The following is a 144,179-nucleotide window of genomic DNA, read 5'->3' on the forward strand; positions in this document are numbered from 1 at the left end:
AGGTAGCTGTCACTTAGCAGGTGCTTAATAGATATTTCTTTATAGATGAATCAGTAAAGTTTTATCCTCTTTTTAATCTGCAAAATTGATGTTAGTAATTTTAAAGTTATATTTTAAATAAGTTATTAAATTATTAAGGCATTCCTAACATCAGACTGGGGAAACATGCATCCCAAATGGAATTCCCCATAAAGGTAGAATTACTGACTCTAAGTCTAAAATAGTCTGCCTGGTGGTATGAAAACATGACAGGTTAATACTGATGCCCTGTCGTGTGTCCTGATTGATTTCCACAGAACTGGAGAAAATAAAGAAAAAAATTAATATTTCATGTTTTCTACTTAGAGATACATTTGCCCATTGATGATTTTTTTTATCAAATGGGAAAAAAAGAATTAAAATGAGACGATCCTGATTTCCATTTTACCTATGATTTTCCATACTTTTTACTACATAGTAACAGCAATTCTATGTGGAAAGCATTTAGGCAGATTCTTTCATTAAATACAGAAATTATTTTATTATACTAATATTTTCCAATGATCTTTTGACTCATTCTCATTATTTCTTTATGACAGCACTTGTTTGATATCAAGAACTCTAAGAAAGTTTTACTGGAATTTTTCCAATAGAAAGCCAATGCATCAGAAAAGCCAAATGTGAAAAATGTATATGTGGCAAGATAAGAGACACAGTGGGAAACTTCTTTTGTCCTCAAGTTGGCTGCAGAATCTAATTAATCATTTATCAGTGATTTAGAGATTCATACATCAGACAAGTTTTGGACTAAACCAAAGTATTCAAAATTGTAGAACTCTTACTTAAAACAATAGCTAAAAGTATCCTTCAACCTCCACATGAATACATCCACCTTTTATTTTTCAATGAAAACAAAGGTCAACCCAAAGACAAGAAGTAAAACTAGTAAACCTAACTCATTCTAATTGACAGCAACTTCAGTTTAGAGATTGATTGATTTGGTATAAGAAAATGAAAAAAAAATCAAACTGCTATGTGCAGGACTAGACCATAACTAAGTTATGTGCTGTAAGTAGACAGAGCAGTTGAAGAGCAGCAACAATCACTGATAACTTTGGCCCTGTAGCTTCAGCTAAATAAGGTCATTTGTCTGTGAATGGAGACTCTGTCCTCCAGAAGTGTTCAAGAACACATTTTAGGGTATTACATATGATTGAAGTCCTGTATCTTGGAGTGTTTAGGTAGGGGTTATCTAGCTTAGTTAAACTATATTCTCTTTATTCATCCTGTGTCCCTCAGAGCTCAAATGTCTTCAGCTTTTCTCCCACTCTTCCCAGTGTCCCTCAGAATTTTGGAACAAAATATTTTGGGACAAAAATATTATATTTTGAGTCTGGGGTTTCTAAACTATCTCTGGGTAGGAATGAAACCTAGAGGAAATTTAGAACCATTCATATGGGTACTTGCTTCCTCAGGGCCCTGGTAAGGTATATCAAGTCACTGGTATGGACTCCTCAGTCAAAAATATACATTTCTCACAACTCCCAAACTCAGAAGGAAGAGTACAATTTGAATACATAGGGAGACTCACATTTGTTTTTTATCTATAGTTCCTAGAATACAGTAGGTATTTAATAAATAGTTGGTGAATGATTAGAGTGAGTCAACAAGAATAAAACCCACCCCAGAAAATCTGGCATTATTACAATTAGTTTACATAAGCTCTTGACTCAGAGTAAGGTGGTGTATTACAGTGGATTAAGCAGTAGCCTTAGGTCTGTAAGACCTAGATTTGGATCCTTCCTCAGTCAATTAACCACTCATCCTCAATTTCCATATATCTATATAATAGGAATAAAGTATCATTTATCATATGAGGTTATTTTGAGATGGAAATGAGGTTCCATATGTGAAGTGACTTATGGAATTTAAAGCTATATATATGTTAATTATTTATGAAGATGAAGTATGTAAGTTAGAAGTTAATTTTGACACAGAACAAAAAATATATCTGCTGTTTTTCTCAACACCATTCATTTTAATAAGTATGCTATACTAAACTCATTTTATAAAATGGATATTTTATTATTTTGTGTCTAAGATTTGACTTCTCATGAAGATTGTAATGAACTGTAAATCTTATTTAAAAATATGAACTAAAATTATTTACATATATTGTTTTGTGAAAGGTGGAATCACAATAATTGTTTTGTCAATTTTGAGGTTATTGTTAAACAAATTTTAGGGAAAACTGCTAGAATAGAAAAGCTCTATTATTTTTTCTACAAAGACCTGAAGAACCTATGATATACAGGTGGAAAGATTTTTAAACTGTAAAATCCTTGAAATGTATGAGATGGGGAGAAAAATAGTTGAAGTATTTAATGGATCACACAAAACTGAAAACAGTGAAATGTTTATATTATTTCAAACCCCAGTTTCTAAATTGTAAATTATCTCAAAATATAAAATAGATCAATAGAAACTCATAAATCCCAGTGACATTTTTTTCCTGAAATAAGTCACCAATATGTAATCCTTTTTAGGGAATAAGTTTTATTTTTCCTTTGCCTAAGTTGTAGAAAGTCTTTGAATAGTTGACTCTAAAAATGCACACAAATAGAGTACATTCTTATGGAATGATTTAGACCACAAGCTTCTAAGATCAAACAGTTCTCTACTCCAGGTGAAATGTGTAAATAAGAGATAGTGTTGTCAATAAGCTGTATTTTTGTTAAGCTGAACAAACATAGTTATAGCAATCATTCTCATTTTTTAAATAACATTTAAGGGAAAAAATCAATAAATGCAGAATTTTCCATAAAGTATGCATTGAAAGGAAAAAAATTCTCCCTCTATCTCATGTATATTAAAGTGAACTGAATTATGCTGACTTGCATAGTGGAATAAAAGTGATTACTGGAAGCTGAGTGTAGTGATTAAATATCCTAAGGTATCTGGAGTTACCTGCAAATAAATTTTCTCACTCCAACACACCTGAAAGGAAAGCATCATGATATGGACATGTTCCTTATATCTTCATGTTTCAAAGTACCCCATATTGTTCTTACCACCTCACTGAAAAAAGATAATCAGTTAATATCTTGTGAAGTCTGTGCTACAGGACTGTTTGTTCATTGATACATCATAGTAAGTGTATTCATATTTCCATTCTTCTAGCATGTATGAATATACATATAATTCTATAGTTTTAAATAATTATTTAACAAGAAGTAATAGACAATTATCCATATAGTTATCTTTTCATAGAACATTTGAAACTTTCCAGAGGAGGAGAAGCAAAATTTAGAGAAGAAAATTTTGTCTTACAGAATAGACATAGTTAAATATTCAAATTTTCATACAATAAACGAACTAGGAATTGTCAACAGCAGAAAGACTAACAATTCAATAAGTTACTAGGTAGCTTGACATATTTTTTTTAACAAAGTGTGAAATAATGAGTATCAGCAGGGAAAAAAAGTAGTTGGCACATAGTTTTAAGGATCTCAAAATGCATATAAAACATGTATCTTTTATTTTCTATGTGTAGAAATCATTTGAGGCATAGTTACAAAAATTGTAACAATCCTATGTTTCTTATGGAAATGTAATAGAGGCAGAAGCCTTGCAGTAACTTACTACTTTGGAGCTATTAAAAAAAGAAAGAAAAACTTTGCAATCAAGTTATATAGATTTTTGTTATTATTGTCAATGTGGCTGTTGTTAATATGATGATGTCTATTTAAACCCATTTTTGTTTTACATTTTTATTTAAATATTTTATTTTTACAATGCCTAGAATTCCCCTTGTGTATCTCTCCCTCCTCTCTCCAAGAAGATCATATTTTACAACAAAAAATAATAATGAATCAACACAAAGAGGAAGAAGAAAATTAAAAAACTAGCAAAACGAATCAATATGTTGAAAGAATCCTTGCCTTATGTAGAATGGCCACATCTGTGAATCTTCCATTCTATCCTCTGTGCAAAAAAAAGAAAATAGTTGCTTCCTGATATCTCTGTCTTTGGGATCAAGCTTTCTTTTTATAGTTTTGCAATTTTTCATTTTTCATTGTCTTATGGTTGTTCTTCTGTAGACATTGCTATAGTTGTGACTCTTCTGACTTCATTTTGCATCATTCATGTATGTCTTTCCATGACTTTGTATTGGTCATATTTGTCATTTCTCACAACACAATAATATTTTGTTTATATTTATGTACTATATCAGTTTAATCATTCCCCAGTCAAAAAAAATCTGTTTTTTTTTTCCAAATTCCTACCTGTCACAAAAAATGTTGCTACAAATATTTTATCTTTTCTTTTATATACATGATCTCTTTGAGGTAGATATCTAAAAGAAGAATATCTGTATCAAAAAATGTAGTTATTTTAGTCATTTTATTTGCATGATTCTAATTTTTTCAAAATAGTTTTAAAATAATTTACAGGTCCCCTAATTATGTACTAATAAATCTCTGTTCTTGTAATAAACTTGACTTTGACTGCTCCCATGTTTTGTCATCTTTGCTTATTTGCTAGATGTGCAGTGAAGCATCAAGGCTGTTTTTAATTATATTTCCAGTATTATTCATGATTTGGAGCATTCATTAATATGATTGTTAACAGTACACTACTCTTCCTTTGATAGATAATGTTTATATCCCTTTCCCATTTATCTATTGGGGAATGACTTTTTATCTTGTATACTTGTTCATTTTCTATGTGCTTTGGATACCTCAACTTTCTCAGAGACTTTTTATGTGAATAATTGTTTATTCATTATATCACTTTCCTTCTTATTGTATATGAATAATTTTTTATTTGCAAAGAAGTTTTTCAATTTCCTATAATCAAAATGATCTATTTTATTATTTTAATTGCTTTTATTTTTTGCATAAAGTCATTCCTATTCACAATTCCTTAAGTTATATATATATTCTATTTCTCTTCTGATTTTTATATTATATGAATAATTTGACATTCAAATTGTATATTGATTTCAAATTTATTATGGAATGTAATATAAGCTTTTGGTTTAATTTATGCTTTCTAGTTTTCCCAGAAGTTCTAAAATAAAAAAGAGTTCCTCCCTACCTATTTGGAAATCTTTACAAGGGTTTGGAAATAGATGAATGAAACAAGTAGAACTCAGTGATTCCATGTGATGACAAAATACTGAGGCAAAAAAAAATGTTGAAGAAGTGGAAGCATATACAAGATATCTACTATCAAAAACCATTTCTGTAGGAAATACCTCAAGAAGAAATAAGTCAAGAATCATTAGATTCTCTGAAAATCATGACCAACTGTCATGGGCAAAGTCCACCTTTGCCTGAGACTCCAGGGTATCCTGACTGGTGGCGAAAGATCAGTCAACCAAAATAACAAACGGAAGACAGCTTTATCATAACAGCCATGGGATTGCTTTGCATCTGATAGCTGCTCCTCTTTCCCGATGTCTGATTTTATTTTTATACCCATTCTCTTGGCATGCAAATACACAAAATCAAAGAGAGATAACTGGAAAAGTGATACATCAACTTTTAACAAATCACTTTATTAACATTCTATATTCTTGTATTGTGATTAAAGACAGAATAAAGGTTTCACAAAGATAAATGATTTTGTCACAGGTGGCTTAATTTTCTCATTACCCTGTGAGAAGTTTTGAGCTTACAAACAATAAAGGAAAATTACGTATTGCTTTAAATAAAATGGAATAATTAATCAACAGTTCTTAGAAGACAATTCAACAATAATATCATGGAGGCTGAGGGGTCTGGGAACACAATTCAAATTTAGACTGGTGGCTTCTAGGGAGTTACTGATTTGTGTAATCGAGTCACTGAGGCATACTGAAGCTTGATGTACTTATTGCTTGGGCCTCTATGATTGATTTGTGTGCTGACTTCATGAGAATAGGCTTCTGTATGTGGGAAAGTTTTTGGCTTGGCCTGTAGCTGCGGTTTTGCTGGGAATTATGTACCTAAGTAAAAGTTAACCCATGATAGTCTTTTTGGAATTGGGTTTAAGGGTCTGATTTTTTGGTGATGTTTTGGAGAATTAGGGTACAGGTGTTTTGCTCTTGCATTATTTCTTTTGAGACTAGGGGGAATAATAATCATGTCAATTCATTGGTAAGGGGCATTGATGAAAGAAGTCATGCAAGAGGGATAGAGTGGGCAGTCATATCTCACCAAGGAACACTTTGTGGTCTCCCCAGCTACCACGCATGACTCTGTCAAGGCATCATGGACTAATGACCCCCAGCAACCAACAAAATCCAAGATATTCCATTTCAAGAAATTATAAAAGTAAAATTGAGTACATTTAAGATCTATAACAGTGGAAAAAATCCACAATCCTCCATTATGAAGTGTAAACCTTAAAATTTTCCAGACCCTACTTTATAAGATTGGATTAAGACCATTCCCCATTTGGGCAGTGAACTCTACTTAAAGCAGGAATGTGAGAACTCTACTTCACCTACTTGGGTCTGCCCTAGGTGAAGATAAAGTTGTAAACTCTTTTCTGAACAATGAAAAGTACTTAAACCCATACTTTTCTTAAGCTAAGTACCTATAAAGGTCAAGCAACTTGTGAATTTACAAGGAACATAGAACTGGAAAACTTACTCAGAGCTTTCCTGGTGTGAATTACTCAAAAATCCACACCTTCTTAGGTGTGGACTAAGAATGGGTGGTCCTTTAGAAACATCTACAGTGATTGGTAGATGTAAGGACTTAGGGGAGGTGACAGAGAAGATTTTGCCCTTAAAAATAAGAGCTCAGGGAAGAGCTGGGAGGTCATTCTGAAACATTCAGATTGGAGAGACTCATTCTGAGGAGACTGATTCTGAAACATTCAGATGGAGGAGGGAGCTGGTGAAAGCAGCTGAGATGCTGCTGGCCTGGTGTCATTAGAAATCCTTACTTAGACAAGATCTTATGGTGAGTTATAAAAAACTGACTGATTAGTCTTTTAAGACTCAGGTCTAGGTCATATTTGGCTTGAGGCCCTTCATACTTATTCCTTTCTTACTCTATCTCTCTTTCTTTGATTACTCATTGTATTGTTAATTAAAATCTCTATAAAACCCAATTGACTTGGGTATTTGAATAATTGGGAATATTTCCCTGGCGACCACCTTATATTTGATTTTAAAACCCAAGACACTGTAGTGAAACATATTTCTGTGGTCAAATTTACTCACCCTCTCTTATATCTATCACAATTTATATCTTCCACTATTTTAATCACTACAGTTTAAGACCTCAACCATTTTAAATCTCACAGAAGTCACAAATGTAGAAAATATTCAGTAATATCACTGAGCATCAAATTCAAAGAAAAATACTATAGGATACAAGAAAAAGATTTCAAGTATGAAAAAACCACAATCAAGATTGCTCCAAATTATATTGCAACAAATAAGGAAAGTAGAATCTTAGGGGGGAAGGGGGTAAAAAATGAATTGAGCATTTAAGAAATGAAAAGACTAACATACATGTAGGAGAGACTAGAGATGGGTAGAAAATTTAGGATGCAAAAAAAGGAGTTAAGAGAAACAAACAAAATCTTAGTGATAGAAAAGAGCTAAAAGATATTGAATGGTGTATATTATTTGGAGGAGAAAAGACTATATCTTTTCAGATTTCAGCTGTATTCATAGGTGATAAAAGAAGTAAAGTAGGAAAAATGTAGGGCCTTGTGGGGCAAGATATGTGGTTTTATTTAATAATTAACTTTAAGAGGAAAAATGAAGAAATTAAAATACACCAGAGAAGAAATGACTGGAAAATATTATTTTTGCATTCTTAAGGAACATTAGAGAAGTCTAGATACATGGAAGAGGAGTAGAAGCAAACTACATATTATGAAACTCCTGTCTGAACAATGCACATGAAAATTGAACATATGAAAACATCAAAATTGGAATAAAACACATCTTCAACACAATAAGGAAACAGACAATGAAAGAAAAGGGTCTCCTTAAGAGAGGAGGTAGGACTGGAGAGGGCATAGTTATAAGCAAAATAGACCTTATTTTTACCTGGCAGATTATGAAAAACCTGGATTAAAAGGAAAGAAAGACAATGTAAGAAAAAGTCATCAGAATTGGATATGACAAAGAGAAGGGCTGAAGAATAGGTTAAGACTATTTCAATCATAAATTTCAAGTATTGATCATATCTATTGTCTTTTCTAAATTCTTTATTATAAAGAGGTGGATGGAGGAAGAGAAGAAATGGTATGAGAATGTATGATACAAGGAAATATAAAAGTTATGAATAATAGTTGAATATCAATGGGATGAAATTGTATATACTGTGGAAGAAGATTGTAGCCCATGTAGATACATGGAAAATAGAATAAAACAAGATATTATTTACAAGAAATCTGCCAGAGATTCAGAGATCCTATGCAAATGTAAAATGATAATCCCTAATACTTCATTTCAGGGTATTAAAAAAATGTTACTGATCATTATTTCAAATAAGACAAAGGGAAATAGAAATGGATTTTAAAAAGTTGGAAAACCCCCCAAATGGCATATTTTCTAATTACTTAAAGGAAAATGTAATCAGAATACAGAGGAGGGTCAGAATTATTAGTCAGCACACTTTTGGGAACTAGAGAAACATAGCAAAGGATAAACAAGACCGCTCTTTTGGTTCTATATAGAATTTTAGGAAAAGTAAAAAGATAGATTTTTGGAGATTATGGAATGAAAATAAAATAAATATATATTTCTTAGCTCTGTATTACACCTGCATAAAAATAAACATGTAGTATTGTTTTAAAAGTCTTAACAAATGGCGGCAGCTGGGTTGCTCAGTGGATTGAGAGTCAGGCCTAGAGATGGGAGGTTCAAATCTGACCTCAGACACCTCCCAGCTATGTGACCCTGGGCAAGTTACTTAACCCCCATTGCCTAGCCCTTACTACTCTTCTGCCTTGGAGCCAATACACATGACTCCATGATGGAAGGTAAGGATTTAAAAAATAAAAGTCTTAACAAATGAAGAGAAGAATAAATATTAGATATCCTTTCCTATATTTAATTAAAATAATTTGAAAAAATTATTAAAGAATGACAATATTTTAATTCTAAAAATATTTTGGTCAGAAAGTAAATTATAAAAATATAGAGTATCTTATCAAAGGAAATTACAACAAAGAAAAAATATACTCAAACATTTTAGAACTAATCAAATAAGTCCTTAGGAGAAAATGTGTATCTCTAAAGATCATCAATGAAAAAGAGCCTATTAATAAATTACAATTTCAACAATGACAAAATTGTAATGGTAGATTAAAAACTAGAATAAACACAAAATAGGAAATATGAAAATCAAAAAGAAAAATTGAACTGATGAATAAGGCCAGTATATATTATAAACAATTGACAAATATTAAGTAATCTGATAAATAGAACGCAAATGTGCCTTTTAAAATTATCCTTATTTGCTAAGAAATAGGGCATTTTTTTGAGGAAATAGTACCAACTAGGGTGTAGCAGTGCAAAAAAAAGGATGCTGATATATTTTTAAAATAAAAAAATAGAACAGTAAGTAATTTAAAAAATATACATAAAGAAGACTATGCTAGAGCCATCTTTAATAAGATTTAATTTAATTTAATATATAAACAAAGAAATTAATTAATGGAGTCCTGGTTTCATTTACAAATCTTTTGTCCCTGACTTTTCAGATATGGAAATATTTATATTTCTTGATTGACAATTTCATAATAAATTTAAAAAGAAAATAAATTAAAATGTCTCTTCAGTGTCAAACAGAATGAATCAAGAAAGATTATGAAATAAATAACATATTCAAAAACAAATCTGGGAGACTATAAGTTCTATCAGTGACCAGACTCATATTCCCTGTTTTGGGAGTCTATTCAATAGAACATAGACCTATACTGACAAAATGACATTGCAAAAAAATAGAATATAAGATAACATTAACCAATGATTGTGAAATGTTGGAAAATTCATTGCATCTGGTACTTACTATCTCTGTGAACTCAAATCATTGATCATTAAGAGTCTCATTTTCCTTATATATCAATTAATCGCTGTACCAGATGTTCAATAAACTTAATATCAGCAAGAAATTTAGTGATGAATCTGTCTCTTTTCTTAGGACACAGAAGTTTCATTATGGTATATTTGTCCCATTTTTACCCTGGTCTTGTGAATTCTGATGAAACCATTGTTTTGTATGTTCTGACTATAGGTCAAAGAAAATGTCTCCTGAATGGAAAATCACAAGATAGAATCTACATTCTTTGTAATAGATTTTTTTGTAATAGATTCAGCATATTGTCTATGAAAAGCAATTCCTGAGAGGCTTTAGAAAATATCACAGAAACTCCATCAAGAAAACCCAGGATACTAAAAGTGTCACTATAGAGAACTAATGTTTGCAGCTAATAGTAATTTCAAGTTAAAAAGTGGGCATCATGGAAATTCACCATGAAGAAAACTTAAAGAGATTCTGACATACATATGGCTCACTCTACTCTTTCCAAATCATATTCACTTTTTATAAAAAAAAATTAAAAGCTTAACAAGTGTAAACATGTTCTTCAGTGGGTAAAACAATTTGCAGCAATACTGTACCTTGCTGTGTTATAGATTCTTATAAAGTACAATACCAAAAAAGGCTTTGAATTTCTCTGTATTTCCTTCATCTAAATGGATGTTAACTTTGAAGTCATTATTATACAATTGAGGATGGTAACATTACTAAGTACTTTGTTCCAAATATAAACATTTACTGTTAGTCATTATGAAAGCTGTCCCTCACTCAAAGCTTCCTTCAAAGCAAGTCAAAAGAACTTCTTTGCCAGTGAAATTTAGAGAAATAAATATATAAAGAAAAAACTTTCTTAATAGCAAACTTTTTCCAGTCTAAATAAGCAAACAAAAACTTTTATATGTAAATTAACTATCACTGAATTCATAGAACAAACAAGGCAAAGCTCCAACAAAGTGAAAGCTTTTTAAATTAAGACTAGAAAATTATAATCCTTAAAGTATTTATTCAATATTTCAGTTGTAAGAGAGGAATTTGTAAAAGAGAGGAATCAGATCTAGTGGAGCAAGGAGCAGCTCATGGGAGGGGGGAGGGGCAAGAAGAAAAAACCCAGGATTCCAGTGAGAGAACAGAAGCTAAGAGAACTAAAAAAACAAAAACAAAAACAAACAAACAAAAAAAAAACTGCCAGCTCATCTTACTCCTCCAGCTGAGAGCCTGAGAAGAGGATCTTCTAAGCTGGTGTTCCTCTGAATATCAACTATTTCCCAGTGAACTCCTGAAATATTTCACTCAGATTAAAATATCTTAGCCTGGGATTTTGAAGGAATCCATCTACTGAGAAATCTTCTCTCCAATTATGTATTCTCCACCTCTCTACTTAACTTGTCCTGAACTCCATTACTCAGGCTAGATTAGCTAAAACAGCAGCTAACAGGAAAAAAGGTCAAGGCCAAGAGCCTGGACCCCAGGGATTTGGGGGGGTCAGTTTGCCAGTCAACAGGGATTCCTACCTACCCACTTTCCTCTCCTAATACCTTCATCTCTCCCATCCCTGAGTGAACCCACATAAAGTGTTTACTACTTAGATCAAGTTTGCCTAGTTCCTGACACTAAGGAAGGAGGCTAAAGATTTGGGGAGAACCACACCACTTCCCAAAAAGGAGAGTTATCTCAGGATCCTAGAGATCCAAATAATTAGATCCAAGGGGCAATCCTCTCCCCTGAGTAGAGGAGTAACCCCAGGTCTTGGGTGGGGGGAGGGAGGAGAAGTGACAGTTGGTGTACTTGAAGGTCCCAGAGAGAGGAAGGTCCATCTGGTCTCTCAACTATAGCTGAGACCAAGAAGAGAAGCTATGCCCCATTTCACTAAAGCTCTTTCTTCTAGTTCTTAACCTACACCTCCCAGAATCACTCTCTGAAGAGACATACTCAGTCCATCAAGGAGACAAGCCAGGTTACCTTCCCCAAGAGGAAGAGAGGGAAAGATCAATCTCTTCCCCACCCCTTTCCATTCTCTCAACTGTCTCTCTCTCTCTCTCTCCCTCCATTTCCTCTGTGTGTGTGTGTGTGTGTGTCTTTCTGGCCATATATTACATCTGTCCCCAGCATCCAAACTTTTAAATGTCTCTGGAAGAGAGATTTACAATGAGAACTTTGTGAAACTCTGTCTCACTTGAATCCACTTCATGTGCAAGTCAAGAAAACACCTTTGATGTCATTGCCCCTCTTTGAAATGAATAAATATGACCAATCATTTTTTATTATAATGGTCTCATAGGATTATTTTGATCTAGAAGGGACACCAGAGCCATTAAGGTCAACCCCTCCATATTATAGATAAGTTGAGTTACAAAGAGAGTAAAAATCACCTCTCAAATTCACACTGCTAGTGTCTGAAGAGGAATCTGAAGTCAAATCTTCCTCACATCAAGTCCAGTGTTCCTATTGATTAGACCATGGTGTGTCTCCCAATACACCTCTAGAGATGTTTGCCATGTTTTTCCAATTTCAAAGGATCTATAAGAGTTCTGGTAAAAGTCTTCGAGGATCTGGTAGATCCAAGATAGCAGAGTACAGACTGATATTCAGTTAAATTCTCCCAAAATTCTCCACCATGCTACTTTCAAGAATCTCTCAAATACAGTTTGGGAACAGAAGAGACATAATAGATCAGAAGGAAACTTTTTTTCCCCAGTATAAGACAAATTAGGAGGTTCACAGGACTGGTCTCTAACAGTAGGGTGGGTGGAGGTCTATGCTGTGGCAGGTCTTGGATGTGGCCTTCATAGCAGGAGCACAGGCAGCAACAGCAGTAGCAGCTTCAGGATCTCAGACCAGATACAGTAAGGGGATCAGAGAAAGAGAAAGATATTACAGGAAATCCTTGCTTTCATTGTGCATTAATTATTCAGAATGCTGGAGTACAGTTGGCATTGATTGGCAAGTATATTGCCCATATGCAGTTCTGAGTGTCAGTTCCAAAGTAGAGAGGAATGCTAGTGGTCAGTCTCCAGGGAGAAGGGTCTCTGGTCATGAGTCCAGGGCCAAGAGGAACACTGGTACTTGTAACTGAAGGAGAGAATGTAACAATCACTGTTATAGTTCCAAGATAAGTGTTAACACTGGTGTCTGCAGGGGAACAGGGGCTCCTGGTTACATATGAGTACAGACCAAAACAGTGATAACAAATTTCCCAATATCATACCACATTAAAAGCAGCAAAACTTGCTGAATCCCAGAACTAGTTCTGAAAATAACCTATAGGTTGGCACAGTGCCTCCCCATCACCAGAACAGGAGACCCAAACTTTAACATAAGGTTCTAAGTGAAGAAATAGTCTGGGAAAATAAGCAAACCACAAAAAAAGAACTTTACCATTAAAAACTAATACAGAGTAGAGAAGAAAAAGAAATTTAAGGGATTGAAGTAGGCAATGAGGAGACTAAACTATCACTCTTTGTACATAATATGGTCTTCTTAAAGAATCCTAGAGAATCAACTAAAAAACTAGTGGAAATAATTAACAAATTTAACAAAATTACAGGATACAAAATAAACCACATAAAGCATCAGCATTTCTGTATATTTCCAACACAACTCAGCAGCAAGAGTTAGAAAGAGAAATTCCATTTAAAATCACCTCAAACAATATGAAATATATAGGAATCTATTTGCCAAGATAAACACAGGAATTATATGAACACAACTACAAAACACTTTCCACATAATTAAAACTAGATCTAAATAATTGGAAAAACATTAATTGCTCATGGGTAGGATGAGTTATTATAATAAAATTGACAATCCTACCCAAATTAATTTACTTATTTAGTGCCATACCTATCAAACTACCAAGAAATTTCTTAATTGCATTAGAAAAAAATTATAACAAAGTTCATCTAGAAGAGCAAAAGATCAAGAATATCAAGGGAACTAATGAATAAAAAACGTGAAGGATGGAGGTCTAGCAGTACCAGATCTTAAACTGTACTATAAAGCAGTGATCATCAAAATAATATGGTACTGGCTAAAAGAGAGAAGGGGGGATGAATGGAATAGACTTGTAATAAATAGTAGTAGCAAGATTGTGTTTCATAAATCCAAAGATCCAGCTTTTGGGACAAAAAGTTACTATTTGACAAAAAGTGCTGGGAAAATTGGAAAACAGTTTGAGAGAGATTAGGTTTAGGTCAATACATTACACCCTACACCAAGATGAATTCAGAATGGGTAAATGACTTAAATATAAATAAGGAAATTATAAGTAAATTAGGTGAACATAGAATAGCATACCTGTCAGATCTATGGGAAAGGAAAGAATTTAAAAACAAGTAAAAGGTAGAGAATATTGCAAAATGTAAAATGAATAATTTTATTACATTAAATTAAAAAGGTTTTTTTACAAACAAAACCAATGAAATAAAAATTAGAAGAGAAGCAACAAATTGGGAAAAAATATAACAAAATCCTCTGACAAAGGTCTAATTTCTCAAATCTATAAGGTGCTAAGTCAATTGTAGAAAAAATAAAGTGATTCCTCAATTGATAAATGGGCAAGGGACAGGAATAGGCAGTTTTCAGATAAAGAGATAAAAACTATCAATAAACACATGAAAAGTTTTTCAAAATCTCTCATAATTTCAGAAATGCAAAACCAAAACAGCTTTGAGGTATCACCTTATGCCTAGCAGATTGGCCAATAAGACAGCAAAGGAAAGTAATAAATTTTGGAGGGGATGTGGCAAAATTATGACACTAATTCATTGCTAGTGGAGTTTTGAATCGATCCAACCATTCTGGAAGGCAATTTGGAACTATGCCCAATTTGCATAAAAAGACCACCTGTTCTTTGTTCGAGCCATAGCTCTGCTGGGTTTGTACACCAAGATATAATACAGAAAAATACATATACAAAAATATTTATAGTTGAGCTATTTGTGGTGGCAAAAAATTGGAAAATGAGAGGGTAGACATCGATTAGGGAATATCTGAACAAATTGTGGTATCTGGTTGTGATGGAATACTACTGTCATGAAAGGAATAATGAACTGGAGGAATTCCATGTGAACTGGAATGACCTCCAGGAATTGATGCAGAGCAAAAGAAGCTGAACCAGGAGAACCTTCTACACAGAGACTGATATACTGTGGCACAATTGAACATAATGGACTTCTCTAGTACCAGCAATGAAATGATCCAGGACAATTCTGAGGCATTTATGAGAAGGGATGCTATCCACATCCAGAGAAAGAACCGTAGAAGTAGAAACAAAAGAAAAACATATGATTGATTACATGGTTTGATGAGGATATAATTGGGGAATGTTCACTTTAAATGATCACTCTATTACAAAATTACATGTTGTTTACAAAATTACATTACAAACCTATGGAAATAGGTTTTGAACAATGATATGTGTAAAACCTATTGGAATTGCTCACTGGTTCTGGGATGGGAGAGGTTAGGAGGGGAGCAGAAGAACATGAATCATGTAACAATGGAAAAATATTATAAATTAATTAATTAAATAATAGATTTTAAAAAATAAATTAAAAGTTAACATAGGGCACAGCTGTATGGCTCAGTGGATTGAGAGCCAGGCCTAGAGACAGGAGGTACTAGGTTCAAATCTGGCTTCAGACACTTCCCAGCTGTGTGACCCTGGGCAAGTCACATAACCGCATTGCCTAGCCCTTACCACTCTTCTGCCTTGGAATCAATACATAGTAGTGATTGTAAGATGGAAGGTAAAGGTTTAAAGAAAAGGTAATATAGTGTCAGGGAAGACTAAAATGTAAACTTAGAAGAAGAAAACTATGAAAACTGCTATCAGCAAAGTCTCAAAGAAAAATGCTAATTAGATCCCAGGCCACCAAGAATTCCTGGAAGAATTAAAGAGATAAGAGAGCCAGAGGAAGACTGGGGAAAACAAATGATAGTGATGAATGAAAATCATTAAAAGAGAATTAGTAATTTGGTTAAAAAAGGATAAGAATACTTAAGAAAATAATATCTTTCAAAAAATGTAATTGTGCTAATGGTAAAAGAGGTACACAAATTCATTGAAGATAATAACTTTTTAAAAATCAGAATAAGGAAGAAGGAACCAAAGTGAAAAAATAATGGCACAGAAAGCTTTAACATCTCTGAGAATCTTGCCCTATCAATGTTAAAATAACACTTCAAAATGAATCCTGTAGTAACAGAACCAACAAGAAATGGAGTAAAGCAATTTTCCCAAAGAAAGCAACTTAGAAGGTAGGCAGAGAGGATCTGTTTCACTGGGGTGAGAGGGGACTTCAGTCTGCAGGAAGGCTGCACTAAAGAATACCAGTCCAGACCATTCCTATTGCTTAAAGTTCTGAATCTGGACCCAAGACAGCATCAAGACCTTAAAACTTAAACAAATAGAAGAGCATCCCCAGCCTTATACTTTCAAGCTCTAATTGCTAGCCTAAGTCTGAAGTGAGGCCCCAAGCCTTAGCACAAGGCAGACTGCCATTTGCCTGACCAGTACAAGCCTAAATGGAAACCCTGAGCTCCTGCACAAGCCTATAGTGAGAGCCAGAACCCCAGTGCAAAGCATAGCTGATGCAAACCCAGATTGAGGTCCAGAGCCCCTGCTGAAGTATAAGGTGATGTCTGAGGCCCAGCACAAGGAAGCTCACAGTGTTCTGGTTCATACAAGTCATCAGCAAGCCCTGGGGAGACTGAACCAGCAGTGGGATGAGACTTTCAGAACTCCAGGCCATGAAGCCATCATACTACCTTAGAAGAACTGAAACTTGCAGAAAGCAAGAACTAGAGCTGAGGTTTCAGCAAGAAAAATTGAATTTTACTAGTATCCTCTCCACTTTGAGAATAGCACATATCTTTAAGATAAAAATAAAAATTAAGAAAAACACTAAGAAAATTACAAAAGATTAAAAAACCCTAAGCATAGAAAATTATTATTTTAATTTCAATAACAAATATCCACATAAACTTTCCAAAGTTAAATGTTTCAAATTGTCTCCTGTCTTTTTTATTTCCCTCCTCCCAAAGCTGGCAAGTAATTCAATCTGGGTTAAACATGTATTATTATACAAAACATATTTCTTTATTATTCATTTTTGTTGAGAATAATTTTATAAAAGCAAAACCCAAAAACATATTCCCAAATAAAGAAGTGATAAATCATATGCTTTCATCTGCATTCCTACTCCAAAGTTCTTTCTCTGGAGATGGTTAGCATTCTTTCTCATAAATTCTTCAGAATTGTTTTGGATGATTGTATTACTGTTAGTAGCAAAATCTATCACATTTGATCATTCCACCATATTATTGTCACTGTGTACAATGCTCTCCTCGTTTTGCTTATTTCCTCTACATCAGTTCATGTAGGTCTTTCCAGCTCTTTATGAAATCATCCGGCTCATCATTCCTAGCACAATAGTATTCCATCAACATCATATACCATAATTTGTTCAAACATTCCCTAATTGAGGGACATCCCTTTATTTTCCAATTCTTTGACACCTCAAAAAGCACAGCTATACATAACTTTGTACAAACAGGTCCTAAGCCATTTTTTTTTATCTCTTTGGGATACAGACCCAGTAGTGGTATTACTGGATCAAAATGTATGCATTCTTTTTTACATCTTGGGACATAATGCCGAATTGTCATTCAGCATGGTTGGATCAGTTCATAACTCCACCAGCAATGCATTAATGACTCAGTTTTGCTACATTCCCTCCAAAATGTATTGTTTCCCTTTACTATCATATTGGTCAATATGATAGGTGTGAGGTGGTACCTTAGAGTAGTTTTAATTTGCATTTTTCTAATCAGAGCAATTTAGATCATTTTATGTGATTATATTTAGACTTGGTTTATTCATCTCAAAAGTGCCTATTCATTTGAGAATGATTTATATTCTTATAAATTTGACTCAGTTCTCTGTATATTTGAAAAATAAGATCTTCATCAGAGATACTTGCTGTAAATTCCACCACTACCCTCAGCTTTCTTCTTTTCTTCCAATCTTGGTTGCATTGGTTCTGTTTCTGCAAATAATCTTTAATATAATCAGAGTTATTCAAGATCTTTTAAATATCAATAATAGTGAATCATGCAAGCCCTTTCTCCCCCTAGATCTTAGGATACATGTAAAAAAGTGAAATAGCTTCTAAGTTATGGTATCATATACATATATTCCTTGCCTAATTCAAGGTCAACCAGTATTTTAGGTGCTTGGGAGTGAATCTACTTCAGATCATATTGACCTAGGGGTTTGCAATAGGCAATGAAGCAGAGATCTCTAAGAGCTGCATAATAAAAATTGTTGATTTGGGGGTTGCTGAATCAGAACTCGACAAATATATAAAGACTGTCTTTACATCTCTAAGTGAAATAAAACTATTTGTGGTTCCAAGAGCATGGTAAAGGTAGCATGTAGGGCAATTCTATCTCTCTGTTCTTTTCTGATCTTAATGGGATTTTATAGGGGACAACCTCATAAATATCAAAAGGTCTAAATATCCTGAAAGACTTGGTAGACAGCACCTGAGGTGCCCTGGATGAGCAGGGAGCAAAAAGAAAAGAAATTTTAGTTTGACCCATTGTTGTGGAGAGACATGCTGGCTATGAACTCTCAAAACACACTCATCTTCAGGAACTAGTAGAGAACTCTACCAAAGGGAAGTTTACAAAGAATCCATTAAGAAAGAAATGTTTGAACACAAGCAAGTTACTTAGCTTTTATCAGCCTCAATTTCTTTATCTGTAAAGTGAAAATAATAATAGCATTTAACTTGGGATTTGGGGGAAGATCAAATAATATGCTACATCAATGTTATTTATGACTATTATTATTATCATAGTCTTCTAAAATACAGTTTGCAAAAATAGCATAAAACTATTCTCTCAATATTATCTTTTTTTTGCTTCTTCCTTAGATATTTTCTTTTATCCTCACAATACATTCTCACAAACCTATTCACCTTCTCTTGTATGCATAATAACTGCACATAGATCATTTTGTCTTAACAGAAATGAAAATGCAAAATTCTCTCTTCAGGTTCCTCTAAAATTATCCTTACTTTCCTGATGGACCCCTGAGTTGCTGGACCCCTAGACCCCTAGGAATAGGCCCAAGTACATTGAATAAGACTGGATGACCTAGGAAGGAACCTAGGACAGGTTTGTGTATCATATCCCTGGATACCCTAATGCAGGTCTTAACAGAAGAGAATTCACCTTGAGTATATTTTTATGTATCTTATGAATACCCTTTAATCCTCCAAACACCATGCAGAATGTACCCAATAGATCAATACCTTGACAGGATGCATTGTTCTCCTCAAGGCTCTCTGTGATTGGCTCTCCTTTACTATGAAAACATTGCCTGTGTGAAAGGAAATTCTTGGTTCTCTTTATCTATTCTGAGTTTGCAATTGTGAAAAGATAATCCTTTGTTCTCTTTGCCTAATTGGAGTTAACTCTTTGGAATAACAATAACTTAAGTACCTTGCTTAGTACCTCACTAGAACTAAAGACAGAATTAACTCTCTTTTGTCTACTTTTGAATTAATCAACAAAAGTGAATACATCCATATTTAACCCTAAAGTAAGGGAAGTCTGCAAACTCCTACTCCTAGGAGAATTAACACCTTTAGAGGTGAGGTGCTAGCAAGATACTGGGAAGAGATCCACCCCTTTTTCTAAGTCAAACAGTTAGACTTATTAATTCTTTTAAGAGTTCACATCCTCAGAAACTATACATTTTTTATGAGAAATTTTGATGGGAAATTCAGAGAGCTTTGATAAGATTTGCCACCTTCAGAAGATGAGAAGAGTGACAATTTTGGAAGCTGTGATTAGCCCCTTTGAAGAGAAGGGGGGTAGGAAACCACCATAAAGGCTACAAATTCCTTTGGCTGGCAGTCTAGTGAAGTTGAGACTCATGGAAAGTGTCTCCTGGAGATAGTCTTCAAGGGAACTTCATTGGAGACTGCACTGTGGATTGTGACTTCAACTTGGACTCTGACTCCTGGACTACTTGGTTGAGTGAGTAAAAAGGCTGACTCCCTTCCTAGTTTCCTAAGAGACTAGCTTCCATCTTGGAAGAGGCCACATGACTACTTACTACTGGCCCACCTGGCTGAGGACTAGTATAGTTATTTTCTCTAACCTCTTTCACATTTCTCTACTTTATTGTTACTCCTCTATTTTGGTAAATAACCTTTACATCTGTAACCATGTGGATGTAACCCAGATTCCCATAAATATCATCCTCTCCCTCAATAAAAATACCATTGACTACTTGATTCCCACAAGCCCACCTGATTCCACCTGCATTCTTACCCCCTTGGGACCCCAAACTACGTGGTCCCCATGGGACCTGACACTTTCCATATTTTGTTTTATTTATATCTTCCACTTTGGTGGCCCTCTTGACTACTTCTTGTGGCTAAATCCTATGGGAAACTTCCTCTTTGCTACTTCCTGTTTTCTGTGTTGAAAGATCAATCACTGGGATATACTGAGAATGATGAATTATTTTCTCTCTTCAGGATTCACTTTATTCCCCTTTCAATGAGAGGGATAGAGATCATTTCTAATGTCTTTTTTCAGTGCTACATTATAAAGCAAGGGGAGCCAGAAAAGAACTTAGAAATCTCTCTGAGCACTAGACCATGTCTATCTTTTAAAATTTCCATAAGCCTCATTGTGGTTCAGGTTTCATATAAGGTGGACACTGTATATTGTCAATTGATTGACATAATATCATATAGGAAGATCAACAATATATCTGGGTAAAATTTTGAGCAAGTTTTTAGATTATTAAAAAAAATCCCTCAGCTTATTCTGGTTGGTTGTTGAGACCCTGAGCTATGCAGCCCCTGGCAATTCTTAATAAAATTACCTCCTTATTTGGAAAGGATATAATTCTTATTATTTTAAGTGTTGCTGACAGCTGACACATTGGAAAATTATCAAAATATATTCTAACTGGCATTTTGGGAGGAAGAAAAAAGCACTTTTAATATTAACAAAATCAGCCCATGAAGGAACAATTTCCAGTAAAAAAAAAATGAAAATAAGTTTTTCCTTGTTTTCAACTCAGTTTTACCACATAAAGGGGATAATGATTTTATAAGCAGAAAAAAATCAAGATTTTATATATTTAAATCATATGTATGAACAAATACATCGTATAACTATATACACACATAATACTTAAAAATAATGTATATATGGACATATGTATCAACATACATATTATGTGTATGACCATATGTGTTCACTATATATACATTTCAGATATGCATATATATTATATATGTAATATACATAGAGAGAGAAAGAAAGAGGGGATGGATAGATGGATGAATGGATGAAGAATTTTTCATGTCAGTTCTGATTTCTGTGTTTTCTAGAACATAGAGCATAGGGTCAATGCATTAGAATAGAAAGGGTATTAGATGTAGAGTCAGAGTAAGAAAAATGGAGTTAAAAACAGGATACTACCATTTCCCTCACAACTTGGACTATTGATTTACCCCCTCTAAATGTCAGGTTCCTAATATGTAAAATGGTTAGAAGAATAATTTCTTCACAATCTGCTTCATATGATTATAGTGATAAAATATTTTAAACTAAAATGCTTTTAAGTGTGATTTTATTATGATCATATTTTAAAATTTTCTAGATTCTAATTAAATATGAGAACAATACCTTTTTTACCTATTATTGGTTGATTATTAGATGGAAACTAAGGACAACCATGTCTAGAAGCTTCTTTTACCTACTAAAGATTTCTATATCTATATCTAGTATATATAGATATGGATATCACATTATTCTTCAAAGTCCATATTGTTCAAATTTAACACCAAAGTGTAGATTAGAATAAAAAAATCTATGATTAAATGAATAAATGCAAGACTGAGTTTAATACAAAGAAAAATATGAGGTCATTGACCAGTCCTTAAAGTGAACATTTTGAGACAAGGTTGGATAGGTAAGGTAAGTACCATTTATAAAGGGCCTTTTAATGTTCAGATAACATTAATTCCAAAGTCAATGTGGTATTACTGAATACTGTAATAATAGTCTAAGACTAATAGTCTTCACTTTCCCTTCTTCCATCCTCTAATCTATACTTGTATCACTGTCAGAAGAATTTTTCTTAGTAGAGATGTTATATCATTTTTTGCCACTCTTTATTGCCTTAAGAATAAAATTTTAAGGGAGTCAAGATGGCAGCGTAGAGGCAGTGAAAGTTCAGACCTCTGAAAACCCTTCCTTACTGATTATAAACTAAATGCTTCTAGGGGACTGAAAATAAACCTAACAGGACAGAGCCAAGGAACCCTCCTGCTGGACTCAACTTAAAAGTTACGCTCCCCCAAAACCTGAGTTTGAGAACACTTGGGTTTAAGTGGAAGGAAGAAGGAAGGCCCTAGGACCCCTCCCCCACATAGAGCCCTGAGCCTCCAGCAGTAGCTGGAACCTCTGGCAGGCAAGGGTGCTAGTCTGGAGTTAGTACCTTGCAGGTAAAGCTATTCCAGGCTCAGAGAGTTGAACACAGGCAGTGGGGAATCAGTTGAAGAAGAAGCTCAGAGCAGTCGGCTTAGTCCAAGCAGTATAGACACTCCATATTACACCCGCCCTTCCTGAGGTTTTGCCCTGAGGGCACATCCAGCTCTGCAACTCACCTGGACTTGATATCATCAAAGCCTTCAGAGGACCAGGAAGCTCAACTCAAGCTCCAACACCCCTCCGCTATAGACTCTGCTGAGAGATTTACTGGCTAAGCTCCAAGAGGGAAGGCTGACAGAAAAGACCCAAACCACAGATCCAACACAAAATGAGAGGAGCAAAAGTGCAGGCTACTACAGGGAGTAAAGTAGGGGTAAATATGAGCAAACAACAGAAAAAGAAAAAAGAAATTACAATCAACAAATTCTATACAGGCAAAGAACAAAGATCAAATAGAACAGAGAAGGATGAAGGAACACCAAGCAAAAACACAGAAACTCCAGCGAATTGGACACAGTCTTTGGAAGAACTCAAATTACAATTCAAAACACAATTAAGAGAGGCTGAAGACACCTGGGAAAAGAACTTAAAAAACAAGATAAGTCATCTGGTAACAGAAAACAGGGTGTTCAAATCCAAAATGAGTCACCTTGAAAATGAGGCAAAGGAGATGAAAGATCAGAATGATAAGGATGACCAAAAAGCCAGGGATGAAATCCAGTCTTTAAAAACCAAAATATAACAACTGGAAGCAAGCAACTTCACAAGGCAGCAAGACACTCTAAAACAAAATCAAAAGAATGAAAAAATTGAGAAAAATATGAAGTATCTCATTCACAAAACAGAAGACTTAGAAAATCATTCCAGGAGGGACAACTTAAGAATCATTGGTCTGCCAGATGACCATGACCAAAGAAAAATCCTGGACATCATACTACAGGAAATTATGCAAGAAAGCTGCCCCAACGTTCTAAAACAAGAGGTAAAAGTGGAGTTTAAAAGAATCGACAGATAACCTCCTGTACTTAATCCCCAATTGACAACAATCAGGAATGTTATAGCCAAATTCAAGAACTATCAAACCAAGGAAAAATATTACATGCTGCTAAGAAGAAGTCATTCACACACCATGGAACTACAGTGAGGATAACACAGAATCTGGCTGCATCTACACTGAAGGACCAAAAGGCATGGAATATAATAGTCCAGAAAGCAATGGAACTAGGTCTACAACCAAGAATCAACTACCTAGAAAAACTGACTACATTCTTACAGGGGAAAGTATGGTCATTCAAAAAAATAGAAGAATTTTAAGAATTTGTAAGGAAAAGAGGATACCTGAACAGAAAATTTCATGTCCAAGCACAGAACTCAAGAGAATCATTTAACCAAATAAAGAATTCCAAGCATTTGTAATGAGAAGACCAGACCTGAAAAGAAAATTTGATGTCCAAACACAGAACTCAAGAAAATCATCAAAAGGTAATTAAGAAAGAGGGAAAAAAGAAAAACAAAACAAAACAAAAACTTTTATTTTTAAGAGAACCAATAAGTTAAAATGCTATGTATCCCTTTAAGAAAAGGGGTCATTGGTAAATCTTAAAAATTGTTATCATCACCTGGTAGCAAGAAGAATTATACTAAGAGGGAACAGTGACAAACTATATAGGATGAAATGCCAAGAAATAAATAAGTATATAGATATATGTATGCATAAATATATATATATATGCATATATATATATATATATATATATATATATATATATACAACTAGAGCTAAAAAAAGAGGTTGATACTAAAGGAAATGGGAAAAGAAACAAAATGGAGCAAATTTATAAGTCACAAAGAACACATGACAGGAGAGGAGGAGAACATCAATATACTGGAAGGGTAAAGAGGATGGAGATAGAAAATAGTCAATTCTTGCATGCATCAGAATTGACTCAAATAGGGAAAAACAATCAAATACACTGGGGCAGAGAATTGATTTGTGCCCTGTAGGGAAGTAGAAGGATAAAAAATGGACTGGTGGGGAGGGAAGCAGTACAAGGGAGGGAGAGGGTGGCGGGTAGTTCAATAAGACTGTAAAGAAAATAAGAGGGGAATAAGAAGGGAGGGGGTAGAAAGGGAAGTAAAATAAGGGTGGGAAGTAGGGGGACTGATTAAAAGCAAAATATTGGTAAAGAAATAAATAGTGAAAGAAGAAAAGACAGGATTGGATGGAAATCAAAATGCTGGGAAATACACAGCTGGTAATCATAATTCTGAATATGAATGGAATGAAATTACCCATAAAACACAAGCAAATAGCAGAGTGAATTAGAAACCAATAGCCTACCATATGCTGTCTACAAAAAACACACATGAAGAAGGTGGACACTCATAGGGTAAAAGTCAGAGGATGGAGCCAAATCTATTGGGCATCAACTGATAAAAAGAAGGCAGGAGTTGCAATCATGATATCTGACAAAGCCAAAGTAAAAATAGATCTAGTCAAAGGAGAAAGGTAAGGTAATTATATCCTAATAAAATGCAGTATAGACAATGAGGAAATATCAGTACTTATGCACTGAATGGCATAGCATCCAAATTTCTAAGGGAGAAACTAGTTGAACTCATGGAAGAAATAGATAGAAAAACTATACTAGTGGGAGACCAGAACCTTACTCTATCAGAAGTAGATAAATCAAACTAAAAAATAAATAAGAAAGAAGTAAGAGAAGTGAATGAAATCTTGGGAAAATTAGTTAGTAGATATGAGGAGAAAAATAAATAGGGACAAAAAGGAATATACCTTCTTTTCAGCAGCACATAGTACATTCACAAAGATTGACCATGCACTAGGGTATAAACACAATGCAAACTAGTACAAAAGTGAAGAAATAATAAATGAAACCTTCTCAGATCACAATGCAATGAAAATAATAATTAGTAAGGTCATATGGAGAGGCAAATCAAAAATTAATTGGAAATAAAACAATACAATTCTCCAAAATTGGTTAGTTAAAGAACAAAACAAACAATAATTTCATTGAAGAAAATGACAATGATGTGAAACTCATTCAAAATCTATGGAATGCAGCCAAAGCAGTATTCAGAGAAAATTTTATATCCCTGAGTTCATATATTAACAAATTAGAGAGGGCAGAGGTCAATGAATTGGGCAAGCAAATTAAAAAACTAGAAAGTAAACAAATTAAAAATCCTAAGATGAAGACTAAATTAGAGATCCTAAAAATCAAATAAAAAATTAATAAAATTGAAAGTCAAAGAACTATTGATTTAATAAATAAGACTAGAAGCTGGTACTTTGAAAAAACATAAAACAGAAAAAATACTGGTCAATCTAATAAAAAAAAGGAAAGAAGAAAACCAAATTAACAGTATCCAAGATGAAAAGGGAAACCTTGCCTCTAATGAAGAGAAAATTAAAGCAATCATTATAAATTATTATGCCCAATTATATGGCAATAAATATGGCAAGCTAGGTGATATGGATGAATACTAACAAAAATGTAAATTTCATAGACTAACAGAGGAATAAATAGAATACCTAAATAACCCCATATCAGAAAAAGAAATTGAACAAGCCATCAAAGAACTCCCTAAAAAAATTCCCAGGTCCAGATGGATTCACAAATGAATTCTATCAAACATTCAAAGAACAGCTAATCCCAATATTATACAAACTATTTGACAGAATAAGCAAAGAATGAGTTCTACCAAATTCCTTTTATGACACAAATATAGTACTTATTCCAAAGCCTAGCATGTCAAAAACAGAGGAAGAAAACTACAGACCAATCTCCTTAAGAGATACAGATGCAAAGATTTTAGATAGGATACTAGCAAAAAGACTCCAGCAAGTGATCAGAAGGGTCATCCACCATGATCAGCTAGGATTCATACCAGGAATGCAAGGATGGTTCAATATTAGGAAAATCATTCACATAATTGACCATATTAACAAGCAAACTGATAAAAATCACATGATTATCTCAATAGATGCAGAAAAAAACCTTTGACAAAATATAACACTCATTTCAATTGAAAACACTAGAAAGCATAGAAATAGAAGGGCCTTTCCTAAAAACAATAAACAGTATATATCTAAAACCATCAGCAAACATCATCTGCAATGGGGATAAACTAGATGCATTCCCAATAAGATCAGGAGTCAAACCTGTATGCCCATTATCACCTCTATTATTTAACATTGTACTAGAAACGCTAGCTGTATTAGAGAAGAAAAAGAAATTGAAGGTATTAAGATAGGCAATGAGGAGACCAAGGTATCACTCTTTGCAGATGATATGATGGTCTACTTTTAAGTAGAGAATTCCTAGAGAATCAACTGAAAAGCTAGTCAAAGTAATCAACAACTTTAGCAAAGTTGCACGATACAGAATAAACCCACATAAGTCATCAGAATCTCTCTATATCTCCAACACATCTCAGCAGCAAGAATTAGAAAGAGAAATTCCGCTTAAAGTCACCCAAGACAATATAAAATACTTAGGAATCTATCTGCAGAGACAAACACAGGAACTATATGAGTACAATTACAAAACACTTTCCACACAATTAAAACTAGATCTAAACAATTGAAAAGACATTAACTGCTCATGGGTAGGATAAGCTAACATAATAAAAATGACCATCCTACCCAAACTTATTTACTTATTTAGTTCCATATCCATTGAACTATCAAAAAACTTTTTTTATTGAATTAGAAAAAGAAACATAACAAAGTTCATTTGGAAGAAGATAAGATCTAGGACATCCAGGGAAATGATGAAAAAAAATGTGAAGGAAGGAGGTCTTGCAGTCCCAGATCCCAAACTATACTATAAAGCAATGGTCATCAAAAAAATTTGCTACTAGATAAGAGACAGAAAGGAGGATCAGTGGAATAGACTTGGTGTAAGTGACCTCAGCAGGACAGTCTATGATAAGTCCAAAGATCCCAGATTTTGGGACCAAAATCCAGTATTTGATAAGAACTGCTGGGAAAATTGGAAGACAGTATGGGATACATTTAGATCAACCTCTCACACGCTATACCGAGATAAACTCAGAATGGGTGAATGATTTGAATATAAAGAAGGTAACTATAAGCAAATTAGGAGATCACAGAATAGTATACATGTCAGATCATTGGGAAAGGAAAGATTTTAAAACCAAGCAAGAGCTAGAAAAAAAATCACAAAATGTAAAATAAATAATTTTGGTTACATCAAATTAAAAAGTTTATGTACAAACAAAACCGATGCAACCAAAATTTGAAGGGAAGCAACAATTTGGGAAGCAATCTTCATAACAAAGACCTCTGACAAAGGTTTACTTATTCAAATTTATAAAGAACTAAATCAATTGTACAAAAAATCAAGCCATTCTCCAACTGATAAAAGGGAAAGGGATATGAATAGGCAATTTTCAGCCAACGAAATTAAAACTATTATTGAGAAAGTGTTCCAAATCTCTTATAATCAGAAAAATGAAAATCAAAACAACTTTGAAGTATCAGCTCACTTAGCATATTGGCTAACATGACAGCAAAGGAAAGTAATGAATGCTATTTGGGATGTGGCAACATTGGGACATTAATGCATTGCTGGTGGAGTTGTGAATTGATCCAACCATTCTGGAGGGCAATTTGGAACTATGCCCAAAGAGCGGTAAAAGACTGTCTGCCCTTTGATCCAACCATAGCACTGCTGGGTTTGTACCCCAAAGAGATAATAAGGAAAAAGACATGTACAAGAATATTCATAGCTGTGCCCTTTGTGGTGGCAAAAAATTGGAAAATGGGGGGCTGCCTCATTGGGGAAATTGGGGAATGGCTGAACAAATTGTTGTATATGTTGGTGATGGAATACTATTGTGCTCAAAGGAATAATAAAGTGGAGGAATTCTATGGGGACTAGAACAATCTCCAGGAATTGATGCAGAGCGAAAGGAGCAGAACCAGTAGTACATTGTACACAGAGACTAATACACTGTGGTACAATCAAATGTAATGGACTTCTCCATTAGTGGCAATGCAGTGATCCTGAACAACTTGGAGGGATCTACGAGAAAAAACACTATCCAAATTCAGAGGAAAAACTGTGGGAGTAGAAACACAGAAGAAAAATAATTGCTTGATCACATGGGTTGAGGGGATAAGATTGGGGATGTAGACTCTAAATGAACATCCTAATGCAAACACCAACAACATTGAAATAGGTTTTGATCAAGGACACATGTAATACCTAGTAAAATTGGGTGTCAGCTATGGGAAAGGTGGGGGGAGGGAAGGGAGGGAAATAATGTGATTCTTGTAAACAAGGAATAATGTTTTAAATTGACTTAATAAATAACTTACTATGAAAATAAAAAGAACAAAATTTTGAACATATTTTGTAGCATTTGAGGTATTCACAATCTGACACTTTTCCACCTTTATCTCATATTGCTCCCTTCCATGAATTTGTGTTCTAATCACTTTGTGTTTAATATGTAGGTATTTTAATTAAACTATGGGTAAAACATTTTCTTAATTTTGTCTCTTTAAATCTTTAACATAATTCTTTTTATCTAGTGTATACTATTTTTGTTGTTGTTGAATGCTTCCAATATATACAGGACCTTTTTCTGATTCTTTTAATAATAATAATAACAGTGTTAATTTACCTTTACTCTTCTTTCAAGAATCTCTATATGCACAAGTGTTCCCATTCCATCAATATTCTCCAAAACATTACTTCTTCTATCAATCCCCACTCTTTCATTTATATTCATTCTTTTCTGATCTACTGGCTATTTCCTTGTTACCTGCACACTTACTATTATTTTATGATACTCAAAAGAATTTCACTTGAATCATGGCTGCCCATATAACCCAGACCCCAGACCAAAAAGGAAAGGGGAATAAAACCAACAAAGGGATGGCTCACATGGCCCAAAATCAAGCCTCCAGGAAGAAAGGGAAAAAAGTGACTATTGAAAACTTTTATGGTGGAAGTACCCAAGGAAAAGAAGAGAATGAGGAGGAAATCCAAAAAAAAATCAGAACATGCCTCCCAAAATGGAAACTATCAACAAGCTCTGGAAGATCTCAAACTGGAACTTATCCAAAAGATGGAAACCTGGAAAGAAAAATGGGAGAAAGAGATCAGCAGTCTGACAGATAAGACTCTCAATTGGAAAAAGAACTCGAAGCATCCAATAGAAGGGCAGACAAAGCTGAAAAGCAAAACCAGTCCCTAACGACCAGAATTAAGCACCTCGAAGAAAGCGAAATAATAAAACAGTAAGAATCAATAAAGCAAACCCCAAAAATTAATGAATTAGAAGAAAACATAAAATATCTCACTGAGGTCACAGATCTCGAAAACAGAGGGAGAAGAGAAAACCTCCAAATTATCAGTCTCCCAGAAAAACCAGAGATAAACGATAAACTCAAGATTATTCTACAGGAGATTATAAAAAAAATTGCCCTCACATTCTGGAGCAAGGGGGCAAAATAGAAATAGAAAGGATTCATAAAACACCTATACTAAATCCCCAAAAGACAACCCCTAGGAATGTAATTGCCAAATTCAAGAGCTTCCAAGAAAAGGAGAAAATCCTACAAGAAGCCAAGAAGAGGAGCTTCAGATATAAGGGGGCTCCCATAAGGATCACACACGACTTAGCAACTAACAGACTAAGAGACCGCAAAGCATGGAACACGATATTTAGAAAGGCAAGAGAGCTGGCTCTCCAACCAAGAATCAACTACCCAGCAAAACTGACTATATACTTCCAGGGGAAAGTATGGGCATTCAACAAAATAGAAGATTTCCAAGCATTTGCTAAGAAAAGACCAGAGCCCTGTGGAAAGTTCGATATCCAAGCACAGAAAGCAAGGGAAACATGAAAAGGTAAATATGAAAGAAAGGGAAAAGGAGATAAATCTTATCTTTTTCTTTAAGTCAAACTCTCTTCTATAAGGACTACATTTACATCAAATTACATATATTAATATGTGGGGAAAATGTTTTGTGTAACTCTCATAAATTGTAGCATCATAAGAGTAGTTAGAAGAAACATGCATAGGGAAAGATTGGGGCATTAAGAAGATTTGGGGAAAATGGAGGCAAAGAAAGGAAAAGGGGGGGGAACCATTGATAATACTAAGATTAACTTCAAGAAATAGGGGGGGACTCAATAGAATAATCTTTCCCATATAAAGATACACATGGGAAGGGGAGGGGAAGAACTCTCATATGAGAAGGAGAGGAAGAGAGCATGAAGTGGAATTACTTAAACTTTACTCTCAGTGAAAGCAAATCTGAGAGGGAAGGACATCTAGATCCAGTGGGATACTGAATTCTATCTTATCCATTAGGGCAAGAAAGAAAGGAAAATTAAGGAGGGGGAGGGAGGAGGGAATATAAAAAGGGAGGGAAGAGGAGGGGGGAGGGGAAGGGAGCATAAAAAGGGAGGGGCTAGAAAGGGAAGCATCTCAAGGGAGGGGACTAGGGGGACTGACCTAAAGTAAATCACTGGTTCACAAGGAGAAAGCTAAAGAAGAAAGGTCAGAACTAGGGGAAGATATCAAAATGCCAGCGAATCCACAAATGACAATCATAACTTTGAACGTGAATGGGATGAACTCACCCATAAAACGTAGACAAATAGCAGATTGGATTAGAACCCCAAACCCTACCATTTGTTGTCTTCAAGAAACATATATGAGACGGGTTGACACTCACAAGGTTAGAATTAAAGGTTGGAGTAAGACCTTTGAGCCTCAACTGATAGAAAGAAGCCAGGAGTTGCAATCATGATATCTGACAAAGCCAAAGCACAAATAGACCTGATCAAAAGGGATAGGGAAGGTAGATATATTCTGCTAAAAGGGAGTATAGACAATGAGGAAATATCACTAATCAACATGTATGCACCAAATGGTATAGCATCCAAATTTTTAATAGAGAAATTAGGAGAATTGAAGGAGGAAATAGACAGTAAAACCATATTAGTGGGAGACTTGAACCAACCACTATCAAATTTAGATAAATCAAACCAAAAAATAAACAAGAAAGAGGTAAAAGAGGTGAATGAAATCTTAGAAAAATTAGAGTTAATAGACATATGGAGAAAAATAAATAGGGACAAAAAAGAATACACATTCTTTTCAGCACCACATGGCACATTCAAAAAAATAGATCATACACTAGGTCATAGAAACATGGCACTCAAATGCAGAAAATCAGAAATAATAACTGCAGCCTTTTCAGATCACAAGGCAATAAAAATATTGATTGGCAGGGGTACATGGAGACCCAAATTAAAAATTAATTGGAAATTAAATAACATGATACTCCAAAATCAGTTAGTTAGAGAAGAAATCATAGAAACAATTAACAATTTCGTTGAAGAAAATGACAACGGCGAAACATCCTTTCAAACCTTATGGGATGCAGCCAAGGCAGTACTTAGAGGAAAATTCATATCCCTGAGTGCATATATTAACAAACTAGGGAGGACAGAGATCAAGGAATTGGAAATGCAAATCAAAAAACTTGAGAATGAACAAATTAAAACCCCCCAGAAGAAAACCATACTAGAGATCCTAAAAATTAAGGGAGAAATTAATAAAATCGAAAGTGACAGAACTATTAAGCTAATAAACAAGACTAGAAGCTGGTACTTTGAAAAAAACAGACAAAATGGACAAATTACTGGTTAATCTAATTTAAAAAAGGAAAGAAGAAAGGCAAATTAACAGCATCAAGGATGAAAAGGGGGATCACACCTCCAATGAAGAGGAAATTAAGGCAATCATTAAAAACTACTTTGCCCAACTATATGGCAATAAATATACCAACCTAGGTGATATGGATGAATATTTACAAAAAATATAAATTGCCCAGACTAACAGAAGAAGAAATAGTTTTCTTAAATAATCCCATATCAGAAAAAGAAATCCAACAGGCCATTAAAGAACTTCCTAAGAAAAAATCCCCAGGGCCTGATGGATTCACCAGTGAATTCTATCAAACATTCAGAGAAGAGTTAATCCCAATACTATACAAACTATTTGACATAATAAGCAAAGAGGGAGTTCTACCAAACTCCTTTTATGACACAAACATGGTACTGATTCCAAAGCCAGGCAGGCCAAAAACAAAGAAAGAAAAGTATAGACCAATCTCCCTAATGAATATAGATGCAAAAATCTTAAATAGGATACTAGCAAAAAGATTCCAGCAAGTGATCAGAAGGGTCATCCACCATGATCAAGTAGGATTTATAGCAGGGAAGCAGGGCTGTATCAATATTAGGAAAACTATCCACATAATTGACCACATCAACAAGCAAACCAACAAGAACCACATGATTATCTCAATAGATGCAGAAAAAGCCTTTGATAAAATACAACAACCATTCCTACTAAAAACACTAGAAAGCATAGGAATAGAAGGGTCATTCCTAAAAATAATAAACAGTATATATCTAAAACCATCAGCTAATATCATCTGCAATGGGGATAAACTAAATCCATTCCCATTAAGATCAGGAGTGAAAAAAGGATGCCCATTATCACCTCTATTATTTGACATTGTATTAGAAACACTAGCAGTAGCAATTAGAGAAGAAAAATAAATTGAAGGCATTAAAATAGGCAAGGAGGAGACCAAATTATCGCTCTTTGCAGATGACATGGTGGTCTACTTAAAGAATCCTAGAGATTCAACCAAAAAGCTAATCGAAATAATCAACAACTTTAGCAAAGTTGCAGGATACAAAATAAACCCACATAAGTCATCAGCATTTCTATATAATTCCAACACAGCTCAGCAGCAAGAACTAGAAAGAGAAATCCCATTCAAAATCACCTTAGACAAAATAAAATACTTAGGAATCTATCTCCCGAGACAAACACAGGATCTATATGAACACAACTACAAAACACTTTCCACACAACTAAAACTAGACTTGAACAATTGGAAGAACATTAACTGCTCATGGGTAGGACGAGCCAATATAATAAAAATGACCATCCTACCCAAACTCATCTATCTATTTAGTGCCATACCCATGGAACTTCCAAAAAATTTTTTTACTGATTTAGAAAAAACCATAACAAAGTTCATTTGGAAGAACAAAAGATCAAGGATATCCAGGGAAATAATGAAAAAAAATACAAAGGAAGGGGGTCTTGCAGTCCCAGATCTCAGACTATATTACAAAGCAGCGGTCATCAAAACAATTTGGTACTGGCTAAGAGATAGAAAGTAGGATCAGTGGAATAGACTGGGGGCAAGCAACCTCAGCAAGACAGTATATGACAAACCCAAAGATCCCAGCTTTTGCGACAAAAATCTACTATTTCATAAAAACTGCTGGGAAAATTGGAGGACAGTGTGGGAAAGATTAGGCTTAGATCAACACCTCACACCCTACACCAAGATAAATTCATAATGGGTGAATGACTTGAACATAAAGAAGGAAACTATAAGAAAATTAGGCGAACACAGAATAGCATACATGTCAGACCTTTGGGAAGGGAAATACTTCAAAACCAATAAGAATTAGAAAGAGTTACAAAATGCAAAATAAATAATCTGGAATACATCAAATTAAAAAGTTTTTGTACAAACAAAACCAATGTAACCAAAATCAGAAGGGTAGCAACAAATTGGGAAACAATCTTCATAAAAACCTCTGACAAAGGTTTAATTACTCAAATTTATAAAGAACTAAATCAATTGTACAAAAAATAAAGCCATTCTCCAATTGACAAATGGGCAAGGGACATGAACAGGCAGTTCACAGCCAAAGAAATCAAAATTATTAATAAGCACATGAAAAAGTGCTCTACATCTCTTATAATCAGAGAGATGCAAATCAAAACAACTCTGAGGTATCACCTCACACCTAGCAGATTGGCTAACATGACAGCTATGGAAAGTAATGAATGCTGGAGGGGATGTGGCAAAGTAGGGACATTAATACATTGCTGGTGGAGTTGTGAATTGATCCAACCATTCTGGAGGGCAATTTGGAACTATGCCCAAAGGGCGATAAAAGACTGCCCTTTGATCCAGCCATAGCACTGCTGGGTCTGTACCCCAAAGAGATAATAAGGAAAAAGAATTGTCGAAGAATATTCATAGCTGCGCTCTCTGTGGTAGCCAAAAATTGGAAAATGAGGGGATGCCCTTCAATTGGAGAATGGCTGAACAAATTGTGGTATATGTTGGTGATGGAATACTATTGTGCTAAAAGGAATAATAAAGTGGAGGAATTCCATGGAGACTGGAACAACCTCCAGGAAGTGATGCAGAGCGAAAGGAGCAGAACCAGGAAAACATTGTACACAGAGACTGATACATTGTGGTCCAATCGAAGGTGATGGACTTCTCCATTAATATCAATGCAATGTCCCTGAACAATCTGCAGGGATCTAAAAAACACTACCCACAAGCAGAGGATAAACTGTGGGAGTAAAAACACCGATGAAAAGCAACTGCTTGACTACAGGGTTGGAGGAGATAAGACTGAGGAGAGACTCTAAATGAACACTATAATGCAAATTCCAACAACAGGGAAATGGGTTCGAGTCAAGAACACATGTGATAACCATTGGAATCATGCGTTGGCTATGGGAGAGGGAAAGGCGGGGGAGGGCGGGAGGGGAGGAAAAGAAAATGATCTTTGTTTCCAGTGAATAATGTATGAAAACGACCAAATAAAATAATGTTTAAAAATTAAAAAAAAAAAAGAATTTCACTTGTTGCAATTGTCCCTGCTAACTAATGTCATGTAGCTCTCCTTTCTTTTGTCATGAAATTTCCTAAGTCATCTATTTTAAATCCTTCTACTTCCTTTCCTCACTCTTCATAACTCTAAAAACTGACTTCTGACCTCATGGTTCACTGAAATTGCTATCTCCAAAATTATTATTAATCCCTTAATTGACTAATCTAATGGCCTTGTCTCAATCCTTATCGTTTATCTTTCTGAACATTCTGATGCTGTTGGTATTCAATTCTAGGTTTTCAGGATACAATTCCCTCTTCACTTTCCTTTGACCTATGACACTTTATTAATCTCTTTTGCTAGGTACTCATTCAGGTCATGCCTGGTACTCATGGGTGTCTCATACAGTTCTGTCTTCTCCCTCTATACTGTTTCATGTAGTCATTTTCTAACCTCCACTTCTGTTTTATTTTTTATTCTGTTATTTTTTCTATACTACTCCATGAAATTGCTTATCAAGCCTTAATCTCTATGCTACCACCCCTGTTGTTTTCTTTTGTCTGATCCCCAGCAAAATTCTAATAAATGTTTAATAACTAGCATTTCTGGGAAAATAAGGTGCATGAACAGACACATTTTTAAGATTAATCTGCATTATTAAAACTGTCTGATGTCTAGACAACCAACAGAACACTACATCAAGCACTGATTTGTATCAATTGCTGATTTTGAAAACCTTAACAATTATTTCTTTCAAGATAGGGTTGGCTTCAGCGCACTCTTGATGATCTCTCTTAGTCTCCCTTTGTTTTTCATTTTATAATTTGATAATTTTAGGTATAATTAAGTGTGGCTTTGGTTTCTAATCAGTGGTTTGGAGTATTTTTCTGATAGTTGTTGATAACTGTCATTTCTTCTCTTAGGTGATTTGAGTTAAGATGGCAGTTTAGAAGCACCAAAAAACTATTCCTGTGTGAAAAGCCTCCCACAACAATAAAAACAAAGTGCTTCAAGGTGGGGACAGAAAACCAAATCCAAAAGAAGACATAGCTTAGGGTTCCTCCTGTTTGATTCAACTTAAAAGGTACACAGAGAAGGTTGAATTCTTGGTTTTAAGGAGATTGAATTCTTGGGTTTAAGGAAAAGAAGGAAGTTCCCAGAGCCCTTCCCCCACCTATTGTGCAGAGACTCAGGTAGTCAGTGGGATTTCAGGGTTAGGGCACAATTTATTACCACAACTACGGGAAGCTCAGGGCTCTGACCACAAGTGGCAAGGAGGTAGCTGGAGGGGGGAGGGGGAAGAAGTGAAGAAGAAGTCAGGCTGGTCACAGCCTTCATCCACCACATCTCCATCTTGGGCCTATGCCTCTGGAAATTTTGGCCTCAGGGCACATTCAGCTCTGTAGATCAGCTCAAATGGTTGAATCCTGTTGATCAATAGTGCAGAGAAGAAGTCTTCAGAGGTCAGAGGGGCTTAGTCTCACAAAGCTGGCATAAAACAAGAGGAGAAAGGATACAGAGTAGACAGAGAACCAAGCTTGGAGTGGGACAGAGCTACATGTCTCTCCTGCTTGATCCAACCTGAAAGGTATGCAGATAAAGTTGAATTCTTGGGTATAAGGGAAAGATCCAACATCCCTCCCCCACCTACTCAGCTGAAACCCAAGGTAGAAATCTGGCTGACTGAAATCCTAGGATAAAGGCTGCAACTGCATTTGAATAACTTAGTACTACCACAGGAAGCTCAGGGCTCTGATGGGGCAGTGGGCAGGGTGGTGTCTGGCAGAAATAAGTAGAGAGGAGGACTGAGGGTAACTACCTTCAGAGTCCATACATTCATTTTCACCTCCAGCTACTGCTGGCAGGTGGGGAAGATCTGCCTTCCAAATACATTAATACAACTGGTCAGCTCCATCAGCCTAATCCAGTTAATCTGCTGAGCAGGGAAGAAGCCCCTTCAGGGCAGAAAAGCCCAAACTCACAGATCCAGCAAATAAACAAAGGAGCAAGAAAAGTACCAATAAATGAGGGGAAAAGAAGGGAATAATATGAGAAAACATAAGAAGAAATAATAAATTACAATTGACTTTTTCTATTCAGGTACAAGGAACATCAAGCAAAAATTCAGGAACTCCAGAAAACTGGACCCATGCTCTGGAAGAACTCAAAACAATTAAAAAAACAATTAAGAGCAGTTGAAGAAAATTGGGAAATGAATTTAAAAAGCAAATAGGTCATCTAGAAACAGAGACATATGAACTAAACAGTGTCTAAAAGGCCAGAATTGAACAGCTTGAAAATGAGGCAAAGATGATAAAAGATAAAAACAATGACCTACAAAGAAAAATATATCAAAGAGGAAAGGAGATTCAAAATGTCAGGGAAGAAATTTAGTCTTTAAAAATTAGAACTGAACAATTAGAAGTGAATGACTTTATAAGGCAGGAAGTATCTATAAAACAAAATCAAAAGAATGAAAAAAATTGAGGAAAATGTGAAACTCCTCATTGATAAAATAAAATATATAACATAAAAGCATTGCAAACAAATGTAGGAAAACAGATATAATAAATGGAAATTTTTAGAATATAATGCAATAAAAATCATAATAAATGAGGGCTTGTGGAAAGGCAAATTTAAAATTAATTGGAAATTAAATAATCTAATTCTTCAAAACTGGTGGGTCAAAGAACAAATCAAAGAAATAATTACTGATTTAATTGAAGAGAATGACAATGAGGAAATAACATGTCAAAATCTATGGGACGCAGCCAAGGCAGTAGTCAAAGAAAATTTATATCCTAGATTAACAATCTAGGTGAAATGTGTGAATATTTACAAAAATATAAACTGTCTAGGTGAACAAAAGAGGAATTAGAATATTTAAGTCAATCTCACAAAAAATAATTTTAAAAAGCCATCAAGGAACTCCCTAAAAAAAATCCTCAGTGCCAGATGGATTCAGAAGTGAATTCCATCAAACATTTAAAGAACAACTAACTAATCTAAATAATAAACAATTTGACAAAATAAAGAAAGAAGTAGTTTTACCAAATAAGTTTTATGACACTTATATATGATATTGATTCCAAAGTCAGACAGATCAAAACCATAGAACAAAAACTACAGACCAATCTCCTTAATGAATATAGATAAAAAAATCTTAAATAGAATACTAGCAAAAAGACTATGGCAAGTTATCATAAGGATTATTCACTAGGATCTGGTGGGATTTATACCAGGAATGCAAGGATGGTTCAATATTAGGAAAACCATCCATACAAGTAACCATATCAATAACCAAACAAATAGAAATCACATGATTACCTCAGTAGATGCAGAAAAAGCCTTTGATAAAATCCAACACCCATTCCTATTGAAAAACACCAGAAAGTATAGGAATAGATGGGCTTTTTCTAAAAATAATAAACAGTATATATCTAAAACCATCACCAAGCATCATCTGCAGTGGAGACAAGTTAGAAACCTTCCCCATAAGATCAGGAATGAAACAAGGATGCCCATTATCACCTCTATTATTTAACATTGTACTAGAAACACTAGCAGTAGCAATTAGAGGGGGAAAAGAAATTGAAGGGATTAAAGTAGGCATTGAGGAGACTAATCTATCACTCTTTGTAGATGATATGATGGTCTATGTCTACTTAAGGAGCCCTAGAAAATCAACTAAAATGATAGTTGAAATAATGAAAAATTTTAGCAAAGTTTAAGGATACAAAGTCAAATACAAAATACAAAATAAAACAAAATAAAAAGAGAAATTTCATTTAAAATTACCCTAGACTATATAAAATATCTAGGTATCTATTTGTGAAGACATACACAGGAATTATATGAACACAAATGCAAAACACTTTCCAAATAATTAAAACTATATCTAAATAAATGGAAAAACATTAATTGCCCATGGGTAAGATGAGCTAATATAATAAAGTTTACAATTCTACCCAAATTAGTTTACTTATTCAGGGCCATAATCATCAAACTACCAAAAAAATGTTTATTGAATTAGAAAAAAATTATGACAAAGTTCATTTGTAGGAACAAAATATCAAAAATACCAAGGGATCTAATGAAAAAAAATTTGAAAGATAGAGGCCTAGCTCTACCAGATTTTAAACTGTACTATAAAGTGGTGATCATCAAAACAATATTGTACAGGTTAAGAGACAGAAGGGAGGATCAATGGAGTAGACTTGGGATAAATGATCTCAGTAAGATAGTGTGCAATAAATCCAAAGGTCCTAGATTTTGGGACAAGAGCCCATTATTTGACAAAAGCTGCTGGGACAATTGAAAAAAGTATGAAAGAGATTAGATTTAGATCAGCAACTTACACCCTACAGCAAGATAAATTCAGAATGGGTAAATAACTTAAATATAAAGGAGAAAACTATAAGTAAATTAGATGAACAAAATAACCCACAAAAAGAAGAGGTGAAATAATTTTTTCAGCCCAAAACAAATTATAAGGATGACACAAAAGATCTAGTGCCCTGGTGAAGAAGTGGAGCATAAAGCAACACACTGAGGCAGGCCCCACTTTGAGAATATGTCTTGGAGTCATATGAATCAACAACAAAGGCTTCCAAAGCGTCTAGTCACAGATGCTAAGGTAGGGGAGTGGACAACTTCTCAGAAGAATAATACAGGGTTCCTTTTGCTGGCTCTGGATGCAAGGCTCTAATTACATTGACCATATACCTACCAGTGCTTGTGACCACAGGAAAGCAGGGAATCCTGGTCATAGTTCCAAGGCAAAAAGTGTGCTTGTGTTTACTCATACGAGAGCAGAGACCAGGAGAATATAAAACACACTTCTTATACCACATACCATCTTAGAAGAAATAGAAGCAAAGAAATCTCTAGAGCTAGCTCTGAAAGCCTCTGTACAAAGAATCTGAAGTGTTTTCATCACTACTGTTATAGAGTACAACTTTAATTTTTTTTATTTAAAAGAAAAGAAAAAGGCTGGAAAATGAACAAATCACAAAAAAAGAAATCTAACATAGAAAATTATTTTGGTGACTAGGAAGACCAGAACACAAACTCAGAGAAGAGAGAAAGCAAAGTCAATACTGGCATAACCAAAGACTCCAAGAAAACTATGAATTTTTCAAGCACAAAAAGAATAAGGAACTCAAAATATTTTTTTTTAATCTAATAAGAAAGGTAGAAGAAAATTCAGAAAAAAATGATTGATACAGGAAACTCATGGGAAGAGTCAACAGCTTAATAAAAGAGGCATGAAAATACTGAATAAATCAATGCCTTAAATAACAAGAGTCCAATTAGTAAAAGAGACCTTAAAATCCACTGAAAAGAACTCTTTAAAAAGGTGAATTGGCCAAATGGAAAAAGATATACAAATATGCAATGAAGAGAAAAACTTCTTATAAAGTAGAATTGGTCATATAGGAAAAAGAGGTAGAAAAATTCCCCAAGAAAAAGAAGTATTTAAAAAGTAGTTAGTCAAATGGAAAAGGAGTTATAAAACTCAGTCAAGAAAATTATGTATTAAAAATTAAAATTAGGCAAGTGAAAGCTAATGATTCTAAGAGACATTAAGCAACAATCACAGTTGAAAAAATGAAAAGAAAAAGAGAAGAAAATATGAAATATCTCATTGTAAAAATAACTGACCCAGATAATAAATTCCAGATAGAAAATCCAAGAATTACAAAACTACCTAAAAGCCATGATCAATAAAAAAGAATTTAGACATCATATTTCAAAGAATTATCAAGGAAAACTGCCCTAATATAATATAACTTGAGGTTATTTAATTGAAAGCATTTTACTAAAAGAATGCATCAATCAGTTCCTGAAAGATATATCAAAAGAATAACTCCCAAGAATATTATAACCAAATTCCAGAACTCCCAAGTCAAGGAGACAATATTACAAACAGTGAAAAGGAAACAATTCAAATATCATGGAGTTATAGTCAGAACACAAGATCTAGCAACTTCTACATTAAAGTATTAGAGGGACTAGAATATTATTTTCAAGATGGCAAAGGAGCTAAGACTTCAACTGAGTATCACTTAATCAGCAAGACTGAGCATAATTCTTCATAGGAAAAATAGATATTCACTAAAACAGAGAACTTCAAAACATTTCTGATGAAAAGACCAGAGCTGAATGGGAAATATGATTCTCAAATAGAAGATTTAAGAGAAAGATAAAAAGGTAAATAGGAAAAAGAAGGTTAATCCATTTACATACTTATATAGGAAGATGATTTGTATAACTCCTAAGAACTTTATCTTTATTAGTACAGTTAGAAGTTTTACATTTATAGGCAGAGGGCAAGAATGTGAATTTAATATGATAGGATGATATCAAAATAAAAACAAAATTAAGAAAAAGAATTCATTAGGAAAAGGGGCAATGGAGAAAGAGAAGTAAATTATCTCATAAAACAGTCATGAAAATATTTTTTACAATGGAGGGGATGATGAGGGAAGAATGTAAATCTTATTCTCATCCTAATTGAATCAATGAGGGAAGAGCAAACACAATTCATTATAGAATTCTATCTTACTCTACAGAAAGTAAAGGAGAAAGAGATAAGAGAAGGTGATTGGGACTGTTAGAAAAGAGGGCAAAGTGGGGAATGTGATGATCAGAAACAAAAGGAGGTAGAAATAGGGTATAGCACAATACATAGTAATCATAATGGTGGAAACATTTTTTTTTTTACCAAACATATTATCTCTAATGAAGACCTAATTTCTCAAACATATAGAGAAATGAGTCAAATATGTAAGAATACCAGTCACTCCCAAGTTTATTATTGATCAAAGGATATGAACAGGTAGTCTTCAGGCAAAATAATTAAAGTTCTTTAGAGTCAACTGAAAAAAATGCTCTAAATCTAATAATTAAAGAATTGAAAATTAAAACAACCTTAAAGCATCATCCTATACCTTTCAGATGGGCTATTATGACAGAAAAGGAAAATGACAAAAATTGGATGAAATGTTGAAAAATTGAGACAATGCACTAATGGGGGAGTTGTGAACTAATTTAGTCATTATAGAGAACAATTTGGACCTATGTCCAAAGGCCAATAAAACAATACATACCCTTTGATCCAGTAATACTAATATGAGGCTTGTATCCCAGAGAGAAAAAGGGAAAAGAAAATGACCTATATGTACAAAAATATTTAAAGTGCCTAATTTTGTGTGGGCAAAGTACTAGAAAATGAGGGAATGCCCACCTATTAGGGAATAACTGAGTAAATTATAGTTCATGATTATAATGGAATCTTATTGTCATGTAAGAAATGATGATTATAAGGAGCCCAGAAAAACCTGGAAAGATTTACATGAATTAAAGCAGAGTGAAATGTTGAGAACTAGGAGAATACTGAACACAGTGATAGGAATACTGTAAAATGAACAATTATGAATAACTTAGCTCTTCTTAGCAAAATAATGATCTAAAACAATACCAAGTAACTCATGAAAAAACCTCTTTCTGCTTCCAGTGAAAGAACATCTGAATTCAGACCAAAGTAATTTTTTTTGTATTTTTTCTTTTTTTTTGTTTTAGTTTTCTTCCACAAAATAATTAAAAGAAAAAAAAAACGTTTTACATAATTGTTCATGTAAAATCTATGTGACATTGCTGCCATGTCAGTTGGGGTAGGGGAGCAGAAAAGGGAAGGGAGTAAGATAATTCATTGCTCAAAATTCTTTTTAAAATGTTAGAAACTGTTTTTACATGTAATTGGGAAAAATAAAATTAAAAAAAAGAATAGCTAGGAACCCATTTTAGGTGGAATATTGAATGTCTGAAAGGAAATATTCTGAAACATCCACACTATATTGGGAGACTGGAGTCAGTTTGTATAGAGCCTTAAAAAAGTTGATGAAATTTGCATTTTATCAAAAGAGCAACAAGGAACTTTAGATGTTTTCCCACAATAGATGTGATATAGACCAATAAATAAGGAATAAGGAATATTACTTTATCTCTGTAAAAGATTGACCAATTAGGAAAGCATTATAAAATTCCATGAAGTGATATAGCCAGCACTGGGTATTGGCAGTATAAAGAGGAAAGGAGATATCAAAGATAGATATCTCCTTTCATATAGTTGGAATCAGTAGGAATTGACAGCTGATTGAATGTGTAGAGCAATAAGGAGGAAATAACTGGTAAGATGATTGTGCCATCAAAATAAAAAGAAAAATTAGAGTCAAAAAAGGAAAAGACTCATTTGTTTTTGCATTTGAACCAGTTAGGTGGTAAAATAGATAGAATAATGTACCTGGAGTCAGGAAAATCTGAGCAGACACTTGCTACCTTTTTCTGCTTTATTTTCCTCATTCATTTGTAAAATAAGGAGAATAATATCACGTAACTCCCAAGGTTACTGTAAAGATAAAATGTAATAATATTTACAAATCACTTTTTAAAAATTAAAGTGTTATATGTTTGGCATTATTATTATTACTAATATTTAGACTAAGCTGTCAAAGGGGCATCCAAGTTATTAGATATGAATTTTTGGTTTATATGTATCATATACACTATTTATATACATATATATGGCTATGCTTGCCTATGTATATCCATATATGTGTGTATTTGAGTGAATACATATCTATAAATGTATACACATATTGTTTTACTCCCCTTCCAAAGATGACCAATGATATTATGGGGTAATCTTCACCTATACATGATTTGGATTAAAGTGAGCCAGAGTTGCACAAAGTAACTAACCTCACTATCTTTTCCAGTCACTGAAGTAGAATAGCAAGACAAAAGTCAGAATAACTGGCAATGGTCTGGGATACAGTGGATGACTTGGCCATCTTTTATTTCTGACTAAGCTCCAAGCTCACAATGATGCCTGCTTAAGCTCTCTAAGAGTAGTTGGAAGAAATTGTACTCATCTGCCCATTACACCTACCAAAAGCTTCATACATTTGTGGTAGACACATCTCCCCATTTCACAAATAACTGAGGCTTTCCAGTTACCATCAATCTGGTTTAGCTAATCTGTAGAGATAGTTTTACCTCCAGCTTGGACTGCTTTGACCTGAAAAAGGCTCAGGAAGCCCTGAAGTTTCTGTTGAATAGATGACATAATTTTGGTTGAATGAATGTATGTTAAACCTTCAAATTCATTTATAAATTTGCTTATCTAAATTTGGATGATGAAAATGGCCATCTTCCAAAGTGCCGTAGTTACCAGTTGATTTGTAATCTATGCAGGAATTGTGAGTAATTAGAAATTATTAATATTTTACAATAAAAAACTCACTTTTTTTTAAGGAAAGATAGCAGATTGAGCTAATGAGAGGTTAAGGAATTGTATAGGCATTACATAGACCTCTCTTTGAAATAATACTTAGAACTGAATTCCATCCCCAAAGAGCAATGAGTATTTTTGCTACATTAATATGCCTATTTGTATTGGAATTTTATGACAAAAAACAAAACATGAATTCTATATTTGGATTTGTTGTATCTATATATGTTCAAAGCTGATTGACAATTGAGTGAAGGGGAAAATATTGCTGCCCACAAAGAGCTTTTGCATTAAAATGGTATAAAAATGTAGAATCTCAGGGTTTGTCATGAAGAACACAAAGAAAATATAATAATGTACAGAATTTCTTTAAAAGACCACATGACAAATGAAGACACTTTCCTTTCCTTTCACCTCTCTCAAAAACTCTACTCCACACAAACACCAGCAGTAGAACAGTGGTAGAGATGTTGAGCATGTCATGTAGCAAGTATAATATAACAAGGAAACATTGCTCAATTGATTTAGGTTCCCACAAAGTGGTTGAGCAGGCTGGTAAGTTAATTTTCCAATAGTTCTGACAAAAATGGGACACTAAACACAGGGGTATTGGTTTGAGTATATAATTAATCTATCTTGACAAAACACCAGTTGATAATAGATCTAAAAAAATGAAGAAGAAATGAATGAACACAAGGGTTAATTAAGAATTTTTCACTCTGCAACAAACAAATAAAATCAATCTTTTTTTAAAAAAAGAGACTCCTATCATATCAAAATGACTTGTTATCATTCTCTTAGTTTGGTCATTGAAGTAGTTTAAGTCAAATGTCTAAGTGTTATCTGAGTTAAGGAGATATCCAGTCTTTAGCACTGTACTTTCTTTCTTAAAGAGCTTTTGCCTATCTCTGCCATCTCAGATTGTCTCCTTGTTTTGCAATTCCTGGATTTAAAATACAAATGTTTCCCATAGTAGAAGATTTCAATTTCTGGTGGAGTTTTATTCTTGTTGCTTCACTGAATGGTAATTGCATGGGACCTTGCATGTAGAATGTCTGGTTTTGGAAAAAAAAATAAAATAATACGAGCATGTGCATTTTATCAGAGTTAAACAAATTGTGGCTATAAACATTCTGTCGCCAGTTAAATTGCAGGCTCCTTTGAAGATCCATGTCTGTTTTTTAATGTATCTGTATTTAAAAAAAAGAAAAAAAATAAGCCAAATTTTCATTCAACCAGCAGAAGAGAAGTTGGAAAAGAAGAGGAGGTCTGCACTGTGGGAAAAGAAACAGCAGAGAAAGACAGGGTGCCGTATGTCATCGATTATCCCATTGATTAAAAGCAAGTTCCTTCTTTCCCCACTCTTTTACTCTGTCCCACCATCTACTACTCCACAAGCCACTAACCACAGTTATTTCAATGGGGTCTTTCTATGCCTTATGTATTTTATACACACAAACTCAACTGTTGTGGTGCAGGCAGTTTGTGTTTGATATATTCACAGACAATGGGGGAGAGATGTACTTCCTAATTGTATGCAATTGTATGGTGACACATGGAAAGAAATCTTGCTGTTATCCTGCTAAATGGAAAAATTCCTTTCCCCCTATAATAACAACGAAAAGGCCTGGAATACCTTAATTCTAGTCATGGTGGACTTTCAGAGCTGTGAATTACAAGCTTGGAACAGAGACAATAACTAGCTATGTAGACTTGATGTAAAGTCTCTTCCTCTTACTCGGTTTGAGTTTCCTCTCTTGCCTAAGTGATCCCTAAGCTTTCTTTTTTACTTTGAATCTAGGCTATACTGGAACCAGCTGAAACACATTCAAGATAGCTGAATGTTAAATTTTCAGTGTGAGCTTTTGCACTTCAGAAATAGGTAAATTAAAAAAGTCAGTTTGTTTTTAACAATCCTTTACCATCTGTTTTAGAATGGATACTAATATTGGTTTCAAGGGGGAAAAACAGTAAGGACTAGGCAATTGGGCTGAAGTGTCTTGCCCAGGGTGGGTTGCATAGCTAGGAAGTGTCCAAGGTCACATTTGAACCTGAGTCCTTCTGACTCTAGGTCTAGCTCTTTATCTACTGAGTGACTTAATTGCCTACTGATTTGTTGTTTTATTGATTACTAGACTTTAGAATGTAATGGAGAAAATGTTAAGAATACAAAATATATTTAAAAGTATATAATGAATTTTCAAATACTCTTTTATATACACTTACCACCACACTCCTGGTTAACAGCAAATATTTTCTGTCTTCTCATCCTCCCAATCTCAGCACATCAATGTTTTAGTCTTAAATTCAATTAAATGTAACAAACAAGTATTATATCTGAAATAGGGTGGGGGAAGTAGGAGTGGAGGAGAGGGGCCATATGGCAAAGATATTGCACAGATAGAAGGAATAAGGTTTGACATTTTATTAGAAAAGAGGGGAAGGTTAATTGAGATAGGAGAGACAAAGTTTGCTCTTTCATATACTTGAGCAGAAGTTTTTAAAGTCTCATCTTCCAGACACTCCTTTCCCATGCAGCCTATACTCCTCTTACCTCTTCAGACGCTCAAGGGTAGCAAAATGGCTCCTGAAACAATGGACACACCATTTTTTCTCAAGAACAGATTCTCCCTCTCAACTGTTTTTCTTCAACAAGCAGGTTTCAAAATCTTTAGCAAGTAGGCACTTGCTTTTACGAACATTGATCTTTATTAATACCTATGATTTATTTTCTCATATTTCACTGTATGCTTTCTAAGGGAAGGAATAATATTTTATCAAATTATAAAATACTAAGGTTAGAAAGATAATTAGAGTTGATTTAAAGGTCACCTCCTGTTGAGGTGAAATGACCTAGCCTTTACAAAGAGCTGGTTAATGGTAGAATTTATTTATTCTTGCAATTAAATTTCTAACACCATTGATTTTATATAATAGGCACTCAGTAATTTGTGTGTGTGAATGAAAGACTGTTTGGTATCTAGATGTTTCTTATTATCAAAAGATGAATGGAATACAAATATCCCCTTTGAAACTTATACCTGAGTACATGGAAATGGATTTCCAAGGAAGGAACAGAGATCTTAGAAGGAAGAAAAGGAGTCTACCTACATTTTTTTAGTCCTACTGATTGATTTCCTAAAGTTTGCCTATTTAGCTTCTATCTGCTGTATGGCCTAGCCATTTTACCTGGTCATTATTCCCATGACCACATATGGGTACTCTCTGAAAGCAACACATTTGCAATATCTCCAAGAAAGTGAGGATAATCTGAGACAAAAAAGTAGCAAAAGCAGAGTAATCTTAAGGATACTATAAAGGTTTGGGTTAAGGGATATGTAGCCCCCAGTAGTGAGAGTGGACTTCAGTAAAATCACAGCCATGTTCTGTACAGAATGAGGCCCCCCAAACCCCTCCTTCCCACTCCTTCCTGCTGTACTTTGTAGATACTGTATGTTCTTCCAAAAAATTACTGATGCAGAAATTCTATGAGAAACTTGGTTAGATGGTTATATATTTACCTATGATTTATTATTCTATAGAAAAATCTGTAAGCTTTGGTGAGGTAAACTTAAGTTACTGTACTAAGATTGTAAATCATTACTAACCATTGTCCAGGTAAAAAGCTTACCTAATCCCTTAGCCTACATCACTTTCTCTATAAAATACTAGTTGTGACTAATAAACCTCGCTTCTAATTGCTACCAGCTTCAGTGGCCCTCCTGACACGCATCATCCTTCTCTCCATGTCTCATTCCCCTTACCCCTTCAGGACCCCGAAATGTTTGTCAGTATCACCTGAAAGGGATATTAGAGTATCTATTGTAGACTTGTGACCTTTCTGGGGTGGTTAAATGTGATGAAACTTACTTGTAGTCTCATCTTTATTCTATCTCTCTGGGACCCATTTTCTTTATCTGTAAAGCGAGGCAGTTGGACTAGGTCACCTTTAAGAACTCTTCTAGCTATAAAATTTTCTAAGTCAAAGATGTCTCAGCTTCCTTCCAGCTCTGAAAGTCTATGATTATTAGCTTCCCTATAGCTGTAACAATTTGTAACTCTATGTTTATCTAGGCTACTCTTAAAGATTTCTGATTGACTGGAAAGAGAAAAGATAGTTGAAAGAGAAATTTGGGGCAGAGGAGGAGAATTGATTGCCAAAACCTCTAGCAAATTAAGGCATAGGTCTTTCCAGTTAAACTTCTATCCATATCAAAAACGACCTTTGAGTAATAGTTAAAATTTATTCATAACAGCACTTTGTACTGTACTGTACATACTTTGTACAGGTGTATATATATCTCCATTTATGGGAGCATGTACTAGATTGTGTTATGATCAGATGATTCTTATGCTCTCAAAAATTCTACCTAAGCTTCAGAAAATATAGTTCCATCCCTGCCAATGACACTGTGTAATTTGGAAAAGAGGGCAACTTCTTCTCAACTCAGTTTCCCCACAAAGAATATAGGGAAAATCCTATAGATATTCAACCATTTCACAAGATACTGGCCACTTGAAATTCATTATCTTTTTCTCAGTAGACTTCGATAATTTGGCTTGAGTATTGCTTTACTTTGGTGTATTTAATATTAATATGTTAATATATTAATTATACTTTCCTTTTTTCCTTCATTTGTTCATTCATTTATTTGAGTATTCATTTGTTCCTTCCTTCCCCTTTCTTTCTTCATGATTTTCAGGTACTCTAAACATTCTGAAATTATCTCTCTTTGATCTATTTTTCAGGTCAATTGTTTTTCAGTGAGATATTTTACTTTTTTCTTTTATTTCATTCTTTTTGACTATATAAATACACATACATACAAATATACACTATATATATTTCTTGATGTCTTCCAGATTCATTAGCTAATCATAAAGTAATTTTTAAACAAGTATTAAATTACTTTGTTTATTTTAAAAGATATTTTATTTTACCAAATACATGTAATAACAATTATTCACATAAGTTTCTGAAGATATACGATCCAAATCATTTCCCTCTTTCTCTTCTCTCCCCTTTTCTGAAGATAGGAAGCAATTTGATCCATATTATGCATGCGTTATCATGGAAAACATATTTCCATATTGTTTATTTTTGTAAGAGAAAACTCACATAAAACCAAAAACACTAAATAAATACCCAAATAAAGTAAAATGAAAAATAGCATGCTTTGATTTTTTAAATTTGCATTCTGATTTCAATAGTTTTCTCTGGAGATGGATAGAATTTTTTGTTATAAGTCCTTGGATCATTATATTACTTAGAGTAGCTGAGTATCACAGTTGATCATTATACAACTGTTGTAACTGTCTACAAGGTTCTTCTGGTTCTGCTTATTTCACTCTGTTTCATTTCATCTAGGTCTTTCCAGTTCTTTCTGAAATCATCTTGTTCAATTCTTACAACACATTAGTATTCCATCACAATCATATTTCATAATTTGTTAAACCATTCCTGAATTGATGGACATCCACTTAATTTTCAATTCTTTGCCACCAAAAAATGGTTGCATAAATATTTTTTGTACAAATAGGTCCTTTTCCCTTAGTTATTGTTTTCTTCAGTGAGTTTTTGAACATCTTTTTTTTTTTAATTTGGCCAATCCTGCTTGTAAAGATGATATTTTCATAAGTAAAATTTTGGACCTCTTTTATCATTTGCCTATTTCTGTTTTTCAAATTTTATTTTCTTTGGAATTTTTTGTGTCTCTTTCTGACCATTTGCAGCTTCCTTTATCATCTCTGACTTCAGAGTTCTGAAAGCTACTATTGCTTATATCACTACCATAAAGTATTACTATTGCCTTACATCTACATGGAGTCTCTATACTCTGTCTCAACTCATACACTTCTTTTGATGTTTTTGAAAGCATTCCTCTCCTACTTTCATGGCACATAATAATATTCTCATAAACATACTCTTGCCAACCCTTGCCATTGTTTGCTTCATAGCATCTTTCATATATTCCATTTTATCTCTTTTGACACTGCTTTTATCATGGTACAGGTCTTTAGCACTTCACACTAAATCTTTGGGGGAAAGTGTTTCATGAGAGGGTACAAGGAGGAGGTGATACCTGAGTAAAGTCTTGAGGGAAGAGAATATTTCTGAAAGGCTGTGACAAAAAGAGAGTACATTTCAAAGTTGAGGATGACATACAAATTCATGGAAATCATACACAGACTATTCAGTTTAGGCATGGATAGTAAGCCAGTTTGACTCAAAGAGTTTATGTATGAAAGATAGTGATATATGACAAAGATGAAAAGGTGATTAAAGCCAGCATATGAAGGACTTAAAATGTTGTATTAATTCAGTGGGGAGTGTAAAGATTAAAATTTAGGGGAGACTGAGGCAGGTAGAAATTAGTTTCTCTCTGCAAGGAGTATTATATTTTTAGAGGTTTATTAAAAGTTAAGGATTAAAAGAAAATACAGGATAAGGAAAACATGCCTAGGCCAGGGAGGCCTAGACAAGACCTCACCTTCATTATGGAAAGAGCCACATCTGCCCCAAAATGGAAGTCCCAAAAAAGCCACCTACTGGGAAGACCCTTTAAATAAAATTTTGTTCTCGTCCCAGGTGAGAATTCAGTGAGATTAGAGGGCATTCTGGGAGCTAGCAAGGACTCCTGGGGAATGGAGTCCAGAGTTCAAATCTCAATTTTACAAGAGCTACTGAAAATTTTTAAGCAATGAGGTGATCAGTTTTGCATTCAGTAGATGATTTTCTCAGCTGTGTGAAGGGGTAAATTGTCAGCAGAGAAATTAATTATAATGTTACCCTAGTAGTATATACAAGACATGATTAGAGCCAGAACTATAAAACTATAGTTGGTCATTATGTAAGTGAGAAGAGGGTGAATTCAGGAGATATTGCAAAGCAAGAATTAACAAGAGTTGAAAGCAAATTGTTTTGAGAGAAAGAGTCACATAAGATTCGCAAATGATTGTGTATTTACAAAACTGAGTGACTGGGAGAAAGGTGATATCCTCAATAGAGACAGGGAAATTTGGAGGTGGCTTATATTTAGACTGGGAGAATGATGGATTCTGTTTCAAACATTTTGAATTCAACATTATGATAGGAACTCTAGGAAATAATACTCAATTGGTACATGAAAACATATTATTTGTATTTAAATTGGATTATATATGTAGATAGGTAGACTAATAGATGGATGGAAATAGATAGATTGATTGATCTAGGAGTTAGGTATTTATTTAAGTCCATAAAAGTTAAATAGTCCTCTATGAGAGAGAGAAGAAGAAGAAGAAGAAGAAGAAGAAGAAGAAGAAGAAGAAGAAGAAGAAGAAGAACAAGAAGAAGAAGAAGAACAAGAAGAAGAACAAGAAGAAGAACAAGAAGAAGAACAAGAACAAGAAGAACAAGAACAAGAAGAACAAGAACAAGAACAAGAAGAAAGAAGAAAGCTCAATAGTAACAAATCTTACAGTAAGTCAGGTAGTGTGAAGAATGAAGAGGAGGAGTCATTGAACTTGACAATTATAGTGATAGCTTTGGAAGGAACAATTTTATTAGTGAATTGATTTTAAAAAGCTAGATTACATGGGATTGAACAATAAATGGGCTATGAAATGTTTGAAATAATTCAGATTATGAAGTGATAGGGGAATTTAGAATCCAAAAAAATGTAGATTTCAGAGTGATGGATGATATTAAAGTCTCCAAGTATGAGGACAGTTTTGGATAGAAATACCATGAGCAATATACTGAAATCCTAGAGAATAAGAGATAGAAACCTGAAAGAGGGCAGATAAAGAACTGGATAAGATGGAATAGATACATGGACTGAACCTCAGGAAAAGAAGTTGTAAAGAAATAACAATTTGGAAATGGAAGTAAGGAGAAAAATAAAATATAACATATCCTTCTCTTGGACCAGTGTTAAGGGACATGAGAGAAGAAGCAACTGGTAGTAGAAAGGGTAGCCAGAGATACAGTGTCTTTTGGAGACAAAATAGTTTCTATGAGAACCAGAGTGTGAAAATATTGAGGGAATTTTTTACTCACTAATTTCATTAATGATTGACTAGAACCCATAATAAGAGCAATGGAAAAAGAAGGGAAGAAGAAGGAAGTTCATGACATTGAGTTAGATGTGAATAAGGACTGAGTGAGAGGAAACAAAATAAAAGAACTTTTAGCCCAGGTGATGACTGACTCACCAAGATTAAGTGGCAATAATAATGGTTGGGTAAAACCTCTATTATCCATGGTCTTGAAATGATTAAGATTATCAGTAGTTTGATTATCTCTCTCTGTCTCTGCCTTTCCATTTTCCTCTGTTTCTGTCTCTCTGTCTCTTCCTCTCTGCCTCTACACAAGAACACTCACTCACAGAGGATTTAAGGAAGTTGTTACATGGAGTTCTGAGATTAGTTGTATCCTTGATAAAGTGCAGGTGGAACACACAATTAGTTTGGGTAAGATCTGGTGTCCAAGGATTTTGGTTCAGAGACTAGTAGGTCACTGTGACACTTATCTAAATTTTGTAAGCATAAAACAATGATACATAGTCAATTCAAAGCAATGTAGACTTTTGTCCCATATTTGTTCCTTATACTGATCTGAAATTCTCTCATATAATTCCAATTTAATTTGCTCTGTGAAAATCTTCCTGATTATTTATATATCCCTACATATTGGTTCATACTCTCATACCTACAAATATGTTGTGATCTATCCATCCTTTTTAAAAAAAATAAAACAAAAACCTAAACTCTTCCTTGGGCCCAACAATTCCCTCAGGCTATGATTTTCTATTTCTCTGCTCCCTTTTATAGCTAGATTCCTAGGGGGAAATATACTTATTCTCAATATCTCTGCTTTATCTTATTACATTCATTTATTAATTCCTTTAGGTCTACTTTCTAGTTTCATCACTAAAATGAAATTCCTCTCTTCAAAATTACCAATACTATCTACTCACCAAATCTACGGTCCTTTTCTAACCTTTCTTCTCAATGTCTTTGAAGCATTTAACTACTTGGGCAATGATTTGCAACTAGTATTCTCTCTTTTTTGTGTTTTTGTGATACTCCCTTCTCTTACTTCTCTTCTTATCTACCTGACCACTCATATTGTGCCTCACCCTCTAATTGTAGATACAGTCACCACAAGGGTTTGCACTTGAGATTCTATTCTTTATGTATTGTTACCTCAGTGACTCAATGGATTTAATTATTATCTTTGTGCTGATGACTCACCAATCTGCATTATACATTCAGTCCTAGTCTTTCTTCTGAACCTGAGTCCCATATCATTCACTGCCTTGTGTACATTTTGGCCTGACCACCCAGTGAAAGTCTCAACCTCAGCAGGTGCGAAACAGAATTCATCATCTTCACATTACCAAGTTCATGTCTGTTTTAAATGTTCTTTTTTCTATCAAGGGTGTCACTATTGTCTCCCAGTTACAATAGTTCACAAACAGTCATTTTCAACTGCTTTCTTTTCCTTAGCCCATGATTCCAATGAGTTTTAGTATCATATTTATTAAAAAGCTACAATGTCTATCTATCCTCTTATTTCCACTCATAGGATTTTAGTTCATGTCTATAGCACTTTTCCTCTGGACTTTTGTAGAAGTTTTCTAATTGATCTCCTGCCTTAAGTTCCCTTACTCTGCAATTTGACCTAACACAGTTGCTAACATGATGTTCCTACAGATCTATGTCATTTACTTACTCATTAAACTCCAGCAAGTCCCTATTACTTATAGGATCAAATATAAAATTTCCCATTTAGCATTTAAAGCTTTTCATAACCTGGCTCAACCTACCTTTCCAGTACTGTTATAAATTAATGATCTTCATGAACTCTTGCTTTTCTTCACACAGGATATTATATTTCCCTTGTCTGTACCTTTGCAAAGGCTGTCCCCCATGCATAGAATTCATTTCCTTCTCACTTCTGCCTCATAGAATACCTTAATTTTTTCCAAGTTCAGCTCAAATGCCACCTCTTCATGAAGTTCTTTTCAAGCTCCTCTGCTGCTAGTCTCCTTTCTATTCACAAATTACCTTGTATTTATTTTAAAACATATATTCTATACATTCTTCTGTATTCATGGTAAGTCTCTATTGAATATTTTTATGGAAGTATTCTTTCTTTTTTTCCTTTATATTTCCATTGTCTAGGACAGTGCTAAGCAAATAGTAGGTGCCTAGAAATTGTTTTACTGATCAGTGGTAATCACACAATTGATATATGAACTCTTTCATATGATATCCTTCAGATACATAAAGGCAACTTGGAAATTCCTTCCAAATATTCATTTTTCAACTCTAGATATTCCCAAGTCAACCAAAAATTTTCTAAGTACTTTGCCTTGAATTTTTTTCTTAATGTCACAGTTAATAAAGGTATATGAGTGGGAAAAACACTATTTGGATTCCTATCAATGGAAGATGGATTCATTCCTTTCTTCCTTTCTTTTTTAGACCTTTGAGGTAAAAGTCAGCCACATTTTATTTTTACTTTAAACTCTCATTTTTTGTTTGGCTTAATAATTCAATGAATGCAAGCATTTTTATTTTTAAATTAAACTTTATATTTTTAATTGTATGTAAGAACAATTTTGGACAATTGTTTTCTGACATTTTGTAATTCAGAATCTTTATCACCCTCCTCCATCATCTTCTTTTCCAAGGCAGGTAAAAATAGTCTGAAATGACTTATACCAGTGCTTTAATGCAATAATATTTCTACATTATCCATATTGTGATTGAAGACACATATCACATATACAATTAAAACAAAACTTATGAGGTAATTAAAATGAAGGACAGTTTGCTTTGATTTGGAATTAGATTCCAACAGTTCCTTCTTTGGCTGTGGAAAGCGATTTCTTTGCTTTTTCTTTTCTTTTTTTGTTTGTTTGTTTTTGTTTCTGTTGTTTTCCCCATCTCACAAGTCCTTTGGGGTTATCTTGGAAACTTGTATTGTTGATAATAGTTTACTCTTTCACAGTTGATGACTGTACTATATTTCTGTTACTCTATACACTATTATCGTTCTGCTCCCTTCACTTTGCATCAGTTTGTACAAGTCTTTTGAGATTTTTTTGGACTCTTTCTATTCCTCCTTTCTCATAGCCCAAAAATTTTCTATTATATTCATATACCACAGCTTGTTTCACTATTCCCTAATTGATGAATAGCACATCAATTTGCCACTACAAAAAGAAGTTTTAAAAATTTCCTTATTTCCATACAGGTGAATCATTTCCACTATATGTGATATCTTTGAGATACAGACCCAATAATTATACTGCTGGGTCAAAGGATATTGAAAATCCATCTTATAAGAATTCGTCATCTTTTACTATGCCTATGATCTCATAGGCTCTTCCACTCAGTTCCTATGAAATTGAAATTGTAGGCTGATCATCGCAATATTCTGGGCTTCTGTTTTACCATTTGAAAATTCCAAGTGTTAGTCTAATTTGAAATCTAAGGGCTTTATTGGGGAATGAAAATGAAAGCTAGCAGTAAAAGGTAAAGGTAAAAAAAAATAAATTCCTATATTGGGAGGTATGGTACACCTAAGTGTCATAAAGATTTCTGAGGCACATATCCCATAGTTCTATGGAACTTATTGCTGCTAAAACATTCATTTCAAGAATATGACAAAAAGAGGTGATTATATCATTCAGTATATAAACTTTCCCTGATCATAAGTAGTTTGTGGATCTAAGTGTTGGAGAAACAAGTGATTATGTTGATTTAATCCCTAAACTGGGGGGTGAACCAGAATATTGTGGGAAGTACATTCACAAACTGAGCTCCTACTCAAGACTTGGCTTACTTCTTCCAACATTACTACTGCCTCAACTCAGGAAAGAGGAGATTATAGCATAACATGCTTACCACACATAATAAGACTCTGAACTCACTCCACTAATGTTTGTGTTCAGAAGGTAAAAGAGAAAAGAGGCTTATTATCTTTTTTGGTGAACAGAAGAAAATCCTAGTAGTACAATTTTTGCAATATTGACCATTAAAACATGGATACATCTCAGGTCATCTATAGATCTTTGGTGGAAAAAGAAAATATTCCATCTGTGCTGATATTATATTGGTATAGAACTGGGATAGCAAATTAAAAGTTAAACTGTTTATACTTCAACCAACACAAGTTATGTTCTGTAATTAGTGTCAGTGAGCTCACCTTTTGAGGAAATAAGTTATTTTTTTCTTTCTTCACAGATTTATTTTATATAAACATCATTGCCCACCCACATATAGTAAAGCTTTGCTAGGAAAATGAATCTCTTTGTGTCTCTGCTTCTGTCACTCTATTCCTGCTTCTATCTTTTTCTGTGTCTCTGTCTTGACTCTCTCTCTCTCTCTCTCTCTCTCTCTCTCTCTCTCTCTCTCTCTCTCTCTCGACAAACACATGTATTTATTTTCTTTCTCTTTGCTCCTCCCTCCTCTGACATTGTGAGGAAGAAAGGAAGGAGCAACTTCTGAAAGGGAAAGGAATAACCAACTAACCAACCAAAAACCCCTACTATTTGTATTAGAAAAGAAACTAGGTTTTGACAAGGTGGGAGTACCCTAGGATACAAAGAACAATTTATAAGTAACATTTTAAATTATAGAATATACCCAATTCCATAAAACAGGGTCCCAAAACTACAGCCCGTGGGTCACATGAGGTCCCCTGAGGCCATTATCCTGCCCCCACTGCGTTTCTGGAATGGACACCTCTTTCATTGGTAGTCAGTGAGAAGAGCACTGTACGTGGTGGTATAGCAAAGCAAGGCGTCACTTACGTACAGTACTACTTCTGGTGACATAATCCTTTGTGTAGTGTCTTGTTCTGAGAGTAACTCAATGAGAACGAAGAGCCTCACAAAGGATTATGTGGCTGCACAATGGAAGATGTCAGCATGGTAAGCAGTGATCTGGGGGAGGGAATTCCGCACTATGTGTACTGCTGCCCAGTATAGTGGTGGCAGTGATGGGCCTGTGCAAGGTGTGACAGGCCCATCCCAGCCAGCACTGGAGCCTCCGCTATCCCAGACAGTGGTATACATATTTGTTCATAGTTTATTTTATAGTCTGGCCCTCCAACGGTCTGAGGGATAATGAACTGGATCCCTGTGTAAAAAGCTTGGGTAATCCTGCCATAAAAAGTACTTGAAATTTATTGAACATAATACCTTGATAAAATTAAAAATTAAAAAAAATTCTTGAGTGTACAAATGTTCTCTCCTATTTCCATTATTGAATTATTCCATATGAGATAGAAAAGCTACCTTTTATTTTTGCTTAAATTACATTGCTATTCATATAAATAAATGAAATTATTTTCTGGCCATACAATAAAATGTTATTATGTATTTGTTAAGCATTTGATATTTCTAAGATACTGTCCTAGGCAAAATTGTGCTAGTGAAAGAGACCCTTCTCACAGAGAACTTGCATTCTACTATGAGGATGCAGAATATATAACAATGAATAAATACAAGGGGAATAGATAAGAACACTAACATATTGGAGAGAAAGACAAGCCTTCAGAGATTATGGCACTTGAAATGAGCTTGAAGGAAAAATATTCAAAAAGGTAGAAGTAAAAAAGAGAGCACCTTCCAGGTACAGTTGTACAAATGCATAGAGGTGGAGATGGCTTGCCAAATTCTGACAAGGATTGTAATCCAGTTTGTCTGCATCAAAGATAATATGAAAAGGAGAATGTGAGATAAGACAATAAAGGTATGTTGGACCAAAATCATAAATAACCTTCAATGTTAAAGACCCTCCAATGTCAGTGTCAGGAGTTTTTATTTTATCTTAGGACCACTAGGGTATCTCTGAAATTCCATGAGCAATAGGAAGTCATTGAATGTTTGTGAGCTGGGAAATGAGCATTTTATTGTCTGAAAACTTTTTCATTTGTACAGAAAAAAATAATGGAGAAGTGTTATAGAACTTAAAATTCAAACATTTTTCTCAGGGACACTGGCATTCTAGCAAGAGTCTGGGCATGGAATCTGAAGACGGAGCATAAACTCTGTCTCTTCTATTGCCTAGGCATCTGACCTTCAGTGATTCACTTAATTTCATATGAGCTTTGGTTTCTTTACTAACAAAATCTGATAATGATACTGGTACTCCTCTCTAGTTGAGCTCAGCTGGAATCTAAGGATTCTTATTAAGAAAATTCTTTGTAAAGGAGGAATGAGTTTGCTAAAGAACAACAACAACCCTACCTGTTTTCTGTGCATCACAATTGAGAGGATTTTGAAGAATGTTTACTTGACTTCAAAGATATTTCTAAGATTCCAAGATGTTTCTAATCATTGTTATTTTAAAATTTGAGAGGGAATATTTTTATTTCTTTCTCATTGCCTAATGGATAGGATATGCATGAATCTTTATGTGACTATCGTAGCCTATAGGGTCCTGTCCCCTTTCTGAAGCCCTATAGCTCTCATTATTTGCCACACTTACCTGATACTTATACCTGCTGTGTAGCTTAGGTTAAGAGGCATCAGGGAATAAAAGGCAGACCTAGCTTCAAAGTCAGGAAGACCAGGGTTTAAGTCCTGCCTCTTACATATGGTGGTTTTGTGATTTTAGGCCTAGGAAATCATTTAATCTCTCAGGATCCCAGGCAGTTCTCTAAGACTCTGCATCAATCTTCACCAATGAAGGTTTTTTTAAAAATTATTATTATTACAATTATAGGGAGTATCTTAAGGTTTGTTAATTACTTTTCATATCATTATCTTCTTTGGTTTACATATCTCTGAGATCACTGGTCTTTCTTCCCTTCCCGGAAAAAAAAAAAAAGGTTTTTTGTTGATTATCTTTAAATGTCTTATCTTCCTACTTTAGCTACCAGTCTCATGGGGAGGGACATTTCCTTATTCTCCTTTACATTCTTCTCTCCTAGCAGAAATTCCTGTGTATAATATTAGCTATAATAACTCATTTCTATATATCTTTATTTTTCTTAGGATGCTTTACTCACAATAACCCAAGAATGAAGGTATTATAAGTGTGATTATTCCCATATTGCAGAGGAGAAAACTGAAATTCAAATGACTTAGTGATTTGTTTAAAGTCACTCAGCTAGTGATTGTCTGAAACAAAATCTATCTAAAGGTAATTTGACTAAACTTTCCTATCTCCAGAAGTTCATTTGTATTGCTGCAGAAAATACTAATCAATTAAGGTCTGTAGATTTTCATCCTTGGAGATAAGTGGGCTGGGAACATTTTAGCCCATATATATAAAGAAGAGTTTCCTAGAAATCAGAGCTTTCAAAAAATGGTTTTCTATACAAGGACAGTGAAAGGGGACTACTGAAGAAATTCCAGAGTTTAGTGTATGTTTACTGGCAGGAATATTGCAAGAGATATTGGAAACTAGCTTTATCTCTTGGGCAGAAGATTGTACTATATGACCTTAAAGTTCCTTCTCACATTAGTGTCCCATAATTTTTATTCCTTTTGGTGAATGGAAATTGAGAGGGAATATAGGGAAATGTAAGGAAAATGGGATTTAGAGTTAGAGGATTCCAAAGCTGGCCTCTGCTCCTTAATGTGAGACAGTAGACAAGTCATTACCCCCTCTCTGTGTCTCTTTTTCCTTATCTTTAAATTGAAAAAAATTGAACTGGATGAACTAGCAGATCCTCCAATTCTAGGTCCCAGAATTCTATTTATTTATTTTAATATGATTTTTGGTAACTTTGATAGTATCTTTGATTTCATCAGTCTGTACTCATGCTACTGACAGAAATGTCAAAATTTTTTCTCTGTTGTATAATTTCTTTGTGATAAGTGAATTGATGTAGCTAATAATATATAGAAAATCTCACTTGATGGCTGGTTCTCCACACTTATACTGGATTTTTGACCAAAATAATTCATTTCTAAATCTTCACTAGAAAAATTTCCAGCATGGTAAGATCTGCCAGAGCTTGTCATGAACTGATTTATTTAGCTCAATCTTTAAGAATACTAGGCCAGAGACTTCCAGGGGCAGAGTCAAGATAAGAGAGTAAAGCAGAAAATCTCCAAGTCACCATGAGAATCCTCTCCAAAGAATATTAAAATAACATAAAATGAATACAGGAGAGAAAGAACCAACAAGGAGACAGTGAAACAACTTTCAAGAAAACAAAAATCTAAATGATAGGCAGAAAACATCTGGGGAGCAGAGCCAGCAAGAGACAATAGCAAGGAGTGAAGAGCAAGCCATATATCCCCACCCCACATCTGCTGTCCCAGGTTTGGAACCTAAGACCAAGCCAAAATTCAGATCCTGAGATCCTGCCTGGGCAAATAATTATCCTGGCCAACCCATACCCCTTGAAATGTCAAACATGTGTATAAGTCTGGAGTCCACGAGTATGAAATTCCTTACCCTCTTTTATGATTATAATAGTATTAGTCTTTATGATTATAACACAGATAATACAGTTTGCTTCATATGAATTATAAACATTAGTTAAAGAAAAATACAGCTTAAGGATGGTATCAAATATTGCTTACAAGTGTTTTAAACTTTAAGTCTATAACCTAAAAGTTTCAACCAAACTCACCACACCCTGTTGCAAAATCATAGAACAGAAGAAGGTAGAAGGCTGCTCTCAAGGACAAATATATCTTGGGTGTAAATTTCAGTCAGAAATACCATTCTTCTAACTGCTTACTCCTAGTTATCAGTGGGAAAAAAAAACAAAAAACATTAGATCTTAACCCTTTACTAAAAAAGTCAGTAATAATAATAAACATAAAGTTACTACCTATAGTATTTTTTAATATGCTTTCTGGCTTATTAAGCACTTGTGTGATCTGTCCATATGAGAATTCTGTTTTGAGATGTCTTTTAGGACAGGATATCATCAATACTTGCATGCTCTGTTCATGTGAAACAATTCTATATTCAGTCTGTCTTTTGGAATAGGATGTCATCAGATTTCTATTAAAAAGGCTATCTCCTAAGGCTCTGGGTCTTTAGTTCTGATCTTGACCAGAGTCCAGCTTTATTGGGAGTTCAGCTTCCTCTCAATAAACCTATTTAGTTTGGAGTTTCTGTATTGGTGAGATAAATTTTCACCACAAGAACCAGCCCACGGCAATCTGGGATGAAATGGGCAGATCCATGTGGGCCCAGAGTGAAGCCAGGAATCCCGGTCTGGGATTTGGATAAGAACAGAATTCATAATTTGGGGTGGCTGAGAGTACTAAGAGGGGGTCCTCAGATCTTTTTGCCTAAAGCTCAGGGCAGAGTTCTAAGACAAGGCAATTAAGGGTTTGTTTGATTAGAACAAGAACACAGTAAGACCAAAAACATACACCTAAATCCAAGGTTACAATTTTAAGTAGTTTCTGACCTGATCAAGATAAAAATAAGACCTAAGCTTACAACCAAGCTTAAATAAAGTCTTTGAGTTGTCAGGATCTCAAGAGTCAATTAAATCAGCAAGGAAAGGGGGCTCTCAGAGCTCTTAGCCCTCAGATCATTACATCATCCTCCAAGAGCTGAAACCAGTAAAAACCTAGAAAATAAACTGAGAATAGCATCAAGGAAGGGCTGAAATTTAAGAGGATACTCCAACTTCCTAGAAAACAAAGCCTACCTATAACTAGATAGGGAAAATGATCAAAAAACAAAAAAGCATATAACTCTAAAGAATTTTTATGGATATAAGGAGCAAGGTATAGACACAGAAGGGACAATGAAAGCAAAGCAAACACATGCAAAATTGAAAAGAAAAATATGGATTGTTGAAGAGCTCAAAAAAGACTTAAAAACAATTAAGAGAGGCAGAGGCAAAGTGGGGAAGAGAAATGAAAGTGATGTGAGGACAAATGAAGTGATGCAAGAAGAAATGGACCAATTGAAAAAGGGGAACCAAAAACTGACAAGGAAAAACCAAGCCTTAAAAGTCAGAATTGATGATCTAGAAACTAATGATTTAATGAGAAATCAGGAAACAATAAAGCAGAATTAAAGGAATGAAAAAAAAAAACAGAGGAAAATATGAAATAACCTGCTGATAAAACAACTGTCATAGAAAATAGATGTAGGAGAGACAATTTGAGGATTATTGGACTACCTAAAAGTCATGATGATGAAAAAACCATGGATATTGTATTACAAGAAATTATTAAAGATAACTACCCAGAGATCCTGAAACAAGAAAATAAAATTGAAATTGAAAGAATTCACAGATCACCTCCAGAAAGAAATCCTCAAATGAAAACTTCCAGGAATATAATAGCTAAATTCAAGAACCACCAAGACAAGGAGAAAATATTTCAAACAGCCAAAAAGAAATAATTCAAACACCATAGAGTTACAATCAGGAACACACACAGGACCTAATGTCTTCTATATTAAAAGATTTAAGGATATGGGATATGATATTCAGAAAGGTGAAAGATTTAGGTTTACAACCAAGAGTTACCTACCCAAAAAACTGAGTATAATCTTTCAGGAGAAAAAATGGATATTGAATAAGATAGAAGCATTTCTGGGGAATAAGTGAGACCTAAACAAAGAATTTCAAGTCCAAATGTGAGACACAAAAGAAGCCCAAAAAAGTAAATAAGAGAAAATTTAAGGTACTCACTAAGGTCAAAATGTTTTTTACATGTCTACTGGGAAAGAAGATATCTGTAATTCTCAAAAATTACTCTTGGTAGTAGAGAAAATAGGAGATTACTCAGAAAGAGGATGGGTAGGTAAGCTGATTATGATGTATATGTAACTATGGTGATATGAAAAGATATGTGTGTGTATGATATGATATATATGCATATGAATGATATTTTTAAAAAATCAAGGGGAAAAAGAGAGGGTTGCACTGAGAGAAAAGGGAAGGGAGAGATAGAATGTGGAAAGTATATAATATAAAGAGGTGAGAAAACTAATTATACAGAGGGGAGGATTAGGGTAGTGATGGGCAATGCGTAAACTTTACTTTCATAGTAACTGGCTCAGAGAGGGAAAAAATGTACTCAGTGGGGTATAGAATTCTGTCCTACACTACAGAAAATTAAAAGGGGAATAAGACAAGGGAAGGGAGATAATTGGAGGGAGAGGAAAGTGGTGGTTAACAAATAGCCTAATACTGGTGAGGAGGAACAGAGTGAAAGGGAATGGAACAGGATGTAAAGGGGATAATGTCATGGAGGGCAATACACAATTAGTAATGATAATGCTGAATGTGATGGGCATGAACTCATCCATAAAATATAAGTGAATAGTAGAGTTGGATTAAAAACCAGAATCCTCCTATATGTTTTTCACAAGAAACACATTTGAGGCAGGATGACACACAGATTCAAGGTAAAAGGCTAGATTAGAATTTATTATACATCATCTAAAGTATAAAAAGGCAGGAGTAGTAATCATGACACCAGAAAAAACCTAAAGTAGAAATTGATTAGATTAAAAGAGATAGGAAGGAAATTGCATTTTGCTAAAATGTACTATAAACAATGAAGTAATATCATTACTAAATATTTATGCATGAAATGGTATAGGAGCTTAAGGAGGAAATAGATAGTAAGACCATACTAGCAGGGGACCTCAACCTTCCCCTATCAGAAATAGATAAATTAGACTAGAAAATAAATAAGAAAGAAGTTAGGGAAGTGAATGAAATGTTAGGAAAATTAGAGTTAATAGATATCTGGAGAAAACTGAACTAGGATAAAAAGAAATATACCTTATTCTCAGCAGCACAGAGAACATATATAAAGACTGACCATGTACAAGAGTATAGAAACATTGTCAACAAATACAGAAAAGCAGAAATAATAAATGTACATTTTTCAGATCATAATGTGATAAAAATTAAAATTAATAAGGCTCCATGGAAAGAAAAAATTTAAATTAATTAGAAATTAAATAATCTAATTCTTCAAAACTGGTGGGTCAAAAAACAAATCATAGAAACAATCATTAAAGTTTATTAAAGAGAATGACAATGAGGAGAAAAATATATCAAAATCTATGAGATACAGCTAAATAAGTACTCAGGGGAAAATTTATATCTCTGAGTGTTTATATCAAAAAAGTAGAAAGAGAGAGGAGATAAATGAATTGAGTTTGCAACTTAAAAAAAAAACAAATTAAAAATTCCCATTTAAAAAATAAACTATTGAACTAATAAATAAGATTAAGAGGTGGTACTCTGAAAAACAAATGAAATAGATAAAGTACTGGTAAATCTAATAAAAAGAAAGAAAGAAAAAAAGAAAGAAGAGAATTAAATTAAAAGAATCAAAAATGAAAAGGGCAGATCTCACTTCTAATGAAGAGGAAATTGAAACAATTATTAAGAGCTACTATGCCCCATTATATGGCAACAGATATGATAATTTAGTTGAAATGTATGCATATTTATAAATACATAAAATGCCTAGATTAACAAAAGAGGAAATGGAATACTTAAGTAATCCTATTGCAGAAAGAGAAATTAAACAAGCCATCAAGGAATTCCCCAAGAAAAAATCCCCAGTGTCTAATGGATTCACAAATGAATTCTATCAAACATTTAAAAAACAACTAATTTCAGTACTACACAAACTATTTGACAAAATAAGCAAAGAAGGAGTCTTACTAAAATTCATTTTGTGACACAAATATGGAATCGATTCCAAAACCAAGCAGACCAAAAAGAGAGTAAGAAAACTAGAGACCAATCTCCTTAATGAACATAGATGTGAAAATTTTAAATAAAGTACTAGCTAAGAGACTACAAGCCTTCACAAGGATTATCCCCTGTGACCTGATGGGATTTATACAAGGAATGCAAGGCTGGTTTAACATTAGGAAAACCATTCACACAATTGACCATATCAATAACCAAATTAACTGAAACTGCATGATTATCTCAATAGATGCAGAAAAAGTCTTTGAAAAAATACAACACTTATCTAGGAAAATATAGGACTAGAAGAGTTTTTCCTCAAAATAATAGCATTTATTTAAAACCATCAGCAAATGTCATCTGAAATGGTGATAAATTAGGAGCTTTCCCAATAAAATCAGGAGTGAAGCAAGGATGCTCACTATTATTTAATATTGTATTAGAAATGCTAGCTGTAGCAATTAGAGAAGAAAAAGAAATCAAAGGGATTAAAGTAGGCAGTGAGGAAAATAAACTATCACTCTTTGCAGATGATATGATGATATTCCTAGAGAACCCAAGAAAATCAACTAAAAAGCTAGTGGGAATAATTAATAATTTTAGCAAAGTTATGGGATACAAAATAATCTACACAAATCAGCAGCATTTCTATTTATTTCTAATAAAAATCAGCAGCAAAAGTTGGAAAGAGGAACTCCATTTAAAATCACTCTAGGTAATATAAAATATTTGGGAATCTATCTGTCAAGACAAACTCTGGAATTATATGAACATGACTACAAAACACTTTTCACATAATTAAAACTGGATCTAAACCATATAAAAAACATTAATTTTTCATGGGTAGGATTAGTTATTATAATAAAAATGACAATCCAAACTAAACTAATTTATTTAAGTGCCATACCTATCAAACTACCAAAACTCTTTTTAAAAATAGAATTAGAAAAAAAAATGTCACAAAGTTCATTTGAAAGAATAAAAGATCAAGAATATTAAGGGAATTAATAAAAAAATATGAAGGATGGAGACCTAGCAGTAGTAGATCTCAAATTGTACTATAAAGAAGTAATCATCAACACAATATGGTACTGGCTTAAACAGAGAAGGGTGGATCGATGGAATAGACATGGGGTAAATGACCTCAGCAAGATAAAGTTCGATAAATCCAAAGATCCCAGCTTTGGTGACAAGAATCCACTATTTGACAAAAACTGCCAGGAAAATTGGAAAACAGCAGTATGGGAGAAATTAGATTTAGATCAGCATCTCACACCCTACACCAAGATAAATTCAGAATGGGTAAATGACTTAAATATAAAGAAGGAAACTATAAGTAAATTAGCTAAACATAGAATAGTATGTCAGATCTGTGAGAAAAGAAAGAATTTCAGACCAAGCAAGAAACAGAGAAAAATACAAAATGTTAAATGAATAATTTTGATTACATTAAATTAAAAAGCTTTTGTACAAACAAAACCAATGCAACCAAAATTAGAAGAGAAGCAACAAATTGGGGGGGAGGAATTTTTATAACAAAAACCTTTGCCAAAACTCTCATTTCTCCAAATAATAAGAAGCTAAGTCAATTTTATGAGATATCAAGGTATTCCCCATTTGACAAATGGGCAAGGAATATGAAGAGGCAGTTTTCATATAAATAAATCAAAACTATCAATAAACACATGAAAAAGTGTTCTAAATCTCTCATAATTAGAGAAATATAACTCAAAACAATGCTGAGGTGCCACCTCATACCTAGCAGACAAGCCAATATGACAGTAAAGGAAAATAATAAATGTTGGAGGGGTTGTGGCAAAATTGGGATGCTACATATTGCTGGTGGAGTTGTGAATTGAACAACCCATTCTGGAAGGCAATTTGGAACTATACCCAAAGGGCTTTAAAAGAATGCATACTAGGTTTGTACCCTAAAGAGATAATAATGAAAAATGTTTGTACAAAAATAGTCATTGCCACACTCTTTGTGGTGGTAAAAAATTGTAAAATGAGGGGGTGTCCCTCAATTGGGGAATGGCTGAACAAATTGTGTTATATAATAGTGATGGAATACTACTGTGCTATAAGGAATGATGAGCTGGATTTTTTCTATATGAACTAGAAGAACTAGGAACTGATGGAGAGTGAAATGAGCAGAATGACAAGGGTCATTGCTTTGGGACTAACAAAAATGAGATTGGAAACTCAGTCACATACCCTATTGTTTACTCAGATTAGAGACAGGTTGAGGAAACATATATTCCTCATCTAAGGAGGCTTGAAGGTGGTCTTTCAACTATCTTTGTAATTCCTGTAAATAAGGAATGGTAGAAGAATAAGTGAAAGATACTACAGTGGATGGTGGATTAGAAGCAGCAATCTAGTCAGACTCTTCAAACATTTCTCCTTCAATAACTCTAAAAAAAACACCTGAAATCTAAATTTGGAGAGGGGGAGCTACCAAAAGCTCAGGGTGAGTCATTTTTTCCAGAATATGATAATCTAAGAAGTTTTCAGATTAGTCCTGTGGAACCAGGATGAAGTCTGGCTCAGAAAACACACTGGTGGTGCACTAGCAGTGGACTGCAGCAGCAATAGCAGCAGGAACAGCTTCCAGAACTTTCATTTTGTAAACCTTAAAATTTCTCAAACTTATGAATGTTAGGGGTTTCCCCCCATTGGGGAATCTTCTACTTAAAAAAATTCCCTAGCAGATGGTGAGAACTCTACTTGAGTGTGGGGGCTCCTAGATATGGGCGTGTACCTGCTCCACCCTACTTAAGACTGCTTTAGGACAGAAAAATGCTCGCTAAACAATGAAAGTACTTTGATCCATGCTTATGGAAGGGATAGGAAGTTCTTTGAGTCATGACTGTTTTAGAATTGATACAATGGGATACTAAGTACCTATTAAGTGGGGCAATTTGTAAACTACTTAAACCTAAAAGGGTGATAACTTATTGAGAGGTTTTTTCTTAATGAAATTTGTCACACAGCAGCATTTTTTTCTGACTTAACTAAAGAGATAAAAACTACTCAGCTGTGAATTCAAAATGGGCGGTCCTTTAGAAACATCTACAGTGATTGGTAGATGTAAGGACTTAGGGGAGGTGACAGAGGAAATTTTGCCCTTAAAAATAAGAGCTTGGATCCCATTCAGGATCTGGATTCTGACTCTCATTCTGAAGGAGAGCTCCTTGAGGAGCTCCTCTGAGGGGCTCTGTCCCTCTGGGGTAGGAGCTCTGGAGGCTCTTGAGAGAGGCCCTTTGAAACAATCTCTGGCTGGAAGACTCTTTGAGGAAGGACGCTGGCCTGGTGTCAATAAAATCCTTGTTTAGTCAGACCTTGTGGTGAGTGTTAAGAAACTGACTGCTTTCTCTTTTAAGACTCAGGTCTAGGCCATATTGGCTTGAGGCCCTTCATACTTATTCCTTTCTTACTCTCTCTCTCTTTCTTTGATTACTCATTGTATTGTTAATTAAAATCTCTATAAAACCCAATTGACTTGGGTATTTGAATAATTGGGAATATTTCCCTGGCGACCACCTTATATTTGATTTTAAAACCCAAGACACTGTAGTGAAACATATTTCTGTGGTCAAAATTTACTCACCCTCTCTTATATCTATCACAATTTATATCTTCCACTATTTTAATCACTACAGTTTAAGACATCAACCATTTTAAATCTCACAATTTCAGGGGCATTCTGGATTACAATACCAGGACAGAAAGGAAACCTTGTGATCAGACATTAAGGAACAGGGGATCTGGTTGCAGACCCAAAGCAGAAAGAAGTACTAGCACTTGTTGCTGGGATCAGGGGGCAGGGAACATGGGATATAAGATGTTCCTGAACATATACCACAGTTCATATCAGGAGAGTTTTGAGCATGCCTCTCCTAGGTTCACACCACCTTAGAAGCACCAAAAATCTGTGTAACCCCAGAACTAGCTCTGAAAACAGAAGCAAGAAAATTCCTAACTCAGAAAAGAGTTTCTTCCTATCCACAAGTTAGTAAAGCCCAGTTTCAACATAAAATTCAAAGTCAAGAAATATATTGGGAAAAAAAAGCAAATTAAAAAAAATACTGGATTATAAAAACTTATGATGACAAGGAAGATCAAGGCTTAAACTCAAATATGTTATCAGAAGATAATAATATGAAAATAGTTACAAGCAAAACTTCAAAGAAAAGTGCTAATGGCGCACAAGTCCAACAAGCATTTCTGGAAAACTTTTTAAAGAAATGAATGATAGAAATATCATCAGTACAGTAGGAAAAGCCTGGAGTTGAGAGTACCTGAATTCAAATATGGTCTCAGACAGTTCCTAGATATGTGACCCTGAGCAGCTCACTTAACCCTAATGACTTAGCCTTTATAACTTGTATCTTTGAATTGGTATTAGGGAGAGGATTAGGCAGTGGAAGCCCTAATGTTCTTGAACAATAGAAGAAAACAGATTTTTTTATTTGTTCTTTGAGTGACCACAACCATTTTTTCCACCCTGAATATGAAACCAAGGCCAGCTGCTTCCCTGTGGCTGCAAGTACTGGTGTGTGCTAGTGCTCCTATTTGCTCTGGGACTAGGTCCCAGACTGGGACCTTGATCTGTGTATATGAAAAGCAGCACAGTCCTGTATTCACAACCAGAAAAGGGATCATTACAAATTCCTTCTAATGAGTTGTTCAACTCCATTAACATCAGTGTCTGAGAGCTCTGGAAGCTATTGCTGCTAATTCAGCTGCCCCAATCTCTGATCTGACTTGCTGAATTACACCATGCTATGGCAAGGTCATCTATGCTCCACTCCTACCCCAGTATAACTATGATAGTCATTTTATGCCAACTTTTTAATTCATCTAGGGATGAACAATTATATCACTCCATCCTTTTGTGGGTTCTGTAATTCCATAATTTGCTTTGAGGTGTTATGACAAAGTTATCTAGAGGTTAAATTGGTAGAGATTAAGTGTGCCTATGGAGCTTCTCCAATTTTAGAATTACAACCAAATATCATCTGACTCTGCCCCCAACTTTAAGGAATTTCTGATGAGAAGTGTAGAGCTGAATTGAAAATCTGACATTCCAACACAAGACTCAAGGGAAGCACAAAAAGTTAAACATGAAAGGGAAATCATAAAAGGATCAATAAATTAAAAATTAAAATTGTTATCTGCCAATATGAGAAGAAGATATGAAGATAATTCTTATACTAAGAAGATAACTCTTAAGAACATTATCTTTATTAGGACAATCAGTAGTAGTATATATAGGGGGCAGCTGGCTGACTCAGTGGATTGAGAGCCAGACTTAGAGACAGGAGATCCTAGGTTCAAAACTGGTTTCAGACACTTACTAGCTGTGATTCCCTGGGCGAGTCACTTAACCCCCTAGTTGCCTACTCCTTACCACACTTCTGCCTTGGAATCGGTACCAAGTATTGATTCTAAGACAAAAGGTAAGTGTTAAAAAAATAGGGTATGTAGACAGAGGGAGCCAATATGAGTCAATTATATTGGTCTCAAAAAATTGAACAGGTGAGCAAAAGGAATGCATTCGGAGGAGAAGAAAGAGGTCAAAAGGGGAAATTATTTCTAATAAATGAGACATATAAGAAAGAGCTTTTAAAGTTGAGAAGAAAATGGAGAATGGGTTTTAGTCAATGATTGAATCTCACTCTAATGAGAATTGATTTAAAGAAGGAAGAAAACAGACACACACGTGAAAACACATACAGTGCTCTCAGTTGGTTATAGAAATCTATCTTACCTACAGTGAAATAGTGGGGAAGGGGATAACATAAAGGGAGAGTATGATCAAAGGGAGGGTGAATTAAGGAAGAGAGTGGACAGAAGCAAAACAGACTTCTGGGGAGGAGATAGAGGAAAGGAGGGGTTGGGGAGAGAGAGAGAGAGAGAGAGAGAGAGAGAGAGAGAGAGAGAGAGAGAGAGAGAGAGAGAGAGAGAGAGAGAGAGAGAGAGAGCACAGTTACTAATCATAATTGAATGTGAATGAGATAAGCTAATTTTATTTTTAATAAATTTTGTACAAGTATTTTTATGTGAGCAATTTCCTCCTTGTATTCTGCCCCCCCAGAACAATCCTATGTAAAAATTAATTTTAAAGAAAAAATAGGAAGAAAATGGCAAACCTGTTAATATATATCAAAAATACTGAAATTATATGAAATATTTCACATACTTGGATCATACACCTCTTGCAAAGAAGAGGAGAGAGGAAGTTTCTCAAGTCCATGCTTGTTCTTTGTAATTTTACAACATTGATTTTTATTATGTTGTGCTTATTTTGCTTTCCATTAACATTGTTGTATTCATTGAGTTGATTGCTTTTTTTATTTCACTTTGTATTAATTCATGATTGTCTTCCCATGCACTTTTCTATATCTATTATATTCATTAATTTTGCAACAAAGTTACATCCCATTACATTTATGAATGAATTATTTTAGCCACTCCTCAATCTAGGGTCATCTATTTTGTTTCTGTTTTTTTTTTGTTGTTGTTGTTGTTGGTACCATAAAAATGCTGCTATAATTATTTGTACATAGAACATTCCTTTTCTTATCAATTGCTTCTTTGGGCATATGCCTAGCAATAAGATTTATAGGTTAAAGCATATTTTTAAACTGTTTCCCAGAATTCATGTACCAATTCACAGCTCTATCAGCAATGTATTTGTGTGTTGGCTTTTCACAGTCCTCCCATATGAAATGTTATCATATTTTTTTTCATTTTTTCTGGTTTTGTGAGTGTAATCTAAAACCTTGAGTTTGTATTGATTTGTATCTTTTAAGTTATTTTATTACACATTATATTAAATAATTTAATTTCAATACATTTAAAACGTCAATAATAGTTTGCAATTCTCTTGAAACTTGTTCATATTCTTTGATGACATCTATTGTAGTATGACTTTGTCTCATATTTGTACTAATAGCACATATATATACACATATATGATATAAATCATCTTTGAAATTTGATACAAACATTATATTTTCCCTCTGTTCCTAAATGCATTAATTTTATTTACCTACCACTTAAATTTACTGCTTCTCTAGTCTCTAGATTTTAACAATCCCAGAACTTCTCTGATTTTGTATCTCCCATATATAGACTAATTCTTCTAATTCTTTACTCTATTTCTATGAATCTTATGCTCCTCACTTGCTTAATTATCTTTATCCTAGGGAGAGGCAAAGTTAAACTTGATATAATGAACTACTTCTTAATAATAATTAGGACTATCAAAAATTGGTATAGGCTTTCTTTGGAGATGGTGATTTCTCTTTCACAGAAAGTCATTAAGCTAAGGTTGGACGACTTGTCAGGTATGTTGTAAATGAAATTCTTGTCCCAGATGGGTGATTAGTTGGAGGAGTTGTCAGCACAAATTGCATATATGATAAGCCTTTCAATTATGATTCCATAATACTTCTGAAGCACTTTACTTCTTGTGACTCTCTGTTCAATAAGAAGCTAGGTTCTACTAAGATACTTCTAACACCAGGAACAATAATATCTTTTCTCCTCCTTTCCACCAACTTCCCCTACTGTCAGTAAAATGGGAAGGAGGCAGGTAATGGATATGCAGTGTGTAAAAGTGGGACAGAGGATCTTAGAGAGGGAACCCTCATAACCTCACAGCATATGTAATAAATTCAAGATGTTCATATTAGCACTTTGGTTTTGATAAGCATTTAAAAAAAATTATAACATTCATCACTTTCCCCCCTCCTTGGTGTCATCTACCTTTTTGTGAAAAAAAAAAAATTTCCCCCTTTTCCATCTTCTTTTCCTTTCTCTTCATCATGGTTACTTCTTGTGACTTTGCTATTTTCTAAATGCCGATCTTTCTTTTTTTTTTCTGTGCTCACCTCGTGGTTTGTTTCCTTTTTTTTTTTACCACTGCCATCTCTTCCAGAATTGCTTCTGTCCTCTGTATCCCTATGAACTTCTCTTTGTTTTCAAATCAATTTCTGTTCCTTTAAGGATTTTCCACCATTTTATTTTTCTGTTTTCTATCTAATAACTTTTTAATAAATCATTTTAGTATTTATCATAGATAATTCATCCTTTGACCATTTATCCAGTTGTTTCTATATGCTTGAACAGGACACTGGGTGTGCTGGCTAGAATAGGCAGAAAGTCTCTAACCATATTCCTCTCCCTTTTCTCCTTCTTTTACACCTGCCACATAGAAGAGGTCAAGAAGTAATATGTCAAGAAAAATATCTTCCCTTTCATCCCCCCCTGCCACATCCCCTACTCCTGCCATCTAGGCTAAATCTACCCTGCAACTTGACTTGAGATGTATAAGAGGCTAATTGAGTTCTGAGGGGTGTGCAGGAGCATGGAAGAGGGTCAGGATTGGATTTAGAAAAGTGATCATGAGCCTGGAGAGCACCTGACACTTGGGGGGGGGGCAGCACATGGTCTCTAAAAGGTTCACCATCACTGTTTTAGAGGATGAAACAATGCAGATGTGAAGAATTACTGTATGCTTAAAGAGGTGTGTCTATACGCAACCTTTTCAGCAAGTTGTGGAAAACCTATAACTGAGAACTGGCATGAATTGCTCTTACTCATAGGCAATTGTTTCTTTTTTTTAATTCATCTCCTTATAGGATGGAAAGATGAAAGAGTTCTGCAAACATGTACTAGTATTTATAACATAATAATAATAATAGAATCCATAATATGCCTGTTTCATGAGAAATAAATTTTCTTCCCAGATAAGATTTGTAGGATGTTAAAATAGTATTTATGGTGTAGTGGAAAGAATCATGGACTCTTAAGTCATTCATTCTGAATTTCAGCCCTGGCACTGTCATTAACTCACTATAAGATCATGTGATCATCTTTTCATTTATCTAAACCTATTTAGAGGATGATTGTAGGAATGGAGTTGAGATTACATGATTTTTAAAGTTCTTGCCTACTTTAAAACTTTGTAAGTCTAATTCTATTCATCTGTGATGAGGAATAAGCCCCTATACCTCAACAAATATATGAATGAATCCAGTAGGTTTGGAAATTACCCCAAACACTGACTGTAGCTGGGGAGTACAAGGCCAATGAAGGACAAAGACATTAATTCTGTAAAGTTGCATAAATGGGGGAAAGTCTCTGTTTTGATACAGCCCAGAAATCTACACTTTATAAAGAGAGGAAGAAGAGTAAGGATGACATGAGGGAGGGAAGAAGCTGGTCCCAGAAGTGACTGAACTGGAGAGTTGATTTTAATGCAAAGTGACAACCTGACTTTATAGATTTCCTTAAATGTCTAGTGTGGAGCTGGATCTGTTCCAGGTGGTGCTAATAAAGTGGAATGGGGATCAGGGGATAAAAGCACAGAAATGTAAAAGCCACTTGGGGGTGGGGGAGGACAGGGAACCGGAACATTTCGGTGGAATTTTATATTTTCCTTTATCAGGTGATCTCAAATATTTAACATATAGCTCAAACTAAAGATTAATCATCAGATAATAAATTATGTATGGTTCATAAAATCATAGTAAATACTCCTATCAAAAATCATGCTTAATCAATAAAAATATTCTTGAATTAAAAAAAAATTTCCCTAGATTCTCAGAAATAAAAATGCACCACTTAGTATTATTCAGAAACAAGCTAGCTTTCAGATCAGGGGCTGGATTTTACAGATAAGGAAATGAAGGCCCGAAAGTGTTAAAATAAGTTACCTAGGTCACTCAGATAGCATCTAATTTATCTATTTATCTACCACAACTAGGATTTGAACCTAAGTTTTTGGACAAACTCTTCGCTTTGCTGGTTAATGCCTCAATCATCAAGTTACCATCCTTTCTAGTCAATAATTTATTTCTTGAAATTTATGTTGCAACCAAACCAGAGGACTGTCCTATGAACATGACATACCATTCCTTGCCTCTATGTACTTATCCCAGCTGTCCTTTCTGCCTGAAATGCATTCTCTTTACATGTGTGTCTTTCAAAATCCTTGTCATACTTTAATGATTAAATCAGATGCCACCCTATTTGAAAAGAATTTCCTAAACTCCCCACTTTTCAACACACATTCTCTCCTTGGATTATCCTTTTCTATTATTTACTTATCTTTTGTTTATGTTTTATAACCTAGTGGAAGGACAAGATCCTTGAGGGTAGGGCTTGCGTGCATTTGTATCCCTGGTGCCTAGCATAGTGACTGGTGTGTAGTATGGCTAATAAAATGTTTGTTGAATTTATTCATGTGAATATTCAGTGAAGCAAATTCTCACATTTTTGTCAGATAAACTGCAAACTCTGCCTGCTCTATCTTAAAGCTCTGACATTTTTTGCTTTTAACCTTCATTTTATAGGGGAAGATACTGGCATGCAGAATCAGGTGGTGACTCTCCTCAGTTAGTTAGTTAGGAGCCATGAGGCCAACCCCGGCTTCTTCTCTCCCAGCCCCAATATAAACATAGTTTCTCCTCCCTGATCATGTGCATTGTTTTCATCTTTTTATGTGTTGGTGTGAACAGTCCAGTGCTCAAAGTTGGTAAACTAGGAAGTAAAAGACTTTGCCAGACATCACTGAATGAACTGAGCAGGAAAGTGGGGGGCCTGCTTCTCCTGTTATTGCTTTTCCCCTTGAGGCTATTGCTGATGAATGATTGCACCCTTTTTTGTGACAGTAAATGAACCTTCTTTTCTGAGTTCAAGGTGCTTTGGTCTCAGCTGCCAAACACTGCAGGGGCTCCTGATGCACTCATTAGCATTATCTGAATTAGCTTAATCCAGGGATTATGTGTCTTCAACATATGTCCCTGCCATGTGGAGTACTTTTCATGGCTGACCCAATCCTTATTGCCTATAAGGATTTAGACTGCTTTGAATTTGAAAATAATAAAATACTCACAATTGTCCATCCCAAAGCCTTTGTTCAGGCAGCCCTACATTCTTGAAATGCCTGTCCTACTATACGTCCTACCATTTCTATCAGAAGAAAACCTATCACTCAGGGCCTGACTAAAATATTCCCTATTTCAAGAAAAATCATAAGATTCAGAGCTGGAAGAACCGACTGTTTTATTTTACAAATAAAGGTCCTGAGGCCCAGAGAAGTTAAATAATTTTCCCCATTTCATACAAATAGTAAATAGAAGCAGAATATAAAGCTAAGTCATCTGAATACAAAGATTTGGTACCTTTCATATGATTAACTGATTTTTTCCCCTCTCTCATCTGATCTCCTATCATTTTGCACACATATTATTATCTATACCATATTAATCTTTTTTTCTATAGTTCTCTTACTAGAATGTATCCCTTAAGGACTGTGAGCTAACTTTTGCATTTCTCCAGAAGTTGCTATAGTGTATTGCACATAATAGATGCATAATCAATATTGAATGACTACATAAATCCATTAACATTTGATAAGGATGAAGAAAGGTACAGGACCTACATATTTATTTCCCCAAGATATTTTTAAAAAATAAAGTCAAGCAATATTTGTCCCCAGAATTCTCTCACTCTTTACCAATTTAAACTTGTCTTAGTCTCTAAGCCCATGCTTTTCCAGACCAGTCTGTCCCACATTCATTTCTTTCTACTCTAAACTTCTAATGATCTTAAAGTTAGTAGAACACAATTTTGACCCAGATTATTTGCTATCTCATGAAATACTCTAAGAATAAGTACCTTGAAGAAAGTAATTTATGTCATATTTTTTAGGTGTCTTCCACAAAGGTCCTGAGAACACTGTAGACTCTCAATCTCACGTGAAAGGGAATTTAAAACTCCCTTTCCTTATTTTAACTTAATCAATGAAGAACTTGGAGTCCCTCTCCTTTCACACTTAGTCAGTCAGACACTTGAAGATCCTCTTACAAGAAAACTCACACCCTCAGAGAAAGGAAGTAGAAACCAGAGAGACAGGAAGTGACATGGGAAAAGGGCTTATAAAAGGCAAGACCAAAGAGCTAAGCATTCATTCTGTGTCGGTGATTCTGCCGTGATTAGACTCTTGCTGAAGAGACTACTGTGACTCCTAGTTGAAGATAGGGACTTGAGGGAGCCTTTGTCAGAGTTGAGCTGCATTTCTTTGGATTGGCAATTATAGGATTTTACAGTGTTCCCACCCATTCACCCACAACCACCCTATGAAATAGAAATTATAAGAGCAATATGTGGGTGCATTTGGCAAAGTCTTTTGGAAGACACCAGTTTATTGGAAATAAAAAATAACTAAGACCCAAACAACTTCTTTTCTGCAAAGCCTCCCCTCTGAGCTCTTTGTTGTTTTTCAGGTATTCAGTTGTATTTGACTCTGATCCCACGGACCAAAAATGTCCACAGGGTTTTCTAGGCAAAGATATCATAATGCTTTGCTATTATCTTCTCAGTGGATCCAACTTATTCTTTGGTTAGATAATTAAAGATTAAGTGACTTGTCCAAGATCACACAACTAGGAAGTGTCCAGGGTCAGGTTTGAACTCAGGGCTTCCTACCTCCAGGCCCAGTGCTCTTAACCACCAAGCCATATCTGCCTCTCCTGGGCTATAGTGTCTTACAATATATGATATCTTTAATACTTACTTTTCATAGTCCTAGATGGTCATGAATTGCTAATTATTTTTCAAAGTATTTCCTCAGCAAGCTGGTAAGCAATGTATTGTCAAGACCCTGCCATATCTGTTTCTTCTTCACTTCCATAGTGCCAAGTCCAAGAATTTTTTATGTTGTATTAGGTCTTTTCCAAGTATTAATTGGTTAGTTAATTAAAATGAATATGGACAGTTCATTCAAGTATATTCCAGTTCTCTAGACAACAGAGAACAATACTCATAATGGTCCTCTTCATCAATGCCTTACCCATAATTATAAAATGATGAGTAAAAATTGTTCCTATTTTTATTGAGTTCTTTTTTATATTCCTGATATTATTTGCAGTGGCACAGATTGAATTATGACAATCCCATTATAAGACAATACTGGTATAAAACTATTGTTATTTTCACAGTAAGGACATAAGTTTAATTACATAATTTGTACATGCTCTATATGGTTCGATAAATAACTCTCAATTCAAAAATAGGGCTCAAATATACGCTGTGCCTTAATTCCCTCTGATTGATGTTGGGTCCACTGAGAGTCTCTAGCACTTGCTTCGAAGTTTAATATCAGCTTGGGAATTCGAGGGCAGTTTTTTGCGCTGGCAGATCCCCATTTCTCATCAGAAGCTTCTGAGAAACAATTAACATTTTTTATTTAAGTAATAAGTACTGAAGAAGGAATGTCATCATGAGATAATAACCTATGTAAAATCACTATGTGTTCGGAGGTGAATCTATGGGTTCTCCATATAATGACAAGACCATCAGCTAATGCGAACTTTTATAGAGCCTTAATGATCTAATCACTTTTCCAAGAAATAATTTTGATATTCAAAGGTGGGAGCTGAACTTCAAAGACAAAAATGTTAAAATAGCATTGAAATGCATTAAATATGAGAGACTGTTAGTGGTGGGAGAAAAGAAGCACTGAGTGAGACTTTTAAGAAGATGAAAATATCTTTGCATTTCAAAGTTATTAAAGGTGGTTCATATAACTTTAAATTTAACTGTATGTATCTATTCTTTTATAAATCTAGGAAAACAAGAAAGAGATAGAAATTCAGCTCTCCTATCAATGTCTCCCACATAGCAATGATTAAAACTGAATGATGGCAAAATAAAAACACACAATCAAATTCAATGAAAGAAATGGGGAGGGGGGAGTCACATTGATTGTTTGATATTCAATAAACACAACTTACTTCTGTGTCATCCCACCAAATGAAGTGAGGAGCTGACTGCCCCCTGCCCTTGCTTATTCTTAGCTGCAATGAGGACAAAAGGAACCAGTGATACACATTTATAGACAGTCACAGGATTACAGAGCTGGAAAGAGTCTTATAATCATAGCATAGTTAGAACCATAGACATAGAATGTTTGACCTAGAAAGGAATTGCCAACCATCAATTATAGAATGTTGGAAGACATCAGAGATCATGTAGTCTAACCCTCTACTCAGTTCACAGCTAAGGAGGACAAAGATCAGGAAATAATGTGATGTGTTCAAACTTGCATACCAGTGGAAAAAACAATTCTAGAACTCAAGTTCAATTTTATTACTGTGTCTCTCTAAAATATCCATATATTTAGTGAGTTCTCATCTACCAGCAAAAAGAGCTCTAGTGTTAGTCTAATTGCTCTGGGAACCAATAGTGACATCATTAATGATGACCACCCAGTTATAGGTGTTATTAGTGATATCCAGTGGATCTGCTTCCTTATAGTATTCATCTCCAGATTCTTCTGTCCCATATTTACTGCAGAATAGTTAATATCTGCTACAGTTCAATTGTGGCCAAAAGGTCTAGGGGGTAAGGATGCTATTAAAGAAAGAAAAAAGTCACCAGAAGTGGTCATTTGATCTATGTGAGAAAATCCTAGCTTCATAAATTTTCTCTGATCTCTCTCTAAGGCACTCAGAAGTGAAGCAAAGGAACAGTTTGTATGTTGAGAGTTCGTGCAAAAGATATGTGAAGGGATGGATGGTTGCCATTTGATGGAAACATGGAAACTCAACACATCCGTGTACATAAAGTACATGGGCCTGTAGTGCTATAACATGTTTTCAGTGATATGGAAAAACTGTGGGTGCCGCTTAGTGTAAATGCATTGTATCCATTAATAAAGAAATGGACCTGGGCTTAGGAAAGTTTTATTTGACATATAACACCTCCATTTTCTACCTATGTGACATAACTTGCCTGAGATTCACAGTTTCCTTAGTTGTAAAACAGAGCAATGGATGAGACGAGAAGAGATGAGATGAGATCTGAATCTCCTTATCTTTCTATCATACTAAGAATTTCTGGTCAATCAATTAATCAAGAGGCATATTAAATACCTACTATGTGCCAGGTAATGCAACACATTGGGAATGCAAACTCAAAGAATGAAATAATCTCTCCTTTGTAGGAGATCTCACACAGTTCTAACTTTCCATGATTCTAAGGATCTTACCAACTTAAAAACTATGTTTATAAGATTCTAAAATCCTGATAGCTCTGAAAATATAAAGTTTCATAATTCTAAAGTAAGTCCAGAGCATGTCCCATTAAAGGAAATTTTTAGCCTTTTTCATATCTATATATATGAATATGCTGCCATGTAGATTATTAAAATTTATGTTTAGAAACTAAAAAAACCTGGTTTAAACCATCAACTCTTACCACTTAGAATGCCACATTTTCTCTTTGTATGGCATTGTAGTTTTCTATTCTTTCTCTTACCTCCAAGTCTTATTACTGCTCCTCTGGACCCCAGATTAGGGTTCATTGTTATTGTTTTTAAGGTGGAGTTTACAGAAATATAATTGTCATCAGACTTTTTTTTTTAATTTAGAACATTTTCCCATGGTTACATGATTATTTTTGCCATCAGTCTTTGGTAATGTTAACACTTGACATGATTCGTAGTTTTAAAAGCTTTGGAAATTCTTTCTGAAGATAAGGATTAAATCCTTTCCGTATTTCATAAGTTTCTGGGGCAGGAAAATACCTACCTGGTGACCAATTTCTTAGGGATGTGCCTCTACAAATTTAGCTAGGCTTATCCTAAGGTGTCGACCACACAGAGAATCAGTGTACAATGGATAGAGTATCCTACCACCTTGGTCAAGTCACCTTCTCACACTAATTCTCAGTTTCTGTATCTATTAAATGAAAAAGATGAATAAAGTGGCCTCTCTGTCTCCTTTTGACTCTAAAATTATGATCCTAAACTATTATGACCTTTTTAGTGGTCCCATGTTCAATCTTTTCAGTTTTATGTGACATTAAATAGTTTCTAGAGTACTCCACTGGCACAGTTTTCTGTGACAGTCACTTTCACAGTTTGTAAAAGCACCAAAGGAAGCAGCTAGGTGGTGGAGTATATAGAATACTAGGTTTAGAGCCAGGAAAATATTAATTCAGATTAGTTCTCAAACACTTACTGTTGGCATCCTAGGTTATCATCCTAGGCAAGTCATTTAACTTGTTCCTGCCTCTGTTTCCTCAACTGTAAAATAGGAATAACAATAGTCCCCAATTCCAAGGGTTGTTGTGAGGATTAAATGAGATAATATTTGTAAAGCAGTTAGTAGTGTCTCAGACATACTATATGCTATAGAAATGCTCTCTATTATTAGAAGAGGGTTTTGAGCAGAGTGGACAATACAGAGGTAGGTGAAGTCTGACCAAATTTCTTTCATTTTTTTCCCTTTGACTACTAGATATTTTTCATTCATAAAGATTTTATTCCTTCTAAATATTCAGAGAATGACCACGTTTTCTTCATCTAGATGTGACATTAGTATATGCATATCCATATGTATTTACACAACATATAGCCAATAAAATCACTTAGAGGAGCCTAACTTCTCAGTTATAGTAGAGATAAAGATGAAAAACATAAGAAAAAAAGAGGTAAAGTCAATTGCCTAAGGTCACACAGGAAGTTATTGGAAGTCTAAAACCTTTGGTGTTTTAGAAGAAATGGTTTTTCTCATTTGAATTACCATTTTTGAGAACCCTAAATAAATAAACCTTTCTTTGTTTATGTCCAGGTAGTGTTTACAGTGGATATTTCTATCTCTGTTTTGCTTTTCTCCACTTTTGCCCTGGGTGGAGTCAGCCCATACCATCACAGCTCATCTATGCTTTTTGAAATGGGAGGAGGTTTTTGATTCAAGGGAAACCCTCAGACTAAGCATGGTATCTAAACTAGGATTAAGACTCCCTAATAACCTTCTTCAAAGCATGGGGGGAAGGGGAAACAAATGCTATTCTGAATGGTTCTGAGTTAAAGGGGAAGGCAGTAAATAGCCCCACTTCCTCACAGAGAAGCCTGATGTTAAGTCATGATTAATGGAGATTATTAATTTTCTTGATTTCCTCTGGCTCTCATTGAAACATTTATAGAAAAAATGATGTTAGTATATGTTAATAAGCACTTTCGAGTATGAAGCCCCTTGAATACATTGCATTTGATCCTCACTCTTGAGAGGTAGGTAATACTAACATTTCCAAACTTCATTTTATAAATGAGTAAATTGAGATTCAGAGGGCATAAGTGACTTATTCAAGTTAACAGTTGAGACTTGAACAAATATATTCTAATGTTAAGCCAGGTTCTCTTTCCACTAAACCCAATGGCTTCTCTTTGAAAGGAATAGGATATAAAAGGAATGAGAATCCATTCATCCATTCATTCATTAACTCATTCAGTGAATTCATTCCTTTAAGAAGCCCTTAACATATTTCTATGATATTTCAGTCTTTGTGATGAGGACAAATGAAGACAAAAATAACAGTGGGAATATGGAAGAGGAGATGGTGAGATATATCATAGAGGTGGAAGCAACAAAACTTAACAATTTCTCTGCTATCAGAAATGAAGATGGTAAAAAGACAAAGAAAATAGTATGATTCAGAATGTATGAAACCGGGAAGATGGTTGGTGCTACCCAAAGAAACAGTGAAATCCTAACTTCAAGGAGCTTACATTTTACCAGAAAGACTAAAAAAATACACAATAAATATAAAATGTATATGCAGAAAAATCACTGGAGGTAGAGAGAAGGTGCAAGATACTGAGGGGTATCAGAAAAGGACTCAGGAAGGAAGATAAGCATTTTACAAAAGAGAGAATGAGATTAAGTGTATTTCAGATATGAATTACAGTTCATACAAAGTCATAGAGATGGGATGTGGAATGATGAATATCAAACAATAACATTTGGAAGAAATATGAAATATATTAAACAGAATAATGTTTAGGGTTGGAGTCAGATTGTGAAGGGCCTTAAATGTCAAACACAGTAGTTTGTCCTACTGAGAAGGCATATTCATTACTATTTTAATCTTTGTAATGACAGGTGGGTTCTATAGCTCAAAATGATTTTGTATTATATTAGGAAGAACTTGTTTGCTTTTAAAACCTTAACCTTTTATAAAAATATCAGTATTAATAGTGTCCTAGTTGACAAAATATACTATCAATTCCTTATGAAAATGTTGGAGAGCTTTGGAATAAATGGAGTTTTCCTGGGCATCTATGTTACACCAACATCAAACATTATCTGTAAAGGAGATAAATTGGAAGTCTTTACAATAAGAACAGGGGATGAAGCAAGGATGCCCATTATCAGCACTAATATTAAATATTATACTGGAAAGGCTAGCTATAGCAATAAGAGAAAGAAAAGAAATTGAAGGAATCTGAATAGGCAATGAGGAAACAAAGTTATCGCTCTTTGCAGACAATATGGTATATTTAGAGAATTCCAAAGAATCAACTAAAAAAGTTGAAACAATTGACAACTTTAGCAAAGTAGCAGAATACAAAATAAAGCCACATAAATTATCAGCATTTTCAATTACCAGTAACAAAATTCAATAAATATAGAGATAATTTTTTTTCAAAATATCTAAATATAATATATAATAGCTTGGAGTATGCCTATCAAAACAAACCTAGAAACTATATGAATACAATTACAAAACACTTCACACACAAATAAAATCAAACTTAAACAACTGAAAAAAAAAACAAAGCAAAACATTAATTGCTTATGGATAATACAAGCCAAAGTAACAAAAATGGCAGTTCAGATCTTAAACTCTACTCTAAAACAATAATCATCAAAATAATACATTACTGGAAAAATATAGAGTAGTGGGTCAATGGAATAGAGAAGATAATGAAAAGATAGTAGTAAATCACTACTTTTGATAAACTCAGAGATCCAAGCTTTTAGAAGAATTCCCTTTTAGACAAAAATTGCTAGGAAAAGTGAAAAACAATATGGAAGAAACTAGGCACAGACCATCATCTTACATAATATACCAGATAAAATCAAAAGAGGCAAATGATCTTGAAATAAAAGCTGATATCATAAACAAATTAAAGGAACATGGAATAATTTACCTGTCCGACCTATGGAGAACGGAAAATTTTTGACCAAAAAACCATAGAGAACATTAGGGGAAATAAAATAGATACTTTCAATTTCACTAAATTAAAAAAAAGGTTTTGTACAAACAAAACAAATGCAACCAAGATTAGAAAGGAAATAAATAACTAGGGAAAAATTATAGTAAGCATCTCGTGCAAAGCCCTTATTCCTCAAATATATAAAGAAATGAGACAAATTTATAAAAATGCAAAATATTTCCCAATGCTATATGAACAGGCAGCTCTCAGATGAAGACATTTTAAAAAATCTGTAGTCATATAAAAAAATGCTCCAAATTACTACTCTTTTAAGAAATACAAATGAAAATAATTCAATATTTAATTTAATAATCAGAAATACAAAATAAAATAATTTGTGAGATATAACCTCACACATAGGAGATTAACTACTATGACCAAAAAAATGGAAATAATAAATGCTTAAGAGGATATGGGAAAATTGAAACACCGAATATACCTTTGTTGGAGCTTTGAATACTATTGGAACCATGACCAAAGACCCATAAAACTGTTCATCCTCTTTCACCCAGCAGTGCCACTATTAGGTCAGTATCCGAAAGAGATCATAGATAAGGGGAAAGGATCTATGTGTACAAACATATTTATATCAGTTTTCTTTGTGGTGGCAAAAAAAAAAAAGAATTAAAGGTATGTCCATTATTTGAACAGGTTGTGATATAGAGTTATAATGAAATACTATTGTGCTGTGAGAAATAGTAAAGAGCAATAATTTCAGAAAACCATGTAAAACTTATACAAACTGATGCAAAATGAAGTGAGGAGAACCATGACAACATTGTATAACAGGAACCTTGTACAATGATCAATTTTGAAGGGTTATCAGTAGTTCAAGGATCCAAGACAACCCTAAGTGACTTATGATGAAAAATATAATTTATAGCCATAGAACATATTGTCAGAGTAATAATGTAGATTTAACTATACCATTACTTGCCTTATTTCCTTCATGAATGTTTACATTGTTATATGTGGAATAGGTGTCTTCTTTCAATACATAAGGAATGTGAATATTTGTATTGACAACCTTAATCATAATGTTTATTATCTGGGGCATGGAGAGAGAGGGAGAGAGAGAATATGCTTTGAAAAAGGTCAGAAAACAAATGTTTAAAAAATTGTTTCTACATAGAATTAGAAAAAATAAAAGAAATATGACTTTATAAAGTATACTGGAAAATATTTTAAAACTTAAAAAATGCATTCTTGATATACTTTTAACTTGAATCTGTATTATTAAAATAATTTCTATCATTTTGTTGTCAAGATAATCAATAAACAATAAGTCGAGCCTTACTTTCTAGCATTTGCTAATTTGAACAGTATACATTCTCATACTAAAATTTTAACAGTTGACCACTTATTGCAGCTATTTCTAACACCTATCATTATGATTGTCATTAATGCACACAAGTACATCAATATTTATTTATCAAAATTATTGTGTAGATTGATTTTAAATAATCAAATTAATAACAATTGTACTAGGCAACATGACTCAGTATTGTTTTCAAAGATATACCAAGTTACTGTTTAACTCAGAATAAGCTAGAAGATCTGAAGCAATTTAGAGATCATATAGTCCAGCTTCCTTTCTATATAGGAAAAAAATTAAAACAAAGATGAGTAAATTACTTTTTGTAATTTGTAATGAGTAAAGTATGATTTGTTTATCACTCAAATATTTTTTGAAAGCACACTGTTTATCTAGTCCTTTCTAAAATAATGTAAGGCATCCAGAAAACTAATACATAATCCTATGTTTCTTGTTTGTTATTGCTCTGCAAGTAAAACTAGTTATATATATATATATATATATATATATATATATATATATATATATATATTGTTGTTGTTGTTGTTAGAAATTCAAGTATAGGACTTCCGGGTAAACATGGTGGCAGTCTAGACCCAGGACACTTCCTTTCTTCACCATGTACCGATACAGACTACCTTAAAAAGCCAAAAAAAAACACAAACAAAAAACCAAATTCATATGAATGAAGGGACTCTACAGTAGCCTACAGTCATAGCTGCGCTCTTTGTGGTGGCAAAAAATTGGAAAATGAGGGGATGCCCTTAAATTGGAGAATGGCTGAACAAATTGTGGTATCTGTTGGTGATAGAATACTACTGTGTTCAAAGGAATAATAAAGTGGAGGATTTCCGTAGGGACTGGAACAATCTCCAGGAATTGATGCATAGTGAGAGGAGAAGAACCAGGAAAACATTGTACCCAGAGACTGATACCCTGTGGTACAATCAAATGTAATGAACTTCTCCATTAGTGGTAATGCAGTGATCCTGAACAACTTGGGGGGATCTAGGAGAAAAACCACTATCCACATCCAGAGGAAACACTGTGGGAGTAAAACCACCGAAGTAAAACAACTGCTTGAATATGTGAATCAAAGGGATATGGTTGGGGATGTAGACTCTAAATGAACATCCTATTGCAAACATCAACAACATGGAAATGGGTTCTGATCAAGGACACATGTAATACCCAGTGGAATTGTGTGTGGGCTATGGAATGGGTATGGGCAGGGGAGGGAGGTATAGAATAAGATTCTTGTAACCAAGGAATAATGCTCTAAATTGACTAAATAAAATAAAATTAAAATTAAATTAAATTAAATTAAAAAGAAGTTCAAATATAAAAATAAAACAATTTTTGTCTTCAGAGTGTTTATAGTCTCTTGAATGGAAATAAGGGGAGGGATGTTCAATATACTCAGGTAAATAAGAGCAAGATAATTTGAAAAGGGAAGTAAATGAGTTCTTGTTGTACCATTATGGTGTTTTTTGAAGATATTGCACTCAAGTTGAGATGGAAGAAAGCTTAGAGTTCCAAGGTGAGGAGAAAGAGCTGGAAGAGAAGAAGAAAGAGCAGAAGAAGAACAAACAAGAAGAACTAGAAGAGAATATACTGAATAAGATTTTTATTGTTCTAACCTTCAAATAGCTTGCATCATAATATGTCAAAGATAAGAATATTTCCCACCTTTTTCCTGTCCTTCAAATAACAAAAGTGCCAAAAGTACAGTCTGCCAATCTAGAGAATAAAATTGTTGAATGAATACTATACTTTGAGGTTCTAGCAGGAGCTAATCAGGGAATACTGGGCCCAAATTGCCCAATGCTAAAAACCTTTGCCACTGCATTGGCTAATATGGATTTCAAATGATAAAATGGTTTCTCCCTATTGAATCAGCTTCCACTTCACAAAGAAGCAAGGCTATCACCCCCTAGAGCCTTTCTCAATTAAAAACTATTATTTGTTCAAATGTGAAAGCCTGAAAGTCCTAGTGTGGTGGAGGCTCTTATGAAAGCTTTTGTATACAGGCATTAAATTGTCAGCATTTTCCAAGAAAAGTGTTTTCTATCATTTGGTGATTTACTCATAAAACAGGTTTCTTGAGGTTGGAAGCAGTGTGGAAATGTGGCCCAAGGCTAACAGAATTTCCTAACCCCCACTTACCCCCCATTAGATGTTCTAATCTAACACTATTGTTCACATTCTAATCCCAGAACTTTTGTTCCCCAAAACAATCAAACAGCAGGCAGATTTTGAGAGAGTTGTGTGAGAAGATTTTTCCCACAAGGAAAATGAATTGAAATAAGATGAGATGAGTATTTCACATGAAGGACAGTTGAAATTAATCATAACAGTGGTTATATGGGACTGAAAAAGATCAAGTCCTAGGATATAGCTGACTTAGTGGTCATAAGTATAATACAATGTCAGTAAATTAGAGAGCATCCTGAACTTAAACTTTTTGTATATAACTTTTATTGAAGCCAAATTTCATCTTTCCACCAACAAAACTACCCCTACCTCTTGCTGGAAGTTTCTTGGGAAGCCACCATCTGTTGGGAACATTGAATGGTTTTAAGATTCTATAATAACTACTGCTCTCTAGAGGAGCAAAGAGCAACTCATAGAGGGGAGAAATAGATCTGGAAATGTTTTAGCTGCATCAAATTCACTGTGTCCTTTCTATTAAGAAAAATTATTCAAAGATCCTGGTTGGGTTATAATGAAAAGTATCAAATGGGGGGGGGAGGAAGAAGAGTCATAACTGAAAAATGCCTTTAGTTTTGGAAATCTAAATCTTACAAAATGTTAGATTTCAGAGGGAAAGCATACTATATAAGATCAATATATCTGAAATGCAACATTCTTTCCCAAATCATTTTTTTTTTGATAAGAGAAAACACATTTAAAAAGATAGGCCATTTTCTTTTGAGTTTTTCAAAAGAAAAGAAAAAAATTGCAACATTTCTCCAGATCACAGCAAAATTGTTCCTTTAAGACTCAAAGCAGTGTGCAAGATTATTATTTTCTTTAAAATACAATGCCTACCTTTCCTCCACAAAATTATTGTAAGTATCACTAACATTATGAAATTCTCCCCAGGATCTTTTTCATCAATGAATACAAGGTTTGAAATCTATGAAACAATTTTGTGTGAGAGAGAGAGACAGATTGATAGAAGAACAATCAGACAGACAGACAATAATGGGGTATTTAATGAAAATTAGCAAGCAAGTTGGTTATGGATTTTCAAGGAAATCTCTAACTCATTATAAGCATACAACTTCACTGAAATAACTTCTTTAAATTACAAACATAATTTTTTATAAAAACCCTAAAGATTTTGTTTACTGTATTAAGACCATAAGATAAAAACAGATGTGAGTGATGGTAGTTGCTGAGGTAAATTTAGGCTTGATGAGAAGAAATAATTGATATTTAATGCTGCCCCCACCAAAAAAATGGGGAATGGGTCACCCAAGAGCTTGTAAATAAACTAGAATATTCCTTAGGGAAGGTCTTAACTATAGACTTTGTTTGGCTTATTAGGCATCTACGAATCTTAGAGCTCTTACATTCTAAGGTAAAGGACTTTGGCCCATGAAGCAGTACAAAGGCCAGAAATCCCATCATGCAATTTAGTACCTTCTTAATATTTTTCGATTACCAACTATTTATTTATTTTTCCCATTTCTCCCTTCCTCAATGAAAATTAAAACAAAAACAAAACTCTTGTGAAAAATATGCATTGTTGAGCAAAAACAATTTCGCATATTTTATTTTTCCCAATTTTATTTTTGTCTCAAATTATTTTTCTTCTCATCAATATAAACAGCATTTATAGAACTATGTTAAAGTGTAATAGTTATCCTTGTTTTACTCCTAATCATACAATAAAGATCTCCAATTCATTTTCATTAGACATAAAGTTGGCTCTTCATTGTACATAGATATAGCTTTTCATAATAAGGAAACAAAATCTTATTAATAAGTTGTTGAGTTTTAGCAAGAATGATGTATTTTGTTAAAATCTTTTTCTATCTACTGGTATAATTTGACCAATTATAATTATTTTCCTATCCTTGAATCAAACTAATTTATTGTTATAAAACTATCCTCATACATATTTTTGTGATATGTTGCAATATGCTCCTTGTTAATATTTCCTTTTTAGTTTTTTAGACAATATTCATTAATGATATTGGTCTATTTTATTTCTCTAATTTTACTTTCCTAGGTTTAGATATTGATATAATGTCTATGTAATGAAAAGAATTAGGTATGTCTTTTATTTATTTAGGTATGTCTTTTATTTATATATATTGCTTTTCAATCAGCTTGCTTAGATAATACCAGAATTCTTTAAATATTTGGAAAATCCAAATATCAAATCATTTTCCCCAATAAATTTTTCCCTTTGGGGAGCTCACATATTTGTTTTTCATTTTCTTTTTCTAAGATTGGTTTATTTAAGTACTTTATTTTATGTTCTGTTAATCTGGACACTCTGTTTTCTAAATATTTATCCATTTTATATAGGTTAACTTTCAAAAATTTATTTAAGCAAGAATTTCTTTAAAATGCCATTTTTTGTAAACTCATCTTTTAAAATTTTTATAGTAATAACTTTCCACTTTCTACTAAAATAAAATGGACTCATTTAACATAATTTAAAAAAAACTAGGAAGATGCCAATTTTTTAAAAAGTATTTCAGTGATTTTTTTGTTTCTAGTTATATTAATCTCTTCAGTGATTTTAAGGTTTTCTATTTACACATTTAATTGATATATGTTTGTTTTCCATGTTTTTAGCTGCATATGTAATTTATTAATCTTTCTCCCCTTTTTTATTAATAACTTGAGATATGTATTTCCCTTAAAAGGCTAATTAGGCTAAATCTTCCCCAAACTTTTCTAATGTCATCTTATTGTTGCCATTATTTTTATTAAAATATTAATTAATTCTACGACCTATTCTTTGACCTACACAATATGACTATTTAGCTTCTCATTTTAATAATTAATTCAAGTGCCATTTACTGAATATAATTGTATTATATTGTTGTCCTTAAGATGGAATTAATATTCATGCTTTCCTGTATTTTTGTCATTTTTATGATGTAATTCATGGCCACTTTTTAAAAAAATGATGAGTATATGAGATTTAGGCACAATCCTTTCTATTGCAATTCAGTAGTCTCTAGACAATTATATGTCACTTTTTCTAAAAGTCTATTCATATTCTTAACTTCATTCTTACTCATTTGAATTTTGATTCCTCTGGCTCTGAAAAGACAGCAAATTGAAGTTCTATAACATTGTACTTTTACTATTTCTCTCTTTTTCATTTTACTTTCCTTTGAATAATTAGATATCATTCAATCTAATGCACATTTGTTATTGATATTAATTCATTGTCTATATCTTCATAATATTGTTTCGCAATTTCTCTTTTTTAATCAAATTTATTTTTTCTATTTTTTTCAAATCATTATTGCCATACCTGCCTTTTTCCTTTTCTTTAAGTAGATTTCTTAAAAGCTACATATTGTTGGAATCTGCTTTCTAATCTACTTTTTTATCCTTTTGCATTTTATAGATAAGTCCATTCACAGTTATGTATTGATTACCATTTTTTTCTTCTATCCTATCTTTTTAAATTTTCTTTCTTTTTGTTTCCTACATCTCCTTTACAAAAAAGAGGGTGGTGAGTAAGGAGTGTATACAACAGAAAATGCTCTAGTTTTGATACAATCTTTTTTTTTTATCTCCTTGACTGTCTTCTTTTTACCTATTTTAGATTACCGTCCCAAGTTCTAACCATCTCTTTCTTTCATATTAAAACTCTTTTGTCCATTCCTTCCAGCTCTCCTGGTTTATATAGTCTTTTTCTCATGTATGCCAAATATGTGAGATAATTTCCTCACCCTTCTTCTAACTATGCCCTTCACCCAGTATGTTGTAGTTCTCTTTTCTTTCTTTTGTTCCTTTAAAATTATCTAAAAATAACAAAACCCCTTCCAGACCCTCTGTCTCATTTGATTGTCTCTAAGCTGACATTAGGGTCTTAAAGTGACAAAATAATTATTCTTCTATTATCTAAAAAATTTTTTCCTTAATCACTTATGATTACTTGCTTGTGTTTACCTTTTAATGTTTCTCTGCATTGTGCTTGTAATTTAGAGTTATTTCTCAGTTCTCATCTTTTCATTTGGAATGACTTGAAATCCTGTAATTTATTGAAAATCCGTTTTTCCCCTATTCAACGATACTCAGTTTTACTGGTTGTGGTTTTTAATTTTAAGTTTCTCTTACTCTAGATAGACAGACAGAAAGATAGATAGATAGATAGATAGATAGATAGATAGATAGATAGATAGATAGATAGATAGATAGATACAGAGACACATATGTATGTGTATTCTATTTGTATTTTCTTTTGGGAATATTATATTCCAAACTTTCTATTTCCTGATACTGGTTCCTGGTACATATTGTCTGATTTTCACAGGGGCTCTTTCACTTAGAAGCTTAAAATGTTGTTATAATTTTGGTAGATTTTATTTGTTGATGGGTTTTTTTCAGTTGGATGAAGGTGATTTTTTTTTCACTTTGCACCCCAGTTCTAAGAAAACTTGATAGTTTTCTTTTAGGATTTCTTGGAATATAATATTTAGGCTTTTTGTCATTGATTTCAGGTATTCCAGTGTTTCTTAAACAATCTTGATGTTTTCCAAGTCAGTTTTATATGTTCATTCTATTTTCATTTATTTTTCAATCTTTTGAATTTGTGTGCATATCTATATAGAAATATATAGACATAAATACACACACATATATGTATATATAAATGTCTTATGGACTTGTAAACATTTGTTTGGTTCCTTCTGACAAGTATTTTGTTGTTTGAGATTTTGCATCTCTTTTCCTGGGTTGTTTAATTTTCTTTTCTTTTTCTATAGATCTCATTTCTAATTCTTTCCTCTGGTTTTCTCATTTCATTTATAAAATTATTTTCAAATATGTATCTTTTAATTTCTTATTTCATATAGTCTAATAATCCTGGTTCAACTTGTATGTAAACTATATTTTGATTTGTGATTTTCATTATAAATATTAGAAAGCATTACCTTCCTCTGTGTCTTGAGGGTTTCTTTCATGATAATTCTTGATGGTGGGAATCTTGTTCTTTGTTTATTCATTCCTCCAGACTTACTGACTTACTGACTTCACACTTGGTGTTACAGTCAAGATTTGCACAATTTTGAAAGGAATTGTTGAGCTCTCTCTGATTCTGTTTTCTCTTCTTTTTAAGTTCTACTATTTCTTTTTTTCAACTGAGTGTTGTGTTCTTCAAGAAAACTCAGGCTAGGGAATTCTCATGTTTGGTGCACTCAAAGCAATCTGATCCAGAGAGAAGTTTGATCACTGCTGACTGCTTGACCTCAGTTTGAGTCTGAACAACACAACTGTGGTCTTTCCCCCTCTTTGGGAACTGCTTCTGGATTCAATCCTAAGAGAACTTTGTGAAAGGTTCTGCAGGTGTAGAATGACAGGGCAGCATGCTCCCTTTTCGCCTGAACTCCATTCCCTTGTTATGTTGCTTTAGATTTTAGATTGTGTTTGAATCTCTGCTTCCAGAATCAAAGCCACACAGCTGTTTCTGCTTGCTTCTGTGCCAGCTCTTTGTCCAAAATACACAGCATATACATTTAAAGTGTTGATTAATTGATTGGACACCACTGCCTACACTTTCCTACTCTATGCTCTCACGTTTCAAACTCAATATATCAGAAATCATTATCTTCCCTCTATAATCCTCACCTCTTTCCCAACCATGGTTTTCTGAATGCTGTCCTAAAATTGTTATTACTACATGAAACTATATCTCAATTATATAGCCTTGTACTTGAAAAACATTTTATATTTGACAATGTAATTTCACAAACTAAATTCCATTTAATCCTAAGAACAATCCTACGTGATCAACAAGATTATTATTATTATAGTTTTACCTTCAGAGATGAAGAAATAGATTTAGAAAGTTTATGACTATTCTAATTTACCCAGGCTGTTAAGTAGAAGAGCCAGGGCTAAGACCCAGTTTGGTAACTGTCTATTCTGGTTCTTTTTCTACCAGGAATCTATTTTAAGGGAAAGGAACAAGGTCTAGACTTGTGATTCCTTTGTGTAGGGAATTCACAGTAAGGCACTTCTACCAAGGAAGATTTGGATCCTAGATCCAACAGTAACAGTGTGACTTCATTCAATGTACTTTATCTCACCAAACTTCAGTTTTCTCATAGGTAAAATAAGGAGAACAATATTTGGACTGATGGGTTACCTTAGAGTAGTAAATGTCTTAATCCTCTTTATGGAGAAGTAACTGTATCAATGTATAGAAAGATAATTTTATATGGAAAAATACCTCCATTCAAGCCTCATATCTGGCCCATATTAGCTTTTTGATCCTGAATATGTCTTTTAACCTCTGAAGGCCTTAAGCTACTTTCTAAATGTTTATAATTCTTGGACAATGTTTCCTTACTAGAAGTTCCCTAGAGAGAGATTGGGTGAATAGTGAAGCTTCAAAAGAATTAATGATATCAGAGGAGAAATCAGATAGTCAGGATTTGAACCCACATATTCAGATTGTAAATCTGGGGCTTTTTCTTTTGCTCAATGAATATTAAAGTGCTGTGTTAACCTATAAAGAATATATGATATAAAATGTGAGTGAGTTTCTTAGGAACTTCCTAAAGAGGCTACCATCACCTTATTCTCAAAAGGTGCAGACTTTTTTTTTGCAATACTTTAGGGCTTTATTTGAACTCATAAAAGTTGATGTAGGCAATATTTGCCTGCTCAGACATAGGATTGTTTCACCTGGATATTTTAAGTGGATCAATTCTGGTCTGTCTACACAGCACATAATTAAAATAGCCAGTACTCTCAAGTCTTGCCTGACTCTAGTACTTGAATAGACAAATCTGATGTGATAACATAATAAAAAAAATTATTTTCAGGATTGTCTTGCAACACTTCCATAGCTCACCAGATTTGAAGTGCAAGAGAATGAACTGCTTTGGGAATTTCCAGGCTGTAGAATCATTGAAAATTAAACCTAGGAAAATACCTCAGAGACCATCTAGGCCAAACCCTCTCACTCAATAAATGAGGAAACCAGAGCCTTGTAAGGTAGAAATGACTTGCCCAAGTTAATATAGTAAATTATTTGGTTAAGATAATGACTTCCCCCCAGTTAGGAAATTCTTCAAGATAAAGGATTCATCAGAAGGCTGTTTGTTACCTGCTTGAATCTTCCAGTGAGCAATCTTTATGCTTTTATTAATAGTCTGGAGTGACATTACTGTTTCTGCTTAACATATTTGACTGCTGCTGTTTCTAGTTGTCAAATGTTAACACCTCTGAAAACGTACCTCATTAAACTTTTAATATCCTGCCATGGCCTCCTACTTCAGCTCTGATCCTTAACTCTGAGAAGGCTATATGTATTTTTAATATGTGACAGTCTTATCTCTTCAGAATTTACAAAATAGTTAATTTGACTTGTGTTGTTCATTACTTATTCCTGTTTATTTTTGGTCTGCTCTTTTATTACACCATATGGTTTAATATACCATATGGTTCCTTTTTAAAATTGGGCAATCATTGCTTCTCACATTGTCTCTATTATGATCCAGTGAGACTGGGACAGGGCAGCTCTTTTTTTCTTCTACTTTCCCATTCCTTGAATAAAAACATGTATACCAAGTTACACTCTCATCAAAAGGCCTTGGGAACTAGTGTGGCATATAATGAGGTTACTAAAAGTTCTATTAGTGTAGATTTGTGTCTTTAAAGGAAGAATCATAACTGATCTTCATTTACATTAAATGCATGCATACTGAGTATAGAGCCCAGTCATTATTTTCCATATACAAATTATTGTCTAGTAAAATACTTTTCAGATGCTTTAAAGAAAATTCCACAGAATAGTAATGTATAACATTTGTTTCTGTCTTCTTTTGTTCAGAAATCTTATGAACCCTTATATAATATGTATGTAGTGTTCTAAAAACATATACTGATGTAAATGTCAAATATGAGTTAAACATAAATACATTGTAAATCTGTCATTTATTCAACAATATAATGTATATTTCTAGTCCTTTCTGATTTTAGCTGCATGATAATGATTATTACTCCTATCACTTCCTTTATTTCCCTATGATATGGCTTCTGCCTCACAAAGAACATGCTTTTCAAAGTTCACAACAATCTCATAATCACTAAAGATATTTTATCAGTCCTTAATCCCCTAATCTCAGCAATTTTTGATATAGTTGCAGATCTTTTCTTCAGAATCTGTACTTACAAATATAACACTTTCCTAGTTCTTATGATGTTCTTTTTCCTCATTGGCTCTTCATCCTCTTTATGATTCCTGTGTATAAACGTTTCCTAAGAGTCCAGTCTTGGTTCTCTCATTTTCTTCCTGCACTCTCTTATTTGACAATCTCATTCATTTTGGTAACTGAAAATTCTAGTTCTATGCAGATGATTCTCAAACCTTCCTTCTCTGTTTTTGCTTCTGAGCTCTAAATCTATATCTAAAGTTCTTACAAGAGATATCTTTACCTCTATGTTCCACTGGTTCCTCAGATTCTCCATGGCTTGAGCAGAGTCCAATATAATTTCACCTAAGCCTAATCCCTTCCCTGATATCACTCATTCTTCAGTGGCTGTACTATTCACCCAGTCTCCTATGTTTAAAACCTCAAGGTGATCCTTGATTTTTGTCCCTCATATCCAATCCTTTAGCAAAACCTATAGATACCTCCTCTAATTGTGTCTCCTCTATTTTTACTGCCAACACCCTACTATCAGGATTCCTTACTACCCACATATAATTTTTCTATACTATCCTAAAACATTTTCCTGCAGTACTATTCTAAAATACTTTCTCCGATAATCCTCTGTAGAACTGCCAAACAAATTAATAGAAAATTCATTATAGCGCTTTTTCACAAAAATCTTGAGTGTCTTTCTATTGCCTCCTTAGAAACTTTTGAATTTCTTTACTTGGCATTCAAGGACCTCCATAAAGGAGTACTTTCCCAGTCTTTCCTCATTCTTAGTTTTCTCCTTCTTTGCCCCAGTAGGGCAATAACAATTCTGATAAAAATAGTTTCCAGAGAGAATAATAGGAGTGGACATTGTGAATTCTTTCCATGTTGGTCAGTGCCATGATTACTCACACCTCTTAGATAAGCACAGAGCTACCAACTTCAATCCTTCTGGTAGACTATGGGATCCTGTTATCTTTTATGCCACTACTCCTTGAGCATTATTATATGTCTTGTGCTTATGTCTTCCAGACTCTGAGTCTTGTTATACAACCTACTACTTGACCCTAAGAACCATGGGCCCTTTCCAACTGCCTTGATGATTATCCCTATTATATATGTGGTTTCTCCTAACTAGAATATAAACTCCTTGAGAAAAGAACCTATCATGCTTTTCTATTTGTTTTCCCAGATATTATCACAATTTTTGGCACATTAATAAATAGCACTTAATAAATTCCTTTACAATCTGTTTTATTCTTTCCATCCCATATTATTTACATATAATAAATAAGCTAGCATTTATATAGCTTTTTAAGATGTACAAACAATTTTTTCATATGCTAACTCATTTAATCCCAACAACAAACTTTTTCAGTAGATACTATTATTTTTCCCACTTTACAAATGAGGAAATTGAGTAACATGTTAAATAACTTGACTATGGTAGCACAGCTAATCTGAGGCAAGATTTCAATGTAAGTCTTCCTGACTCCAAGCCCTTATACTGAAATATTTACCACTTAGCTGCATATATGTATATATATGTATATGTTCTTTATGCCATCCTATTTAGACTACTTTCTAGCCCCAAATATATCCTTTGGATTCCATATCTATGCTTCCATTTGTGCAGTTTCTGTTGCCTAGATTGCTTTCCCACTCCCTCTTTGTCTTTTAAATGAATCCTTTTTTATGTCCAAAGCAAATACCACTTGTTCCATAAGTTTTCCTTGAACCTTCTATTGACTAACAACCTGCTTTGGGATTTCACATACAATTCAAAGAGAAATTGAGAAATTGAATTTATAGTCCTCTGATTTAACTTTCAAAAACAGAAATAAAGAATATTTACACTGTAATAAGGACAGAGTAGGATCTTAATAGAGAGTACTTGAATTAGTACTTTGTTTTAAACTTTCATAATACTTTTCATGATTATGATGTTACCTTTGTCATGTTTCTGACTTGTTTCTAAATAAGACTATGGACTACATGAGAACAATGGCTTAGTCTTACTAAATTTTATATCTCCTCTGTCTATAGTAGGTACTTAATAAATGTGTTGAATGATTGATTTCATAGTATGGTAGAGCAATGAGAGCCATTTGAGGTGGTTTCAACCTGTTCATTTACAGGAGAATAATATGATATCCAAAGCATAGGGATAAATCAATTAATCTTTCCTGTGTTTTTAAGCTATAGGAAGTATCCTTTGAGTTTAACTTTATATTATCTGAAAGCTTGGACCATTGAATTGTTTCATTTTCAGTGTTTGCACCCTCACCCTGAACCCATGTAGTCTAAGCAAAATTATTGCATATGAATTCAAAGAAAGTGAAATATCAGCTGACAACTACTAGCTTCTCAGGCATGTAGAAATTCTGAGTTTTTATATTTTTAGTTCCCTAATTTACAACTTGACAAACATTGGGAGATTCAGAAGAAAGAACACTGGACTGTAGGAAAAGACCTGGGGTCTAATCTTGGCTTTTAAAAAAATCTCTTTGGGATCAAATACGTTTAAACTGAAAAGAACCTGACAGATCATCCAATCCAATCTATTCCTTTTTAAGATAAGGAAACTGATGACAAAACAGTTTAACTGACTTGCTCAAGGTAACATAACTAGTAACAGAATTTTTAGATCTGTAAGATTATTAGGGTAGATCCAAGATGGCAAAGTAGAAAGAAGAAATGCAGCTAAGCACATATCAACAACTCTTTTAAAAAGATCTATAGAGCACATCAGAAAAAATATTGATGTAGAAATCCAGAAAAAGTCATGGGATGTCATTTGTCTAGCTCACCTCAGCCTAGAGAATAAAAGGACAGGGTTGGTGCAGAAGCACAAAGAGTTTTCAGGTACCCAGGAAGAAGCTGCATTCCAGAGCAAGATGAGGATTTTCAAACACATATTGGGGAACTTCTAGATACACATATAGGCAGTGTGATGGGTGCAGGTGCTAACTAGAAGTTTTGTCAACCATTAATGAATCCATATTAGACATACAGGGCTGAGCAAGAAGGGCACTTGTATAGTGTAGAATGTGTCTTCTGTCCATATAAAGATATCTTTATAAACAAGAACAAAATGATGTGATGGGAGCAAAGGATACTTGATCCTAACTCTCATCTGAATTTGTAAAAAAAAAGACTAATACATGTATATTCACTTAGAACAGAAATCCATTTCATTCAACAAGGAAATAGGTGATATAGAGGAAAAGAGAATGGGAATTAGAGGGAGATTAAATTAAGGGAGGGATTAATCCTAACAAAAACTCTAAGGACATACAAAATGTCCTTTTTGAAGTGGCAAAGAATAAGAATATGAGGAATTATTCTTAAATTGGAGACTAGTTATAAATATAGATAGATAGATGGATATAGATAGATACAGAGATAGATATAGATGGAATACTATTATCCTGAACTTTTATCAGTTTAATAATTAATCAGGATTTCAGAGGACTAATGAGAAAAGATCCTATTCATAACTGATAGAAAGGTAAAGGATTTAAAATGAAAAATGAGAATTTTTTTTTATTCTAAGGCAAATGAGATAAATTTATTTTATGGTCAATGTAGTAATTTCTTTGGGCATGGGGTAGGAGGATGAAAAGGGTGATCTTGTCTAATTAAAAAATTAAATATTTCTTTTACAAGAAAAAATTATAGGAATGGACTTTTAAAAAATAGTCTTTAGTATTTCATCCTTTGTCCTGTACTTTTTACAGTTTGTTTTAGTGTCCTGGATAAAGTTAGAGATGAAATATTTATCAAATTATGTATGACAGGAAAATTAGAGACATAACTAAGATATTTCTTGGTGAATTCAATATGCTATAGCATTTTTGCAGAAAGAAATATTGAATTGAAATTTTAAGATGAAATTTAATAGATATAAATATAATATAATAAGTTTAACAAATGACAATTAACTGACTAAAATACTACACTGAAGTTTAAAAAATACACAACTACAGAAATAGAGCAAGAAGAAATTATGATTACTATGCCTGCAAACCTTTAAATTCTCTTAATATTCCTATTTTGTTTATTTTACTGCTATTCTTCATGTCATAGGAGCTTTTCGTCTGAGTAGACTTCAGCTTCTCATTCTCCCTTCTCTCCCAACATTATGCAATTAATTACCAAGTTTTGTAGAGTCTTTCTACATGACATATCTTAAATACATATCTTTTTATCCATTTACATTTCCACCCCCACTCCAAATACACACATACTTTGTCTCTAACTTTTGGTTAAAATGAATAAAACTGCTATTCGTATTTTCTATAATCCCTTTTATTCTTTATTTGACTTCTTTGTGGTTTAGGCCTAATAATGGTATAGGTGAGTCAAAGAATGTGCACTGTCTGAAAATAGTCTGGTTGTGACTTCAGGGGGTGGAGCCAAGATGGAAGAGTAACTAGCACCATTTCACCACAAAAATTCTCTCTGACCAAGAGTAAAATATAACCAAAAAATGAATAAAGGAGTGAAAGAACAAACAAGGAGACTGAGTAAAACAACCCTCAAAAAAAGAAAAACCAAAAATGTATGCAGAGAATATCTGGGGAACTGGTGATAAGGGAGCAGAGCTAGCAGGAGGCATAGCAACAAGTGAAGAGCAAGCCAAGAGCAAACCACACCCTGCACACCCCACACACATATGCTCTCACAGTTTCCAAGCTTGTGCCCTACCTAGTGTGCAGACCCTGATATTCTGCCAGGGAAAGTAATGATCCAAGCCACCTCACACTACTTGGAATTTCAAACCTGTGGAGAAGACTGGAGTCCCAGCCCAGGGTAATCAGGGAAGAAAAGGGATAATCCATGTGGACCTAGAGCAAAGCCAGAAATTCCAGTCTGGGTTTGGGATGAGGAAATAATTCTTGGTTTGGGGTAAGAACACAGTTCTCAGTGGGAGCCTCCATGGGAATCTTTTTTCCCAAAACTAAGTGTGGAGTTCCAGGACAAGTCAATCAAAAGTATGCCTGATTGAATCAAGAATATCTTGAGACAAAAACACTTGAGCCTAAGCCTGGGGCTAGAATTTGATCAGTACCTTTCCTGATCAAGTGCAGAGTGAGAACAAAAGCTTACACCCAAGCCTGAAGAAAGTCTTTAAGCTAGCAACATCTAAAGGGTCAATTGAATCAACATGGGGAAGGACCTATCAGAGATCTCATCCCTCATATCACCTAGTAAATTAGTAACAAACTAGAAAATAAACCAAAAATAGCATCAAGAAAGGACTGAGGTTCAAGAGGGTACCTCAACTTCTCAGAAAACAGAGCCTACTTATAATTAGATAGGAAAAATGAGCAAATGACAAAAAGCACCTAAATCTAAAGAGTTTTTATGAAGACAAAGAACAAGGTGGAGACACAGAAGGGGAGAGCAAAAGCAAAGGAAACACATGAAAAGTCCAAAAGAAAAATATAGAATGACCACAGAGTCCAGAAGAGTTCAAAAAATACTTCAAAAACCAATTAAGAAGGTAGAGGAAAAGTGGGGAAGAGAAATAAAAGTGATGCAAGAAGAAAGGAAAGTGATGCAAGAAGAAATGGGCCAATTGAAAAAGGAGAACCAAAAACTGGAGAAAAACCAGGCCTTAAAATTCAGAATTGACCATCCTGAAACTAATGATTTCATCAGAAATCAAGAAACAATAAAACAGAATCAAAGGAATGAAAAAAAAATAGAGGAAAACATGAAATATCTTTTCGAAAGAACAAATGACCCAGAAAACAGATCTAGGAGAGACAATCTGAGAATTATTGGACTACCTCAAAGCCATTATGGTGAAAAAAACTTGGACATCATATTACAAGAAATTATCGAAGATAATGACACAAAGATCCTCGAACAATAAAATAAAATTGAAACGGAAAGAATTCACAGATTGCCTTCAGAAAGAAATCCTCAACTGACAACTTCCAGAAATGTAACAGCTAAATTCAAGAGACACCAAGCCAAGGAAAAAATACTTCAAACAGCCAGAAAGAAACCATTTAAATGCCATGGAGCTACAATCAAGATCACTCAGGACCTATTGGTCTCTACATTACAAGATCTTAAGTCATGGAATATGATATTCAGAAAGGTGAAAGATTTGAGTTTACAATCCAGTCACCTATACAGCAAAACTGAGTATAGTCTTTCTGGGGAAAAAATTGTCATTCAGAAGATAAAAGATTTCCAAGCATTCCTGAGGAATAATCTAGACCTAAACAAAACAAAAAAAAAATTTTGAAGGCCAAATATGAGAAACAAGAGAAGCCCAGAAAGGTAATTAGGAAAGAGAAAATTTAAGGGACTCATTAAAGTAAAAATGTTTATATGTCTACATGGAAAGAGGATCTCTGTAATTCTCAAAAATTACTCTTAGTAGTAGACAAGATAGAAGGAATTTACTCAGAAAGAGGGGGGAGAAGTTGATTATGATGATATGATGTATATGATGGTATATGATATGTATGTATGATATGATATGTATGCATATGAATGACATGTTAAAATCAATCAAGGGCTGAAAGAGAGGGTTGCACTGAGAGAAAAGGGAAGAGAAAGATAGAATGTGGTATATTACACAACATAAAGAAGCATGAAAAATCAATACTGAGATACAGAGAGGAGAGGATTAGGGTGGTGACAGGCAATGTTTAAACTTTACTCTCATTATAACTGGCTCAGAGAGGGAAAAAAAAGAGTATACTCAGTGGGTATAGAATTCTATCACCCTACAGAGAAGAAGAAGGGGAACAAGGCAAGGGAAGAGGGGGTAATTGAAGGGAAGGAGAACTGGAGGGGTGACAAAAAGCAAAATACTGGTGAGGAGGAACAGAGTGAAAGGGAATCAAGCAAGATCAAAGGGGATAATACTATGGAGGGCAATACACTAATAATCATAGTGAACATAAAAATAGATTTTGAACAAAGATACATGTATAACACCATGGAACTGCTTGTCAGATTTGGGAGGTGATAGGAAAGAGCAAGAGGTGGGGTAGGGATCATGAATCATGTAACCATGGGAAAATATTCTAAATAAAAAAGGAAGAAAAAAACAAAATTGTCTGGTTGTAGGTACAAGCGTACTTGTTTTTCCCCACATCCTCTACAATATTTATCATTTTCCTCTTTTGTTATGTTTGCTAATCTGATACATGCAAGAAGGAACCAAAGTAGCTTTAATTTATATTCTTCTAATTACTAGTGATTAAGGATAATTTTAACAAGACTATAAATAACTTGAACTTTTTCATTTGAAAATTAATTTACCTTTAACAATAAATAAATGGTTATTAGTCATAGAAATTTGAATCTATTTTTTAAAAAATCTTGGAAATGAAATGTTTGTCAGAAGAAAAAATTATTACAAAAATTTTTCCCTACTTACCTATTTCCCTTCTAATTTTTGGTGTAATAAATTTGTGCAAAAGATTTTTGATTTTACATATTTAAATTTATTCCTTTTTAAGTTATTTAAATTCAATTGTTAATTCATCAGTTCTTTCTCCATTCAGTGTTTGTTCTACTAATTTATTTCATAATCAATTTGTATTCATTTTGTTAAATATATCAAAATAATATGTGAAAATTTTACATTCATTTTTAAAATTGCATTTAAAATTGTCTTCTTCCCTCATATTCATATACTTCCTTAAGAACACAAGCAATTCGATATTTATTACACATATATAATTACAGAAAACATATTTCAATAGTATTAATATTTCAAAAGAAAACATAGGAAAAACAGAACAAGGAAAATAAGGAGAAAAATATATGCCTCAATCAGCATTCTGAATTAATCAATTTTCCCTTTGGAAGTGGATAGCATTTTTCATCAGAGGTCCTTTGATTTTTTCTTATATCATCATTTTGAACAGCATTCACAGTCTGATTATTCTTACAATATTGCTGTTAATGTGTACAGTGTTCTGGAATTGCTCACTTTAATGTGCATGAGTTCATCTAAGTCTTCTCAGGTTCTTTTTAAACCATCTTTTTCATCATTTCTTATAACACCAAAGTATTTATTCATATTCATATTCATATTCCAAATATTCATTCCAATATTCATATTCCAAAATTTGTTCAGTCATTCCTTGATTGATAGGCATATCTTTAATGTCCAAATCACAGTTACCATAAAAAGAAACAATATAAATATTTTTGTGCAAATAGATCCTTTTCTCTTTTCTTTGATCTCTTTAGAATAAAGACCTAGTGGTGGTAATCTTGGATCAAAGGGTATAGACATTTTTATAGCCATTTTTGGAACAGTTCCAAATTGCTCTCCAGAATGACTGGATCAGTTCACAACTCCAGTGACAGTGCATTACTGTCTCAATTTTCTTACACTTCCTCTATCATTTGTCATTTTCCTTTACTGTCATATTAATCAATCTGATAGATGTGAAATGGTATCTCAGAGTTGTTTTAATTTGCATGCTTTTCATCAGTAATGATTGAGAGCATATTGATAGCTTTGATTTCTTCTTTAAAATTTCTGTTGATGTCCTTTGATTAGTTGTCAACTGTGGAATGGCACTTATTTTTGTAAATTTGGTTCAGTTCTCTATTTAATTAAGAAATGAGACTTTCATTACAAAAACTTGCTATAAAAAGTTGTCCCTTAATTTTCTATTATTATTCTAATTTTGGTTCTGTTAGTCTTATTTGTGCAAAAGCTTTTTAAATTCATATAATTATATTTATGTATTTTACTCCCTATGATCCTTTCTTTCTCTTGTTTCTTCATAATTTTTCCCTTATTCATAAATTTGACAAGCACATTTCCCCATGATCTCCTAATTTTCTTATGATATCATCCTTTGTAATTAAATCACTTATGCATTTAACATAATCTCGGAATATGGCATGAGTTGTTAGTCTATGCATAATTTCTGCCAATCTGCTTTCCAGTTGTTCCAGCAATTTTGGTCAATGGGATTATGAAACACTAGATTTCTGTTGCTATTACTAATATTTATCATGTATCTAATCTGTGCTATGGATCCATTTTTAAATTTTTTAGCTAGAAGTAGTTTGTTTTGATGATTACTGCTTTGTTTTATAATTTAAAATGTATAAATACTAGTCTGTATTCCTTTGCATTTTTCATTCATTCCCTTGATATTCTTGACTATTCATTCTTACAGATAAATTTATAACAATTTTTCTAGCTTCATGAAATATGTATGAATATGAATATATATATTTATATATAAACATGTGTATATATTTGATTGTCTGGTTTGTCACTGAATAAATAAACCAACAGGTAGAGTCATTGTTTTATTATGTTGGCTTAGTCTACCCATGAACAACTAATATTTCTCCAGTTGTTTAGATCTGTCTTTACTTGTTTGAAGAGTGTTTTATAATTGTGTTCCTATAGTCCTTGGGTTCATCTGGGCAGACAGACTTCCAAGTATTTTATATTGTCTATAGTTGTTTTAAATGGAATTTTTAATCCTATCTCTTCCTACTAGGTTTTATTAATAATGTATGCAAATTTTGCAGAATTATTTTATATCATTCAACTAAAGTAGTTAATTATTTTACCTAGTTTCTTTTTTTAGTTGATTGTCTAGGATCTTCTATATACACTATTATAATATCATCAGCGTGATAGCTTTGTTTGCATGTTGTTGGTTTTATTCCTTCAAATTCTTTTCCCCTTTATTTTTAAACCTAGCATTTCTAATACAATATTAAACAATACTTGCTATAATGGGCATCCTTGTTTCACCCATTTTATTTGGAAGGCTTACTATTTCTATTACACACAATACTTGCTCTTGGTTTTATAAAGAAACTACTTATCATTTTAAGGAAAAAGCTCTATTCATGTGTGTTTTAATGTTTTAATAAGAATGTATTTCTATTATGTCAAAAGCATTTTCTACATCTATATAATAAAATAATTTTTCTTAGGCTTTGTTATTCATATAGTCAATAATACTGATATAGCCCCTTATATTGTACTATTCCTAAATTCTTGGTTTAAATCCCACCTGGTCATAGTGTATGACCTTTGTGATATATTCCAGTATCCTCATTATTATTTTATTTTAATTCTTACATTAATTAAGGAAATTAGTCCTTAAACTTCTTTTCTGAGTTTTTACTCTACTTGACTTAGGTATGAAACCATGTCATAAAATGGATTCTGTAAACTCCTTTGCATTTTAAATATAGTTTGCATAGTATTGGGGTGAATTGTTCCTTAAATATTTGGTAAAATTAATTTTATAATTTTTAAATTTGTGATTTGGTTTTCTTCTTTCTTTTTTAAATCAAATTAACCACTTTTTAATTAATTTACTTTTTTAAAAAAATAAAGCTACCTCTTAGTTCTATTTATTTCCTCAAAGGTTTTCTTATTTTTCAATTTCATTCTTTCCTTTGTCTATATTTCCATTTTAGTGCTAAATAGGAGATTTTTAATATGTTCATCTTTTATTTTTAACTAATTATAAGATTTACTGATCAACTCTTTCTTCCTTTTATTGACTTATTTGAATAAAGATATAAAATTCCCTCTAAATATTACATTGCCTACATCCCACAAATTTTGTAATATTTGTTCCTTATTAGAATACTCTTTAATGAAATTATTGATTGTTGCTATGATTTATTTTTTGATCCACTCATTTTTAAAGATTAGAATACTTAGTTTCAAATTAATTTTTAATCTATTTAATCTATAAACTAAATTTTAATCTAATTAAATCTTCCATAGATCCTTATTCAATGTAATTTTATTTCATTTTCATCTGAATACAGTGACTTAATATTTTTGCTTTTCTCCATTTTGTTATGAGATTTTAAAAATGTGTTTAATTATCGTAAGGGTGCCATGTAGAGCTCAGAAAAAGATACAATTCTTTCTATTCATTTTCATTTTCCTCCAAAGGCCTATCATGTCTAACTTTTTTAAAGTTCTATTCATCTCCTTAAATTATTTTTTATATATTTTCTGATTAGTTTTATCTGCCTCTGATATGGGAAAGATGAGGTCTTCCACTAATTAGTTTTACTGTCTATTTCCTTCTGTAATTAATTTATGTTTCCTTAAGAATTTTCAGGCTATGGCACTTGGTTCATAAATATTTAATGTTGATATTACTTCATCATTTTCTAATATCAAGATATAGTTTTCTTTCTTTTCCCTTTTAATTGTCTGTTGTTTTTCTTTTGGTTTATCTGAGAAAATGATTGCTACCTTTGTCCTTTTTATGTCAGTTTAAGCGTAATAGATGCTGTTCAAGCCCTTTATTTTAACTCTATGTGCTTATGTCTCTTTGTTCAATGTATGTTTCTTGGATTCTGATTTCTAATTGGTTCTACTATCCACTTCTGTTTTGTAGGTAAGTTCATCCCATTTATATTCAGTTATGATTCTTAACTATGCATTCCTCTCCATTCTCTTTTTTCTTCTGCTTATCTTTCTCTGACTTTTTGTCTTTGCCCTTCTCTAAAGTCTCTTTTGCATTTGAACTACTGCTTTCTTTTATTCACCCTGCATTTTATCACCACTCTTTTCTCTTATTCACTTCTCCTCCTACTTCCTTGTTGGTTAAGAGACAAATATTATCAATTTAATATGAGTGAGATAGAATCAAGTGTATTATTCTCAGAATATTAGGCTTGCAAAGCCTCAGGCCATAGGTGCCCAGTTGACACCTCACATGAGAGGGGGCTCTGGAAGGGAAGTTTGTTACCTTTTGTTGATTGTTTATCTGGAGGATTCCAGGACAAGACTGAGAAAGTACAAAGCCTAATCATTCAAGGGCAATAAATTCAGTTGCTCTTTTTATCTGTTGAGAAAGTTAGAGGATATTAGATGTAACTTTTATTTTGTATATTTTGGGATTTTCATTGTACTTTGAGTGTAGCCTACATGATTAGCCTGTAAGTCTTGGCCCCTAGACAAGGGGACTGGACAGAGGGGGTGGGGGTGGGGGTCTTGTGTTAGGATTCTAAAAAAGATCTGTTCTTGCACACAGAAATTTGCATTTGCCATTAGGGCATCTTTCTCTTTTCATGAAAGGAATAAACACTTCACTCTTGCTTTCTAACTCTGGTTTATTTTTATAAGTGGGGAATTTTGGGCCCATTTATTTTATCCCACTCAAATATATATGTATATATGTCCTCTTCAAACCAATTGGAATGTAAGTGATGTTCAAACATTGTCTTCCTCCTGTATGGAGTGGAAATTGAGGGGACCTTGAAAATGTCAAAGTTCACCCTCTTTTACTACTTATTAAAAAATAAAACTGGGAAAGTTAATCATTTAAAATATAATGTTTTATTGGGGAAAGACAGAAAGAGAGAGAGAGAGAGAGAGAGAGAGAGAGAGAGAGAGAGAGAGAGAGAGAGAGAGAGAGAGAGAGAGAGAGAGAGAGAAAGAGATGGGGGGGGGGAAGGCCTGTCTCATGTTATTGACCAAAGACAACTGCCCAAAAATTCACAGAAAAATTATTTACTTATAGGAGAATCCTGATGCAATCAAGCCTCCCAGAAGGGATTATAACATTTTACAATAGTTGGAGACAGTGTTGAATAGCTTCACAATGGCTTTATGATGAATACATTCAACCTAATTAAAACCTTCAAGAAATTAGACAATGGCTTTACAGTGGGTACATTAAAATATTTTACCATTTTAAAGAAGTGATCAAGGGTTGGAGGCAAAGGTTTTAATCCAGAAATAAAGGACAGGAATATCATACAAAGAGAGGAGGTCAGGACTGAATTATGTGAATGGGGTTGATGTCAAGTCATTGAGCTTGACTACTGGAAGAAGCCTCATATAATGGAAGAGACTTCTATAACAAAGTGTAATCAAGATTCATACTTAAGATTTGATCATTGAGTAACTTCAGGATATAAGATCATAAGTATATCTTGAGAATAATACATCACTTTTCCCCATATTACACACTCCCTCATCATTCTCTACTTAGTTATAAAAGCCCTTCCTTATTTTCCTCCTTTATTTGAGATATTTTCCCCATTCTTCCTCTCCCTTCCCTTTTCTTTCAGTGTATTTCTCTCTCCTCTTAATTTTTTGTTTGAAATAATCACCTTTGTTCTCTAATTTAATCTAATAATCACAATAACTGAAATTAAACATGTATTTCTTATTTCATGCTTACCTTTTTATACTTTTCTTGAGTCTTGTATTTTCTGTTCATCACTAAATTTTTCATCAGGAATGTTTCAAAATCTTCTATTTAATTAAATATTTTTCCCCTGTAAGAGATTATACTAAGTTTGCTAAGTAATTTATTCTTGGTTTTAAAACCAGCTCTTTTGTCTCCTACAATATCATACTCCAAGACTCCTTTATGTGAAACCTGCCAAATCTGGTGAGACCCCTACAGTGGCTCCACATTATTTGAATGGCTATTTTCTGGACAGCTTCAAATATTTTCTATTTGACCTGGGAGCTCTGGAATTTGGCTATAACATTCCTGAGAGTATTCATTTTTGGATCTCTTTCAAATGGTGATTGGTAATTTCCTTTAATTTCTTTTTTAACCTTCTGCATTTAAGATATCAGAATGGTTTTCCTTGATAATAACTCCAATATGATTCTAAACATTTTATTTGTGACTATCAGATAGTCCAAGAACTCTTATAATTCTTAAATCATCTCTCCCTTCTATCTCTTTCCTGAGTTATTTATATTTTTCTGATGGTTTATTTCATATTTTCTTCTCTTTTTTCATTATCATGGTTTTTTTGTTTCTCAATTTCACATAGTCATTAATATTTTTGCACAATTCTAATCATTAAGAAATTATTTTCACTAGCAAATTTTTATTTCTCTTCTTTTTATTAGAAGGATTCTATTTTAAAGTATTATTTTCCTCAGGATTTTTAAGTTTCTTTTTCCAATCTATTATCTTTTCATAATTTTCTTTTCCTTTTAATTTATTTGACTAATTTTCCCCACTAACACTCAATTTCATTTTGAAAAGCTTTCACAAGTCTATGAATTCCTGTTTCATTTCCATCCACTTTGCTTTATTTTTTTTTCCTTTTAGGCTTTGCCTGTAACTATTTTGACTTTGTTTTCTTCTGAGTTTGTTTCTCAATCTTCACTATCAATATAGATTTTTATGGTCTGGTTCTGTTTTGATTGTTATTTGCTCATTTTCTACCCTATTTATTTTGAACTTTGTTAAAATTGGAATCTGTTTCTGGTATTGAAGTGTGGAAATAAACCCTGCCTCAAGCTTCAGGTTGTTTTGCACTGTAATTTTCAGAGATAGTTTTTGGAATAGGAAGTTATTAGTGCTATCAAAATGATGTGACATGGAGAGAGATTTGATAATTGTTCTTCTGCTTTATACTATCCTTCTTATCCAAAAAGGATCCTTGATGATAATCACATCATTTCTTAGGGTGTCTGTTCCTTAGGACTGGAGATGATACTATTCCTCAGGGTCCTTGATCCCTTATGACCAAAAGGAATACTACTTCTCAGGGCTCCCAATTTGTGCTAATTCAAAGTGCTCTTCCCTGCCTTTGAATTATAACTCTAAAGAGGGCATAAGCAATGACTTTTGCAACCAGTGTCTGGTCTTATATTCAGTGCTAACACAGGGGACCTCTGTAATGTTTTTCTCACTCATTATCAGTACCCTGTACCTGGTTTAGCTACCAAGCCTATATTTGTCTTTAAACCAGATTACCAGTTACCAGATTTCTAGACTGAGAGCTCTTAAACCTACAGTTCCTTCTGTTATTACCACATGTACCTATCATTCTTATTTCTTCCATCTGTGATCTGGGCCAGCCTGAACCACTGTTTTGTAGAATTCTTTTTCCAACCTCCTAAGTTTTGGGGGGCTTCAAAAATGTCTCCCTCTTATATTTTGTTGACTCTACCAGTCAAGAATTTGATTAGACAGAGACTTCCTGGTAAACATAGCTACAGTTTAGAAAGAGGAATCTACCTGTCCTTAGCGCCTATTGATATAGACTACCTCAAAAGGCAAATATATATATATATATATATATATATATATATATATATATATGTATCAATGAAGGGACTCCACAGTAGGATGCAGCACTAAAGGTCCATGGGATTTGGCATTTCCACACTATAAGTGGGTGAAATAGTTTCCACCAAAATGTGAGCTGATCTACCCTCCCCCACCCCGCCTAGGGAGCCAGACTGAGTCTCTAGACTCAGAGCCAGCACACATTAAAACCATTGAGTGAGTGAGAGGCACCTCTAGGTCCTTTGCAGCTGATTAAGACCACCAAAGACCTACCCCTAAAAGCAACTAGACTTGATACCCCAACAGGAGAAAGAGCACAGACCTTGGGTGAGGAGATAGTGAAGAGAAGGGCTGCAAATAGTAGATGCTCCAGAAACTTGAGAGATGGCCTCAGGCAAAAAGCTCACTCCTTAGCTCCATACACAGAGATCCTGCCCTTCTCACTCAAAATTCTGACAGGGAAGTGAAGGAAAAACCACCATGGAGATGGCAAAAAATGCCCAGGAAAAACAACTTCATGACACCAAGAAAAACAAGAAGAAGGCATTGACCCTGGATAATTTTTATGGAGGAAAAATCCAGATTACAGAGGAAATAGCAGAAGAGGACATACAAATAAATGCATCCAAACCTTCCAAAAGTGGAAATTGTTTACAAGCTCTTTAAGAATTTAAATTGGATCTTATCTAAAAGTTGGAAGAATATTGGCAAGAAAGGTGGGAAATAGTTCAAAAAAGAAAATGACAGTTTAAAAGATAGAAACTCCCAATTGGAGAAAGAAACCCAGAAATCAAATGAAATGATAAATAAATTAGAGGCCAAAATTAAATAGCTGGAAGCAATAAAAAGCAGGATAGCCCAAACCAAAAAGGAAAATAAAAAGATTATAGTGGAGAATCAAAAGATTACAGCAGAAAACCAGTCTTTAAAGACCAGAATTGGGCAATAAGAAGCCAATGATCTCACAAAACAGTGAGAATTAATAAAGCAAAATCAAAAGATTGACAAAATAGAAGGAAACATGAAATATCTCACTGAGAATATGACTGACCAAGAAAGCATGTCTAGAAGAGACAATTTGAGAATCATTGGTCTACCTAAAAACCCAGAAATAAACAGAAACATTGACATCATAGTACAAGAAATTATCCAAGGAAACTGCCCTGATGTTCTTGAACAAGAGGGCAAAATAGACACTGAAAGAGTTCATAGAACACCCTCTACACTAAATCCTCAAAAGACAACTCCCAGGAATGTAATTGCCAAATTTAAGAGGTTCCAAGCTAAGTAGAAAATTTTACAAGAAGCCAAAAAGAGATAATTCAGATATCAAGGAACACCAATTAGGATCACACAAAATCTGACAGCTCCCACACTATAGGACCACAAGGCTTGGAATATGATATTCAGAAAGAAAAGAGAATTGGGTTTTCAACCAAGAATCACCTACCCATAAAAACTGACTATATACTTCCAGGGGAAAGTATGGGCATTCAACTAAATAGAAGATTTCCAAGTATTGTAAAGAAAAGACCAGAACTAAGAGGAAAGTTTGATATCCAAACACAAAGATCAAGAGAAACATGAAAAGGTTAATAAGAAAAAGAGAAGAAAGGGAGAAAATGTTTTTTTATTATTATTTAGACTTTCTTATTTAAGGGCTTCAATAAGATCAAATTGTTTATATTAATATATGGAGAAAATGTTATTTGTAATTCTAAAAAATCCATATACACTATTATAGTAATCGGAAGAATCTTTCATAGGTAAAGATTGGGGTAATAAGTGGACTAAGATGATATGCAAAAAAAGGAAAAGGGAGGGGGGAATTAAAATGGCACCAAGACATACTTGAAGAAATAAGATAAATAGGATAATCATTATCACAAAAAGATACACATGGGAAGGGGAGGAGAAGATTGCTCTTATAATAAGGAGAGGATATTAATGTTAATTATCTTCAAAATGTTTCCTAGACTTGTGAATATATCACATTCTTAAGAATTTTTTTTCTTTTTCGCATTCATTTATTGTTTTTTTCTCCCAATTTATTCATCCAGTATTTGGTTATTTAAATAGTTTGTTTATTCTTTTGATCATCTGAGCACTGTATATTTTTATAAGTAACCATGCATTGCTATAAGTCTTCAGTTTTTTAGCATATAATTCGACAATAGATTCTAATGAATTCCTTTATTATGGCTTTGATTTTCTAAGTTCTTTTTTTCCAATTTTGATACATTTTGATTTTCTCTCTTTTTTTCATCATGTTAGATAATTATCTATTTTATTCATTAAGAAAATGTAGTTCTTAGGTTTGGGGTTTGTTGCCCATTCATTTTTTTTTGTTTCTTTTATGTCATATTAGGCAGCTAAGAGCCCCACTGCAATCAGGAAGACCAGAAAGGAAATCAAGTCATAGATAATTGCTTTATCTGTGACACTGGGCACTTAAACTCTATCTGCTTTGGTGTTCTTAAAATTTATAAAATGGGCTTAAGAACATCACCTCTATGTCAGTATTATTGTGAAAATAAAATGAGATTATTTCTTAATTATTATGAAGAGTTTTGTAAACCATAATATACTATATGAATGCTATAAGCTATGTATATATATAAAAACTTTATGTACATATTTATATATATATATGTAGTGCATATATATGTATGTATCTAAATATGTGTGTGCATGTATTTTCTTTACTACTTTGGGCTTTAAATTTAATTAATAACTTTAAAATTTTCATTAATCTTTAATCTTGTTCTCAGATATTTGCTAATCATGTAACTCTGGTCAAGCCACTTAATGATTCCCAATCTTAATTTCCTCATCTGTCAAATGGGAATAATAATAGCTAATACATCATAGAGTTATTCTAAGAATCAAATGAGATAATATTTATGAAATTCTTTGCAAACCTTAAAGCACTATAGATAAATTCTCTCCTTTGTAATTTCTATATTGTTATTTAGCTATGGAATTTTTACTTGTTCTTCAAAGTTTTTTTTATTGTATTTCCAATTAATTGGTTTTTACTTTTTTTGTCATTCTTTGATGATAGCTTGATGGATATATAACACTTTCCCCAAAAACTTCTTCAGATGCTTACATAATTATTTATTCTTCTATTCTTCTGATATTTTGAAAACATATTCTACTATTTCTTAGCCCACCAGTTTTTAGAAGTATTAAATTACTCAAATTATTTTTAAATTTTTTCTTCAAGATCCACTAGTTTAATATACATTTTTAAATATTTAGGTAAGTATATGATATGTGTATAATTCTATATTTATATACTTTTGTGGGATCCTTATGCTACAATCAATTAAAAATTTTTAAAGATGACATAAACAGTTTCTTAGGGTCTTTGAAGTTAATTTCCCTTTCTACTTGGTAATTATCAAGAATCTATCATTTCTAATTCCAAATATCTATTCAGTTCTTCTCTTCTCTTCAGGAATGTTTAGAACTCTTCATAGCATTAAAGGACCATTTACCCCCTTTAGAATTATAATTATTTTTTCATGATAGCTTATACTTGGTCACAAACTTTTATTGCTTTCCAAGCTCTCCTCTTCTTTAGAGAGTCAGCTATTAGTAGTAGTCTCTCGGTAACCGAGGATGACGATTGTCTTTGTGCGCTTTCATCTGTGATGTAGATGAGTGTGCACAAAGACACTTGTGGGTGAAGGAGATTTAAGTGGAAAAGTCGATGCACAGAGACAGTCCCACTCTCTCCGCGTTGGAAGCCTGGGTCCAGTGGCACGAAAAATCATTACGCCTGGAGACTTCCTCAGCTGCATTGAATGGCCGTGTTGTCTTTTGTGCTCCAACACGCCCTAAGCACTCCACAGTGCTTTGCTGTGTCGCCCTCTCAGCCATTGAACCTTCTTATTGGTTTCTTCCGTTTGTTCAGCCGAAGCAGTCTTCACATGCTGGGTGAGCAAAGCCTTAGTTCACCAGGGGTCGTCGACGACCCGATGGCTACCCTCACAAGGTTTAGCCGGCCTGTTGAAGCCGTTGCCTGGGGTGTGGCCGCTGCCACATGCTAGCAGCTACTGGGAGCCACAAGTGAGAGCTGGGTATCAGGTGAGGGTCAGAGGTTGGAGATCTGCCCTAGAAGGGCACGACAAGCTCTCCATACCAAAGATACTACCCCTCCCTGAGCATGCCATATACCCCTAGAGAGAGAGAGAGTCAGCTACTAAAATAATAAAAACAGCTTTGGTGCAGTAGGTAGCATGCCAGTCTCGCAAGCTGAAGGTTCCGAGTTCAATCCTTGCTAAGGAGGGTGTGATATACGGGGAAAGGCTTCTGGAGACAAAATTGCTAGTTGACTTCAGATGGGATTTACCTCCCCACCTGAAGTGGATGTTCATTGTCTGGTGAAGAGGGACCTTCCCTCAGGGGGAAACCTCTCCTGTGACAAGGTCAAAACCTGGGGTTTCTACACTCAAACTAAATAAACTGGAGATATCTATATTTCCATGTTGACACATATATCCTCTCATATAAGAATGTAAAGAATTTAACTTTATTGAAATTCTTATTATTACTATTTCATGAAAGCCATTTTAAATGTTTCCTGAGTTTTTTGTCTGAATGACAGGTTTTTCTACTCCACTCTGTACTTTTCATCAGAAATGTTTGAAAGTCCTCTATTTCATTAAATATCCATTTTCCCCAGAAGTATCATACATAGTTTTAATGGATAGATTATGATTGGTTATAATCTTGGTTCCTTTACCTTCCAAAATATCAGAATTTAAACTCTTCATACCTTTAAATGGAAGCAACTAAATCTTTTGTGATTCTGAATGTAGTTCTGCAATATCTGAATTGTTCATTTTTGGATGCTTAATGAAATTTTATTTGGTCTAGTAACTATGGAATTTTTTGATAATATTCCAGGCATCTTTTTCAGGTAATGATCAATATACTATTTCAATGACTATTTTATGGATCTCAGACATCAGGTCTTGTGGAATAATTAACTCTTCCTTATCTAAGTCTAATTTTTTTTAAACCCTTACCTGCCGTCTTGGAGTCAATACTGTGTATTGGCTCCAAGGCAGAAGAGTGGTAAGGGCTAGGCAATGGGGGTCAAGTGACTTGCCCAGGGTCACACAGTTAGGAAGTGGCTGAGGCCAGATTTGAACCTAGGACCTCCCGTCTCTAGGCCTGGTTCTTAATCCACTGAGCTACCCAGCTGCCCCCTTAATTCTAATTTTTAAGGGATTATTTTCTTCTGTTAGATTTTTTAGCTATTTTTTTTTCTTTTGTCAAATTCTTTTCCTTAAAAATGTCTTTCCTTCAATGAATTTTTGCTCATTCTTTTTTCATTTGACGTATTTTCTTCAATTATTGTTATGCCTTTAAAACAAGTTGTTACTCCTTTCATAATTTTCTTGCATCTCTTTCACTTCTTTCCCCCAGGTTTCTCTCTACCATTCATCACTTTCTTAAATTTTTATAGCAATTCTTGTTGAACTTTTGTCCAACTAGTATTTTTCTTTTTAGACTTTGTTTATAGTTGTTTTCACATTATTGTCTTTTTCTGAGTCTATGTCTTTGTCTTCTCTAACATTGTAGTATCTTTTCATGGTCAAATTCTTTTTTTCTGTTTGTTCATTTTTCTAGTCTATTGTTTGCCTTTGTACTTTTTGTTGAAGTTGAGTTCTGCTCACCTGAGAGTGTGGAGGCAGAGCTCCATATTTCAGACTTTTTTTTTATGCCACTGTTTTCAGAGATACTTTCTGGAGATATTCAAGTTTTTCATACTTCCAAAATGGTGTAATCTGGGCCAGCTCTCTCCTTGTCTGTGTTCTTGTCTTTACACTAGAAGGATCCCTTGCAGCCCCAAATGCTAGCTTTTTGTCTTGGAACCATAACAATGTTTCATGATTTCTTTTGACTGATCCCACTCTCCTTTCAGCCCTGCAACTGGGATCCAGAAATATTTATGGGTAAGGGAATTGCCAATCAGTGCTAACTATACACAGTGCCAGAAAAAGGTCCCCTATATTCTTTTTCTCATCAGTTGTCTGATTTCCTTACTATCTCTGGAATGAGAGCTCCTGTAGCTGCCATTATAGTTTTAATGCTGCTCCTGCGTATGTGGGCTCCAAACAGGCCTCCAGTCCAATGTCAAAAATTTTTCCTCCTGGCCTCCTAAATTCTTTTAAGCTACAGAAAATATTTCACCTTGACTTTTTGTTGGCTCTGCCTCTCCAAAATTTTATTTGTGGAATTATTTTAAAAGAATTAAAGGATTAGGAAGATGGTGGAGTAGGATATGAACTTTCTTGGCCTCCTGATAACTCTTAAAAATAACCAAAATAACTTCACTGAACCAAAGCTAAAAGTGACAAAAACAGACAGGAGTTGGGAGTGAAACTGAAAAACCTGCAAAAACTAGGGAGGAACGTTTCTGACTTCTTTGACATTAGGTCTACCACTATATGCCAAAGGAGCAGGAACAGAGCAAACACAATGAGATCAGCAAGGTAAACTATAGGATCAAGATGAGGTACCTCATCTTGTTTGCTGAGTTCTAGAGCCTATATCCCCAAGGACACCTTTAGAATCTTCAGGTACTCTGGGAACAACTGTGTATTCTGTGGCCTTAGCTTAAGAACCCCCCACTGGTCCACAGCTCAGTATTGAAGGAGTGGACACTGTAGAGTCTGTTGATACTGGACTCTAAGAGCAGGAGCTAAAGCCTGGACACTAGCAAAAGATGTTTTGAGGTCCAAGGAATGCTGACTGGACATTTACTTTCTCCTGGACTGTGGCAGTAAGAGAAAAGGAGTGAGGAAGAAGCAACATCATTGAGTATGGTTGTTGAGGGACTGGGTCCCTCTCAGCTGTGGTCACTCCCAGGAGAGTGGAGTACTTGGTTGCTACCACAGGTGCAGGTGGACAGGCTGCTTGCAGTAGCAGTGACAGAATTGCCCACAGTCTCTGGTTGTAATATCTGAGATTAATTACAAACTGGGGTTATAGCAGGGGACCTAGGTTTACATTAGACCCAAGACTATAAAAATTGACATAACTAAACAGTACCTAGGTAAACACACACACACATGCAAATTCCTGAAACTTGAGGTAACAAACTCTAGCACAATAGAAACCCTGGAATCAAGTAAAAAGCCAATAATTAAATCTGTTGACCTGGCCACTAATTTTTTTAAGTGAATGAATAAATAAATAAAAATTAGCAAGCACTGGCCTTTGATAATGACTATAGGAACTGGAGACCTCAGCTCAAATGCAAAGGACAGTGAAATAAAAATACCTACTTCATGAAAAGTAAAGGGGTATAATAAATGATCACAAACTGAAAAGGAGCTCTTGGAATGTTTTCTTTTTAAGTCTTCACAAGCCAAACAAAAGAGAATCAGGAAAATTATGGGGGAAAGTAATGAAAGAAAATCAACAAAATTATGAAAGATCAAACCAAATAGGAAAAAAATGGCCCAGAAACCCATGGAAGAAAGTAATATATTAAGAACTAAAAGTGGATAAGGAGAAGCTAACAATTTCTGAAGATAACAGGAATTAATAAAACAAAATCAAAAGAATGAGTTAATGGAATATGAATCACCTTATCTTAAAAACAAATGACCTGTAAAATAGATCAAGGGAAGACAATGTGAAAATAGTTGGACTCCCAGAAAGCTACAATGAAGAAAAATGAGCTAAGATGCCATTCTTTAAGAAACCATCAAAGAAATCTGCTCAGAAATTTTAGAATTAGAAAGGAATAATAGAATTTGAAAGAATACACCAATCACCACCTCAAAGAGATGCAAAGATGAAAATACACAATAACATCATTGCTAAGTTCCTTAGATCCTAGTTTAGGGAGAAAACACTACAAGCAATAAGAAAATATCAATGTAAATACTATCAAGATACAGTTAGAAAAGCACAAACTTGACATTCACAACTTTAAAAAAAATAGGACATAGAAGACAAAATTTCATAGAGAAAAAAACTGGGTTTACAACCAAGAATAATATATCCAGCAAAGGTGAGTACAATTATAAAAGATAAAAAATGAATATTTTCATCTTCTAGAAATATAGAAAGATAATGATATATTAATTATAAACATCCCCAAAGGTAAAAATGTTTGATTCTGGAGTGGGAAAATGTCATCTATAGCTCCTGGGAATTGCATCATTGTCTGGGTATTTTGAAGGGCTATGTATGGATGAATGATTCCAGGTTGAGATGAATGTAGTTGAATGAGTCAAAATGTCAGAAGATTAGACTAGGAGGAAGTAGGGTGGAATGACCATCTCAAATGAAGGAGAAATAATTAGAGGAATTGCCATGTAGAAGGGAAGGAAGGCTTAGAGGGCTCTTGTACTAGAACCCTATTTTCATTAGAACTCAGATAAAGAGAAAATAATATTCACAATTAGAAGGGCAAAAATTTCTTAAAATACAGAGAAACAGGAGGGAAAGGTGATGGGATAAAGGAGGGATTAGGGAGGGGAATACATATAAAAACTAGAGTGAATTAGGTGACGAGATAGGAAGGGACTCTTTGGAAAAGATAGGGGAGATATTTTTAGAATCAAACTCATCAAAACATAGGAGGGCACTGGGTATGACCAAACTGGAAAGACTTGGTTTTGGAAAGAGTATGGTCCTGGCATCATTTTGTGTCTGCTGTCCACAGGCCAATCTAGCATAATATGATCTTGGTAATGTATGTTAACTGAAAACCATATGGGTTAAGTTGATCAAATTAAATGCCAATAAAAATATAGAGAAAGAGACCTAACATGATATTGTTAGAATAGCTATGATTTATTTATTTTTTAAAAAGATGGAAACATACATTAAGAATTTTAAAGCTTTTCATACTCATTGACCCAGGGTTCACATGCATAGGATTAGTTCCTAAGGACATTATTTAAAAGATAAAAATCTGTGTACATATGAAAATCTGCATGGAAGCTTTGCTTATAATGACAAAAATCCCTGTATGTAACACAAATGCAGTGAGTGGGGAAAATGGCTGGATAGATTGTGATATTTCAATGTTATTGATTTTTTATGTTATTAGAAATACAAAGAGTATAAAGAGAATAAGGGAATTTAAGAAGATATGAAAAGAGAAAATAGAATAAGAATAATACATACAATGATTATATTTTTAAAAGCATAAAATCAAGAGAAGTATTCAAGTAAAACAAATGAAAAAATAATTCAAATAATGTTTATATTTGTACACATGTATAATTTAAATATTTTTGAAAATTATCAACAATTTGGAGTTTGTGGTTTTGCACAAAAATTTTATTCATTTGTTTACTTAAATGTATTTGGTGGTGGTGGTTATGAAATATATAATAAAAATAAGATAAAACTGAAAAAAATTTGGAGCATTCAGCTAATTTTCCTTTCATCTGCCATCTTGGCCCTGCTTCCTCTCCATTTTATTTATTTATTATTATTTTTTAGAATATTTTTCCATGGTTCCATGATTCGTGATTTTTCCCTACCCCCTCTTCCCTCCTCCCTTCTGGAGCTGACAAGCAATTCCACTGGGTTATATATGTCATTGTTCAAAACCTATTTCCATGTTATTCATATTTGCAGTAGAGTGATCTCTTAACATCAAATACCTAATCATATCCCTATCAAACTAAATGATAAATCAAATGTTTTTCTTCTGTGTTTCTGTTCTCACAGTTCTTTCTCTGGATGTGGATAGCTTTGTTTCTCATAAGTTCCTCTGGATTGTTCTAGGACATTGCATTGCTGCTAGTGGAAAATTCTATTACACGCGATTGTGTCATAATGTATCAGTCTCTGTGTAAAATGTTCTTGTGGTTTTGCTCCTTTTGTTCTACATCAATGCCTGGAGGTCTTTCCAGTTCACATGGAATTCCTTCAGTTCATTAGTACTTTTGGCACAATAATATTTCATCACCATCAAATACCATAATTTGTTCAGTCATTCCCCAATTGAGGGACACCCCCTCATTTCCCAATATTTTTGCCACCACAAAGAGGGTGGCTATAAATACTTTTGTACAGGTCTTTTTCCTTATTATCTCTTTGGGGTACAAACCAGCAGTATTATGGCTGAGTCAAAGAGTAGGTATTCTTTTGAAGTTCTTTGTGTGTAGTTCCAAATTTTCCTCCAGAATGGTTGGATCAATTCACAACTCCACCAGCAATATATTAGTGTCCCAATTTTGCCACAACCCCTCCAACATTTATCACTTTCCTTTGCTGCCATATTGGCCAGTCAGCTGGATGTAAGTTGGAAATTCAGAGTTATTTATATTTGCATATCTCTAATCAGGAGGGATTTAGGACACACTTTCATGTGCTTATTGATTTCATTATGTGAAAACTTTTTTGATTTCATCATGTGAAAACTGCCTATTCATGTTTTTGACCATTTGTCAATTGGGGAATGGCTTGATTTTTTTTTTTTGTAAATTTAACTTAGTTCCTTTATATATTTTGGAAATTCAATCTTTGTGTGAGAGTTTTGTTATAAAAAATGTTCTCCCAGTTTGTTGCTTTCCTTCTAATTTTGGTTGCATTGGTTTTGTTTGTACAAAAACTTTTTAATTTGATATAATCAGTCATTTATCTAACATTTTGCAGTGTTCTCTATCTCTTGCTTGGTCTTAAATTCCTTAATTTCCCACAGATCTGTCACATATTCTATTCTATTTTCACCTAATTTATTTATGATTTCACTCTTTAATATACCTATTTTGAATTTATATTGCTATAAGATGTAAGATGTTGAGCTTAACCTAATTTTTCCTATACTGTTTTCCCATTTTTCCAGCAATTTTTGTCAAATAGTGAGTTCTTATCCCAAAATCTGGAATCTTTGGGTTTATTCCTTTGATCTACCCTTCTGTCTTTTAGCCAGTACCATAGTGTTTTGATGACCACTGCTTTATAGTACAGTTTAAGATCTGGTACTACTATGTCCCCATGCTTCACATTTTTTTCATTATTTCCATTGATATTCTTTATCTCTTGTTTTTTCAGATGAACTTTGTTATAGTTTTTTATTTAATTCTATGAAAAAGTTTTTGGTAGTTTGATAGGTATGGCACTGAATACATGATAACTTTTACTTTAGATGGCTTTTGAGTTGTACTTTCCATTTTTACCTTGTTGTACTTAATGTTTGTGTTGTTTTCTTGTCTCTGCTTAATTGACTCTTCATCAGTTCATTTAATCCCATATTCTATATATTCATCACCTTCATTGTAATTTAGAACATATTAATAATCAATTACATTTATTGTTCATTAATTTTGAAGTATTTCCCCAAACCATGAATTTTTACATTATTTTTAGCACTTTGTACTATAAAAGAGTTATTATAAATATTTTGGAAAACCCAGAAGCTTTCTTCATATTAAGTTCTCCAGTTGTTTTTCACATAAAATCATTGACCAGCTCCACCCTCTAAGGAAAGATCATTTTTCGAACATCAGATGAACTACTTTACATTTTTCCTTACTAAATTGAGTGACATTTTGTTATGTCCATTTTCCTTCAGTCAGAGAATTTATTGTAAATTATTCTATCTGGCAATAGTTTAGGTCTCCCAGCCCTAGCTTTGTTTCATCTGAAAATTACATAACTATACCATCTAACACTCCATTCATGTCACTGGATAACATTTTGAAAAGCACCAGACTCTTGGATCTATTCTTCAAACCAGTTGAATCCACCTGACAAGATTATTATTTAGCCCACATTTTTCTATCTTGTCCTCAGGGATAGTAGGAGACTATCAAAATACATTCCAGACCATAATTTATACTATTAACAGCAGTTCTTAATCATTTTTGTTCCATGTACCCCTTTGGCAATCTGGTGAAGCCCATGGATCCCATTTCTTAATAAATTTATTAAATGCATAAAACCAAATGAATAAGATTAAAGTGAAAACCAACTATTCTGAATTTTGCTCATCCAGTGTGAACCCCCTGAAAACTTTCTCTGCCATTGGATCGACTTTAGTTATGTGCGGCCTCCATCATCTTTTAACAATATTTTACATTTGTTACTATCTATATTTATCTTGTTTGTGTAAGGTGATATACCTCAGAATGGTTTTAAACTGCATTTCTATGATTATTACTGATTTTAGAGGTTTTTCAAGTGGTTATTAGAAATCTAAATTCTCAAAAAAAGACAAAACAATATTCTCACTTAATACTCAGCTGGCTCTTCTCAAAGCCATTTCTCCTCAAATTCTCACTGCCATTTCCAGTGACCTTAATGACACTGAACATTGTTAGAATATCTGGAGCACTTGACATTGAAGTCTTTGGCTCAGGAGGCTAAGAGGCTCAAAGAGCTTGGAAGCTGCAATAAGAGTAGCAGGAAAGTATCAAGGGGAAACCTGTTTTGCAAACTCAGCAGTTCTTGAAATGTGGTCTGGCAACTAGTTTATAAAGTCAAACATTTCTATTCGGTATAATTACTGGCAAGCATCTGTAGACATACTTCCTTCTCTAGCAGGAGAAAAACAAACTTGTACAATAATAGGAAATGATGTCTTGTAAAGCAAGAGTCCAAAAAATCCCATGATTCATTTAATCAAGCTAAAATATGTTTTAATTACCTATCATGTGCTAGGTACTAGGGAAACCAGTTAAAATAATCAAGCTACCTACTGAGAACCTTGCATGAGAGATGACAAGTAAACATAAAAATGCATAATGTTTAAATAATCAGAGAGCAAATACAAATATATACAAAGTAATTCTATTCAAGGTAGTTTTTAGTGGCATAGGCACTTAAAGTTGGGAGGATCAGGTAAGAAGGTCATGTAATGGCTGCAATAGGATAAATAGAATTTGATGAAGTAGAAGAAGGGATATGTAATGTATGCACTGTAAGTATGCAATGTAAAGTATTTGTAATGACTAATGCAAAAATTTGGAGGTGGAACATTTTATATCACATTTGAGGAGCAGAGGGGAGGGTAATTTAACCAGAGTGATAAACGGGAAGTAATTCTCCATAATGCTGAAAAGGCAAGTTGAGATCATGTTTTGTGGGCATTGAAAACTAAAATGGAAATTTTCTCTTCTATCCCAGTATCAAGAGGGAGCTATTTGAGTTGAATAAATAAGAGATTCAGATGGTTGTATCTTTTGTATTGTATAGAATGGGCTAACATAAGTAGAGAATTGAGCCAGGGAAAACAATTACATGAATCTTACAATAATCTAGATGATGTAAACAAGTCTTGAATTAAGGTGGTAGCTATGTGAGTTGAGGGAAAGAGCCATAAAAGAGATTTTCTGAAGGTACAAATAAAAGTTATCAATTACTTATATATGTAGTTGAAGGAAAATGAGGAGTTGAAGATAATGCTAATGTTACAGGTATGCAATACTGAAGAATGGGGTACCTTATATATACAGAAGAAAATGTGGAGGAAGATGGAATTCAGGGGGGGTTCAGTTTTGAAAATGTATTTGGGGGCAGAACCAACAGAAAAAAGGGAGAAACAGTGCTCCAGTCCAAAACGATATCAAGAGATATGAAAGGTAATTCTTTATTCTCTTTTTCTATTTTAAATCAATCTATTTAACCTATATTTAACTCATATTTAACCCCTATTTAACATTTTGTTAGTCATCAAATAAGAGAGTTCACAAGTTACTTACTAGGAAAAGTAAGAGAATTCACAAGTCACTTACTTGTAGAACTCCATCTTTTTAACCCAATCAATCAGAAACTTGTGAATCCTTTGATAAGAGTTGACACCTTCAGAGGATGAGAAGTAGATCTGACAGACACTGCTCCCCTGGGCAGTGATAGGCAATTTGAAAGCTGTGATTGGCCCCTGTGAAGAGGGGAAGGGACAAGAAGTGACTATGAAAAGTCCTGAAAGGCTTCAGCTTGAGGTCCTCTTTGACCTGAATCTGGAGCTTGGAGGATCTTGGACTGTGACTGTAGCTTGGAGGTATGACTTTGGTCGTGGACCTCTTCTTTGACTTGGGACCTTGACTCTTGGACTGTTTCTTGGGTGAGTGAGTAGCTAGTCTTCCTTTCCTAGCTTCTGGAGAAAGATTAGTTCAGGAGAGGGCTTCACCTCTTGTAGGAGGCCACTTGGGTGGAACACTGGGTCTTCTGGTGGAGGATTAACAAGTCTTGCTGGGCTGAGCCAGAGCACTGGAGCAATATTTAGTGTGATAGGATAGACATTTTCTCCACCCTATTTCTATAATTTCTCTACTTTCACTCTTTCCATCTCTTTGTAAATAAAAAACTATTAAAAGTCATTTCGACTTGAATTATAATATTTTAAAAAGGTGACCACTATATTATTTTAGAATTCTCACATATTTAGTCAAACCCTTAATTTTAATTCCTTACAGAGACAAAAGGGAGGACTCATATCATTGGTGTATCAGGAGGGAGTACTGAACAAGTTTCCATGGAAATAAGCTGCAATATAGTGCAAGCATCAGGAGAAAGATAATAGCTGCCTGAGTCTATTCTCAGCTGAGTAAGAGTGAAAATCAACAAAATATAACACAAGCAGCCATGGGAGGAAAGGGGCTGCATAATACAGCTAGTGCAGAGAGAGGACAATACCCAGGACAGGCAGTAGTGGAACAAATTCAGCCCAACAAGATCTAGCCTCAGCAGAATTCAGCAGAACCCAACTCCAATCAGTTAAACTCAACAGCTTCAAACCTCCACACAGCAGGCCAACATCTACAGAGAGCTCAATCTGAGACTGAGACAGTTAAGTGAGGCACAGGCACAGGACAAGCATTATTGAATACTCTCTCTACCCAAAGAACAGAGGTGAGGTTCAGTGTAGAGACAAAATCAAAGGAAAAATAATGCCCGAATGAGAAAAAGACATAGAAAAAGCCTGATGCCAGAAAAATATCTCAATAAGAGAGAGGAATAAAATGCTAACTTAGAAAACATCAATACAAAAATAAAAAATGTATATGATGCCTCAAAGGAAAGCGTGAAAGAATATCAAGCCAAAAACCAATCCCAGAAAGAACTCAAATAAAAAAAAAAGGATAAAAAAGAATCATAGGAAACTTAGAAGAAAAATTAGAAAAGAAAATGGCAGAAAAAAATAAACAGCTAAAAACAAAAACTTACTGAATGAAATATATCCCCCCAAAAGGAAATATAGTACTTCAAAAACAAAAAAATTACTTCCTAAAAAGGAAATACAAAACCTCAATGAAGAAAATGGCTCCCCAAAAGTGAGAAATGAAAGAATGGAAGTTAAAAACTTAATGAGACAGCAGTAAACAATAAAACAAATTCAAGAGAAGGAATACAAAATAGAAAATTTGAAATCACTTACTGGAAAAACAAGAGACCTGGAAAAATTATTGGGAATTATTGGATTTCCTAAGAGCCACTATAAAAAAAAGAAAAAGAACTTGAACAGCATATTGAAAGCAATTATCATGAAAAACTACCCAGATGATTTTGAACAAGAAGTGAAAATAGAAATGGAAAGAACTCAGAAATCACCTCCTGAAAGAAATATCAAGCCTCAAAATCCCAGAACCATTAGAGCTGAATTTTAAAAATCCCAAATCAAGGAGAAAATAATTCGAGACTGGAAAAAAGATAAAATATTATAGAACCACATTCAGAATTACAAGGGTGTAGCAATTTCTATCTTACAGGATCAGAAGGGATGGAATATGATATTCCTCAAAGCAAAAGATCTAGATATTTAACCAAAAATTATTTACTCAGTGAAACTGAACATAATACTCCAGGAGAAGAAATGGATATTTAATTAAAGAGTAATTATAGGCATTCCTGATGAAATGACGAAAGCTAAAAAGAAAATTCAATTATGCTCAAAGGAATCATAAAAATATAAACATAATAAAAATTCAATGGAATCAGTAAGGTTAAACCAGTCACATCCTGGAATGAGAAAGTGGTAAGTAGGATACTTAAGGTTTCTATATTATAAGAGATACTTAAAGTATTTAATATGGTTAAAGCAATCAAGGGAAACAATGGAGTTAAGCTGATTACATTCCTTGCATTGGAAAGTGATAATTATTGTACTTATGATACTTATAGTAAAGAGATATTTAAAATACTTTGACATAATCAAGGGAAAGAAAGGAGCTAAATTGATTCTGAAGATGATAAATAAGATGCTTAAGATGTCTATGATACCTAACATACCTACTTAGGATGTCTAAGGTACTTAAAATGCTTAAAAACTTTATCACTATTAGGGCAATGAATAGGAGTCTTTAAAGACAAAGAAGAGGTAATAAGTTGAATATAATGATATATATGTATATACATATATGCACACATATATTATACATATATACACACATATAAACACATATATTCACATATATTAAATGAAGGGATTATAAAGAGGGAAACCCTGGTAAAAGAGAAAAGGAGAAAAATTTGGAGGGTAAATTATCTCTTGAGGAGGCATGAAATGATTAATGTAGTAGAAGGGAAGATAAAGTGATGGTAGGGAAGCTTGAACCTTACTCTTATTGGAAAGGGCATAAGGTGGGAATAACATCAACACTATTTTAAAATAAAAAAGTTTCAGAATAGATAAAAGCAATGCAATCAAGATTAAAAGGCAAACTACAAACTGGGAGAGGGTGGTAATCTTTAAAAGTTTCTCTTACAAAAGCTTAGTTGCTCAAATACAGATATAACAGAATCAAATATTTAAGAATATATAGCATTTCCCATTTGAACAGGCAATGCTCAGATGAAGAAATTTAAACTCTCTTTAGTCACATGAAAAAAATTCTCCAAATCATTATTGATTAGAGAAATTCAATTTAAAACATCTCTGAGGTAGTACCTCACACCCATTAGAATGGCTAACATCAAAAAAAAAAAAAGAAAAATGTTTAATGATTGAGAGGGCATGGAAAAATCTAGATACTAATATAATATACTACTCGTGAAGCTGTGAAATAATAGAACCATTCTAGGGAGCTATCTGGAAATGGGTCCAAAGAACCATCAAATTGTGCATACCCTTTGACATAGCAATATCACTTATAGGTCTGAATCCAAAAGAGATTAAAGATAGGGGCAAAGAAATTAACTGGGTTAAAAATATTAATAGTAGCTCTTTTAATGGTGGCAAAGAACTGAAAATTGGAGGGATGTCCATCAATTGGGCAATGGCTTAATAAATTGTAACGGAATACTATTATGCCATAAGAAATATCAAAGAAGATGATCACAAAAATATATTGACTATGTTACATGAAGTAATAAAAATTGAAGTGAGAACCAAGGAGAGCATTGTACACATCAATAGCAATATTGTGTGATCAACTGTGAATGGTTTAACTATTATTAACAAAGCAAAGATCCAGAGCAATTTCTATATATATATATATATATATATATATATATATATATATATATATATATATCCAGTGTCATAGAAGAAATAGGCAAAGACCAAATGAAAATTGGTACATACTGTTTTTTACATTATTTCCTCCATGTTATTTTTTCTTTAGTTTATGCAAAATGTTTCTTCCCAGTATGATAAACATGGAAATATGTATTATGTGAAATTCTATGTACAACCTATCATATTACCTGATTTCTTAGGGAGGGAACAGGGATGACAGGAAGGGAAAGAACATGGATTGCAACATATCAGAAAAAATATTTAAAATCATATTGATATTTACTCTGCATAAAATGGAATTTGTATATGAAAAAAGAAAAAATCAACAACTAGGAAGAGAAGGCATAAAAATACTGAAGAAAATAACCAAATGAAAATAAAACTTAAAAAATCTAATGAAGAAAGAATTTTTTTTATAAAACTTTATAGATCAAATGGAAAAGAAGATACAATGGTTCATTGAAGAAAATAATATCTTTTTTTTTTAATATCTTTTATTTGATCATTTCCAAGCATTATTCGTTAAAGACATAGATCATTTTCTTTTCCTCCCCCCACCCCCCATAGCCGACGCGTAAGTCCACTGGGCATTAGATGTTTTCTTGATTTGAACCCATTGCTTTGTTGTTAGTATTTGCATTAGAGTGTTCATTTAAAGTCTATCCTCTGTCATGTCCCCTCAACCTCTGTATTCAGGCAGTTGCTTTTTCTCGGTGTTTCCACTCCCATAGTTTATCCTTTGCTTATGAATGGTGTTTTTTTTTCTCCTGGATCCCTGAAAGTTGTTCAGGGACATTACACCGCCCCTAATGTAGAAGTCCATTACGTTCGATTATACCACAGTGTATTAGTCTCTGTGTACAATGTTCTCCTGGTTCTGCTCCTCTCGCTCTGCATCACTTCCTGGAGGTTGTTCCAGTCTCCATGGAACTTCTCCACTTTATTATTCCTTTTAGCACAATAGTATTCCATCACCAACATATACCACAGTTTGTTCAGCCATTCCCCAATTGATGGGCATCCCCTCGTTTTCCAGTTTTGGGCCACCACAAAGAGCGCAGCTATGAATATTTTTGTACAAGTCTTTGTGTCCATTATCTCTTTGGGGTACAGACCCAGCAGTGCTATGGCTGGGTCAAAGGGTAGATATTCTTTTGTCGCCCTTTGGGCATAGTTCCAAATTGCCCTCCAGAATGGTTGGATCAGTTCACAGCTCCACCAGCAATGAATTAATGTCCCTACTTTGCCACATCCCCTCCAGCATTCATTACTTTCCTTTGCTGTTATGTTAGCCAATCTGCTAGGTGTGAGGTGATACCTCAGAGTTGTTTTGATTTGCATCTCTCTGATTATAAGAGATGTAGAACACTTCTTCATGTGCTTGTTAATAGTTTTGATTTCTTTATCTGAGAACTGCCTATCCATTTCCCTTGCCCATTTATCAATTGGAGAATGGCTTGATTTTTTGTACAATTGATTTAGCTCATTATAAATATGAGTAATTAAACCTTTGTCAGAGGTTTCTATGAAGATTTTTTCCCAATTTGTTGTTTTCCTTCTGATTTTAGTTATATTGGTTTTGTTTGTACAAAAGCTTTTTAGTTTGATGTAGTCAAAATTATTTATTTTACATTTTGTGATTCTTTCTATATCTTGCTTGGTTTTAAAGCCTTTCCCCTCCCAAAGGTCTGACATGTATACTATTCTGTGTTTACCCAATTTACTTATGGTTTCCTTCTTTATGTTTAAGTCACTCACCCATTTTGAATTTATCTTGGTGTAGGGTGTGAGGTGTTGATCTATTCCTAGTCTCTCCCACACTGTCTTCCAATTTTCCCAGCAGTTTTTATCGAATAGTGGATTTTTGTCCCAAAAGCTGGGATCTTTGGGTTTATCGTATACTGTCTTGCTGAGGTCGTTTTCCCCCAGTCTATTCCACTGATCTTCCTTTCTGTTTCTTAGCCAGTACCAAATTGTTTTGATGACTGCTGCTTTGTAATATAGCTTGAGGTCTGGGACTGCAAGGCCCCCATCATATGTGTTTTTTTTCATTATTTCCCTGGATATCCTTGATCTTTTGTTCTTCCAAATGAACTTTGTTATGGTTTTTTTCTAAATCAGTGAAGAAGTATTTTGGTAGTTCAATGGGTATGGCACTAAATAGATAAATAAGTTTGGGTAGGATGGTCATTTTTATTATATTGGCTCGTCCTATCCATGAGCAGTTAATGTTTTTCCAATTGTTCAAGTCTAGTTTTAGTTGTGTGGCGAGTGTTTTGTAGTTGTGTTCATATAGTTCCTGTGTTTGTCTTGGGAGATAGATTCCTAGGTATTTTATTTTGTCTAAGGTGATTTTGAATGGGATTTCTCTTTCTAGTTCTTGCTGCTGAGCTGTGTTGGAGATATATAGAAAAGCTGATGATTTATGTGGGTTTATTTTGTATCCTGCAACTTTGCTAAAGTTGTTGATTATTTCAATTAGCTTTTTGGTTGAATCTCTAGGATTCTTTAAGTAGACCATCATGTCATCCGCAAAGAGTGATAACTTGGTCTCCTCCTTGCCTATTCTGATGCCTTCAATTTCTTTATCTTCTCTAATTGCTACTGCTAGTGTTTCTAGTACAATGTCAAATAGTAGAGGTGATAATGGGCATCCTTGTTTCACTCCTGATCTTATTGGGAATGCATCTAGTTTATCCCCATTGCAGATGATATTAGCTGTTGGTTTTAGATATATACTGTTTATTATTTTTAGGAATGACCCTTCTATTCCTATGCTTTCTAGTGTTTTTAATAGGAATGGGTGTTGTATTTTATCAAAGGCTTTTTCTGCATCTATTGAGATAATCATGTGGTTCTTGCTAGTTTGCTTGTTGATGTGGTCAATTATGTGGATGGTTTTCCTAATGTTGAACCAGCCCTGCATCCCTGGTATGAATCCTACTTGATCATGGTGAATGATCCTTCTGATCACTTGCTGGAGTCTTTTTGCTAGTATCCTATTTAAAATTTTTGCATCTATATTCATTAGGGAGATTGGTCTATAGTTTTCTTTCTCTGTTTTTGACCTGCCTGGTTTTGGAATCAGTACCATGTTTGTGTCGTAAAAGGAGTTTGGTAGAACTCCCTCTTTGCTTATTATGTCAAATAGTTTGTATAGTATTGGGGTTAACTGTTCTCTGAATGTTTGATAGAATTCACAGGTGAATCCATCAGGCCCTGGGGATTTTTTCTTAGGAAGTTCTTTGATGGCTTGATGGATTTCAATTTCTGATATGGGATTATTTAAGAATTCTATTTCCTCTTCTGTTAGTCTTGGCAGTTTGTATTTTTGTATATATTCATCCATTTCTCCTAAATTGGTGTATTTATTGCCATATAATTGGGCAAAGTAATTTCTAATGATTGCCTTAATTTCCTCCTCATTGGAGGTGCTGTCCCCCTTTTCATCTTTAATGCTGTGAATTTGCTTTTCTTCCTTCCTTTTTTTAATTAGATTGACCAGTACTTTGTCTATTTTGTTTGTTTTTTCAAAGTACCAGCTTCTTGTCTTATTTATTAAATCAATAGTTCTATCACTTTCGATTTTATTAATTTCTCCCTTAATTTTTAGGATTTCTAATTTGGTTTTCTGCTGGGGGTTTTTAATTTGATCGCTTTCGAGTTTTTTCAATTGCATTTCCAATTGATTGATCTCTGCTCTCCCTTGTTTGTTAATATGAGCTTTCAGGGATATGAATTTGCCTCTGATTACCGCTTTGGCTGCATCCCAAAAGGTTTGAAAGGATGTTTCGCCATTGTCATTTTCCTTGATGAAATTATTAATTGTTTCTATGATTTCTTCTTTAGCTAAATGGTTTTGGAGTATCATATTGTTTAATTTCCAATTGGTTTTAGATTTGGTTTTCCATGTACCATTACTAATCATTATTTTTATTGCCTTGTGATCTGAGAAGGCTGCATTCATTATTTCTGCTTTTTTGCATTTGTGTGCTATGTTTCTGTGACCTAATGTATGGTCAATTTTTGTGAATGTGCCATGTGGTGCTGAGAAGAAGGTGTATTCCTTTTTATCCCTATTTATTTTTCTCCATATGTCTATTAATTCTAATTTTTCTAAGATTTCATTCACTTCTTTTACCTCTTTCTTATTTATTTTTTGATTTGATTTGTCTAAATTTGATAATGGTTGGTTTAAGTCTCCCACTAGTATGGTTTTATTGTCTATTTCTTCCTTCAATTCTCCTAGTTTCTCCATTAGAAATTTGGGTGCTATATTATTTGGTGCATACATGTTGATTAATGATATTTCCTCATTGTCTAGAGTCCCTTTTAACAAAATATAATTACCTTCCCTATCCCTTTTGATCAGGTCTATTTTTGCATTGGCTTTATCAGATATCATGATTGCCACTCCTGCCTTCTTTCTATCAGTTGAGGCCCAGAAGGTCTTACTCCATCCTTTAATTCTGACCTTGTGGGTGTCAACCCGCCTCATGTGTGTTTCTTGAAGACAACATATGGTAGGGTTTTGGATTCTAATCCATTCAGCTATTCGTCTACGTTTTATGGGTGAGTTCATCCCATTCACGTTCAAAGTTATGATTGTCATTTGTGGACTCCCTGGCATTTTGATTGCCTTCCCTAATTCTAACCTTTTCTTCTTCGGCTCTACCTTTTAGTCCAGTGATTTACTTTGAATCAGTCCCCCTTGTCCCCTCCCTTGATGTTTCCCTTTTTAGTCCCTCCCTTTTTGTTCCCTCCCCCTCCCCCCTCTCTTTCCCTCCCTTTTTGTTCTCCCTCTCCCCCTCCCCCCCTTGGTTTTCCCTTCTCCTTACCCTTGTTGGGTAAGATAGAATTCAAGATCCCAATGGATCTGGATGTTTTTCCCTCTCAGAGTTGATTTCCCTGAGATTGAGGTTTAAGTAACCCCCCCCCCCTCTCTTCCTCTCCTTCTTATAGGAGTTTTCTTCCCCTCCCCTTCCCCTGTGAATCTTTGTGTGAGAACCATTATTCTATTTGGTCTTTCTTTACCCCCTATTTATACATTACATTTTCCCCACATATTAGTATACATAGATTGATATAAATGTAGTCCTTATAGAAGAGAGTTTGAGTAAAAGAAGATAACATTTTTCCCCTTTCCTTAATATTTACCTTTTCAGGTATTCCTTGCTCTTTGATTTTCGGTATCAAACTTTCCACAGAGCTCTGGTCTTTTCTTTGCAAAAAGTTGGAAGTCTTCTATTTTGTTGAATGCCCATACTTTCCCTTGGAAGTATATAGTCAGTTTTGCTGGGTAGCTGATTCTTGGTTGGAGACCCAGCTCTCTTGCCTTTCTGAAGATCATGTTCCATGCCTTACGATCATTCAGCGTAGAACTTGCAAGGTCTTGTGTGACCCTGATTGGCATTCCTTTATATCTAAATTGTCTTTTTCTGGCTTCCTGTAGGATTTTTTCTTTTGTTTGATAGCTTTGGAATTTGGCAATTACATTCCTGGGAGTTGTCTTTTGGGGGTTTAGTGTAGAAGGTGTTCTGTGAGCTCTGTCAGTGGCTGTATTGCCCCCTTGTTCTAGAATCTCTGGGCAATTTTCTTTGATTATATCTTGTATCACCATGTCCAGTTTGGTGTTTATTTCTGGCTTTTCTGGGAGTCCAATTATTCTTAAATTTTCTCTTCTCCCCCTGTTTTCCAGATCTATCAGCTTGTCGGTGAGATATTTTATGTTCTCTTCTAATTTCTTGGTGTTTTGGCTTTGCTTTATTAGTTCTTGCTTTAAAGCCTGGTTTTCTTTTACAGTTTGGTCAAACTGGTTTTGTAGATGCGTGAATTTCTTTTGCATCATTTCCCACTTTTCCTCCCAGAGGGCTTCCATCTTTTTGGTCCTTTCTGATTCAAATTCTTCATAGGTTTGTGGAGAGTTTCTGTTTCCTTTGGAAGATTTTGGAGAATTTTCTTGTATATCTTCTTCTATCTGCTCTGTATTTTGTATTTTGGCTCCATAGAATGTGTCCAAAGTCGCCCCTTTCTTCTTATTTTTCTTGGTATTTTGGGGCTTCTGTGCTTCTGTGGAGTTTGTCATCTCTGAACGTGGAGGATTGGCTTTTCTTGTCTTTGTCTGGTGATCAGAGGCTTTAGTCCTGGGCAGATGGTTCTATGACTTTCCCTGGGTTAAACTGAATATGCCTCACTGGAACTGGAATGGAAGGGTCGGACCACGAGGCCACACTCTCCCCCTGGCTCGATTTCCGGAAGTTGCCTTCAGAATCCCTGGCCGTGAGGCTGTTTCCTCGACCTGCGGGGGGATGGGCTGCCGCTTCCCCAAGCTCCGAGAGCACAGACTTTCACTGAGACTTGGATAGCAGGATCCAGCCCGTGAGGCTGTCTTGCCCGCCCTGAGGGTTGCTGTTGTTTTGACCAGCTCTCTGCAGCGGAGGCCCCAGGCAGTAACTTTCACCTGGACCAAGCGGCTCTTTGCAGCGGAGGCCCCAGGCAGTAACTTTCACCCGGACCAACCGGCTCTTTGACCGACCGGCTCTTTGCAGCGGAAGCCCCAGGCAGTAACTTTCACCCGGACTGGGACTTGGGTAGAAGACCCTGAGGGTTGTTGTTCCTCAGACCCTGCTCTCTGAGCCCGGCGAGGCTGCGGCTTCCGGGAGCCTTGGACTCTGCGCTCCTACCCCTGAGGTCCGAGGGATCTCGGGTTCTGGCTTTTAAGGGGAGCCGTACCTTTTGAACCGGGTCCAGGTCCAGGAGGAGGGTTCCCAGGGTCTGTGCTGTTGATCGTTTTGAATTTCGGCGCCTTAGGAGCTTCTAGTTTGAGATTGGTCGGGAAGGGTTTTCCGGAGATCTGAACTTCAGCTTTCTCTAAGCCGCCATCTTAACCGGAAGTCGAAGAAAATAATATCTTAAATATTAGAATTGGGCAAGTGAAAGCTAATGACTCCATGATATACCAAGAAACAAACAAAACAAAAAAAAATAGTTTAAAAAGAATGAAAAATAAAAGGAAATATGAAATATATGGAAAAAACAATTGACATAGATAAATAGATATAGGACATACAAATTAGCCATTATTGAATTACTTGAACATCATGACAGAAATAAAGCCAATACAGAGTATTAAAAGAAATTATCAAAGAAAACTGCACTGATATTCTTAAATATAAGGGTAAAATAGAAATTGAAAGAATCTGCCTATTACCTCCTAAAGTAAATACCCAAATGAGAGGCCAGACTAATATTATAACAAAATTTCAGAGCTCCCAGGATAAGGAGAAAATATTGAAAGTAGTCAGAAAGAAATAATTCAAATGTTATTGAGCCACTGTCAGTATTACAAAGGTCTTAGCAGCAGTTTCTAAACTAAAGAATCATTAAGCTTGGAATATGATATTCTGGAAGGCAAAGGAGCTAGGTTCAGAATCAAGAACCACTTTAAAAAAACTGAGCATATTCTTTCAGGAGAAAAAAGCAATTTATAACAAAATAGAAGATTTCCAAGTATTCCTTATGAAAAGATAAGATCTGAATAGACTATCTGATGATCAAATACAAGATTAAAGAGAAGCATAAAAAGGCAAACAAGAAGGAGAATATTTAAGGGATTCACTAAAAGAATATATATAAACAGAAGGTATAGGAGTAAGATTACTGGTATGACATGATATTAAAAAAAAACCTAAAAAAATAAAAACAAAGGGTGAAAACAATTTCACTGGGAGAAGGAAAGGAAAGGTATAAGGTGGTAAATTATGTCACCTGAAGAAGCAAGAATTACAGTAGAGGGGATGATGTAGTTGGTGATGAGCAATGCTAAATTTTACTCTCATTGAAATTGGTTCAGAGAAGAAAAATTAATCATACTAATTTGTGTAAAAACCTGCCTAACCCTGATAATTAGGAGGGAAATAAGAAAAGGTGGGTAATGGAATGGCAAAATAGGAGAGCTGGTGGTTAAAATAAAAATACTTGCAAGGAGGGATAGGGTGAAAAGAGAAAGAGCATGAAAAAAGGAGGAAATAAGTTGGAAAAGGATGCATAGCTAATAATCATAATTGTAAATGTGAATAGGATGAACCCATCCATAAAATGGAAGTATATGATAAAGTAGATTAAAAGCCAGAGTCCTATGTTATGTTATTTAAAAAATATATATATATTTGAAGCAGAGAAACACATAGCGTAATGGTAAGGGGTTGGAGTAGAATTTATTATTTTTTAACTGAAATTAAAAAAAAAGCAGAAATAGTTATGATGATCTCTAAGAAAACTAAAGTAAAAATAGAATAATTTAAAAGGAAAGGTAATTTTATCTTGATAAGATTTATCATAAACCAGTGATGGCAAACCTCTTAGATACCAAGTGCCTTCCCATCCCCAAGAGACCACATACTGAGTACCTAACCCCCTTCCCCTTATCCCAAAGGGAGGAAGAACTCCAATTGGGCTGCTGGGAAAAGAGGCAGGTGAAGTGAAAAAAATGTCCTTAGTATGGTGGAGAGGGGAAAGGGAGCACCAGGAAATGAGTCAAATGCCCACAGAGAGGGCTCTGCATGCCCTTTTTGGCATTGTGTCATAGGTTTGACATCATGGCCATAGACCATGAAGTAATATCAGTATTAAACATATATGCATCAAATGATATAGTGATACACAATGAAACAATAAAACTATAGTACTGAGGACATCTCAACTTCCCACTCACAGAAGAAGATAAATTCACCACAAAGAGAGAGAGAGAGACAGACAGACAGACAGACAGACAGACAGACAGACAGAGACAGAGACAACGACAGAGAAAGAGACAGAGAAATTAAGGAGGTGAATGGAATTTTAGAAAAAAAATGTTATTAGGGCTATGGAGAAAAATGAATAGAAATAAGAAGGAATATACCTCATTCTCAGTAGTATATGTCACTTATGCAAAAATTGACAAGGTATTAGGTCATAAAAACTTCACAATTAAATGCAGAAATCAGAATAGTTAATGCATCTTTTTCAAATCATAATGTAATAAGAATTATAATAAATAAGGAAATAGAAATAAATAAGGCCATGGAAAGACAAATTAAATTTTAATTAGAAACTAAACAATCTAATTTTTAAAACATTGCTGGTAAAAGAATAAATTAGAGAAACAACAAATAATTTCATTAAAAACTATGTCAATATGGAGACAACATATAAAAATTCATCAAATATAGCCAAAACAATGCTTAGGGGAATTTTTTAAATTTATAAATGCTTTACATCAATAAAATAGGACAAAAGCAGGTCAATAATCTGGGTATACAACTAAAAAAAACTAGAAAAAGAACAAATTAAAAATCCCTAATTAAAAAACAAATTGAAAATCAAAGGAGTAATTAATAAAATTGAAAGTAAGAAAACACTGACCTAATTTTAAAAACTAGGAATTGGCTTTATTAATAATTAATTAAATTAATGGAGTATTGGATAACTTGATAAAAAAAGAGGGAAGGAAATAAAATTACCAGCATCAGAAATGAAAAGGGTTATTTCACCACCTATAAAGAGGAAAGTAAACAATCATGAAGTGCTCTTTTGCCAATAAATATATCTAAATGAAATGAATGTTTACAAAAAAAATATAAATTGCCAGATTAACAAAGAGAATACTTACATAATCTTATCTCAGAAAAAAAAAATGAGCAAACCATTAACTACCTAAGAAAAAATCCCAAGGGTCAAAGAGATTCTCAAGGAAATTCTATCAAACATTTACTGAACAATTAATTACATTATTTTTAAAAAATTTTTTTCTCGAAATAGGGAAAGAAGAAGTCCTACCAAATTCTTTTCATGGCACAAATATGGTACTGCTATCTAAGTCAGGGAAAATAAAAACAGAGAAAGGAAATTATAGACCAAATTCCTTAACAAATATAGATACAAAAATTTTAAATAAAATACTAGCAAAGAGAGTACAGGATCATTCACAGTGATCAGGTGGGATTAATATCAGGAATGCAGAGATGCTTTAGAATTAAGAAAAGTATCAACATAATGGATTATACAAAAAAAAAACTGACAGAAATCACATGATTGACTCAATAGACCTAGACATATACTTTGACAAAATACAGCACCTATTCGAATTTAAAAGAAAACACTAGAAAACAAAGGAATAAATTGATCCTTATTTAATTTTTTTCATTTTTATTTAAGTAATTAATTTAGAATATTTTTCCATGACTACATGATTCATGGTCTTTCTCTCCTCCCTTTTTCCAACCCCCGCTCCCCTGTAGCCACAAGCAATTCCACTGGATTTTATATATATATCCTTGTTCAAATGCTAATTTCTCTATTATTACTATTTGCAAGAGTCATCATTTAAAGTCAACATCCCCAATCATATCACCTTTGAACCATGTGATCAATCACGTTTTTCTTCTGTGTTTCTACTCCCACAGTTCTTTTCTAGATATGGATAGATTTCTTTCCGATAAGTCCCTCAGAATTGTCCTGGATCGTTGCATTGATGCCAGTAGAGAAGTTCATTATTTTGATTATGCCACAGTGTATCAGCTTCTGTGTACAACATTTTCCTGGTCCTGCTGTTTTCTCTCTGCATCAATTCCTGGAGTCTTTGCAGTACGTGTAGAATTGTTCAATTCATTACTACTTTCAGCACAAAAACCAACAGATACCACGATTTGTTCAGCCATTCCCCAATTGAAGGGCATCCCCTCATTTTCCAGTTTTTTGCTACCATAAAGAGCAGAGTTATGAATATTTTATATAAGTATTTTTCTTATTATCTCTTTGGGGTAAAAATTCATCAGTAGTATGGCTAGAACAAAGGGCAGGCAGTCTTTTAGAGCCCTTTGGGCATAGTTCCAAATTACTTTCCAGAACAGTTGGATTCACAACATCACCAGCAGTGTGTAAGTGTCCCAATTTTGCCACATCCCCTCCAATATTTATCATTTTCCTTTGCTTCCATATTGGCCATTCTGCTAGGTATGAGGTAGTACCTCAGAGTTGTTTTTATTTGTATTTCTTGTTTTTCCCCATTTGAATTAGTTTATTTAGTCAATTTAGAACATTATTCCTTGGACACAATAATCACATTGTTTCCCTCCCTCCCCTCCACCCACCTTCCCACATCCAACTGGCAATTTCATTGGGTATTACTTGTGTCCTTGATCAGAACTTATTTCCACATTGTTACTTGCACTAGGATGTTCATTTAGAGTCTACATACCGAACCATATATCCTCATGCCATGTATTCAAGCAGTTGTTTTTCTTTGGTATTTTTACTCCCACAGTTTTTCCTCTGAATGCGAATAGTGTTTTTTCTCATAGATCCCTGCAGATTGTTCAGGGTCATTGCATTGCCACTAATGAAGAAGTCCATTACATTCGATTGTACCACAGTGTATCAGTCTCAATGTACAATGTTTTCCTGGTTCTGTTCCTCTCACTCTGCATCAATTCCTGGAGGTTGTTCCAGTACCCATGGAATTCCTCCACTTTATTATTCCTTTGAGCACACTAGTATTCCATCACCAACATATAACACAATTTGTTCAGCCATTCCCAATTGAAGGGCATCCCCTCATTTTCCAATTTTTTGCCACCACAAAGAGTGCAGCTATGAATATTTTTGTACATGAATTTTTTTTCATTATCTCTTTGGGGTACAAAGCCAGCAGTGCTATGGCAGGATCAAAGAGAAGTCTTTCATCACCCTTTGAGTATAGTTCCAAATTGCCCTCCAAAATGGTTGGATCAATTCACAGCACCACCAGCAATGCATTAATGTGCCAACTTTGCCACATCCCCATCAATATTCATTACTTTCCTTTTCTGTCATGTTAGCCAATCTTCTAGGTATGAGGTAATACCTCAGAATTGTTTTGATTTGCATTTCTCTAATTATAAGAGATTTAGAACACTTTTTCATGTGCTTATTAATAGTTTTGATTTCTTTAACTGAAAATTGTCTATTCATATCCCTTTTCCATTTTTCAATTGGAGAATGGCTTGATTTTTTTTTTTGGACAACTGGTTTAGCTCTTTATAAATATGAGTAATTAGACCTTTGTCAGACATTTTTGTAATGAAAATTGTTTCCCAATTTGTTGCTTCCCTTGTAATTTTGGAAGCATTAGTTTTGTTTGTACAAAAACTTTTTAATTTGATGTAATCAAAATTATTGATATTTTATATTTTGTGATTTTTTCTAGCTCTTGCTTGGTTTTAAAGTTTTTCCTTTCCCAAAGATCTGACAAGTATACTATTCTATATTCACCTAATTTGTTTATAGTTTCTTTCTTTATATTCAGGTCATTCACCCATTCTTAGTTTATCTTAGAGTAAGGTATGAGACCTTGATCTAAACCTAATCTCTCCCATACTGTCTTCCAATTTTCCCAGCAGTTTTCATCAAATACTGGGATTTGGTACCACAGACTGGGATCTTTGGGCTTATCATAGACTGTCTTGCTGAGGTCACTTACCCCAAGTCTATTCCATTGATCCTCCTTTCTATCTCTTAGCCAGTACCAAATTGTTTTGATAACCACTGCTTTATAGTATAGTTTGACATCTGGAACTGCAAGTCCTCCTTCCTTTGCATTTTTTTTTCATGATTTCCCTGGATATCCTTGATCTTTTGTTCTTCCAAATGAACTTTGTTCTGTTTTTTTTCTGATTAAGTAAAAAAAAGGTTTTTTTGGTAGTTCAATGGGTATGGCACTAAATAAGTAAATTAATTTGGGTAGGATTGTCATTTTTATCATGTTTGCTCGTCCCACCCATGAGCAATCAATGTTTTTCAAATTGTTTAGATCTAGTTTTACTTGTGTGGAGAGTGTTTTGTAGTTGTGTTCATATAGTTCCTCTGTTTGTCTCGGCAGATAGATTCCCAAGTATTTTATATTATCTAGGGTGATTTTAAATGGAATTTCTCTTTCTAATTCTTGCTGCTGAAATGGGTAGGAGATATATAGAAATGCTCATGACTTGTGTGGGTTTATTTTGTATACTGCAACTTCGCTAAAATTGTTGATTATTTCAACTAGCTTTTTGGTTGATTCTCTAGTATTCTTTAAGTAAACCATCATATCATCTGCAAAGAGTGATAGCTTAGACTCCTCATTGTCAATTATAATACCTTCAATTTCTTTTTCTTCTCTAATTGCTACTGCTAATGTTTCTAGTACAATGTTAAATAATAGAGGTGATAATGGGCATCCTTGTTTCACTCCTGATCTTATTGGGAAGGTTTCTAGTTTATTCCCATTGAAGATGATGTTTGCTGATGGTTTTAGATATATACTATTTATTGTTTTTAGGAAAAAGCCCTAGTGTTTTCAGTAGGAATGGGTTTTGTATTTTATCAAAGGCTTTTCCTGTATCTATTGAGATAATCGTGATTTTTGTCGGTTTGTTTATTAATATGGTCAATCATGCGTATGGTTTTCCTAATATTGAACCATCCTTATATTCCTGGTATGAATCCTACCTGGTCTTGGTGAATAACCCTTGTGATGACTTGCTGGTTTCTTTTTGCTAGTATCCTATTTAAGATTTTTGCATCTATATCCATTAAGGAGATTGGTCAATAGTTTTCTTTCTGATTTTGACCTGCCTGGCTTTGGGATCATTATCATGTTTGTGTTGTAACATGAATTTGGTAGAACTCCTTCTTTGCTTATTCTGTCAAATAGTTAGTATAATATTGGGATTAGTTGTTCTTTGAATGTTTGATAGAATTCATTTGTGAATCCATCTGGACCTGGGGATTTTTTCTTAGGGAGTTCTTTGATGGCTTGTTCAATTTCTTTTTCTGAAATGGGGTTGTTAAGGTAATGTATTTCTTCCTCTTTTAGTCTAGGCAATTTATATTTTTGTAAATATTCATCCATATCACCTAGATTGCCATTTTTGTTGCCATATAATTGGGCATATTAGTTTTTAATGATTCCCTTAATTTCCTCTTCATTAGAGATGAAGCCTCCCTTTTCATCGTGGATACTGTGAATTTGGATTTTTCTTTCCTTTTTTGTAATTAGACTGACTAATACTTTGTCTATTTTATTTGTTTTTTTTTTCAAAGTACCAGCTTCTAGTCTTATTTATTAAATCAATAGTTCTTTGACTTTCACTTTTATTGATTTCTCCTTTGATTTTTAGGATCTCTACTTTATTCTCCATTTGAGGATTTGTAATTTGTTCGCTTTCTAGTTTTTTAATTTGCATGCACAATTCATTGACCTCTGCCCTTCTTAATTTGTTTATATATGAACTCAAGGATATAAATTTCCCCCTGAGTACTGCTTTGGCTGCATTCCATAGGTTTTGAAAGGATGTCTCATCATTGTCATTTTCAATGAAGTTATTGTTTCTACGATTTGTTCTTTAACTAGCCAGTTTTGGAGAATCATATTATTTAATTTCCAATTAATTTTTGATTTACCGCTCCACGTACCCTTACTAATTATTATTTTCATTGCATTGTGATCTGAGAAGGTTGAATTTATTATTTCAGCTCTTTTGCACTTGTTTGCAATGTTTTTATGCCTTAATACATGGTCAATTTTTGTGAATGTACCATGTGCTGTTGAAAAGAAGGTGTATTCCTTTTTGTAATTATTTATTTTTCTCCACATGTCTACTAACTCTAATTTTTCTAAGATTTCATTCACTTCTCTTGCCTCTTTCTTATTTATTTTTTGGTTTGATTTATCTAGTTCAGATAGAGGAAGGTTCAGGTCTCCCACTAGGATAGTTTTTTCTATCTATTTCATCCTTGAGCTCCACTAGTTTCTCCTTTAGAAATTTGGATGCTATACCATTTACATATTGAGTACAGATATTTCCTCATTGTCTATACTGCCTTTTATAAGGTGTATTTACCTTCCCTATCTCTTTTAACTTGATTTATTTTTACTTTGGCTTTGTCAGATATCATGATTTCACATCCTGCCTTCTTTTTATCTTTTGATGCCCAATAGATTTGGCTCTATCCTCTTACTTTCACCCTATGTGTATCTACCTTCCTCATGTGTGTTTCTTGCAGAAAACCTATGGTAGGGTTTTGGATTTCAATCCACTCTGCTATTTGCTTATGTTTTATGGGTGAGTTCATTCTATTCACATTCAGCGTTATGATTACTAGCTGTGTATTTCCCAGCATTTTGATTTCTACTCCTGGTCCTGCCTTTTCTTCTTTCAGTATTTCCTTCTACACCAATGTTTGTTTTTAATCAGTCCTCCTAGTTCCCACCCTTTCTACCCCCCTCCCTTCTTGTTCCCCCCTTATTTTCCCTGTAGTCTTTTTAAAACTACCCCCACCCTCTCCCTCCCTTATGCTGTTTCCCTCCTTACCAGTCCATGTGTTACCCTTCTACTCTCCTATAAGGTGCAAATTTATTCTCTGCCCCAGTGGATTAGATTGTTCTTCCCTCTTTGGGTCAGTTTCAAAGCATGTAAGAGTTGAGTATTTCCTATCTCCACCTCTTTATTCTTCCAGTGTATTGATGTTCTCCCCCTCCCTCCATGAGCTTCTTTGTGACATATAAATTTACCCCCATTTCTTTTAGGATTAACCTCTTTTTTAGCTCTAGTTGTATATATATATGTGTATATATATATATATATATATGTATATATATATATGCATACATATTTA

Source organism: Monodelphis domestica, chromosome 1, assembly GCF_027887165.1.
Source record: "Monodelphis domestica isolate mMonDom1 chromosome 1, mMonDom1.pri, whole genome shotgun sequence".
Lineage (NCBI taxonomy): Eukaryota > Metazoa > Chordata > Mammalia > Didelphimorphia > Didelphidae > Monodelphis > Monodelphis domestica.